This window comes from Panicum hallii, chromosome 3 (genome assembly GCF_002211085.1).
Source record: "Panicum hallii strain FIL2 chromosome 3, PHallii_v3.1, whole genome shotgun sequence".
NCBI lineage: Eukaryota > Viridiplantae > Streptophyta > Magnoliopsida > Poales > Poaceae > Panicum > Panicum hallii.
The window spans coordinates 58,881,984-59,023,705 of NC_038044.1; the positions used below are offsets into that span (position 1 = coordinate 58,881,984).

Below are 141,722 nucleotides of genomic sequence, written 5' to 3' on the forward strand. Positions count from 1 at the left end.
TTGATTTTTGAAATAATGTTTGGCCATTCGTTTTATAAAATAATATAAAATTGTTATTTATATTTGCTAAAAAAAGGTAAAATGGCAAGAGATTGAGGGAGTAGAAGGAAAGTTTGTGCTCTCATGAGGTTTTTCCCGAGAAGCTATATAGGAACTTGAATGACCACAACCATTTTGCAAGCACGAATGTGCAATAATGATACTAACTAGTAGTATAGACTAATCTAGCTTGGGGGAGGAGACTCGTATCAACGAACCGTCAGTCTGCGGATACAAGCTATACTAAAGTACTATAAACCTCTACTTAATCTCTACCACTATATTATCCTTTGCATTAAGAGAACATCTAGCATCATAATTTTTATTATTGGAATGTAGCTAACACGGTGTACGTACAGAAAACTGAAAATATCTTTCAATTCTTGGCTACCTATCTTTCAATCTTCTTCACCGCTATAAGAAACGACCATCGCCTGCACCATAAGCTATCACCACCATCAAATAGTTCACTACCCACGGTTCCCACGGTTCCACCCTCATCCCTCTAGAATCTCAAATCTCCAACCTAATCTCTACGTAAACCCTCTCTTAGCCCCCTCCAACGTAGAGACTAACTTGGAAGCCTGCTGTAGATGGTTGAAGCTCACCAAGTCAAAGGAAATATTGCTGTTAAATGGTGCTTGTACATAGTATGTTGGCAATGGTGATTGGTTCCATGTGGAGAACCTTTGCTTTGAAAGGGAGTTATTTCTAGGGAATGATTTTGCTGATGAGTCGATCAATCAAATCTAATGGAAAGAGAGTATCAGGTGAAGAAGGATGACCACAACCGAAGAGTGTTATTATAAGTCTATAAAACATTTCTTATACGGTAGTGCCACATGAATAGACGTACCTATTTTTATTACACCATATTTGTAAAAATTTATTTATAGTAAATAGTAATTAGATTATAGTAAAGATGTAAAAAGGTATATGTAAAAAGGTATATGTAGTAAATAGTCTAGTTGTAACAAGATAATAATAAAGAAGTTATATGTTGGTGGTCCATTGAACACTTGAATTTTTTTTACCCTATATAATCATCAACACAACCAATTTTAACATGAATAAGAGCTAAACTTTATTTGTTGTAGTCTTCTAAAGTATGAATTTTGGCTTTTCGAACAAAATTGAATGGAACGAAAACGATGGAGCCACCAACAAAAAGAGCAAACCGCTACGGGCCGGAAACACAACACGTCGCCCCCAAAACCGCCGACCAGAGCTCACACGCGGCGGCCCCCCTTGCCAACCCGCCCGCCGCGTCCTCCCTCCCTTCTCCCCCCTCCCCGCTCGCCGGCGGCGGCGGCGGCCGGAGGCCCGAAGGTGCATGGGCCAGGCTCTGCGCCGCGTGAGGCCCCCTCCTCCTGCGCCCTCGCCCCCGGCGAGGCCCCCTCCCCCGCCTCCGCCGCGGGCACCGCCGGCGGCTGCTGGCGGCGCGCCCTCCAATGGCGGTAAGGCAGCTTCCGCTTCTCCTAGTTTCTCCCCTCTAGGCTCTAGCTTGCTCGCCGTGTTGCGGTCGCGCGACGGCGCAGCGCTCTGCTACTGGACCTTCGATTTTGCCTAGGTTCCTGGTCCACTGGGGCCTGCATTTCCTTAGGTTAGTAAGTCTTGCCAGTATGATGTGGTTGTGGATTGAAGTCTGCTTAACGAATTAGGGACCGCGAGTGGGATGGTTTGGCAATTTTGACTGCTTATAGGACTTAAAGCTAGCTCTTGATTCTTGACCCTTTTTGTCTTTCTGTCCATGTGTTCAATCAGATGGGAGAAATCTATGCTGATGACTAGAACAAGACATCAGTATCTTGGTTCATGGTGCGTGCTTGGATGTTATATTATTATTCAGTTGGAATGTGATACGTTTAAGTAGGTACTCCTTGGTCCCAAATTACAACTCATTTTGGTTTTTTAGATACATAGTTTTTCTATGTATCTAGACATAGTGGATATCTAGGTGCATAGCAAAATATATGTATCTTAAAAACCCAAAACGAATTGTAATTTGGGACGGAGGGAGTAGTACAAACGCTTCACTGAACCTAGCATGACTCTATTAAGTTGAGTTATATTGGCTTTGCAACTGTGAATTCCTAGTAGATATTTTTCAAAATTGAACGTATGCACAGAGTTATCACATCACACTAGTATTTTAGAAGATGGAAAGGTATGATAGTTTCTTGTATAATTTTTTGACTGGGTGCAGCATAGCTTCTGAAGTTCCTATAGATTTTAGCTTAGCAATATGCTGGAGGGTTCTATGCAACTGTTTATTCACAACCTTATTGATTAAAGAATTCGATGAATTGCGCGGTTTGATATCTTTTGTTGATCTAGTCAACTTCTAGGATAGTAATAGCCATCTTCTAGGTTAGTAAACCATTGATCTGTGAGGGGGCATGGAACCTCTCCTGGCAAATGCACAAAAGCTTTCAAGAAGTAATTGGTAAATCTGTTAGCTAATGAGTTCTGTATATGAAATTCTCGTTTTGAAAATTGAGTTCTTCCTCCAAATAACACGTTCCTCTGTAAAATGACATTGCAGCTCTCTGTGAACTGTAGCTTGTTTTAAAACCTTGAATCAGCTAGGATCTACTGATTCCAACCCTCAAACAAATGTGTAAATCCTTTCTTATTTGATTTTTCAAGGTGTGAGCCCCATACACCCTAGATTATACAAGGTGCCATATCCATGCCTATTGTAAACTCCAACACAACAGTCCTCTGTTTTGTGCCCTGCAATACAAGTGTTGACATGATTTCATTCAGTTCAATGCTGAATCCTGCTAGATATGGATACTAGTGTCTATGTGTTATCAAAGAAGGGAAGATTACTAAGCAGTTCAGAGTAGACAAGAACTGACATCTATCTGATCTGCAGTTCTGCACTCCTGAATATTTTAAATTGATTTGTGCAAGCAGTGTTATCATACGAAATAGGCATTAAACACCTTTAATGTTCATGGACGTGACAACCAGTGCCAAACTAGCTGGTAGTCAAGAGCATAAACTTTGACATTTAAGATAGTGTTTGATCCGTGTTGTAGTTGCATGGCATTTGATTTCTCTGTGTTGATGCTTTGAAGAAAAAGGTCATTGTTTTTTAGGATCAAAATCTACCATACTGAAACACTTGTGTGGGTGATTGGGTATGAGTTTAACTAATCCCAGTTGGGTCGTCTTTGGATAAGGTTTATTTTAATACCTATAAACTAAGCCTTCATATACCTTTTTTTGCAGTATACATGATTTCATGTTATTAACTGCAAATAAAATCTTCAATGAAACCTTTTACTGTAATCTACTGAGGCATATGTTTACTGGTTTCATAAGTCAGATTGTTGTGGTCTAGTTTTTTTTTTCTCTCACCAGTCTGTAACTTTTTGAAGTGTTTCACAGATGTCAGAGAGCCAACAAATAATGCCCATGGTGTACTTGAGGAGCGTGATCCAAGTTACGAGGAGATGCTTAAGCACATGGTTGGGAGAATCACTACTAAGCCTGGAGGAAAACCAGAAATGGGTGACGTAAGTCTTCTAATTCCAAAATGCTCTCCCTTTGTTAATAAGATGTTAGAGGAAGGAATGCTTGCAACCATCATATATCTGAATCATGAAAACTCTATTATTCCTTCTCAGATACTGATATGGTAAGTATGTGCTCTTCTTGGCAACCCTTATACAGGAGAAAACATTGGCCAACAAATGTTCCAGTTGAACAATACTGTAGTCGTCTGAATTCAAGTAGCTTGTTGTCCACTTCCTCGAAACGTTCATTTCAGTGGAAACATTGTAACAGAGGTTGCTATGTTGCAGGCTTCCATTGTACAGCGGTACGACAGGCCTCTCCCAAAGGTCAGAACTTCGAAGGCTGACCCTGGGCAAAGCGGGAGCAGGCAGCTGCCATCAGGAGCCCTTAACGTCCAGCACATCCAGGAGATCATCCAGCTGTACCAGGGCAAGTCCAGCACCCACCACGGTCCCATGAGCGTGGACGACATCGCCTCGAAGTTCAGAGTCGAAGCCTCCGTCGTCCGGAACATCGTGCAGTTTGTCTCGTTGCCCCAGGACGAAACCGCCAAGAAGAAAGAGGAGTTCTGAGAACCCGGGTGGGTGGCCCTGCTGCTGACGCTAAGCTTTCTCCATTCTTGTTCCCAAGTTTCATAGTGCCTTTTAGGTGTTTATCTGTTGCTGCTGCTGCTCCTGCTGAGATGATATGATGGAAATCGAAATGTGCGTGTGTTCCTTACCTGAATAAAGATGACAGTCTGCGTTTTTTACCCGACGGGCTCGTCATCCTTGTCATGGATATGAACGTTGGTCTATACTTGGTCTTTTAAAAGCACTATGAGCTATTTATGTTCTGGAGCTCAGTGTCAACAGTCAAAAGCGTACAATTGTTCTGTGACTTGAATACTTACTGTTGCTTTTACACCCCATTGTGAGATGGTTGCTTTCAGCTTCTCATGCAGCTGCTCTACTGGTGGATCAACCCATATGGATATGGCAAGGCAACTGTAGAACACAAGTAGATTGGCTCTGGTGCCGTCGTGACATCCGTCCTAATCAAATTATATTACTAGATATATTTGTTTTTGCTATGCATCGTTCCAAATTATATTATTAGATATATTCCTTTTGCTATGCATCTGATATATATTTCTAGATATATAGCAAAGTCTATATATCTAAATTTGCCGAAACGATTAATACTTTGGAACGAAGGGAGTACGTTATTTTGATAAATTTAGATATATATCTTTTAATATATATTTAGATACATGCTATATATTGAAAAAAAATTATGTATCTAAATTTATTAAAATAACCTGTAATTTGGAATAGGACGAGTAAATTTTAATTGGAACCCTGCCAGAATAATTTGGTCGGCGACACGGCCGGCTTTGCCGGCATGGTTGCCCGTGACGCAAGTTTGGCAAGCTTAAAAGCTGGGTATCAATCGCCTTTGAATCTCATTTCTTGCTGATCCGCGCCCGCAGGAATCTCGACGCACGCCGCTCTGCTCGAAGTCGCCTCCCATTTCGCGGGTCGCCAGCGCGCCGCACGAGCGAGCTCCGCCCCGCTTCCCCTCCAGATCTCGGGCCTTGCAGAATCCTCCGCCCCGGCCACCCCGCAGGCTCCGCCGGATTCAGAACCTTCCAGAACCCTGCGCGCCGTCCTCCTCCCCTCCGCCGGATCTCGACACCCCTTCGCGGGCGCGGCGCCGGCGGCAAGATGGCGGTGAGTGAACCCCTCGTGGGGGGAGGATTAGCAACTTTCCGCGTGGTTCTCAGCTTCTTGAGCTGCCGCTGCAGCGGCCGTGCAAGCTTTAGCGGCGTAGAGTCACCCCACCATTCGGGAATCGTTGTCGGTGGCCGTGCACAAACAACTAGATGTTTTAAGCTCTTTATTACATCTTGGCATCTTGCGGGGGGCGTTTCCCCCCTTTTCCAGCCTGTTGTTGCTCTTCGATCAGCATCTGTCTGTACCTTCCCATGATTATGGTAGGCTCTGACGATGCGGTGCACAGAAATGCTGATTATCAGGACTGCTTCGATGTGTGATCATGACTTCTTTCTACCGTGAGGTAATCGCTCACTGCTTCAGCGGTTGTTTGTTTCATCTTGCAATAGGCTGTACAAGGACCCGTGCCCGTTGGAACAGCTAGCCGCAACGGCATTGCCTCTGAGGAGCCTAAAGTCGTCGTGGCAGAGAATGGGAAGACGGTTGATGTTCAGGACAAGGAAGTCAGCACGGAAGGCCTCTGCTCCATAAGTGCTTATGATCAGTGGATGCCGCTCTCTGTCTCGGGACAGCTTCCGAGACCCCGCTACAAGGTCCTCTTTGGCTTGTTGACTGCCTGATTTCACTTCTGTGCGTCGCATGACCGTTGCGCCTTGTTGATTCGGACTCATTTGTCTGTGATGGTTGCAGCATGGAGCTGTTGTGGTTCAGCAGAAGATGTATGTCTTTGGCGGCAATCACAATGGCCGTTACCTTGGCGACATTCAGGTAGGTTGGATGTATTGTTTCACAGCAGATTGCGCCTTTAAGTGTTGTATTGTTGGTAGTTGCGTTTATAGTTAGGAATTCTTGTGAACAACTTGAATTGAGATGTTATAGAGTCATCACCTCAATGGTTTCAATCTTACTTACAATAGCATTGTTAGGTTCACCTCAATGGTTTCAATCTTACTTACAGTGGCATTGTTAGGTTCACCTCAATGGTTTCAATCTTACAGTGGCATTATTAGGTTCACCTCAATGTTTCAATCTTACATACAATGGCATTGTTAGGTTCTGGATTTCAAAAGTCTGTCATGGTCAAAGCTGGAGGCTAAGTCACAATCAGGACCTTCAGAATCATCTGAATCAGTTTCATTTGCTGCATGTGCTGGTCATTCACTGGTAACCACCAAATGCTCTGGACACGTGAATCGAGTGAAATTGGTCAATTTTTCCCAATTGGTTAGCTTATAACTGTATAGTGTATTCGCATCTGGCTTTAATATCTTCCAGATTCCATGGGGAAATAAGATCCTATGTCTTGCAGGACATACCAGGGAACCTACAGAAAGTCTCAGTGGTTAGGCTAATATTTCTCTCTTTTTTTCCTATTCGTTTCTCAGCGTATTCGTTATACTTTCAGTATTTCTTATACGATGTATTTTTGACAGTTAAAGAGTTTGATCCACAAACATGCACTTGGTCAACCTTGCGTACTTATGGAAGCTCACCGGTATGATTGCTCTATCTGTATTTTATCATCAGAAAGCTTCTAAAGTATTTGCACATATTACCTTACCTGAAACTTGCTTCATGTATTTTCCTAATCTGTGCTGGTATTTTTCTATTTACTTTAGAGCTCACGTGGTGGTCAATCGGTGACTCTTGTTGGCGATACATTGGTTGTGTTTGGCGGTGAAGGTCACGGGAGATCTCTTCTGAATGATCTTCACATTCTCGATCTGGAGACCATGACTTGGGATGAATTTGCGACCACGTAAGTTCTATGAAGAAAATATGTTTTCAGTTGGTTAACGACATTAGTAAATTCTTTTTGAAATAATTTCATTTTTATGTTCCTGGTCCCTACCGGATAGGAATGCTCAACCTTCCTCTACATGTTGAACTGGTTTCTTATAAAACTGTGGAGACCCAAACTTGAAAGTGACACGACAATGCTACTGCATAATTAGCTTGCAGTTGGTAATTACACTTGGCCTAGGACATGCAATGAAACTTGTATTATACTTGCTCTGCTTTGAGGTGCAGGACAAATATCTGACTTTGTAAAACTATGCTGTTGTTCTCCAGAGGCACTCCCCCTTCTCCAAGGTCAGAGCATGCTGCTGCTTGCTTTGCAGAGCAGTATCTTCTGATATTTGGTGGGGGATCTCATTCTACATGTTTCAGTGACCTACACGTCCTCGACACCCAGACAGTGAGAATCGATTCTTTTCTCTAAAGCTGGTAATCATTTTGGGAGTCCAAATCATTCACTTTGTTACAGATGGAATGGTCAAGACCAGAGCATCAAGGTGTTACTCCAGAACCAAGAGCAGGGCATGCAGGTGTAACTATTGGAGAATATTGGTTTATTACTGGTGGGGGAAATAGTAGGAAAGGTAAGATTGAGATATCTTACATGTTTATTGCATTATGATTTATGACACAAATGTACCTTCTTCTGTACATCGTCCATTTTCCTTGGTTTAGACAGCAGGAATTTTCTGATGAATGTAGCTGCCTACTTGTCTATCTTTTGTGTGCCAAATCATCTTCTTTTATCTTGGAGCTGCTCTTTGAATAATATCATTTGGCTTTCTAAAAAGTAACATAAAATAGTTCCATCTCACGTGCTCCTAACCACTACAGGTGTATCGGAAACTCTTGTACTTAACATGTCTACTTATGAATGGTCAGTTGTCACTGGTCTTGAGGCCCGTACGCCTCCTACAAGTGAGGTGAGCTCATTTATATTCTGAGTACTCTATCCACTTGAGGAAAAAACTTTCTGGGGTTGCAAAGTTGAAATTGCAAATGAATCAATGTCACCGTATATGGATTTAAGGATCTCATGATGGTGAAGCTCATCTGAAGCAAATTTCATTAATCGCACTACTTGGGTTAAGGACTCTTACTGTTACTGTTAGCATGGTCTATATTAGGCAGGGTTCTTGCTATCTTTGGCAAGCCCTTTTGGGTTTAGGGAGGTGCGGCAGCACATGCATATTGCCTTGTGCGCCCACTCCTTGTTTTGGTTAGTTGGTTAAGATAGGCAAGGATCTCCCCTGATAGGATTGATCTCTTATTCCCGTGGACACCCTTGCCTATATGTACTTGAGCCTTTGCTCCCCATTAATCAATCTGTTATTTCTCCCAATTCTCATCTGCTTTCAGTTACTAATGTTAAGGGGCTTCTTTATCACAGGGCTCGAGTTTAGTAATGCACACGATTAATGGAGAAAATTTTCTGGTGTCATTTGGAGGATACAGTGGGCGTTATAGTAATCAGGCATGCTTCTCCATGAGCACTCTACTGTTTCATATTTCCTTATATTTAGCTGAGCAATTCCTTTTTTGTTTAGGTTTATGCCCTCAAGGCAAGTCTAAAATCAAGAGTCCTGTTTCAACAAATAAACGAAGCTGGGACAAATGGCATTGCCCCCATATCCCCCATATCTGAAGCAGCAAATTCTAGCAGGAAAGTCATATTTGAAATTGAGGAACTTCAAGATAAGGTATTGTTCCGATTCATAAATATGTTTTCTATTCTTTTTTTTCCTCTTAATAATTTGTGGCCCGAGCACAATTGCTGGATGGTTTTCTTGGCCTGTTCATTAATAGCATATGCATTTTTTTTCCAACTTTTCAGCCTGGCAATAAGGCAGATACCAGCAAAATCACAGCACAGGTAGTTAAGGGTGAAAGAAACCAAATAGAGGACAAACTTAACCAAGAGCAGTTGCAGAGTCTTCGCCTGAAGCAGGAACTAGCTAATGTGGAGAGAAGAAATACAGAACTTACTGAGGCAAGCTATATCACACTTACCAAATTGCACAGAAAATGTCAATTTGTCGACATTGTTTCCTTGCAGTGCTACCGCTAATGCTAAAGTGATGCTCTACTTACATGTTGATCCCTTTGTCCATGATCTCTGTAGAAATTTCTTGTGACTGCCCATTTAAAAGTCACAATATAAGGCTCAGCTAAGTACTATATAAAATCTATTTTAAATCGATGCAATTCAATGAAGTTATAGGTTGCTATTGCTGTGGATTTTGTCAAATTCTTGATACTTGAATTGAGCTCTTAAAAGTCAAATCACGAAATACATATACACATACAAGAGAAATCGCAACGGTTGATATACGGCATCCACCAATTGTGTATGACACTTCTGAGGAAACATGCTTTTCAGTTCTCAGTGATCAATTTACATCTCTGTGCTCTGCTCTCTGTTATGCAGGAACTCCACTTAGTTCGAGATCAACTTTCTGCCGAACAAGAGAGGGCTTCCAAACTTGAGGTAAAAAACATGCTGGGCAGGATCTGAGCTCATGCTATAGCGCTTGGTCATTTTAGTACTTATGCCACACTATGAATGGTTTTAGACAACATAGGGTGGCTTTGGAATTTATCTTTTCCCTGAACTCGCATTTTTGTCTAGAAATAAAGCAGGGATAGGATAGGTTAATTAGACCAACTCAGTGCAATCAGGAACAAATAAATTCGATTATTTGTCACTGAATTGTGTTCCTTGCCACCTTGCTTATATAACTGGTGTAAAAGAATATAACCATTATAAATTTGTCCTTTTTCTCAAAAAGAAAAAAAACACTTGGCTATTTTAAACAAATAATGAAGTGGCCCTCACAGTAATCAGGTGAGCTTAGTTATCAGTTAGTGCCCCTTTTAACTCTGACCTGAAAATTGTACAATTTATTTGTGTCGTCTTTCATGTACTGGTACTACTTTGGTATTGAGATAACAATAACATGAACCCCGTTTGCCCAATTGACAGAATGAGGTTTCAGAGATTCAAGAGCGGCTACAGAAGATGGATGTCCTAGAAAAGGAGTTTAAATTGCTTCGTGGTGAAATAGACTCTGGGTCTGACACAGCAGCTGCAAGTACCGACCAACTGTCCCGTGGCGGGGGATTCTGGAGGTGGAATGGATGACTCCATGAGCTGGAGCGTCGGAGAGAAGATACTTCTGGAGTTGCATTCATTTAATTTTCGTCATTTCTCAAAATTTTGATGGAAAATACCCAATATGGATCCTTGGACGATAGATCGGAAGCATATATATGGTTTTACAGGCAAAGAACAGACTGTAAGCAAATCTCAGTCCCATCAGCTGTGCAAAGAAGCGTTGAATGCCATTTCATGTGTCGCCAGTATTTCTGGGCACTGCTTGTCAACATTTTTCATTCCGTTTCTGGCCTCATCATGGCATCCACCATAATTACCGAACGGCACACGGGCTGAACCAGAAGGATATTGTGTTGTGACATTGTCATGTTAGGCCACTTAGCATTCTCTCTGGTAAAGAAAAATATGTTCGGAACATGACATGCATCTTTGACCACTGTTTTCTATTGGAACATATTTTCAATATCCAACAAAATTGGCATCAAAGTACTTTATAAGACAATACATTATATTTTTCTTGTTTCGAAATTAAATATTTTCAAAGTTATTCATAATAAAGAATTTCAAAGGTTTGAACAGTTGTGACCTGAGAGTAGACCAACTGAAAGCAGAAGTTCCTTATCCAAAAAAAAAAATTGAAAGCAAAGTTCACCTCCTTTTCTATTTTTTTATCAAGTGTTTCCAGCTTCAATCTCTTCTGATTCACATAAAGTGCACTCAAGCTCTACACTGATGGACCATGCTTGAAATACAAACTTAAATAACATCATGTACTGATTTAATAGTAAAAACCTGCTTGAACAGGACGGTTGGCCAGGTTCACATAGATCCAGAACGGGTATAGTAAGGGGACACACTTGTAGTAGTCACAGAGTTCTACAAATCCCTTAAATTCCCCCTAAGAACAAAAATGTTCTTCCCAGCTTGTCATCAGCTAAACATTTTGGGAAGAGGCCTGACTGCCATGAATGCATCAACCATCTGCACAAACAAAAAATTGTTAGCGCAATTGACATGCGGCGATTTAAGCATCCTGTTCAGCACATGTGGTCAGAGTGTTCGCCTAAGGGGCACCAGGAACATGTGGTGGATACGTGCTTGGGTGCATCCATATGCAAATACTATGTTATGCAACAGATGCGGTGCTTGTGCGAGCACAGAAACGGTAGTTAGTCAAGGTGCAATTGTGCGACACAATCAGATCCATGAATTGTACCTCATCGGTCACTTGCGCTCTAGCTCTTTGATGCCTAGCAACCAGCTCAGATAGAACTGCGATGAGTCGTTGCTTCACTTCACCAGTCAACATCCTTCCTTCCTTGTACTCCTGGTATAGAGCAACTTAGTATAGAAAAAAAAACAGGGAAGGCACCATGCAAATTATTTTTATGAATCGTAATCTAAATTACCTTCTTTATGTGCTCAAGCTCGTCATCATCTTCAAGGAAGAAGTTTAGGTACTTGATTGGAACATCCACCTGAACATCACAATGAGAATTCACCAGTTAATTATGTGTCACTTATGAAAAGTACAATAAATTAAGTGAAAACTGGAACTATTGCAGGAAGATTGTAGAAATGAAAACATCTTGCAATTGAGAATTTTTTAAACAAAAGGCCATTCAATTTATATGGATTCAAGAATTGGTATCTTCCAGTGATATATTCATATTTCTTCTGGAGTTTAACTTTTCAGTTCCAAGCAAAAGTCAGTATATGGTGCATAATTCAGGAACGCTATTTGGTATGCATTAACATTCAAAAATAAATAACAGGGAAAGGGCTTACATCAAGGTTAGCTCCAAGTTTTCTGTGGAGCTCTATCGAGTCCTGTCCACCTGAGAAGGCATATTTATTCACCTGGAAAATCATAGGAGGTATATTTTATAAGCCAGTGGAACAAAAGAACATTACCAAAAGGGCAGTATTCCACTCAGATCTACGTTTCCACCAAAATTTAAATGGACTAACTAAAACATGCAATTGCTTGGTAAATATTTTTTCCAGCTGAAAAGTAAAAGTTCAGGATCAACCTTTGTCTTTATTTCTTTAGTACTATCTGTAACATATATCGCAGAATTTGCATCACTGGCTGACATTTTTGTGTTCTCCCCCTAAAAGAAGAAAAGAAAATAGAACAACACACATAAACATCAAAAAAATTTAATTATGACAATTCATAGTAAAAATGTAAACAAAATCCCTAGCTTAGTTAAAATATCAATGCCAATACAGCGAACCTGAAGAGCAGGGAAAAATCTTGATTCAATCAGTGATGGTTTCTGATAACCAATTCTGGGAGCAACATCGCGAGTCATCCTAAAATAAGGATCCTGTGAAAAGACACAAATGAGTCAAACTTTCAGAACAAAAACATAAACAAGTACTGATATTATATTTTGATATCTTTAAATCAAAATAATTTGATGCAATTTCATAATTTCTGAAAGATTTACCCATAATTTGCATATGCTGGAGCGGCACAGTTCAAATTTAGTGCTGGAAATAACCAACAACTCAACAAGGACCAGTTCAAATGTCAAAAGATATTAATTCTTTCAATATATCAGTGGGGCTCAATTGAAATTTAGTTCTTTAAAAAGAGTCCCAAAGTTAAAGGCATTCTGAATTTTGTGCTGCTGGACGTATCGTAAGTATGCAATCAAGTCGATACAAAGCCAATTTCGTTAGTCAGAATCATCATATAAAGATATGCTTGTACCTGGTCAATGGCACATGGGATAAGGCAGCGCAGTTGGTCCTTGCCAGGAAAGAGATGAGGAAATGAAGAAGGAAAGGATGGGACTGCCTGCACTGGAGGAAAGCTACACTTTCCTATGTGATCCTCAGGTGAGAATCCAAATATTCCTACAGCCTGTTGTTCAAGCATAAAAGTATTTAGTTAAGGATGATGCGTTAAATTAAGTAATCAACCTCTGGAGTTTTCAAAATACTGTTCTTAATTGAATCGCTCATACCTTATTGTATGTCACACATCTGGCAACTTTAGCCATATTTTCATAAAAGGCGCTGCAAGAAGAGTAAAGAGGGTTATTAATTATTACTTTCCCATAGATTAAACCAATCTAAGGCCAGCAGCATGCTCTTCACTTGTCGTTTAGTGACAGAATGAACAAAAAGATCAGTCAAACCTTTAAATATTAGTTAGCATCAAGAAGAGTAATCTTACCCTCCGACATAACCAAAATCCGTGAAAATGAAAGTTCTGTCAACATCAAAACCACATGCTATAATGTCTTTAGCATTTTCATGGGCAAGCCTTTTACTTTCCTCAACAGTCAAGTTCTTCCAATAGAACTTCTCATCGTCAGTTAGCTGTATAACTAAGGGCACTTTGAAAGCCTCCTGCAGATATCTGAAAAAAGATCCTGATGGTTAATCAACAACACCCATGGTTACGTACAAAATCAGAACTGAGGCTGATGTAGATTTATCAAAGAATAGTGTAGTGCGTACATCTACACAGCAACATTATGGACTGCAGGAATAAGTGTTATTGTTGCTGCGGAATATAAGACCAAACAAATCTACTTGAGATTTTAAAAAATGTTTTAAAACCCGCAATTTCATTTCATTGAAGGAATATGTTAAAATGATTTATTCCTGGACATCTTTCATGGTACAAACTTTGCGACACATCTGCCCTCCTATCCTGTCCATCAGTTGATTTATCAGGTAACTACCACAAGGAACGCCTCAATTTCCAGAACACCTCATACCTTCTGCTATTACAGGGATAACGCACGCTCGTTTTTGCTAGGTTTGTCTGTTAGCTAATCAAGAAAAGTTTTCGTGGGTCATTAATAGACCAAAATGGTACTATCTTCTAGTGAAGAAACATCACACAGTACACCCTTGCTGACAAAGTATGCAACACATCCGTGAATCAAGAACAGAACAGAGGAGCTAATGGCCAGAGTTTGGGGCTGGGGACGATGCTTACTTGGTGAACATGAAGGGGATGAGGTGGCCGAGGTGCAGCGCCTCGGACGAGGGGCCCCTCCCCGTGTACAGGTAGAACTTCTCCCCCTTCTCATACAGATCCAGTATGTCGCTAAAATCCCTGATAACAAAAAGAAAAACAAAAGCACACAGAAATTCGTCAGCACCACCTCCTCGCCGAAAAGAAAAATTGGAAAAAAGAAGGTATTTTTGCTGGTCCCTCGGTACCGGTGGGCGAAGAAGAGGCCCCGGCGGAGGAAGACGTGTGGCGGGCGGCCGGTGAGGCGCGCGACGCGGTCGACGAGCGCGGCGTCGAGGCGCTGGCACCCGAACTGGTCCACGAGCTTGTCGTAGTCGATGCCGCCCTTCCCCGCCGACACCTCCCACGGGTTCACCACCTGCCCCTCCTCCTCCTCCTTCTTCACCCCTTGCTCCCCCTCCGCCATGGCCGCGGGCAACAGATCTCCCTCCCTTGCTCGCTCGCCGGCGGCGCGAGGGGATTGGCCGGAAACAGCTAAACCTCGGGCGGCTCGTGTGTCGCTGACACGCGGGGCCCGCGGGACAGAGTGAAGCGAAGAAGCAGCTTGCCGTGGCGGCCCCCCGGGTATCGGATTTTATGGAGACGGAGCTCCCGCCCGGCCCGAACCCGAGTCCAACCCGGTCAGAAAACCGCTCCCACGTCACCCCAAAATACGCCAGCGGTGATGCGAATACGTATTTGAGTGGGGCTTACGCTTTCTAGTGGGCGAGCAGACGAACTCACCCACCCACCAACTAACCCCGTCCGGACGCCGAGCCGCCGCCGGAGGAATCTCTCGCCATGGCGCCGCCGCCCGCCACCGCCACCGCCACCGCCGCGGCGGCCGCCGCCGTCCGCCCGCACGTGCTCCTCCGACGCGGCGGTGGCCTCCTCCCTTCGCCGCCATGCCCCGCCACGCTCCCCTTCGCCTCGCGAGGCGCGGCCGCGCGGCGCCTCCGCCTCCCGCCGCCGCGGTTCTCTCTCTCGACCGTCCCGAAGAGCCTCTCCGCTGCCTCCCACGTCCCCGTACGGTCCCTCTTCACCGGTATCGTCGAGGAGGTGGGCCGCGTGCGCCGCCTCGGCCCCCCGCTTGCGCCGTCCGGCGGCGGCGGCGGCGGCGGCGAGGCTCCCGGCCTCGACCTGGAGGTCGAGACGAAGAGCCTCCTCGCCGGGACGCAGCTCGGGGATAGCGTCGCGGTCGACGGCACCTGCCTCACCGTGGCGGCGATCGATCCGGCCGCGTCCACGCTCACCTTCGGCGTCGCGCCGGAGACGCTCCGCCGGACGTCGCTGGGCGAGCGCGCCCCGGGCGACGGCGTCAACCTCGAGCGCGCGCTCACGCCGTCGTCCCGGATGGGGGGACACTTCGTGCAGGGCCACGTGGACGGCACCGGCGAGATCGCCGCGTTCCGACCCGACGGGGACTCGCTCTGGGTCACCGTGCGCGCGCCGCCGGAGATCCTCAGGCTGCTCGTGCCCAAGGGCTTTGTCGCCGTCGACGGGACCAGCCTCACCGTCGTCAGCGTCGACGACCAGGGCGGGTGGTTTGACTTCATGCTCGTGAGGTACACGCAGGACAACATCGTGCTGCCGACCAAGAAGGTCGGCGACAAGGTGAACCTGGAGGCGGATATACTGGGGAAGTACGTCGAGAAGCTCCTTGCTGGGAGGTTGGAGGCCATGGTGAAGGCGGATTCTTGAGTAGCCATCGTGGAGCTGCTGAATTGCTCGTCATTCTATAGGTATTATGGCAAGGTTATGTTCATCAATAACTGCACTTCATTTCATTTTGTGTAATTGGTTGCAGGCTTTTTTTTTTCTTTGAGAGAAACAGTGAAGCGTCAAGTTATCGAGGGAATTATTCATCATTTAGAGAAATGTAGGATTATCCATAATGTATTGCAACATATGCAGCCAAATGAAGAAATTTCTTTTGTTGTCGGTTTAGACAAACATTAGCAGGAGGTAAACGGGAGCAACATTTAGACAATACCTGAGTAACAATGCTGCCAAATAAATGATGAACCACTTCAGAATACTCATACCTGAATAGCTTCAAAGCCTCACCATGCTGAATGTACTGTCTCATAAAAGGATCATGCAACCATGAGCCCATGACCCACAAATTCTTTTTTTTCAACAACAGCAAATTAGGATCGATTACAAGTGTCAAATCAATTGCATCTGCGCACTCCCCTGACAGCTTCCTTGAAAATATTATGAATGTGCCCAAATATATTCTGCTAACAGCAGAGGAACAATTGGAAAACAGTTTCGATGTTTGTCTCAATAAAGTTGCCTGTTTTGGTCATATGGGTAATGTTGAATGGATCAGGAAATGTTGTTTGCAGAGTGATAACTGATAACCAGTAACCACAACAGATAGTGCAGACTTTCTTCCTAGCTTGCTTCAAGAGCATTGATTGATGCATTTTCTGTCGCCAGAATGTTGCTAAATTTTCAAACTGCTTATTATTCTATGCAGAGATGGAGGAGGACTTGGATTTGATGCCTGCGCCGACTCAGCTTGGGTCCTAAGAGGGAGACGAAGGCACTTCACCAATTTTACGCATGAAGTTTTTGTTAAGACGTTTGGGAGCTGTTCATTTGGTTCCTGCAACCTGCAACTGCAGCATGAGATTCTACTGCACCTCCCCCTCTGCTGTTTGGTTCGTGAGGCCTGAGCTTTTGTGATTGGAACAATGGAATATATCAATATAAGGCTTAGCTACCATCGTACAACTCCTTTTGAAATTGCAGCTGTCTGTGTAAACCCTTTCATTGACTCCAGAAAATAAGACAGCGTTGACTGTTGCTGCAGTATTCTTTTTGTCTGTTTGGATGAACGTTAGCAAGAGGGCAAAAGAGCAAAAAAGGAGAAAATAGGACACTTCCTCGTGAGAAAAGGAAGAAGAAAAAACAAAGATAACTAGTGACTGATCAACAATCGTGCCAGTTCCAACCAACAAAGATAACAAGAGGGCGAAAGCTTGCGGAATGTACTGCCCCGGAGAAGGATGATGCATGAGGCTTATGCACTTGTGCATGGATGAAGGCCGTCCTGGATTTCACCGGACTGCCGGTGCTAGCTGAGATCGAGCCGTGCGATTCTGCTCGTGCTGGTCGAGTTCCCTTACGCAGGTTGCCAATCAGCCAGCGCATCTGGTGTAGTGGTATCATAGTACCCTCCCACGGTACTGACCGGGGTTCGATTCCCCGATGCGCATCATTCCCTCATTTCCCCATTCTTTTTTATCCTTAACCTATCAACTAGCAACAATGCCCATACATTGGTATGAAAATAATTAAAATTCTAATATAATTGACACTCTTTTTTAACACCTACTATTCCACTGTAGCTACCTGAAAATCGAGAATGAACAATTGAATTCGTAAGATGGCAAGATATTGCATGTATTGTTTAATGTTGCAGAACAACCTATTCCTTTTATTTTACTTGCTGGCGGTACATGATGCATTCTTAAAATTGGCTTTTGAACATAATTGTTGTGATTAATTTTCACACCTAGTTTTAAGAAAAAACCAGATGCATCCCATATGTGCGTTAGGATCAAGTTCACACACGTATGATTGACGATACAAGTGTATATTCGAAACAATATCGTAATGAATGAGAGTATTAGAGTACTTTATTAAATGATCGAAAGTCTTAATCTTAAGCAACAAATGAATGTCTTTAACTAGCGGCGGAACTTCAACTTCACAGACAGATGACTGGAAGACATACGCCTAGAACTCCACGAAATCTTCAAGTAATTTCGGATAATTATCTTATTCTGAACAGCATTGGTTTTAATAAAGCATACACTTATGGTTGGTACTCAGTAAGTGGGGTAAATTATATGATATGCAAGGCCAAATTCAAGAAATAAGGAATAGCTGACATGGTTTGACTGCGATAAGCACTTTTAGTTGGTCAAATTTTATTTAACAAGCATTAACTAAGTGTAAGTATATACCATAGACCCTTAAGTAAGTAAAAAGATAAGTACCAACAATATAAATAAAGAATATCAATTTAGATCATCTTCAAGTTTAATTATCATGTGAGGGACCAAGTCAGTCTTAACCGTGAGCATGACTGATATATTAGTTTAAACTCTGCAGAGGTTATACACTTTACCCACAACTCATGTTTCACTTGATGCTAAGATTTGCAAGGCCCTTAAACACTTCCGAGGTGAGTGACAGGGATTCATTACGAGACCTCTATATAGATTCCCTAACTTGCAATGGTCCGCTAAGTTTCAGGCCGTAGTGGTCATAAGCCTCCCTAATGAGGAAGACGCCTTAACCAGGATCATATCTAAGCCTTAAGAGAACCGAGCTATACCCCATCAACGCACTCCCCTCTTGCCCTTTCAGTAAGACCATTACAAGCTAAAGTTTCTAATTAATTAGCTAAGACCAGAGCCATGTAGTATTGTGGTTGCATTGTTTTCCTGGATGGTTCTCCATATTCCAATTAAAGTAATGGTCTTATAATTATCACCATAAGATATTTCAGAATATGAAATAAAGCAAGTGTAGCATTGTTTCCAAGTTAACCAACTATAGTCTAAGTAGATCACCAACTAGTATAGCTACAACATAAAGTAAAACAATTCAGGTTTAATTAAGGAAGTACAAAAGAAACTACGCATTTCCTTAGTTTGGGATCCATTATATTATAGACTCATGCATGCATATAAAGTAAATGTGTGTATATTAAAAATTATTAGGACCGAAAAATGATCAAGAACCACTTGCCTTCCTCAAAGCACTGCTGCTCAGGGACGTCTTCAAAGCCTTGCTCCCTCAGATCCTCGAACTGCGCACCGTCTATCGCACCACACAAGTTCATACAAGCAAACAAGTACAACAAATAAGAAACAGTACAAAAAACAATATGAAACAAAAAAGCAAGGTTATAAAGCTACAGTACACATTGCAAGGATCGCGTGAGTGCAAGAACCGATAAAAACGGAGTTAAAACGGAGAAGTTATGGCAAAAACATAATTCCACGAGCTTACTTGTAGAAAATTTTAAACTAAAAGAGCTCTGGACGAAGAAACAGAGGGCCAAAATATAAATAAACCTAACATCTAGGGTTTAGATTTCAAAATAGAGAGATTTGGACGGCGGGTTATATTTTAGAAAAGGACAGGGGCTAAAATAGAAGAAAAAGGATCTATCCGTAAATATTTTTGAACTAAGGCAGATCGCGGATTGATTTTCACAAACCGAGAGGATATTTTGCAAATCGATCTAGGGTTGACCGGCATAGGGTCCTGTTGATTTGGGTAAGAATGGATCTAACCCATCGGATCGAGATCCGACGGCTTCGGTTAGTTGGGACGGCTCGGCGGCGGCGCAGGCGAGGGCTGGCGACGGCGCATGGCGGAGAGCGGCAGCGGGATCACTGAACTTAGGCCGAAAACGGTCGTCCAGGGCTCGTTTCAAGCGTGGCTAGCACGGGAAGAACCAGGGGGCGACGGGGAACTTGATGGGGAGGTATAGAGGGCGGTGCAGTGGCCGGAGCGGGGCGTGCGCCAATGAGAAGCGGCTCAGGAATTCCGTCGAGGAATCCCGGGCATTTGGCGGCGAGAAAGAGAGGGAAGAGATGGCCGGAAGGTTCCTTACCACGCGGCGAAGCTCCGGCGACGCTCAGTTGGCGAAGAGAGGCGGCGGAACGGTGGCGCGGCGGTGAACCCAAGCTTGATGAAGGCGGCGGCACGAGCTAGGGTTTGCGGGGCATGAGGGTGGTGACTGCGGTCGATGGGGTCAAGGGGGATCCTGGGGGCTGCCAAAATAGGGGCGGACCGGGGTTTCGGTGTGCGTGCCAAGGTGACACGGGGAGGCGTGTCAGGGCCGGACTCGGGCTCGAGTCCAAGCCTGGCGCGAGAGGTTGAGGATGAGCCCGACGGGCGGGGCCCATCTGGCAAGGAGAGAGAAAAGGAGAGAAGAGAGGGGGCACCGGGTTGGGCCAGGAAAGGAAGGCTGGGCCGGAAGACTGGGCCATGCAAGTGAAAACCAAGGGAAAAGGGAGAAAGCTGGGCTGGGCCAAAAGAGAGAGGAAGGAGTTTTTGAAACAGAATAGATACAAGCAAATTTATTTGAATTTAAATTGGAAAATTTGATTTCAACTGAAAGACAAACAATAAAACAATATAGTACGGCATGAGATGCACGAAACTATGTTACCTTACAATGCAATTTGATTTCTTTCTAAAAATAAGGACAATAAATTATATATATACACACACACACATATATATATGTGTGTGTGTATGACCATGGTAGAAGGTCACACACATATATATATGTGTGTGTGTATGACCATGGTAGAAGGTTGCCAAGGTACGGTGGAGGTGGTGGCAAGGGGGTCCACGACCTAGGGCATCCCTTTGGTCATGCTCCTATGGATGGGAGCGCCCAATCAACTTGAGCTTGGATTTTGCACGAGATGGCAAGGCTCAACAAAAGATAGCACAACACTTGACACAAAAAACAACAATTTGGTGCAACGTTTTGAAGATCTTCCTACCGTGATATAAATGATATAAATGAAGGCGGGTCTTGATTTATTAAGAACTTAGCAAACAACGTTTCGATCGAGTATTGAAGTGCATCTAGGCCCTTAGTGGATTTTGGTGAATTGAATGATACCACGATTAAAAGAACTAAAGATAATGATCTTGTTAAGTATATGAGCAGGAATTAATTATCATATCAATAGATTCTTTGTAATAAAATATATTGAAAGTAAAGATAAAAGGCTCATGTGACAAGACTTGTGATAAGGCTATGATTAAAGTGATGATATTGACAAGCAATGAGTATATATGGATTGAGTTATGTGTTTGATGACAACTAATTATTCCTATATCCAAATGAAGCTCGTTGACAAGGTCAATGCACTAGAAGGGAATATCCTGCGAAGAAATGGACAATTTGTCAATACAAGATATATGTTGCAAAGAATTGAAAAGAATGGATTTCATTAATGATTTAATTGCGATAAAAACCTATATGAAACTCTATATGATGCAAGGATGAAGAGTTGGAATTCGGGATAGTGTTTCGAGGGACTAAGCTTGGCAAAGGACAATTGGTTTGTGCCGAGGCACCAACGCTAGGGTGAAGAAACTTTCTTTAGACTTAACTTAAAGAATGTTGGTCATGTATGATGTTTATATTAGCAAGTATCAATCTTTATAGAATCTTATTGTAAAGATGGTGATTTGAACTAGAAGTGGATTTCATTCAAAGATGATGGTTCAAGTCACTAGCTCAAGAAAGTTGTGCTCAAGTTATAAAAACCAAATTTGATGCACTCCTCAGACCGTGAATGATCAAGGCACGATATGATACACTTTTAAAAAGCTCAAGTGGTTGAAACTTAATCTATCTTTGATCTTGAATATTCGTATGCCGTACTATCAAGAGGGATGCATCATATTATATTTTGGCTTAGTCTTAGTGCTCAAGTAACCTAAGAGAGTTTAGAGAGACACAAGAAAACTCTCAAGTGCGCATTGGTTGGATCTAACAGGGGTAACCCGGAAGTTCCAGGTTTCCCAACCCGGAAGTTTCGGATTTTGCATAAGTGGCACTAATGGCTGGTTGATTTGAAAATCTCGGAAGTTCCGGGTTCTAACTGTCACGTAACGTAGCAGCTTTTCTTTAGATCCAGCTATTTATACCTTGAGCCCCCTCCTTGGTGGGCTGTTGTTCCAGACACAGTTTAGCTGCTTATTGGTCGTTCTAAGAAATCTTGGTTGCTTGTTGAGCTCTCCCCAACCTCTCTTTACGAGATTGTGTGATTCTTGTAATATCATTGAGTTGGGTTTGAGAGAGTGAAAGTTTGAGAACAATATAGAGCACAGTAAAACTTGAGCACTTTAGTTTGGCCGAAATCGTGTGTTTCTTGTCTCCTAGATGGCTAGATGTTGCCCAGCAAGCAGCCAATTGTATGGGCTGTCGTGAAAAGTTTGTAAGGGTCGGTTTCCACCTCCGCAAGGGAAGGTAATCAAGATAGTGGAAGGCCAAGGTGTGTTTGTGTAGCCCATTGACAGGAGGCTTCACGGAGCTCCTCAACAGAGTGTAGGATTCACTTGTGTAGCACAAGCAGTGAATCCGAGCTTAGGTAAAAATCCTTATATCAATTGTGTTTGATATTATCTTGTGGATTTGAGAAGCTCTCCATTGGATACTTGTGTTCTTGGAGAGATTATCGTTTTTGTAAGTGCAAGAATTATATGGAGCTGCTCCAGAAACTTCACCAAGCCTACTCTACGTTTGGGGTTTGAACTTATATTCATTTACTCGCACTAGATTTTTTATGTTCTTTTTTATATTCACTCAGCTCTATGTAAACCCGAAAGTTCTGGTTTGCAAAATCCGGAAGTTCCGAATTCATCTACTGCTCTGCTTAAATTCAGAAGTTTCAAATTTGCAAACTTAAAAGTTCCGGGTTTAGCGGGCAGAGAATTTTATCCACTGCCTTGGAGTGAAAATTTATAGGTTTGGCTATCCACCCCACTCTAGGCGACGTCATAGATAGTTCTTTTGAGTATTCGTATGTCGCGTTGGTGTCAATGTAGTCGAAGTAGAGGTACGCTGTACCCCTGTGGTTGAAATAGTTATACCCGTCACCATGGTCGTGCAACATCATATCATCAAGAGATCACCGTGACCAGAAAAGCCATGTGCACAAAACATGCCTGTTGCACGAATTGTCATGTTGTCATTGCATCTAATTAATGAAGAACATGGTTTCATCAATCATATTACCTATTAATTTCCGGATCCCCATAATCTTTGTGTTGCTTTTCTTTTTTATCGAAGTCAACCTCTTGTTTCCCTCGCGAGAGTTAATAAAAGGCCAAGGTAATATAGAAATTTCTGCCTATATATCTTTTTTTTATTCTGGTCCCATATTGTTCCTTGTAGTTTTTGTTCCACTCAAGGATTAACGTGGGGCATGTGGCATAGATTCCAATCATCATGTACGATGTAAGCATAAATACATAAAATTACATGACCTCTTGGCTACTCTTGATCTCAATAATTTTTTGTTGTTTCTTTATTTTCTCTCTAATAATCAACCTCGCTTCCCTCGAGAGAGAAGATTAAAGAAGTCTTGATCTACTGTAATAATATTAGTCAAAGAAGATGCCATAATTATTGCTCAGTGTAGTACGATCACATACGCCTCGTACATACCTTTTATTGGGTCAGATACACCCTGCATGATAAGATACATATGTAGGAGTAGCTATAACCGCGTGTAGAATAAATTTTTCATATATATATATATATGTGTATATGTGTATATATATATATATATATATATGGCTATGGAGATGGAGATGGGCCAGGAGCCACTAGCTCCGCTCCTGCATGCTCTCTATCTATATAAATACATACTGATGTTACTAAAGGTCTGTTGTGTACCATGGATCCATGCATCGCGCTACATTATTCCACTGTCGCGATCCTCTCTCTCTGCCTAATGGAAAAAGCTAAGCAAGGTCGTTAGGCGTTTGAGAGAACAAGCTAAAAAGGGCAAGTTTTAGAGGCGAGAAGTCCGCATGCACCAGCAAGATTGAAACTCCTTGCCCTTGGTGGAAATAAAGCCGAATTGGCTCTCTCTCGGCCGCAAGAATCTTCTTTGAAATCAAAAAATATTGTAACTTCCCATGATTATGCTGCTAACTACTCCCGCTATCTCAAAAAATAAATCATTCTAGGAATGTGTTCTGCGACCTAGATAACAATATGTGCGCTTGGACCATGGATTTTCTCGACCCCGACGTGTCTTCGGTACCACCTACACTTGCGTTGATCGCAGTGCTTACGGCAACGGCAGTAGTGGCTACTGCGTACGTACTAGCTCTAGTGTCTCATGTCCTTACTTGGCCGTCCACATGGAGTGGCTAGGGAATCAGTCACCAGTTGTTGTTGTTGTTACCACTCTCTTGTGTTTTTCTTCTGTTTGTATATGTGTTTACCCCATTTGTATCATGTTTGTTGTCAAAGTGTTATGATGGAATAATTTATCATCAGGACCTACCTGAGTGTATCTAATCCCATTCTGTACACTCACCATAGTATCATGATCCAAATAAGTGCCAAAATGCATATACCTGTATATTTTGCAATACTTCACAGAAAAAAGAACCAAACAAGTATGGCAGTGGAAACGGGAGGTTGCGGTATTTTTTTTTTTTTACCATCCGTCGTTCCCCTACGAGTTTCATTCCTACGGCAAACAAGAAAAGAAGTTGCTATATAGTCTATTAGTCTTTGCGGGGCCTAATAAGAGACGGTAGAGATATGCTCAAACTCCTCCGCGACATAGTTAAAAAACAAGTTCAGGCTAGTGATCAGATGGCCTCCGATTCAGTCTCAAACTGAATTCTCAGAGCCAAATCGATGTATGCACAGTGAGAAGGTCACGAGCACAGACATTTTGAGAAGTGTTGTGATCTTTATCAGATAACTATATATATATAAAATCGCCGAATTTTTTCGGATATATATATACCCTACCTGAAGCATAGGTAATTGCCTTACTGCAATTTTTACTAGTCTTGAATATAGTTTGGGAAGAGGAAACACTGGGTGGTGGAGAATGGAGAAAAATGGTGCAGAGCTAAACTACATTTAACACACAAAAAATGCTTTTAGCTCTTTGTTAGAGCTAAACAAGTTTCTAAAGCGATTTTTTCTCCATTGTATATCTTGGATGCTCTCCGATCAAGCTTCTCTAGGTCAACCACTTTTGATTTCCTTGAAAGAGTAAAGAAATGAGCAAAGTCCTGAACTACAATTTTCTTGGAGACAAGTCCTGATCTACAAATTAATCAAGACGCCGTGCCCTAACTACTGCTCTTTTTCTATCTTTTGCCGTCGAGAATCGAGATGCCAAGAGGCGTATAAGCAGCAGCAGCAAGATGGCTATGCAAACCAGAGGGACGATCGAAGAGAGAAGACGATCAGCCACCATCAAGGGAGATTGAGTGAGAGCGAGCTCGGAGAGGTAATTAAGGGATCGGGAGGCCTGCAGGTGGCCAGGATCGGAGGAGAGAGGGAGATGAGCAAGGTGGCGGCGGCGGTGCTGGTCCTGGTGGCCATGGCAGCAGCTCCGGCGGCCATGGCCTGCAGGTGGCGCCCAAGCTGGGGGCAAGGAGGCTCCCGTTCGGGGATTGCAAAAGTCACAGCAACGCAAGTTATTATTCCGCGCATCGCTCGACGGTGCGGAGTCCTCTTACGCTTGCGTTCCCAGCGCTGCCTGTGGCGCGTCGCCAATAACAGGTAATAGCTCTCGCTCGCTTTATACTTTCTCCCCCCTTAATTTGCGTGTGTTTTTCGCCAATAACCGAAGCCGGGCCCAACTCCCACTCATGCTAGGGCCGGGCCGTATCTGTCTGCTAGCTGTCCGCAATGACACGGGGCTCCTATCTAGCTTGTCGAAGTCAGATAGGAGCTGAAACCCAATCCGGCCTCTTCCTCCTGCACCGGCCGGCGGCTACCTCGCCGCTGTGCCGCCCGTCCACCACCGCATTCGACCCCGTGCTTCCCACCCAGTCTTTTTCTTGCTCCCACCACCGTTATTTTGTGCCAATTAATACAATAGGGTACAGATAGGGAAAAGATTTCTTCAGTTTGGTGTACTCGAAAATATAGTTACTGCACATCTTTTTTACTCGGAATGATTCAGGTCGCACGAACGATATGGAGGTGATCTGTCGCAGAAAGTGGAACAATTTCCCTTTTTATGTTGAAACAATTGTTCCTTATTCATAACAAAATTGTTCTACATTAAAAAAAAAACATGTTCCACCAAAAAAATCATCCGAACATATTTAAGTCTGCTTGTTTTAAAGATTTTATCATAACATATGGTACAATCAGATTTTAATTTGCATATTCGAATTAAAAATATCATATTTTTATGTATGCAGATTTCTTCTCGTCTTGGAGAGCGTGTCGGAATTCTTTCCATATTTGTGGCTTTCATTTCAACCGGGTGGTGGTCCTAAAGTGTTATATGAGCCCAATAACCCAAGCCGGGCCCAACTCCCTCGTGTACTAGCGCTGGGCCGTATCTGTCTGCTAGCTGTCCCCTACGATACGGCTTTCGCCCATGCCCAGCCACGTTCCAACCTCTTCTTCGGAACGACAAACCCACAGGAGAGAGGAAGCCTAAAGAAAGGCCCCTGTTCTCGTTGAGCGGCCACCGACTCTGTGTGTGTGTGTGTGTGTGTGTGTGTGTGTGTGTGTGTGATGGCGAGCAGCCGATGTGGGCTGCAGGCCTGCATCGCTCGCGACCGTCGGTGGTGGTGGGCAGGGATGACAGACGGCAGGTAGCCCAGCCCTTGTGCGGATGTTCCCTCGCTTCTTCCTTCTCCTCCGTTCCTCGACGAGCAATCTCTCTCGCGTGCACACGGCCTGTTGGCAAACGGTTGACCACGACGACGGCCCAACAGCTAGCCTATACGATTTCTAAGGAGGCAAGGAGAGGTGCAGCGAGGTAGGTATATGTAGTCCATATGCATCGGCTGCTGCTCACGAGGGAACAGTATATATACAGCCAGGAATCTCTATCTCTGTCCCTATTTTTATCTTTTTATTATTAAAGCAAGCAATAATTTCTTGATCAGTCAATCGGAGTCCTAATTGAAATATAGGTAACCGTATGTCGAGATAAGTGTCAGAAACCATTTAAAATTAACACTCAGCGAGTAAAATAGAAAAAGACTGAAGTCCTCGACCAACACGTACTATATTATTATATGGTACTATCGGTACATACAGACAGGGGTACCTCTTGCTAGGGTGTCCGGCCCTGACATGTGGGCCAGGCGCGTCGTGGTGGGCCCACGATCCGCCTTCATCACCTTCAGACCCTTAGCATGAAGCTGCCGTCTCACAGGGCGTGATGGTGTCCGGCTTCGGCGTGTGCGCTAAGCGCATCGTGGTGGACGCGTGCCACCACATGCTCGGCCGCCTATCCTCCATCGTCGGCAAGGAGCTGCTCAACGACCAGAAGGTCGTAATAGTCCACTGCGAGGAGATCTGCCTCTCCGCGGGCCTAACCCATCAGTGAGTCTTCTGACAGGGTGTCCATCCAGACGGGCGTAAGGTTATCCGTAACCTCTCCCTCGTTCTCTGGGCGACGTGGCGTACGGCCCAGGCCTGACAGCTGGGACCGTGGTCTCCGGACCTCCCCCGTGCTCTTATAGGTCCGGCGCCTCCACGTGCTCACAAGGGCATGGTGCTCTGGAGTGGCCTCCACGGACCCGGACTCCCCAGGGAGGTTCGATGCCACCACGTGTGGAGACCAGACCTTCACGGGCCTGACCACTCCAACTGGCCTCGGGGGCCCGGACCCACCTTCCCCCGGGAAGGGGTCCGGCACCGCCAAGTGCCGCCACAAAGGCAACTGCAGGGCCGGCCCTGCCACGTGCTCGTGGTAGAAGGTCCTTCGCGGGGCACCAGCCCAACTACCGCATTAAATGCGGGAACGTGGGCTGTGCGTGCCCAAGTCAAAGCATGGTCTGCCCAACTGACACCACGGTAAGCCCGCCTATTTCCAAGGCGGCGCGTCACTGTGCTCTGCGCGCGGGCAGACGGCGTGTAGTTACATCACGGCGCCGCGCGCGTGGGTGATGATGGCCTGCTACAGGTGAGCCGAGGCATGCGCTGCAACAGTGTGCGCGGAGGCGACGGCGCGGCGGGTCAGCGCTGCTTCTTCGCTTGTCAGAGGGTACTGACCCAACAGCGACAGCACGACTTCCCCTGTGCGTAGTCACTGTCAGCAGGCACTGTGCCGGTAAGGCGGCACAAGAACATATCCTGGCTGTAGATACATACATCAACTTCCCGATCAAGAGGACTATAGAGAGGAGCTGGAGAGGAAAATCTCCATATCTCTCATATAACAGGCTCCTGTTGGCCGGGCCCACCTGTCGGGGCCCCGCACAGTGTAAGCACTCCCCTTGGTCTATAAAAGGGAGTGTACTCGTTAGAACAAAAAAGTTCATTGTCAGGCTTACACAAGGTCTAGACTCACAAGCTGTCCACAAAGCATACTCAAGCAATACAGCTCTAAAGTGGACATAGGGTATTACGCTCCGGCGGCCCGAACCACTCTAATCCTCGCGTCTTTCCCGTGTTCATCCGCCCATCGATCAAGCGCTACTAAGTCTCCCCCAAACTCTTCCTAAACTAGGATTAGGCGGGTGCACTCCGCCACCCGGCTGGAGATTTCCTTCAACAGATACATAATATATAATTATATGCTAATTAATATATCCATATGACTTCCTGTATCAACGTACTAGTAAGATCTAATATATTTATTTGGCTTGTTATTGCGCTCCTTCTATATGCATGGTAACCAGCAAGGTATGTAAATAAATAAATAAATAAATAAATACCATGAGAGAAACAACGGAAAAGGTAGATAAGGAAGCGCCTCCGGGTTTTGATGTGTTCCTGGCTTCAACTGGGACGACGACTACGGTGGCAGGCATGCACACACGACACTACATTTATTTCTCAAACTGGTTGACCATGCATGACTCCTAGCTAACAACCCTAGGTAATCCAATCCCTTGGCCAATCCAAGGCAGGGTTTCGGGCAAAGAGAGGTGTAGTGCAGCGAGGTAGCTTACCTAACGATAATTCTAATGCTACTAATGATGACCTTTCCCTCTCTACGAGTACTACCCTACTACACAAGGTTCCAAGATCTCTGACGGCCGGGAGCACAAGGGTCAGGGTACAGACACTGCACCGACCTTAATTTATACCAGCTGCTCGCTCCGTCCAAAAAGAATACAACTCTACTTTCCGAGGAGTCAAATAATTTAAATTTAACCAAATTTATACAAAAATTTACTAATATTTATATTACAAAATAAGTATTATTAGATCAATCATGTTATATATTTTTATATTAAATTTATTTGAAGAATCAAATGTTAGTATTTTTTATAGATTTGATCAAATTTAAAATTATTTAACTTCTTACAAAAGCAAGAGTTGCATTTTTTCTAGCACGGAAGCAGTATATGTAAAAGCTGTATAAACGTAATTGCACAGGTAACTAACGTGCGGAGGCCGGAGGGCAAGCACGTGTCCACGGAGGTACGAGAGCGCCAGTCACAAACCTCACCGGCGAGTGGGCCCGCGGAGCGACGAACGCAAGACGACACGGGAGGGAACAGGCAGGAGTTTCCCTGGGCCGCTCTGCTCTCCAGCCTCCTCGCGGCATCCATGCGATCCGATGCGAGGCGAAAACGAGGCGCTAGCCCAACAACCGTGGCGTCGTCGGCACTGCGATTCCCCGGGTGGTGACGCAACGGTCGGCAACCCGTCGGAAACAGGGGACGGGCGCAACGCAACAACCGCGGTCGCGCACACGCTTGCAAGTAGTAGTGTTCACCTGCTACTATAGCTATCGCACGTACGAGACGCGGCTAGGGCTAAAGCTTTTGCACTAGAGTAGTAGCGATCCAGCCTTGCTGCCCTCCATCGCCGTTTTGCCTCCTTTGATGGACGTAGCTAACATGCATGGGAGCGAGGGTGATAAGATTAAGAGTAGTCAAAGTGGTTGGTTAACCGTGGCGGCGGCGACAGCGATAGCGATGGCGACGGTGGTGGTGACGAGAGAACATTCGTCTTGATGATGGGTTGTGTTAGGGAAAGCATCTGTTAGCTGTGGAAGGAGGAATTCTAACGCGTCAAGTTACGTCCTCTCCTCGCTAAAGAATCTTTGATGTCTCAGGAAGAAGATATAAGAGTGGTTTTCGAGTTATTAGCTCATGTCCTTAGAATTAGATTCCTAACATCGAACTAGCTAGAGACGGGAGGTTTAGTTGTTGGGGTCAGCTGATCGACCTTGATGGATTTGTAAAAAATCAACATGAACCACTATTATATTTGTCGTTGTTCTTTACAGGCAAAGATCCCAGCGCGTGAAAGGAAATACCTCGCCCCTCTTTTTCGGCTGGTCTCACCGTACCCCTGCTAAAAGATGACGTGAAATTTACTAAGCCTTTTTTTAAGTAAGTCGCGGAGAAGCGGACCTCGTGTGCTAATTAACAGGACCAGCAGGGGCGTAGCTAGGATTTTTGGTTAGGGTGGTTCAGAGTATATAATATTGTATTAATAAAGTGTTTTACAACTTTAAATATCTTAAGATCAATAATTAAGTCTGAATTTTGCATGCGTGTTGGACTGTTTGATGAATAATTACTATAGTTATACCTTAAGCTACTAATTTTAGGGTGGTTCATAGCTCACCTATCCACCTAGCTAGCTACGCCACTGTTGACCCGGATGATGGCCACCAACCTAGTAAGTAGATAATCCCTTGGTCAATCCAAGGCAGAGCTTCCGGAAGTAAAAGAGATTTAGTGCAGGCAGGTAGCTCAACACATGCTAATAATTCAAATGCAGATGATGAAACTTGACACACTCTCTCTCTCTCTCATGCTAAAAATGGTGTAAATCGCGAGGTTCCAAGATCTCGTGACTCTGTGCCTACGGAGCACTAAAGTTTTAAATAGCCATTTATAGCTTCTAAGAAGAACAGCTACTATCGTATTTAACCTGCTAAAGTTGACTATAGCCTACTAAATACCGCTATTGCCCGCTAAATAGGATAAGAGAAACCCTACCGCTAAACGCGTCAGCGGACGATTTAAAACCATGATCACAATCCGATAGAGATTCGTCAGCATACGTGCACCGACCAGTATGCAAGCCAGAAAGCTGCTCGTACGGAGCGCGAGCGCACTTGAAGGTACGGGATCAGGAGCGGCAAAATACAGCCTCGCCGAAGAGTGGGCCCACGGCGCGTGGTCCATTTGTTTTCTGAAGAGAGAGAGAGAAAAAAAGATAGAGGAAAGCCTGCGCACGATTTATACTTGTTTTTTTATACGCAGAGGCGACGAACACAGGAACAGAGTTTTCCCTGGTGCCGTGCTCTGTCCAGTCTCCACGCGAAAACAAGGAGCAGGGCAGATCCGGTTTCCCACAACCACCTTGCACATTCTGCCTAAATAACCATGTGACGAGGCTTGCGAGCCTACGGCTAAAACAACCTTTTGCGTTAGAGTAGTGATCCAGCCTTCCCCTCCCATTTGGCTTCTTTGTTGGATGCAGCTAGCATGACTGATAAGAGCCTGCCCAAGTGGCTCACTTCTTCTCCTTGTGAAGAGATATTTTCTGGATTCTCGTGTTGTCTCATGCACATCGTGTTGAGATTGCAGACGCCTAAAACGAATTGTGCTGGGCTCGCAGAATTTTAAATGGTATAATGTACAGCTCGCAATCCAAGCCGTAGAATAAGATCGAGAGAGGATCGGGCTTTACAAAAGAAATAAACAAAAACGGAAGAAGAAAAAGTAGACAACGGGCTACAAAGATTCAGTGGTTTGTTTACACTAATGCTCCAATTATTTAAGCCTGCAAAGTAGACCCTAAAGATGGCACACGTAGCTTCACTGGTTTCCGAGGAACGCCCCTGGGATTTGATGTTCTGCTGCTGCTCCATTCATGTGCTACCATGGTTGACCATGGCGGCCACCAACCTAGCTAGATAAATGCATAATCCCTTGGTCAAACCAAGGCAGAGCTAGCTTCCCGGCAGGAGGTTCAGTGCAGCCATGTAGCTTAGCATGTGCTAGTAATTCTAGTGCTAGTGGTGGAACTCGCAGCACACACGCTCTCATGCCAGGCTCCAGGATCCTGTGACCCTGCGGAGGGCGGAGCACAATCTGTCGATCTGACAGAGGTCAGGGTACGCGCACCAACCTTGCACAGTAGCACCATGTCCCCGCGTGGTCCATTTATTTTCTGAAGAGAGAAAAAAAAGGAAAGCCTGCACACAGTTTACTTGGGCAGAGTTTCCCCTGGTGCCGTGCTCTGCCCAGTCTCCACGCGCCCAGTGACGCGTTTCCCCGCGCCGTGCCACCCGCAACAACCGTTGCGCCACTTGCGCATCTGCCTGAAACTTTTGCGCTAGAGCAGTTATCCAGCCTTCCCCTCTCATTTGGCTCCTTTGCTCGATGCAGCTAGCACGACTGATGAGAGTTGTCCAAGTGGTTGTTAACCGCGGCGATAGCGACAAGATGCTACCTTACGTTAGGGAGGCGTTGCAAGCCGAGCTACGCTCGGTTGGTGCGCACCCGCTCGGGCTCGAACCCGGACGCCTGCAACGACCCCTCTGCGGCGGGTTCGGTAGGATCTTCTGTTGGGTTTATCTAGTGGAAAAAAAATGTTAGCAAGGCGTCTGTTGGACGTGAAAAAAAAATTCTAATGCGTCAACTTACATCTTCTCTTTACGGGGAAACTTTCAACGTCCGGAGAAAATGCTACGATTTTTTCGTACGAAACATAATGCCGAAACTAGAGATGCCAAAAGAATTTCATAGAATGTACGGCTCACAAACCGAGCAGTAGAAAAAAGGTCCTAGAGGTTAGAACAGGGTCGTAGAGGATCGGGTTCATACAGAAAAACGGAAATGAAAACGAAAAGAGAGGGATCTGGTGTTCCTGCGCACGACGCGCCACGAAGATTCAGTGGTTTGTTCATTTATAAAAATAATGCTTATTTAAGCCTGCAAGCACCGGAGGGAAGAATGCAGTTAAAGTCGTCTAAAGTACAGCTCAAAAGGCACCAAATCTCATGATCATCACCAACAACCGAAACGGCGAACCACCCCGGAATGCTAAAAACCGGCAGAGCGCTTCACTGGTTTCCACGGCGTCGCCCCGCCCGCCCATCCCCGGCTGCCGCCGGATTCCGTCGCCAACCTTGGGGCGGGGCGCCCCCTGTATCGGAGCCCTTCTTGCTGCCCCGCTGTCCATCCTCCTCCCTTTGACTCGTGTGCCCAGCGTCCCCCGAAAAACAACTAGTAAGAAATTCGTCTGACGACCGAGACCAGCCGATCCATGTCGCCGTCTCCTTCGCTGGTAGACTGCTAGCTAGTCTGCTACAGCAGCGAGAGCGCTAGCTCCTCTACCGAATCTGTCCTGCTAGTGCTAGCCCTGCCTATATATCCTGCAGCGCCTTCTTGGCCCCCTGGATATCTCAGCACCGGCACAAGCAGCAGCAGCATCCTTCTCCCATTTGTTGTGTTCTTGGAGCTCGTTCGGATTCGGGGCCACACGTTCTGTCTTGGCAGCTGCAGCGCGCTGAGAGGCGCTCGAATTCAGGTTGCTCAGAGGTGAGTGGCTGGCAGCGACATGAATCCATCGCCGTTTTGCTTTCGGTTTCGATTTGCTGCGTGTGGATTCTCCGCGTTTGATTGGGAGAGGGAGAGGACCAAGGGTTTTGCGTCCTGGTTATCTTGACATCTTTTCTGACCAACTGTTCGGTTCCGTTCGTGGTGGAAAGTGCGGCCAGCGACTGCCTGGAGAATGTGATGTCACTTGACATTCTTTCTTGACAGTAACATCGTCCTAGATTGTAGTATCTCTGTCTCTGCATGCGCTAGGTGGCTTTGTTGTTGCTATCGCACTTTATTAGCATCTGAAACGAAGAGGAAGAAGAACTTGACGCAGACGACGTTTTCGTTCTGCTGAATCTTGCGATCCGAATTGCTACTACAGTATCAGTCTTTCTCTGTTCCTTTTGCAAAGTGCTGTATGGTAGCGAGCTTCGTGATCCTGAGTCCTCTTGGCCGGTGCTGACGTTCCTCGCCGCCGCGGCGCCCTTGCAGGATCGGAGCTTCATTTGAGTGGGCATGTCGGGCCAGGCCGGGAGCGGCGGCGGCGGCGCCGGGCCGCCGCCGGCGTCGGCGTTCAAGAGCCCGTCCACGGACGGCAAGCGCCGGAGCACGCGGTTCAAGGACGAGGACGAGTACGTCGAGGTCACGCTCGACGTCCGGGGCGACGGCGACGGCGCCGTCGCCGTCCGCAGCGTCAAGAGCGTCGCCCCGGACGCGCAGGAGGCGGCGCTCCTGGACCGCCCGGCTCCGGCGGCGGCGCCCGGCCCCGGCGGGCTCTCGTCCAAGCTCCGGGCCCTCCGGCGCATCGCGTCCGGGAGCAAGCGCGCCGCGGTGCCGCTCGCGGCGCTGCTCCGCGGGGACCGGGACCGGCCCGCCCGGCTGGACCGGAGCGTCACCGGCGCCGCCAGCGCGCTCAGGGGGCTCCAGTTCCTCAACCAGGCCGCCGTCACCGAGGGGTGGCCCGAGGTCGAGAAGCGCTTCCACCGCCTCTCCGTCGACGGCTTCCTCCTCCGCTCGCGCTTCGGCCAGTGCATCGGTGAGCTGCACGCCTTGCCATTCTCTCAGCTCTGAACAACTTGGGAGGAAAAAAAAATAGAGAGAGATGAACATGTCTGGATTTCTCTCAGCTCATGCTACAGCTGTATGCTGAAATGTTCTTGTCTACCTAATGCTGCAGGGATGGTTGGATCCGAGGAGTTCGCCGTGCAGATCTTCGACTCCCTTGCGCGGCGAAGAGGGATCACGGCGCAGGTGCTCACCAAGGATCAACTCCGGGAGTTCTGGGAGCAGCTCTCTGATCCAGGATTCGATGCCAAGCTTCGGACCTTCTTTGACATGTACGTGCTCAGTTTTAAAACTCAAAGTCACAAATTTTGTACTAGTATAAAGTAGGTGCATTCCAAAATGTACCAAATTTGGCATTGAATCTTGCAAATATTATATTCTAAGGAGTATGCCCAAAGGTCCAAAGTATGTTGATGTCTGAACTTGCTCTGTTCTGAACTTGGTGCAGGGTTGACAAGAACGCTGATGGTCAGATCACTGAAGAGGAGCTCAAAGAGGTAATGAACTAATCAATGAAAACGGATTAATGGAAACAAACATCTCGTTAATCGATTACTTTAATGATTCAGTCAAGAATCTGAACTCTGAACATTCTGAATTTCGTGCTCCATCAGGTCCTCACTCTGACTGCCTCCGCAAACAAGCTGTCCAAGATCCTGGAGCGCGTCGACGAGTACACCGCACTGATCATGGAGGAGCTGGATCCCGACAATCTCGGTTACATTGAGGTTCATGCATACTCTTCCCCTCTCAGTTCTACATCATCCGTTCGACATTGTTCAGTGCACTGACATTGTTCGTCTGAAACAAACGAACAAACAAACAAACAGATTGCGAACCTGGAGTCCCTGCTGCTGCAGCCGCCATCGCAGGCGCAATCCCGGCTGGTGACGCACAGCTCCAACATCAGCCAGCTGATCAGCCAGAAGCTCGCGCCGGCGCCGGACCGCAACCCGCTCCGGTGCGCCGCCAGGAGCCTGCTCTACTTCCTGGAGGACAACTGGAAGCGCGTCTGGGTGATGGCGCTGTGGCTGGCCATCAACGTCGGCCTCTTCGCCTGGAAGTTCGCCGCGTACCGGCGCCACCCGACGTTCGACGTCATGGGCTACTGCGTGTGCGTCGCCAAGGGCGGCGCCGAGACCACCAAGTTCAACATGGCCCTGATCCTCCTCCCCGTGTGCCGGAACACCATCACCTGGCTCCGGTCCCGGACCCGGCTCGGCGCCGCCGTCCCCTTCAACGACAACATCAACTTCCACAAGGTGGTCGCCGGCGGCGTGGCCGTCGGCGTCGCGCTGCACGCGGTGACGCACCTGACGTGCGATTTCCCGCGGCTACTGCACGCCAGCGCTGCCGCGTACGAGCCGATGAAGGCCTACTTCGGCCAGCGGAGGATCCCCAACTACTGGTGGTTCGTCAAGGGCGTGGAGGGCGTCACCGGGGTGATCATGCTGGTGCTCATGGCCGTCGCCTACACGCTGGCGCACCCGTGGTTCCGCCGGGGGAAGCTCAGCGAGGGCAACCCGCTGCGGCGGCTCAGCGGCTTCAACATGTTCTGGTACTCCCACCACCTCTTCGTCATCGTCTACATCGCATTCATCGTCCACGGCGTCTGCCTCTACATCAACCGGACCTGGTACAAGCAGACGGTAATAATTTGGAAATTAAACTCTTCGAGCATTCATCTCTCACCAAGTTCATCATCATCATCACTAGATTGGAGAACTGTTTTTGTTCTGACAAGATCCCTCGCTCTTGCAATGTGAAAAATTTCAGACTTGGATGTACCTTGCCATCCCCCTCCTGCTGTACGCCGGCGAGCGGCTCCTCCGGGCACTGAGGTCCCACGGCCTCACCACGGTGAGAATCGAGAAGGTCGCCGTGTACCCGGGAAACGTCATCGCCATCCACATGAGCAAGCCGCACGGGTTCAGCTACAAGAGCGGGCAGTACATCTACGTGAACTGCGGCGAGGTCTCGCCGTTCGAGTGGTAAGCCAGCCGGCCAGCCGTCGTTGGGGATCGAACGCCATGGATGGATGGATGGTTAATTCATTCTCCGTTTAATCTTGTCGCCGCAGGCACCCGTTCACCATCACCTCGGCGCCCGGCGACGACTACCTGAGCATGCACATCCGATGCCGCGGCGACTGGACGACCAGCTTCCGCGCGCTCTTCTCGCAGGTGTGCCGGCCCCCGGCCGCCGGGCAGAGCGGCCTCCTCCGCGCGGACCTGACGTCGCCCGCGGCGGTGGCGACCGCCGGCGGCAAGCTCCCGAAGCTGCTGATCGACGGGCCCTACGGCGCCCCCGCGCAGGACTACCGCAAGTACGACGTGCTCCTCCTCATCGGGCTCGGCATCGGCGCCACCCCGCTGATCAGCATCGTCAAGGACGTGCTCAACAGCATCTCCGCCGGCGACGAGCGGTTCCTGACGCGGCGGGTGTACTTCTACTGGTGCACGCGGGAGGAGGGGTCCTTCGAGTGGTTCCGCGGCGTGATGAACGAGGTGGCGGAGCGCGACGCCCGGGGCGACGTGGTGGAGCTCCACAACCACTGCACCAGCGTGTACGAGGAGGGCGACGCGCGGTCGGCGCTGCTGGTGATGCTGCAGGCGCTGCACCACGCCAAGAGCGGCGTCGACGTCGTGTCCGGGACGCGGGTGCGCACCCACTTCGCGCGGCCCAACTGGCGGGACGTATTCAAGCGGGTGGCCTGCGGCCACCAGGGCCAGCGCGTGGGGGTCTTCTACTGCGGCGACCAGAAGGTCACGCCGGAGCTCCGCCGCCTGTCGCAGGACTTCTCGCACAAGACCACAACCAAGTTCGTCTTCCACAAGGAGAACTTCTAGAAACAGATTATCAGCAACACACCACAAAAATCGTGTATAAGTTGGATTGGTAGTGTGTTTTTTTAGTTTCTTTCCCTTAATTTATTATTGGTATAGGACAGTACTACTCACATACAAAATATATATGGTGCCTTTTGTTTTCATTTTTTGGAGATGGATAGGACATATATATGGCACTGCACTTCTGTGACATTTTGCTTGTTTATTTATGCTGTTCAATTTGCACAACTTTTTTTTTGACGACGTCATCTTGTGCAAAATATAAGCCCATGGCAACCTAAATGCATGTCTCGCTCATTCTTCCATGTGTACCCCTACTTAAATGCGCGCTAGACCCATCCTAACCGGAGTAAATCACAATACAATACAATACAAAACAGTATGCTTACAGCTTACTGTATCAATGGTTGACGAGCAATACAGTCATTTTGCGATGTTTTGTGCTGTTCCCTTTTTAAAAAGAATTAAAACCTTCTTTAGAAAAATCCTAGTCTGAAAGCCATATGACAGTTTTTCAAAAAAAAAAAGAAGGCCATATGACCGTTGAGCAGGGGTGAGTTTGGTTTGGAGCCCAAACAAGTGTCACCAAAAATTGACCTGCCCGTAGAAATTAGCTTCGTGACCAAAGTTTGTCCTTCCGACGGAAAATTTGGCTGCCCATGCGGCTATGCACAATGGGCAAACTCACCCCTACTCAACGATTGTCTGAAAACGGTTGTCTGGAGGATCGGACGGCCCAGATCATCGGATCCGCTCCCCCGGTTTCCCATCTGCTTTCTCTCTCCGCTCCCTTCCCTTTCCCCCTGGTTTCGGGTTCCCCCTTCTCCCATTGCAATTTCAAATCTCCCCTCCCCTCTCCCCTCTCTCGCGCACACCACCGGCCCCCGCTCCTCGCCGCCCCGCGGAACCCTAACCGTACCCTAGCCGCCGCTGCCGCTCCCTCCGGATGTCGGGCTCCGAAGCGTCAGCGGCGGAGCAGCCCGCTTCGCCCGCCGCGGCGCCCGCGGCGTCGGCCGAGAGCGCCCCGTCCCCTGCGGTTAGTACGGCGCCCCCCTCCCCTCCCCTCCCATCCGATTCCCGCGGTGCTCAATATGATTTTCCTTTCGCCGGTGTTGGTTATGTGCTAGGATTCGCAGAGGAAGGAGGAGCTGCTGCCCGTGGGGGAGAAGATCTCGGTGAGGATCCATCAATGCTGGCCCTAGGGTTTACTCTACTGTTTCCCCCGCCTTTTTTTTTGCCTCGATTTGCTTAGACGTGGCGACGGGCGGACGGAAATGATGCTGTGCGTGTGCGGGTTGGGGGAGCACGTTGCTATGTCCCGCGGGTATGTTACTTGGTGTCACAGTGATCGCACTAGGCACCGGGAGCTCCTGAATGCTGCCGGAACACACTGCCGATTAGGCTCCAGAATCTCTGTTCCAGACAAAAAAAAAAGAATCTCTGTTCGGGAAATTCTCCAAATGCTTGGGATGTTATTGTGGTATGGCCTTGTCTGCCAAATTGAACTTGTGACACCTCAGTGCCCTTCTTTTTTCTTTGAGACTATCCTCTAACCAACCACTTCACTGTGCATGGTCACTTCGTTGGTTATGGGATTGAACTGATATGACAATCATGGAATCAAAGGTACAGTTGAAGAAGATCAGAGGTTGAGTTTCAGTATATATAAACAAATTCTAGTTGTAGGACTGATCTCAGCGGGAAGATGTGCCGTTTCTATCTATGAGCATTAGACAAGCAACGAATCATTCAAACTTAGGCCACTTGCACTAACTCATACCAACGCGAGTTCCATCTGTTCACATATTATTCTATGACAGAGATGGCATTGATGCACAGTGCTCGCATTCTGAATAGAGGTGTTAAGTAACATTTTCATCTCCCTACTAAATCAGAATATCACACCCTAGCCTGTGTAGTAGTTATGAAGTTATATTCAACATGTATACCGTCATGTGTATTCTGACAACAATTTCGTTTTTGATCTTCTCCTCTCTTTTTTGTGTTATTGTATGGAATAGTTCTCTGCTCTGAGTTTGCTATTTTCAGCAGTTTCTTTTGGAAGTAACATTTATATCTCCATAGTAAACATTAAATGAAACTAACTTCTCTGTGTTTTCTTGAGCAGGAATTGAATGAATCACAATCAGAGCTTTTAGGGAGACTCCGAGGACTTAAGGAGGTGTGTTGTAATTTTGTTAACTTGGTACATTCACCCTATTTTATGATTTTTTTTGTTTATTACCTTGTGGACCATGTCCTTTCGGGAATCTTAAATCTCAATCCGCATGAGTTTAGGTGCTTTGGGTAATAAGTTCTCATTGAATCCACATGAGTATATGAATAACTCTTGATGCATTTGTAAGTTTGCCCATTCCATTTGGAAATTTTTTTATTAGGAGACTGGTGAACCAGATTTTGTCATTGGAGTGTTTGTTTTTGGTGCCTAAATTTTGGAATTTTGCATAAATATGCTGTTTCCCTTTTGGACAACTGCTTTCAAATGTAGAAGCAATGCAACTTCTTTCCTGTTTTCTTTCTTTGAATGGTGACATGCTTGATATGTTTTCTTTACACTGTTATTAGTATTTTACTTCGAATTTTGTGGAGTTTTCATAACAGAACCATTAATATAAATTCTTATTTTCTGATGTTTCAGGATCTGCAAAATTGGAGGAGCAATTTAGACACCCAAGTGACGAAGTACAAAGTTGTGAGTATCTTTGCACTTCACATTAATGCCATTTGCTGCATTTTGATTATCTATACTTGCCTTTTATACTATTAGTTGTCTTTTAAAGATTAAAGTGAAAGCTTACCTTTTTTTTTAGTTTCTGGCTTGGTTATGTAAATATTTAGTTTGCAAAATATCAAGTAAAAACTTCACTAGAGATCGTTTAGGATTGTAAATGCCTGTTGTATGCTTTTGATAATTCCTTTTAGTTCAGTGTTTGTATAGCATAAAGCTAAAAGTATCGCCTACCTTTAGCAACATGCTAATCTTAAGCTAGCAGCAGAGTTCTTGCAGTCGCAGGTTGCATGGCAGTTTATTTATTAGCACATCATTTATCATTTTATCTGTCTTGCAGGAACTCTCTGATATCAAAAGTGCACTCAATAATGAAATAGAACAGCTTCGTTCAGTAAGGATCTTGCTTGCATTCCAAAGTTTTGTGCTGTTCGTCTCTGGATTTAGTTCCTTTTGAAAATCTTTCATCTCATGTTACTTTCTAGGATTTCCAAGAGCTGAGGACAACCCTTAAGAAACAGCAGGAAGATGTGTCACTTAGCTTAATGAATTTGGGGGTAATTACCTTTCTGCATTCATGTTTTGTAATTTCTGTTTTATGGGAACTTTCTCTTCATAATGTGCTTAAATATGTTCATCTCAGCTCCAAGATGCTACTGAAAATGATGTGAGCAAAGGAAGTGGAGAGGAGAATACAAATGAGGACTTGTCAGCTAACTTAGGGAGCTTGAAAGTAAGTAGCTCTCCATGGTTTTACTTGAAGAATGGATAGCTTAGCCGCTTAGGTATTTGCTGACATATGATAGGGGACTTTTGTTATTAATAAGTGATTCTTTAACCCTTTTTACCCTCCTTTCCAGTTGAATGATGCTTCTGAAAATCATGATGAAAGCAGAGATGCTAAGGATGATAAGACTGTAAGTAATTACTTGTTACATGGATGACTAGATTGAAGTAGCAACATGCACTCTTCTTTTGTCTGTTATAGCCTTCAGAAAGCTGGGTAGTGAGTATTTTCTCAGTTCCATGAAAATTGAGTGTGCGCCATCATTGCTGAAATTCATAGTTGTATTTAATTCTTCACCAAATTGTAGCATCATCCATGTATGTGAGATTTCTACATTGAAGATAAACATGGTTTAGAGGGTATATCATGAAATGTTCTGGTGGACCAAACATTCACTGCCATCTAGGGGATTTGTTTGGTTTGAGGGCAAGGTTGGATGGGATAGGGCCAACCATGTTTTAATGGATATTCCATCCAAGTTGCTTGTTTGGCCAGGTGGATGAGATGAGGCAATTTTTTGTTTGGTTGGATGGGATCCGAAGAATTAATTATGTACTAAATTATAGTTAATCATAGACTCATTATTGTGCACCATTACTTATCTCGGCTAATCTCATCACAGTAATTGCTAATTCACCAAAGTACACTGTCCGCACACCAATCGCACACTTACTAACAACAACCTCATAGTAGTAAATACTAATTAACAATACATGCTAATTATTTCTAACCATTTTACTAGTGATTAAGATCAGCCAAGTTAGATGAGCTCATCCAGCAACACTATCTTCATGGCAGCCCCATCCACCCTGTCACCCAACCAAACACTACGGAAGCAGGGATGGCCATCTCCTATCCATGAAAGTCCATCTAACCAAACTCTACCTTAGATTATCTTCAATACAAGGATCCACCATTTTCTTTTCTGCAAAGAACCCTTGGATCCATTTTGTTGTCACAGACTGTTAGTCAAAAGAGTAGACCAGGAAAAGGGAAGCGATGAATACTGCATCTTTTCATCTTCATCCTTGATGATACTTTATCTAGGGGTGGGGATCTTGTCTGGATGAACTTAGAAACAAACGATGAATATCTTGTTCTTTTGTTCTTTCTGCAATCAATGAACATTTTTTTTTCTCGAATATGCTAGGAGAATCAATGAACATGTTATGATATAGCTCTACATGCTTTCACGATGGCTTAATTTCCTGCAGCCTGCCGTGAACTACTGTTTCCTAATGTTCTGCTTGACCTTTTTCCCTTTGTGATGGCTGCAGGAAACCCCTGCTGAAGATGGTGCTGCTGACAAGGGCATCAAGGAGGGGACCCCAAGTGATGAATAGATCATGGAATGTAAAGTGAAACGCAAGTGGAGCTGCTTCTCTCATGGCGTAGGAACTTTAAGAACAGTGATACTGTAGGTTCTTGTATAAGAAAACGAGCCCATGCTTCGTGATGGCTCGCTTGATCGTGTAGCCTAGTTGTTATGGAATGCTGTTATGACTTGCTGAGGCTCAAGTGTCCAATCGCCTCTGGAATTGCCATGACAGTTGTTTAACTAATCGCAAGTAATCAGCTGGTATCACCGTATAATTAGCATTTGCGGCCCTGAATGTCTTTCGTTTGCATTTGAGCTGGTTCTCGATGGCAACTTTGCAATGTTGATAATTGACAAGCCATACCCTACATGGAACGTTGATATGGATTTTGGATGGAGAACGTCGTCAATTTTTAAGTGTATTCCTGTCCAGTGGAATTCTGGCGCTTCGAATTCGGTTACACACAGTATCATACTCTTGATGTGCTTTGACCAGTTGATCTGGCCTGACGCTTGTATGGTGATATAGCAAGACGTTAGCATTGGAAGGCTGTTTTTATTTTGATTTGATTTTTGCAACAGAAAGAAAACTAGCGGTGTGTTTTGTTTCTTGACTAGCCTCGGGTGGCATTTGGCAAGGCATTTGCTCTTTCAAAAGCTAGACAATCCTTGTCCCGATTTTATGCTAAGTTTGTGTTCTCATGCCTCGCTGGGCAAAGGTGGGCAAGAGAACCAAACACAGTCTTGGTGAAATCCCGGAAAAAATATCTTGAAAATATCCCCCCCCCCCTAGCATTTTGGTTCTAATATATTATTCCCTTAATTTATTACTCACTTCGTTCCAAATTATAGATCATTTTGACAAATTTAGATTAGTAGTGAAAGGACCGTGACACCCTAAGAAGGGGTGAATTAGGTGCTCTAAAAACTAAGGTTGCAAGCACATATAGAACCTATTCCAAAATCTATCTAGATGTGCACTAGATTTTTCTATGTGTTGCTTTCTCTACCATACAAAAGTTTTGCACCCTAGGTTCCAATCCTACAAACTACACAAGACCATTTTAGGAAAGGTAAAAGTGGAATGTAAGTGCAAAGTAAGTGCGGAAATAAAGGGTAGAGAATGCAAAATCCCGACGTGGCAACATGGTGACTTTTACCAAGATATCGGAAAGCAATGCTTTCCACTAGTCCTCATTATTGGAGCCCCTCTCAAGGGAATGTTTGCGCAAGGGCATAAACTTCCCGGTCGAGTAACTCCATGGATAGCCAATGGGCCTTCCCACGCGCAGGTGGGTCTCCGCCTAGCCTCTTCCGGATGCTCCCGGCATCTTCACTAGGTAGAGCTTTGGCAAAACGCCAAGGGGCTCTCCTCTCTCTCTCTCACAGCTACTGGCGGCCACTCCACGAACGCGGTTGGAAGGTCTAGCAAGATTTACAAGCCCCGGATTTATAACTCTTGGTGCGCGCAAGCACCGATACAATGGAGGTGTGCAAACCTCGTCTAACTCTAGGCTAATCCCTAAAGCAATGCGCTAAGAAGTCTAAACTAGCACTAATCAAGACCTAAGGCTTATGCTAATTGCCCTAATCTTCTCTTAAGCACTGAGAAATATGTAGAACACAAGCTAATAACCTTCACTGAGCTCAAGCACATCTCAAATGGTCGGGACATGAGGTATAAATAGCCCAAAATAAAAGAACTAGCCGTTGCAACTCACAGCTGCAATTATGCGTATGACCGATTGATTCGGTCATGCAGAGGTGGTACCACCGAATGAGTCAGTGAGGTACAATCCGAGTAGCCGTTGGGCTGCTGACTTGCGGACCCCCTTCACACCACCGACTGATTCGGTGATGACTTGCATGGATATGACCGAATGAGTCGGTCTACCCAAAGCCGTCTTCTCCTTTCCAGACTCACCGATTGATTCGGTGCAATCTTCATAGGTATGACTGAATGAGTCGGTCATCCCAGAGATGATCTTCAGCTTCCCAAAACCACCAATTGATTCGGTGGTCTCCTTGATGGACTTGACCGAATCAATCGGTCAATTCAGAACCTTTTGCTTCAACTGCTTTTGATCACCGATTGATTCGGTGCTTGATGTGCCCATCACCGATTTAATCGGGCAAATGCGTCGGTGATGTTCTGCGCTTGTTTTGCTTCATTTCTTCGCATGTCTTTGTCACGGCTTCTTTTCTATGATGTCTTGGGTTGCTTTAAAGGTCTTTTAGGGTCTTGTACATGTCTTCTTAACCTTAGTTGATTGTTATTTGATTCCCCAAATCCATCACTCAGCATCCATGAGACTAAAGCTAGTATACTCACAAGCATTATTAGTCCATAGGTTAGTATTGACATACAATCACCAAAATCACTAATGGTCTTGCTAGGTCCATTTTTCTTGCAATGTAGATTTTGCTATACATGTCTATGTATCTATATTTGCTAAAATAATCTACAATTTGGAATGGAGAGAGTATAAAAGAAGTTAGGAACCATACAAACTGATTGGATTTTGCAGCGGTTGAGTATGCTTTTCATTTGGCTTTTCCAATGGTAAGCACATTATGCTAAAAAAGGAAGATATTGAAAAACGGGTCGACATGCAATACAATTGCACGGGCGGAGAAGTTGGGTTGCTAGCTGGATAATAGGCTCCATAACAGTTACCGGAAGCCATACAATTTCACGTGCGGAGAAGTTAGGTTGCTACGAGCCTAAAGTTTGGTAGAAGATGGTGGGATCATGGCTGGGCTACGTAACAAGACCACCCGTGGCTGCGTCGCTAGCGAAGTCCGGCCATCATGTCAGCATGGTAGTGGTACCAGGCGGTAAACCCGCCCCGGTCGGTCTTTTTTTTTTCTCTCGCGATTTTCACCAAGCCGGCGTTGGGACACGAGTTAGCCCGCGAGCCACATACATCCTCCTCCTGCCCGCCCTCCCGATGGGTGACGGCCTCGCTCCATTCTCCGGACCCTGAGGCTGAGCCCCTTCCAGATAAGGCTATAAATCCCGCGAGCTAATCCTCTCCCGCTCTCTCCCTCCCCTCCCTCCTCCGCTTCCCCTCTCCTCGGCGACGAGGAGGCGCAGCCCCGCCACCACCGGACCGGCCGGCGGCGTGGTGCGTATGACCAGGTGACGTCAGGTTCCCTCGCCCGCTCCCCCTTCGCCGCGCGCGCAATGTGTTCGCGGGTATGCCTGTCCCTGTGCCGTGCGTGTCACGGCCGTGTCCCCCCGCGCTCTCCTGCTCCGTTCCCGCGGGCGCCTGGTTCTATCGGCAGTACCTTCTTCGTGCGAGGGCGGCCAGAGACTGAGCAGGGAGGCGCCGGCTCTTCCTTGCATGCGCACTTCCGTGGCGGCGGCATTGGTGGCCTCTCCGCAGCCCCGCTAATTTACCCTGTGCTCTCCGTGCATATTTAGTCTCTGGTCCTCTCAACTGCTGCCGTGCGTGGTCTGGTTCCATGCCGGGCGCCTGCTGCAGCCCTTGAGTGCTAGCGCGCTGCCCCATTTCCGCTGACAGTTGCCACTTTGTCCGAGTGCAGAATTAAGGCGTAACAAGGTCAATATCGAAGTTCAGTGATGACCGAGGCGGCTCAATTTGAGCTTTCGGGTGCAAATTTATGATATGGCCAATCCCACTCTGCAGCAGTATAGACATCTGCTTTCCGATTCGTTCGGCATTCAGATTGGAGCAAAAACATCTGCTTCTGCTCGACTTTGTGGAGATTCGATTGGAGTTTGCAAGGCATCGTGTAGATGATCCTACATTCATACTTGAAACTTCAAAAATGTTTGGTCTAGCATTGCAATCTTTCCACAGTTGGTCTTTTGGCTATCGGTTGTCTTATTCCATTCGATGTAACGTAACTCCAGTTTTTACTTGCCCAGATAAGCATAATTTAGTTCTATACAATCATGAAAATAGACCAATAGAGCCTTCTATTTCAGGAACAATTCAACATGGTTTCCCTGAAAATGGTACTCTTTTGCAATAGAATTGTGATGCCTTATGCTTAAAGTTTGCATCATATACTCCTGCAACTTTTAGTTCTGATTTTGCATTTCCTTTTGGCAAATGCTGTAGTTGGCATAACCTAGCTGTCTGTGTGTTCTACAGTATATCTTTTTTTTGTTCATCTGTTTCGCTGGCATTAAGACCTCATTGATTTTTGTCTAAAGAGCTATCTCTGCTGCACAGGTTCTGAAGGAATCAAGAGTTTGATATAGTTGCTGGGTACTTAATTCCCTTGATTCAAAAATGACGCCAGTGATTCATTGTTCTGTCGGCAATATTAGCCTGTTTCACATTGGAAGTATCAGGACCAGCCGAGAAATCCAGATAAGAAGATTCCAGGGCTCAGCTAGGTATTCGAGGGTAGCATCACCATCACCTCAAAGACTGTTGCAACCACAAACAGCATTTCACTTGATCAGTATTTACAAAAGAAGAAGCTGGTCCTCAGCCCAGAGGCAAAGAACCTTGTCTGCTGCGACTATTGGAACTGATGTCACAGTGGAGGATCAGAATCCATCCCCCTCAGGAGAAACTTCCGATGAAAACTCTGAGGCGGGACCTGATGCTGTTGAAGCAAGTGAGCAGGCTGAGGCTAGCATGGACCAAGCTTCTTCTGCCCGTAAATTAGGACGCAACATACGGAAGAGCGAGATGCCTCCACTGACTGATGAGGATCTAGTTCCTGGTGCATCTTTTACTGGGAAGGTGAGGTCTATTAAACCATTTGGAGTTTTTGTTGACATTGGAGCATTCACGGAAGGCCTTGTCCATATCTCCCGAGTAAGTGATGGGTTTGTAAAAGATATATCTTCGCTCTTCACTGTTGGACAAGAAGTGTCGGTCAGATTGCTTGAAGCAAATAAGGAATCAGGGCGCATCTCTCTTACTATGCGGGAAGGTGATGACTACGTCAAGCCAAAAAAGGAAGCACCTAATGCTGCAACTGGTGGGCGGAGTGCCACTGCGACTCCCAGAAGCTCACCTAGGCAGACAAAGGAAAGACAGGACGCCAAGGCAACAAGCGAGTCAAAATATGCACCAGGGCAATCTCTGAATGGCACTGTGAAAAGTACAACAAGAGCTGGGACATTTGTGACACTACCTGATGGGAGCGAAGGGTTCCTTCCCAGAGAAGAGGAAGCAGTTGCATTGTTTACCCTTATTGGGCAATCTGCAATGGAAGTTGGTAAACAAATAAGGGTTAAAGTATTGAATGTAGCACAAGGTCAGGCCACTTTGACAATGAAAGACGTGGAAGATGATGAAGATGATTTGCAAACGCTGAACATGGAGCTTAAGCGGGACTGGTCCAGAGGAACTAATGCGTTTGAATTGGCTTTCCGTAGGAACAAGGAGATCTCTGCATTCTTGGATCAGAGGGAAAAGACAAAAGTGCCGGAAGTACAAGCAGCTACTGGATTAGCAGTAGTTGAAGCTGATAGTTCAGCTTCTACTACAGAAACTGAAGGAAAAGAGGAGGTTAGCTCTTCCATAGAAGCTGCCACCACTAGTATCGAGGAAGCTGCTCCGGTGGATGAGGAAAGTGGTGGAGAATTGAGCTCTGTGGCAGAAGTAGCAACTGATATTCCTGCCCCTGTATCTGAGGCCTCTTCTCAGGAGGGAATTGAGGATTCAACTTCTGTGGCAGACGCTGCTGATGACCAAACTGTAGAATCTGGAAGCGCATCTACAATTGGTGTTGAGCTGTCCTCCAATGGGGTCCCAGATAGTACTGGTGTGTCTTCAGTTTCAGAAACTGAGGATAAACCCGCCGAGCCTGAAGAATCTTCAGCAGTAGAAGAGGTTCCTGTAACTGCAAGTATCGGGTCAGTCGAGCCAGCTACACCAGCTGAGGCGAGTGAGAAAACTGGTGCCGAGGTTGCTGCTGCTGGAGTTGAACAAGCAAGCACAACTACAGGTCTGTAGTAATCTTATGAGCGAATCAGTGATGTTATCCCCTCTAAAGGCTTTGACATGCAATAATCTGATAAGCCATGCCTTATCTGCAAAAGCCTCTTGAAGGAGCAACCCTGCCTAATTAGATTAGGGGATGCTAGAGTAGATTGCAACAAACCTGTTCAAGCTACTGTTTTTTTCCCTATTACTGTTGCAGATATCTCATGTTAATTTATTTGTCCCATTGTTGTTTCATACATCAGTAAACTTCAAGGTTCATCACCTATCAATCCTTGAGTTCTACCCCTGATAGCCAAAAGGGTTGACCTGGTTGTTATGCTTTTGCTGTACAGTATCATAAACAGTTCAATTTCACCTCACCTTATGCTGTATTCTTTAGATCAAGCATTTCTCCACATTTGTGAATATTTTTTTTAGTTGTGTTTTCTGTGACATGTCTACTGCATGCTTTGCTCAAACTATTATATATGATAAAAATATGTCACTTGTCTACTGATGCTTTAAACATAAACAAGGCTGACCTCCTGATGGTATATAAATAAAGTCCTGTAACTTGGCTAATTACTGTGTTTCTTGAAATAAGTAATTGCTTTGTCCAAATTTTTATTTCCGCCAATGTGTATTCTACAATGTGATTGTCGGACATAATTCTCAAAATTTTTAGTGCAAATTAAGAATGATACTGAAGTCCTGTATTTGAATTGTTATTTCCTTTAATCACTTCATTCTCCTTTGTGAACATGCTCTACCCTAAATTTTCCTTGGCAAAAGTTCACTGCACATTGCAATTCGTTGGCAAACTATTGCTAGGACGCACAAGAAAGGTTTTGACAGTCTTTTCTGCACTTTAGCAGCCACTATTTCTCCTTCCCTTGTGAAGCAATTGCGTGAAGCAACTGGAGCAGGCATGATGGACTGCAAAAAGGCTCTTGCAGAAACAGGGGGTGACATTGAGAAAGCGCAAGAATTCCTACGAAAGAAAGGGTTGGCAGCTGCTGACAAGAGGGCCGGCAGAGCGACTGCTGAGGGAAGAATTGGTTCTTACATACATGACAGCAGGATTGGGGTCCTTATTGAAGTGAATTGTGAGACCGACTTTGTATCCCGAGGTGACATCTTCAAAGATTTAGTTGATGATCTTGCCATGCAAGTTGCTGCTTGCCCTCAAGTGCAGTATGTCTCTATTGATGACGTCCCTGAGGAGGTTGTGAAGAAGGAGACAGACCTGGAGATGCAGAGGGAGGACCTCTTGTCAAAGCCAGAGCAGATCCGGGCTAAGATTGTTGAAGGTCGTGTAAAGAAGAGGCTTGGAGAATTTGCATTGTTCGAACAGCCATTCATAAAGAATGACAAGGTCACAATAAGTGAATGGGTGAAGCAAACCATAGCTACAACTGGAGAGAACATGAAGGTCACGAGATTTGCCCGGTACAACCTCGGTGAAGGGTTGGAGAAGAAAAGCCAGGATTTTGCTGCTGAAGTTGCAGCCCAGACAGTAGCGAAGCCACCGCCATCTGCTCCTTCAAAGGAGGACAAGCCTGCTGAAACGACAGAATCTGCTGAAAAGTAATCTCCCTCCTCATGCCTAAGTGTGCTTTTGTTTGTGAGTGTGTGCACATGTGCACCAGTGTGTGTTTTGGGCATTTCTGACTGAATTATGCTGTTATGCCTTTTAGAGGTGACACGGCTCACATTTGACATACATGTTTCCAGGAAGCCAGCTGTTGCAGTTTCAGCTGCATTGGTAAAGCAACTTCGCGATGAAACTGGTGCTGGTATGATGGACTGCAAGAAAGCGCTGGCTGAGACTGGTGGTGACCTTCAGATGGCTCAGGAGTTCCTGAGGAAGAAGGGTCTCTCATCTGCAGACAAGAAATCATCTCGCCTAGCTGCTGAAGGCCTTATTGGCTCCTACATCCATGACAACCGCATTGGATGCATGATTGAGGTCAACTCCGAGACTGATTTTGTGGCTCGCAACGAGAAGTTCAAGGAGCTTGTGAATGACCTCGCAATGCAAGTGGTGGCCTGCCCACAGGTTGACTATGTCTCGGTGGAGGACATCCCAGAGAGCATCATCAGCAAGGAAAAGGATATTGAGATGCAGAGGGAGGACCTGCAGTCCAAACCTGAGAATATCAGGGAGAAGATTGTCGAAGGGCGGATAGCAAAGAGGCTCGGGGTGATGGCCCTCCTGGAGCAACCCTATATCAAGGATGACAGCAAAACGGTGAAGGATCTTGTGAAAGAGATGATTGCCTCCCTTGGGGAGAACATCAAGGTGCGGAGGTTTATCCGGTACACCCTTGGCGAGGATTGATTGATAAGACGGTGACCTCAGTTACCGTAGTTGGGCACATTTTGATTCGAGAAGGTGCATAGCTGTTGTTAGTTTGTACTCAGTTCCATCTGTAATTTTGTATCACCTGTTACTACTCTTCCTTGTTCAAAAGAAAACTTCTTAGCACTCCTCTGTAGATTACAAGAGAGGTCAATAAAGCATTACAACATTACGGCAAATTAAATCTTGTATTTTTTTCAGTGGTTTGTTTCAAAGTTCTTGCCCAATCCGTTAGCATCAATAAAAAATGTAAGATTGATGCTAACGGATATTACAAGAAAATGAGGGACTTCTATTTTGAAAATGGAAGACATCAGAAAATGAAGCTAGAAGATGTCTTGGCAAAGTATTCTGGGTAGGGAAAGAACGAACTTATGCTGCGTCTTCTGTTGCTAAAGGCTAGACACAGCCTGATGGACGCTCAGGGCTAATGTTACAGTATGATTTACAAAGGCTCAACAGTATTCCTACGATTTACATGCTACAAACAAGATGTATCTTTCTGAGCAGAGATCTTATCTGTCTCTACATGCACATCTGAGTTACAGGAGCTACTTCATCCAGCGCGACTCAATGAATCAGCACAATCTTGTCACAGTTACAAGGTCGAGCCCATCAATCCAACAGCAGCTCGGGGAGAAGATTGCCCACCAAGCGACACTGAAGCTAGCGACGACGCCCAGACCCTAGCATTCTTAGCTCCAGCCACGAGCCTCAACTTGCTCCACACCTTCCTCACATCCACAGCATGGGGCACACATTCCAGCAGCTGGTTCAATTTGGCAAGGATTCCAAGGTTGATTTGCTGAAAGTACTGGGTCCAGAAGCCTTTGATGAGAGCGAAGAACTTTGGGAAGAAGAACAAGAATATCCTTAGGCAAATAAATAGGATACTGAATGCTAGGTAGGGTTCTCGCTTCACTGCTTCACTAATAGAGCTGTTCCAAAGGTTAGCGTAATGTGTGCTCTGTGCTGCACTCCACTTCCGAGGACCAATATATGCGACTGGTTCCTGGCCTGCATGAAACCAACTCTTCCTTGAGTAAAGTAACATAAATTGGCTTCTTCTTTTCCACCAATAATACCCAAAATTTTCGAACTGTTATAAGTTATAACTAATAGTAGTGCAGCATGTAACGCTTATAATGTGATATAATGGTAGCTGCAACAATACATTAGGCATAATTCATATCATTTCATTAAAGAAGGAACAGCGATTACACACTCGTGCCGCGCAGAAAAACGAATACACAACATACACACAAACACACATACACGCGCAGACACATACAAACGCGCGTGAGCGCACAGACACACACAAACGCACGCGCGCGCGCGCACACACATACACACATGCAGACACACACACCCCACAAAAGCGTTACTGAATAATTGCATGATGTAACTAGTGTAACTAGTGTTTGGTATAACAGCATATATTGACTTTGGCTTATTGCATAATAAATATTGCAAGATTCGAACGACAGATTTTAATACATAATTAAAAATATAGAAAAATACCTGTTACAGCAGTGTAAAAGTTGGCCATAGAGTCAAGATCTTTAGAACCAAGAGGCCAGAATGTGTATGATCCATGAGCTATTATTATGGAAGGCAGTGTACGGACAGCATATCTCGAAAAAATGCTGCAAACGATAAAAGGAAAGAGGTTATAGCTATGGGCGTTGGCTATCTTACTGCCAATAAAAGGTAATAACTACACTAGAGCATATTTGGGTCTTACGCAGGCATGACGTTGGACTCTCCGACAGCCAAGTGCTTAATCCGCGGAAACATTGAGCTCAGATCATCAAAGAGTGGTCTCATTCGTTGTGAGAAAGGGCACCACGATGCATAGAAAAGAACAGCTGTGTACTCTTTGTTGCCATCTAACACCCCGACAAGTTCCTCCCCGTTGACCTGCCAAAATGTTTGAAGTGAGTTTCATATTAGACACCTCAGATCCAAAGTGACCCAGCAAACATTACACTACACATTACACAATAGAACTCTAAGCCAACCAAGCAAAAGTCATCATATGGTTTTGCATTCTCCTTTGCAAATAATCTAATCCCTATGAGATATTGGCTATACAAAATTATTATGGGCTTCGACAAAAAGAAAAGAAGTTATTATGGGCTATCCACTGTATCATACTCCGCTGTCACATTTATGCATCCGTCAGTTTTATCTTGTAGCCGATCAAGTTCCATTGAAGCACCATGTGCATCTCTACCAGCCCCTAATCTTATACCCAGCGGCACTACTTCATGACTCTACATTAGTTCCAAGCTTTCCCATTAGTGCTACAGCCATTCACTATCAATTATCAAATGAACTTTTGAGTCATTCCAACTAGGACCATGTGCATCATACCCTTAAACAACGGAGGAAGACACAAATAATACAGGAAAAATAGTTCACTTGTTGCAAAGTTGCCACCTCATCATCAACCAATAAAAAACGCAAAGCAAATCACAAGCGAGAAATTCTTGACAGGTAATAATTTTGAACCAGGAGTTCAGGGGTGTACAGGCTCAAAGACAGATTTTTCAGATCCTAATAGAATGATAAAACGAAAGACCAAGAACATAGGCTACGTATCACACTGTTCTTGATACTCTGCGTTGACTAGTTTAGCTATCTTACTTCAAAAATAAACAAAGAACAGGTAAATTCCGTCAACACGACGGGAAGGGAATCACGAAAGCGATTCTACAACAAAAGTAATGAACATCAATCCACTAAGCACAGTTTGGTTGCGATGCCTCCAACTGTCTCTGCGAAACTTCGAAAACGCAACATTATTTACCCATGTCTCCCCAGGAGAATCCACCCTAATCAGTGAAGAAACCAAGAGGAACTAATTCTTCGAGGTGGAAACAGCATCGAGAAGTATGAACAGCGCCTAAATTTCTCAACATCAGCATCGGAGCGCGAGCAAGAGAGAGATCCGCCAAGAACCCGTACGCCGTACCGCCGGATTCACCCTCCCGAAAGCACAGATTTTGTGGCCAGCCGAACAGCCAAACGGCCAGAGGACAGAGCTGGGAGACAAACACGCACCTCCTCGGCCGGGCACCCCTCCGCCGAGACGGGGCAGCTTGCCCGGAGCGCGGCGGCGAACGGCGGCAGCCCGCCCTCCAGGCCCGGACACCGCCCCAAATCCGGCTCCACCGGCGCCTTATCCCGTGCAGATGCAGCAGCCGGCGCCGGCGAGGGGAGCAGCGCCAGCAGCAGGAGGAGGGGGAGGAGGCGGCCGGCCATGGCGACGGAGGCGAGAGGGGGGAGGTGGGAGGAGTGAGATTTCTTGGTTTTCTCGAGGGTCAGCTTTGGGAATCTTTCGAGATTTGGTGTGCTCTTGGAATTGGGGTCGGATGGGACGGCCGTACTCTTAACGGTGTATTTGAGTACTCCTATATGGAGGTATTTCAGGGTTTATTAGTGGCTTGTTTATAGTTTGTTGATATTTATCCTTAGCTATAAGATTGTCATAGCTTACTTCTCCAACATATGGATTGTTTTGGGCTAGATGAAACCTTAAGAAAAAGAGTGTTGCAATTGCCGTTTTGTGGTTAGGGTATATTAGGATTTCGAGATGAATACAGAAATAAGTTGGAGGAAGAATCGTACCAAAGTTGTGATGACACTACTCACAGAGGATGTGGATGATGAGAACAAGAGGGATGGTGGTGATGGTTGTGGTGAAGAATTTGGTGGTAAAAACTGCGAAGGAGGGTAAGTTGAGGGAGTTGTGTGACGAACACAAAGGTAAGAACTAATTATTAGCGTGCAGCGAGGACACAACCTATGCAAGGGAAAACTTCCAAGATGATGCTATGATATTTAGATCCTCATCCAACGGCCAAAATGTAAATTCATTTCTTTGAATAATGTATTGGATAAGTTTGTTGCACAACTATAAAAGGCAAGCCAAATATCCACTGGATTCTGTTTGGATGTCGATATTGAAGGGCTTGGCAATGCATTGGGTTCAATACTAAATTAGACTAACTTTGAAAATAGAGAGTAACACCAAAGCTATTGTTTGAATATAGATAAAATGGCTAGAAGGAATTCAACTAGAAGCCAATATCAATTCGTGTTTGGATGAGCATCCCGTAAAATTGGAACCGGACCATCTTCATCGTCTCCTGTCCACCGCTCTCATGCGCAAGAAGCCTCTAAGCCACTGCCGCCAGCCCCTCCTCATGCGGAGGTCGAACCCACGAGCGGGTGGGCCTCGCAATGGCGGAGCTCAGGGCCACTGCGGAGGAGGGTCACGGCAGCGCAGGGGGCCGCGTGCGGCAGCTGAGGGTCGCGCAGTGGCGGAGGGGCGGCGCAAGGGTCCATGCACGGCGGCGAAGGAGGGTCGTGGCGGCGCCGGGGGCCGCGCACGGTGGAGGGTCGCGGCAGCGAAGGACCACAAGAGGGAGGGGAGCAGGGTTGCGGAGGAGAAAGAGAAAGAGAGAAGATGCGGAGATGGACGGGAGAATAATTCCCCCAATACGGAGGGGGTTGGCTCGATATTGGAAGTGAAGGGGTGAGGGTGGGGTGAATATCGTTTGGTATTGAGGTTCATTTCCAATCCTGAATTCTAGGACATCCAAACAGCCGATTTTCGGAGCTACCAATGCCAATTTCAAATTCTAAGGCGCGGTGCTAGAGTTTCACTGGCACTTGCCTAAACCTTCTTGTACCTCCATTTCATGGTTGTTTTTCGAAAGATTCCCCCACACGGTGGCTCATTGGTGTAAAGGAGTAAGGAGCTCTTTCGTATGATCCTAGCCATCAAATAATTTCATTCATGTTTGTTGTTGATCCCAATGTTGAAGTAGTTTTAAATCCAATGAAGTTAAGGTTGCTGCTACTCCTTGTGTTGATTTGGTTGATATTCTTCTTATCCAAGAATTTCCTGGTATCCCGTTAAAAAAAGAATTTTCTTTTTTTAAACAAACCAGATAGGAGAGCTGCCGATTATATTGAAAAAGTAAGCTCAGACTCAGCACAACAACAACACCGGCCGGTTTGATTGGGACATCAATATAGCCGCACAACTCCACACGAACTCAATACAATAGCAACCATTTGGATTGAGACATCAACACAACTGCAAAGTCAACATGACTCCATACCAAACCACCACAACCCAGGATAAAGCCAACAAGTAGCCCTCATCACAAGCGTTGTCGTCCCCGATGATGTCCTACGCCAACTAGCCGCTGCCATGCAAGACTGGTCGCCGCAGTCCGCTGCAACCCAAGTAGCCACCCCGACTCCTCCACCATGCCACCGCCGTCTTCAAGTCACGCACACACGATCGTCGATCTCCCAAACCCCAACCAAGCATTGGTAGAAGTTAGAAGAGGAGCCCACCACACTACACCAAAAGAGCCACTGCCATGCCGTGTCCCTCGATGAAGTACCGCTGTAGCACCATGCACACCAACCAACCGAAGCACCATGCCCGATCCTGGATCTCCGAGATGACTCATATGTGTGGGGGCCTTGCCACATCCACCATCACACACCACTCCTCGGACTCACTACCTTGAAGCATACGGGGGCCTCGCCACTCCCGCCCTTGGACTCACCAAGGATCCGGGCTTGCTTCGCCGTCGGTGGTGTCATAGTACCACCGAGCTGCTCCAATAACCTCACCTTCGTCGCGCCGCCATCGGAATCACAGTTGCATCACATGTGCGGATATAAAGCCTCCAGAGACACGGCTCATCACCTCAGCCCAGGTTAGATTGGGACATCGACCATAGCCACCACACACTCTACCCAGACGTAATGGGTCGTCGACCAGAGCCTCAGCACCCTCTACCCAGTCGGATTGGGTCCTCAACGCGAGCCTAACCAGTGCCACGACACAGCCACCACCACCACTGAGCCACCACCACCGCGACCCTTGGCAGCCAGCCCCCATCGGTGATGCCAACATTGCCGCAAGCCAAGCCGGGTCTCGAGAAGCGACGCCTCCAAGGAGGACACGACGCCAAAACGGCGCTGCCATCGCTCGTCCATACTGGACAGAGGGGAGAACGACACCTGAGGGCACCGCCGCCATCAGCTCTGGCAAGAGCGTCGGCATAGGCTTTCGCCCGGATCATCCCACCAATCCTGCTGCACGCGCACGGCCCACCCCGCGTTAAGACGCGGCAACGTGCCACCGGGCGCCACTTGCTACAGCTCCTCGCTCTACGTCACCTCTGTGAAGCCAGCGCCGGAAGGATGGTCCAGCACTAGTATCACCGTCAACTTTCCAACAAGGTACGTCTAACTCAACTTGTATTAAACGTGCTAGAGGATTTGATCCGCTTCTGGAATGTATCATCTAGGGAGCCCGAGGTTTTGGCAGTGGGACATATCTCTAATCTCGTCGGGTCGGTGTTTGGATTATACATGATCATGATTGTTCAACCCGACGAACCCGACCCGACCTAACCTGCCCCGCTCGACCGACCCGACCCTACTAATATGGGTTGGACAAGCGTTGAAATTTTTAACCTGCAACAAAAATTGGCCGAGCATGGACCGAATTTTTTTCTCGAAATCTAAGAAAACCTAACCCAACCTAAAAATTGGGTATAAAAAGTCGGGTTTAACCCGACATGACCCGACCACATGTTTGGGCATGTGGTTGGGCTCGAGCCAAAAATATGCTACCCAGTGGCCAAGAACTCTGATGTTTTTTCTTTTACCAATACTAAAGGCTATATATAGATACGAGTTCAATTGAGAAATGAATTGAGAAATGAAACCAGAATCATACTGAAAATATGATGAGGCTGCCTTGCTCCGGAAATAGTTCCTCTGCGGTACCGCAGAGGAGACTCGTTCCCTCACTGATTGTGGGCCCACGCGTCAGCGAGGGAGACTCGCTGCAGTACCGCACAGGAGATTCATTCCCTTGCTCCGGCCTCCGGAGTGAAAGAAAGAGTGATGACTGATGAGCACGACGACCTGGGACGAAACCACGTCAGTTCAACGTGTTCCCTGACGTTTTGCGCCGTCCAAACTTTTCCTTTACACTTTCTTTGCAGTGGCCACCTGCTGTTAGCACTTAGCACAGTGGCCGCCGGGTTTGCTTGCCATGCTGGGCTGTCTGGGTAAAGTTGAACCAAGGTCCCTGAGCTACGTTTGAATAATGTAATGGTCCTCTATATTTTATTTCTTGCTCGACCTCCCAGTGTTTTGGGTATTCGTTGCCATGGATATGCATGATTGCATCTTTAGACGAGTGGACGGCGTTTCATGTGAAGACACAGTGAATTTTGAGTTGCAACATTATCATTCCAGTTTTCCTATTTTCTCTCTAATTTTAAACGTCACATGCATGAAAAATTGGTCTGGCCTAATTCGATATACGTCATCAAAATTTTCACAACAAAACTTTTGAGGGTGGAAAGTCCATCCACATGGTTTGATAAGTCGTGGTGCCTTGTAAAAACATTTTCTTTTCTTTGACGAACTAAGAATTTTCCCTGCAAGTAAGCATAAGGACAAATGGAAGTCAGAATAAATGAAAAATACATTCCAGCAGTTTGTACTTCAACCATGAAAACCTCAAGCCTCCAGCTGCTTTATTTTCCATGTCTATCCTGTACAGTTTTCATTCACAAGCAGAAGCTGAATCCTGAAGGTTTCAAGTCCTGGCCTCGTGCACTAAGTCGTTGTCACAGGTTTTGAAACTGTGAGAAACAGCAAGAGTGACATGCTATCATTGACTTCCAGCGGTGTTTATAAGCTGGCTTGCCCAAGTTGTTGCAAGAAATGTCATGTTTTCACCAACAAAAAATATATATTGGGTTTAACTTGCGCGATTATCAAGTACTCCTTTTTTTTCAAATATATGACTTTGAACTGAAAATTAGTTTTGTCTAAACATCATCATATATTCTAAAACAGGTATTTGTAAATTACTTGAGTTGGAGTAACCTGGAAACTTCTTTCTCCTGTAACCAGCTCGAAAAAGCGGATATTCTATCCCAAATTACAAGAAGACCTCTGGAAAAATATCCAATTACATTGAGACCCACAAAGGACATTCTTCGATCTCCTTAGTAAAGAGTCTTCCACCGAAGTCACCGATACAAAGTCTTCTTCCAAAAGTCACCAATATTTTGTGGCAGCTCAATTCAAATGTTTGATTATCACTCCCATCTTAGACACTTCCCTGTTGCCACATCATCCTGATTATCTGATGGACTTGTGGCAGATACACATTTCTAAGTTTTTGGACCCACTATGCTTATCTATGATGGATCTTCAAGGTTGTTTATGAAAGGAAAGTACCATGTTTTGGTTTAACCAACAACACCGGTTCGTCATCTGATTACGGTATAAATGCCAGGTGTAGGTAATGTACACTGTTCCAGTCACAACTTATGACGTAGCATTAGGTAAATATCACATCAGCATTATGTAAATATCATTACATGTTGCTGACAATTGCATCAGAACACGACACTTTTTTTTTGTTAGCATATACTACTGGGTCCAGGCGTCCAGCCCAAAATATAATTTGTTCCAGAATACATGGTGTCATGCTCTGAAAACTTGGGCACCTAAAACACATAAAAATGTTAGCTTTGCCTCGTAAAGCTTCTTTGTCATCACAATTTTTCAGTTTAACCTTTTGGTGACCTATAACTAAAAGAAAAATGGAACAACCTAACACACTAACTCAAGTAATAAAAGATTTTCCCTCGCAAAAAAAGTGATAAAAGATTTTTTTTAAAATTTTCTTCAGAAGTTCAGAACCCAATAGTTCCTAACAAATAACCAAGACTCAACAATTTTGATGGTAGGAAAAAGAACCTACAAAAATTGGGCTGGGCCCTGTTGTGGGCTGTAGAAACATTTAGAATCCAATCCATCCATTGTCCAAGTGAATTAGTGGGTGGCATTCCGCTGGAAGGCCCCTGATGCTGTTTTTTAGCCCACTTATTGTCGCGTGGTAGAGGAGAATAGACCGCAGCGCGCGCGTGTGTGTATATATATATACAGAGGATGAGTTTTATCTATACTCGCGTGTAGCTACTCTCATTCTCAGTATACCATCGTGCGTATATTCATATGCTCATTTATCACTTTGAGTATGTTTATATACTTATTCTAAAATACTTCAAATATATACGAAAAATTTCAAAAGCATCCCTATTTTTTAAATATATATTATTATACTTTAGTACTGGTATATAAAATTAAGTATGTCCACATACTCTATGTATGGTCATATGCCCAACGTATATACCATCATGGATGGTCTAGTATGACCATATATATCTCGTACATACATTTTATTGGGTCAGATACGTCCTATATCATGAGATACACATGTAGGAGTAGCTACAAGCGCGTGTAGAATTGATTTTTCATATATATATATCCAGAGAAATTCACTTATATGTTTACAAAGATTATATAACAGAATAAGATTAAAAAAGATTGTATAACATAATTTCTGAATTGCAGTTCAGGAAATCCGCTTTTGCCCCAAAAATGAGGGAAGCCGTTTTTGCGGATGTAACTTTATTTCCTATAGCGAGCTAGGTCTACTGATCTCCCCTATATTTTGGTGGTGATCTCGTCTAGTATACTACTAAACAAACTCAGCACGGCCAAAGCAGCGCTGTTTATATTCACTAAGGAGGCATTTAGCTACCATTGCAGTATTAATTGACTGCATCCATTTATAAAGGGAGATGATGAGATGTGGCTATGTTATTACGGCCTCTACATATATACATATATACATCCCTTATTCCCGTGTAAAGCTGCGGTGGCAACGATGGTGGCACGCCAAAGTAGACATGGCCGGCAGCAGCAAGGCAGCAAGCACCATCAGGACGCCGGCCATCGCCACGTTGCTGCTGCTGGTGGTGGCGGCGGTGGCAATCACGGGCAGATCCAGCGGTGGGTTGAGGGAGTAGATGCTCGAAGCTCTCCTACCATCTGAAATCCTATAGAGTTCTTTCTAAGCCCCCTACAAATTTAAGGAGGAAGAAGAAGGGAAAAAGAAGCGTGAGGAAGAGGAAGAAGAGAAGAAGTCTCCTTAAAGCTCAATCCTACCTCCGCCACGGGTGGCAATGACATTGCTCTCGACGGTGGCGGCCTTTTCTTGTCCCTGAAGAAGGTTCGCAGCCACATCTACCGCCGCCTTACAAGGGCCCATTTGCCGGCGCCGGCACATTTGGCTGGTGGTCATCGGCAGTAACTGAGGTCGTCCCGTCCTACTGCCGCTGGGCCCTTGCCGGCACCGGAGCGTCCCCGCCGCCGGCGCGTGCCGTGGTCGTGGATGAGCAGGGGGTCCTGGTGTGGAGGAAACCCCCGCCCTCCGCGCCCAGCGGCACGACCAACATCGTAGCCCCGTTGCCGGCGCCGGCGCCATCAGCGGGTGGATGCTAGTGATGTTTGCGTGCTGTTCTAGCTTATGGCTTATTTGTACCGATTGCTCATTTCAAAAAGGATTAGTACTTGGGTAGCATGATAGGCTACAAACTAAACCCTACCAAAGATTACCTCGGTGAGGAAAATTAAAGAATCACCCTACCGATCGAAATAAAACTATTGTTGGAGCATAACTTAGATTCTTGGGTCTTTCGGTGCTCGCTATCATTTTTGGTTCTTTCTCTGTACCCTTTCGATCGCTTGTTTCATTATGTTTGTCTATAGCATCGGCAGAAATATGCAGAATAAATACATTTCGACACTACAGTGTAGCTATTGCTATATTTGCACTCCCGCCCCTAATTAAATGCTTTCGCTATGAAAGAAGATAAATGGTAAAATTGGTTGTCAAGTTATTTGATTGGGATATATATGAACGGTAATTTCGTATTGACTTTTAGTGTTGCCATGTGTGCTAATGACAAACATAGTGGAATGGAGGGGGCCGTTGAGTGGGAGGCGTATTTTTCAAGCGTTGATTTTCCATCACATGCTGACAAATTCAACACCAACATATGTATGGCAATTGAGGAAGCTGATTAGAATTATGCAACTTGAAATTTTAGATGGTTAAACTCATCATTGGGTAAAAAGAGTTGATGGAAGCTAAGCACTATTGGTCAGGTCTCAAATAGAGTTGTCATTCTAAAATACATGAAGTCCTTCTTTCGAAACTTTTGACACAACACATAGTTAAGTTAGCTTTAATTTGTGTCGGGAAACTTCTTCTTCTAAAAGAATTATTTCGATGTATTGTGGTGGTGCTATGTATCCAGGTCGGAAGATATGTATTTGTGATTATATTGCTATTAATTATTTTACTTTTGAAATGGTAATAAATTAAAATTTAGATATAGCCATTTCATGCAGATAAAATAGACATCAGACATCAGCACCTGTTGGAGGCCAAGACCGGCCTGTGAAAGTCTATTAGCACCGGCACTTGGTAACTCAAATCGGCGGTGATAATACTTTACCGTCGGTTCTTTCTTAGTTCTGAGATTGTTTTCCTGCTTTATTTGACATTCAGTTCTAATAACTTGCGTCCTTGCTCGCATGCTGTCTAATAACATTACATACAGGAGTTCATCTTAAAAAAAGTCATATACTAATACAGATTAAATGGCCACATGCAGAACATTTCCAGCTGTCTTCTTTTTCCCCATAATTATTGAGTCGTCCCAATATTTTATCCTAACTCCTTTCAAATGAAAGAAGAATTTTAGATCTTCCGATATGTTAGATGTATTAGGAGGGATCTGAAAAAGCATCTTCCCAATAACCTATGAAAATAGTATTAGGATAATAATATGTTAGTGGAAGATTTTGGTTGGAGGACTACTGGAGATGATTTTAGAGGTGGCCCGAGGTTTGCGGTCTGGGAATTACCAAGTCCACCAACTTTTAGTTCCCTGGGAATAGCGCGGAGCTCATCGCATGTATGGCAAGAACCACAGCGCAATCTCTCGGCTTCCATCTAAAACTGATCGAACACGACGCATGTATTTCCTTTTACGTTTTGATTCTAGTATCCGTTAGAACTTATATAAGCCGATCGATCCCTGGCACATCAATGGAGCGCGTGCGTCTGCATCTCGACGGTTTCCCAGTAGGTTAGCCATGGCGAGAGGCGGCAGATCGCCGGCCATCTCCGCGTTCCTGCTGGTGGTGACGCTCCTCTCGACCACGGCTGCAGCGGGGCGCCCTGCCTCCGGCCGGCAGCATCCTGCTATTCCGCCGCCGCCGGCGCGTGTGGACGACGAGCAGGTCTTGACGCGGGTGAAGCCACCGCCGTCCGGGCCTAGCGGCCGGACCAACCGCCGAGCGCGCCACTGCTGGCGCCGTCGCCGGCGGTGGTGCCAGCTGCTGCGACCGTTGCACAGTGATGCTGCTCGATCGAATAGGATTTCTCAATTTTGTACGTATATCGGAGGTGGGGACCTTGTGATGCATGTATGTGCGCTACACATGCATCCCGATGTCTCTTTGTTTTCTTGATCTGAAATAATACATCATCATGACGTCTATTTCGACGTGTTTTTACGGTTTTGTTGCTGGGCAGATGTGACGTCATAATGAAGCATCAACTATGTGCCCCAACTTATTTGCTGTTCAAACGTCCGTACGTTGCCGTTGTGTCGAAACTTGTGCGTTGCTACTGTATTGCTTCCCCCCGAATGCTTGGACCCCTACGCCCGATCCAGAAGAAGCCCATGCATCTTCGTTTGGGCTTTAACTATGGCCCATTGAGGTGTAGGAGGAGAACGGGCCAGGTACAGCAAATTATATGCAGCCCACCATCTCCAGTCTCCATAGCCCAAACTTGTGTTCCACCTTTTCTACTATGGATGTTAGGCACATCTTCATGACAAAGACTATTTAGTCCATGTTAGTATTGCTTGGGATGCTTTTTACAAGATTATCTAGGACAAATAAATCCTATGCCACCTTGTTTCTTCCCAACTCCGACTAATTTGCGTCTCTGGAAATTAATATCTGTGGCCCTTGTAGAGCTGCAGTTTTCGCGTTCCATCCAAGGCTTCTAAGCTTTGACCAGGTTGCCTGTGGATCTTTGTATCGGTTTTAAGCATTTGTTTGCGTGATTTTGATGTCAAAGATAGAGTTGCCAAGAAAAATGCAGGAAAATGATTCGTCTGAAGAGGACTACATGGAGTTTTTTGAGACAGGTTTATATATTAAAGGTTTTATTTTGAAATATATAATTGATAGATTTAAGGTTGGTAATCAAAAGTATGAACAGGCCCCATGTGAGGACAGGAGAGAAGAGAAGACAACTATTCCCTTGTGACCCACCTGAAGGAATAAGTTAGGTAAAAGATGCCTTGCTTTACCGGCTACTCGAACGAATTCGAATTTAAGTTTTGAATCTGATGAACGAAAACACATAAACACGGTGAGGATTGCCTGAAAAATTGCGCATGATGACAACAGTTGGTAAGAAAGATTGATAGTAAATTTGCAAAGTAATTTTTAATCCACTGCTGGTATCTATCCATCGAGTGATTGGGGTTAGACAACAAGGAAAAGTTAGTCTCTTGTGGGGGCAAAAAAGAAAAGATCAAATGTTTTTTAGATAAGAAATAAAATATTGAGTGTACAATGAGAGCGTGCCATGCAAGGGACTCAAAGTTGCAATGAAAGTCATTCCACCTTCACGTGCTCAAGAGGTTCGTCAAACATAGCAGCTTCATCAAATCCTGCAAGAATCTACTACTCCAAACACAAAGCCAGCGGGGGCTTCTGCCCTCCACCATCGGAGTGTCAGACTCCGGCTGACAGCCTGGCGTGTGCTCCACGAACCCGCATGTTCTCGTTCTCGCCGCGGATGAAGAGCAGGAGCCCTAATCGCCGGCCAATCACCGTCAATCATGCCCGCCACCTGGACTGGATGATTAGCAACCCCGTCCCGACCTGATCCCCGCGGTTAGGTTTAGGGCTCACCGGCCGCCACCGCCATCACCCTCGGCCCGGATCCACGGCACATGTCGCTGTCCCTTTTGACCACCATGCCCCCCGTGGCCCCCGCTCGTCAGCCTGGCTGCTGAGCTGTGCCCAGTTGTGCCGCGCGCCGCGCACCGCCCGCCTCCGCTCGCCGCCGAGCCGCGTTCCGTTGCGCTCGCCACCTCCACACGCTTATCCTCCCCCCCCCTCTCCCCTACCCTTTATCTCCCTCTCTCTCTAGTCTCACTCCTCTGCCAGCAGACTCTCTCTCCCCCCACTCCTCACGGGCACACCGAAACCGAGCAAGGCTCGCATCACCACAAGACACCAAGACTAGACAGCTCAGGCTTCCCCAACGCGCTTTCCCCTTTCCTCCTCTCGCCGCCGCCGCTGCCTGCATTTCGCCGAGCACCTCCGCCCGGCGGCCATGGCGAAGCTCGCGCTGGCGCTGCTGCTGCTCCTGGCCGTGGCGGCCACGGCGTCGGCCGCGGCGTCCATCGACCTGGACCTGGGCTTCCTGTCCTCGGGCGGCGCCGGCGCAGGGGCCCGGAGGGAGTGCCGCGGCACGGTGGCCGAGTGCCTGGCCGAGGACGAGGAGGCCGAGCTGGGGTCGGCCTCCGCCGAGTCGCACCGCCGCGCGCTCGCCGGCCGCGGCTACATCAGCTACGGCGCGCTGCGCCGGGACAACGTGCCCTGCTCCCGCCGCGGGGCCAGCTACTACAACTGCCGCCCCGGCGCGCAGGCCAACCCCTACCACCGCGGCTGCTCCCGCATCACCCGCTGCCGCGGCTGAGCTGCGGCTGCCGCTGCCGCTGCTGCCGGGCCGGCCGGCCGCTCCCTCCTCATGCGCCATCCGCCGCCGGATCCGCCGACGGGAGCGGGGAAAGCCCGGATCTTTCGCCGCTCTTCCTCCCCCGCCGTCTCCTCCGAGTCCTAAAAAAATAAGTTCTTTTTTTCTACTGCTACTGTTTACAAGTACTAGAGCTATGGATTTGTTGGTTGCTGCTGTATGGATTTGTGTTCTTTGTGCTGTTGTAAAGTAAGACATCGATCGATTGATTCGTGCCCCTATGGCTACTTAAATATGAACATATACTCTTATTCTTTTGATTGATTGCTCGGCTGGTCTCTACCTGCTATCCAGTATTCCAGTTCTTGGATTGCTAAAATAAATCTCAGAGTTTGCTTCGCCGGTGATTGGTGGTAGCATCCAAATGGGGATGAAAAGATGTGGTTTTGGTTGGGGTTCCTTTCATTCGGATCTAGAGCAGCAAACTGGAAACCTGCTGCCATGCTTCATCCAGTTCAACAGCTGAAGAACAGCATGCAGTTCTACCGTTCTGCAGCAGATCTGGGTGTGTGTCCCTGCTCCTGGTTTCATCCATCCGTCACCTGCATTGCTTGCAGGAACGGGTGGTGGTTGTGTGGTTCCATGATGCCTGAGCTCACCACCTTGAAACATGGAAGAACATGCGTTGTTGTTCTCCATCGATTTCTGGTTTTTTAATCTGTGCGCTGCAAACATGCACGGCACCACCATGTGCTGAAGCTCTTTGTTTAATACTGGTTCTTGGAGCAGAGGTTAGTGATCGCCACGTTGCCCTGCTTGTTTGTTACTACCTGACTGATTGGTTGATACCGCCGGTCTCCTCTCCTGATTGAAGAAGCTGTTGCATTTGTTTGACCACGTAAACAATGTTCAGATTCAGATTGTATATGTTTTCAGGCAGCCCATGACTTGCAGATATTCTTAGTACTAAGAAATCCACATTGTAGAGGTCACCAGCATTGCCATGGTTGTGAGTTGCGATTCAAACTTGAGAGCTTTGTGAAATCTGTTGGGAGCAAAGCATCACCAGGTACCAGAAGATGGAATGAAGCCATTCTATTTTAATTTGTTTGACAAGCATTTTCCAAATGGAGGATCCATCTGGGCGTTGGGTGGGGGGGATAAGTGCCGTGTTCTACGCGGTGGTGTGGTGGCGCGGCATCTTCATCATTTCGCGCGCCATGTGGATTTGCTGTTTGTTATATCGAGGGAATAAATGACCTGTTTGCTTGTCCGTGGAGAGCAGGAGTATTTAATTACTTTTTCCTTCAGAAAAAGAGCAGGAGTATTTAATTACTCTGATCTGATGAACGCTGGCTGCTAGTAGTAGCGAGGAGCGGACGATGCTTCTAGAGGTTAGTGGACCTGGGCCGGGCCTGGTCGACGTACGTACGGGGCGATGTAAGGCCGTGGCCCCTAGTTATCTGGGCCGTCCCCCGTAATTAGATGGATCGCGGGTCATAATTAACTGGCCCGTTAACAACCTGATCGTACAGAAAGAGGGGTGGTCGGCGGCGAAGATGGGCTGGATAGTGCATGTGCACACCATATACCCCCCCCTGGCCTCCTGTCTGGGAAGGGATGAAGGCCCAGTACCACGCCGCCGGCCTGCTGCGACCCACGCACACGGTTGGGCCATTAACTTGTCCAGTTGTCCCAGCGCAAAAATTCAAATTAGCCAGCCAGGTTTCTTGTCCTCGCTATGAATTTTGTCCAAACATGAAACATGTAGGTAGGCTCTAGCTACAAAGTATCCAAGGACGGAGGCGCACCTATGGAAAGAGTAGGCATGGAGCAATGACTTGGAGAATCTTAAATTCGATAACGTCAAATTTGCACTTAAATCCAGTAAACCGGCCGGCGCTATGATCCAGGAAAGACACACTGGAGTTAGGTTCTTGGCTAACTTGGATGAACAAACACACACCAGATCGAGTTTTGAAGTTCTCGAGGGAGATATATAGGAAATTCTCCTAAAAAACACACAGTAGGGAAGTCTGACAAAACACACAGGGAATTATATGTTTCCCTGTGTTTTTGATAAAATTACACACAGGAAAATTTGCATAGCACACGGGAGAATGGAGCTACCCTGTGGGTAGACATAAGACGTGGCAGGGAAATTGTGGCTAGATTTTTTTAATGAACTGTTATATTTTTTGTTGGTGATATATGTTTCCCTATCAGTAGATAAACATGACAGAGAAAAGGAAAATTTTCTGGCGGTTGTAACCTGACAAAGGAATATTTTTTCTTCTGTCGGTAATTCAAACCTGAAGGAGGACATTTCCTCTGTGGGTGGTTTACTGGCTGGGAAATGCAGTTACCGTCAGGCAATTTTTAAGAACTTGCAAAGATAACTCTTACTGCTAGTACTACATGCTAGTACTACAGTACTATTTAGGGGGTGTTTGGATCCAAGTACTAATATCTAAAAATGCTAAACTTAGCACTAACTCTTCCAACAGGAGTGCTAATATGGTGGGCTAAACTTTAGCCAATACTTAAAAAATTTAGCATTAGTGCTGATAGGTGCTAAAGTTTGTCACCTAACTTTAGTTCATCCAAACAGACCCTTAGTTCACCAATATTTTCAATGAAAAGAATATTAGCTGATTTCTGTATCATGGAGCACCAACATTTGAGTATAGAAAAACACCCGTCTCTCCCATTCTCTGCATCAGAATCCCAAAAACTTCTTACAAGTGCATTGTTGTGTGACCACAGTTCCCTCCTCTTTTTGCCCAATTCCTCCTCTCCAGTCAAGTTACAAGTGCACACGTGTGGATACATACACGCACGTTACCTATACTCATATACACATATACACGCACGCATGCACCCACGCATGCAGGTACCCGTTCACGCACCAGAGCTTCCACGTCAGCAGAGCATGCTGTGATCAGCTGATCGATCATTGCCGCCTCGTCGTCATGGTCATCTCTCAGCTTCAGTTAGTCGACCACTTAGTATCCTTGGAACTGAGGCGGCGGCGGCGAAGCGTACTTCTGCGACATGATCGGTGGCAGGATGACATCCGGTGATGGCGGAGGTGGTGATGGAGCCGGTGGCGGCGGTGGTGGGACTACTGGTGGAGGTGGTGAGCTCACCGAGGCTGGCTGCGGTGAAGATTTTACCGGCGGGGGTGGAGAGGTGATCGGTGCCGGTGGAGGTGGAGATTTTACCGGGGGAGGTGGTGAGCTCACGGGAGTTGGTGGAGGTGGGGAATGAACTGGTGGTGGTGGTGGGGAGCTTACCGGAGCCGGTGGGGTTGGTGATTTGATTGGTGGAGGTGGAGATCTCACTAGTGCCGGCGGTGGTGGTGATTGTACCGGCGGTGGTGGTGGAGAGCTTACCGGAGCTGGTGGTGGAGGGTATTTTATAGGTGGGGGCGGTGAGCTCATGGGAGCAGGTGGGGAAGGTGATTTTACGGGTGGGGGTGGTGAGCGCACTGGAGCCGGTGGGGGAGGTAATTTTACAGGTGGTGGTGGCGAGCTCACCTGAGCTGGAGGAGGAGGTGGTGATTTCACTGGTGGTGGAGGCGAGCTCACAGGTGCTGGAGGTGGAGGAGATCTGATTGGTGGTGGTGGAGGCGACTTTACGGGTGGTGGTGGCGAACTCACCGGAGGCGGCGGTGGAGGAGATTTCACTGGTGGGGGTGGCGAGCTAATTGGCGCCGGAGGAGGAGGTGACTTTACTGGTGGTTGTGGCGAGCTCACCGGAGCCGGTGGTGGAGGCGATTCCATTGGTGGGGATGCCGAGCTCACCGGAGCCGGCGGAGGAGGAGATTTCACCGGCGGTGGCGGTGGCGGTGGCAGAGACTTCATTGGCGGCGGCCGCGTTTCTGGCTTCGGCACAGGCGTTGTCTTGGGCGGCGATGGCGTCTGCCTCTTCGGCGACGGTGTGTAAGTTGGCCTCGGCGGGTTGGGGCCCGCCGAGCAGACGTTGGTGCGGCAGTCGACGGGGTGTGCAAGCACGGGCGCGCACACCGGCGACGGCTTCTGCTCCGGGCGTCCGCTGCCGAGGCAGTTGCCGCTGTCGTCGAGCGCCACGGGCTTGTCCTCCGACGGCACGCACGCCGCCGGCTCGACGCTGAAGAAGTTGTGGGCGAAGCTGAAGTTGGCGAGCGCCGGGAGCTTGCAGACACGCTCCAGCACAGCGCCGGCGAGCTGGTTCCTCGACACGTCGAGCTGCTCCAGCATGGTCATGTTGACGAGCCCCTCGGGAAGCGTGCCGACGAGCGCGTTCCCACTGACGTCCACCACCGTGGTGTTGCCGAGGTCGGCGAGCTCCGGCGGGATGCAGCCGTCGAGGCGGTTGTTGAGCAAGACGAGCTCGTCGAGCGTGTCGGCCATGCGGCCGACGCTGCGAGGGATGCACCCGATGAAGGCGTTGTTGGCGAGTACCACCACCGTGGCCGTGGAGTTGCCGAAGTTCTCCGGGATGGAGCCGACGAAGCGGTTGCTGTTGACGAAGATGGCGTCGAGGTCTTTCTCGAAGAGCTGCGGCGGGAGGGCACCGTCGAAGTCATTGAACCGGAGGTCGAGGTACTTGAGCACGGGGATCTGCAGCACGACGTCGGGGAACGCGCCGACGAAGCGGTTGTTGCTGACGTCGAGCTCGTGGAGGAGAGCGAGGCGGTTGAAGCTCTTGGGGATGATGCCGCAGAAGCGGTTGGAGTTGATGTGGAAGAAGGCGAGGTCGCTCATGAGGCCGAGCTCGGCGGGGAGGTACCCCGCGATGTCGCCGCCGTTGAGGTCGACGCCCGCGACGACGGCGATTTTGGGGTCGTCGAGGGCCTGGGCGCACGTGACGCCGAAGTAGGAGCACACATCGGCTCCGACCCAGCCGCCGGTGAAGTTCTTTGGGTCGGAGTAGATGGTGTGGCGCCAGGCCTGGAGCGCGGTGTACGCGCGGCGGAGGCGCTCGTTGGCAAAGGTGACGTCGACGTGGATGTCGAACTCGTAGTCGTCGGGGAGCTCGCCGTTGCGCTCGTGCAGGGACAGAATCTGCCGCCGCGCGATGTCGGACGCCTCCGCGTCAGAGAGCGCGGCCGCCGCCCCGAGCAGGACGGCGGCGGCGAGGGCGACGAGCGCGACGCGGATGCTGCTCCGGCAGCGGCGGCAGGCGGCCTCCATGGTTGGTGGCGGGGGAAGGGGCAGTGCGGGAGGCCACCCCTTGCGGTGGAACCTATATGGAAGGTGGGAAGATATAGGCCGGCGGCGACGAGGGGACGGACACGGCCGAGGGGCGGCGCGCGCCTCCCGGAGCTGGCCGTTGCGGTCTGGTGGTTGATGTTTTTTGGCGGGAGAGGAGGGACACGTGGGCAGCTGCTTTGACCGGTGCTGGCCTCTGGCACCAACCCTGCCTCGGTGATGTCCCTCGCTCCGGTGAGGTGTCACTTGCCAGCGTGTCATGTGACATGCTAAATTTAGCATGCACAGTTCAGAGGTGATTTATCAGAGGATTTGGAGTTAACAAATTGTGTGATGATTTTTTCTGGATTGTGCGTGCTCATATATTGTTCTTTGATATTGTAGTTTGTTTGAATTTAAACCTCGTTCAAATTTGATTGAATTCATGCGTATTGAGTGTTGACGGCTGGTTTTCGATCAGCTGATGACTGGAGTCAATGTGTCATGACATGCTGAATTTCGTTACCCAGTTTTGGACAGAGACACACAGTAATTTAAGTTAAAGAACTTTGTGTGTGTGTTTTTTTGTTACTAGTTCATGATACTCATGAACAAAAATTGCATGCATTGCCAACGTTCCAAATTGCCGATAGAACTCTACTCTATGTATTTGATTGCAAAGGGCGTCATTGACATTACACAGCTCTGAATTCATATTTCATTTTGCTTCCCTTCAAGACTGAATATTCACAACTGACAGATCTTTTTGAGAACACCCATCCCTTTGAAGACAAGAAGTTATTATTGTAGAACCCTGTTATTAGGCAGCAGTCAGGCAGTTCACTGCGTAGCAGAGAAACATGTAAGCAAACTGAATGCATAATTGGCGCTACAACCGAGTGACGGTGTTTCTGCTTTAATTCCATTTAATTGGCCAACCAGGTAACATATATCTGTTGTTTTAAGGACAATTGCTTATATATATGTATATGTGTAGTTGGAAACAGCAGTATAGGTCACGGTCATGTTCCAAATAATCATTCACTCATGCATAATGCTTCTCTGAACATGATGTTGAAGTCCTCAAGGCTCAAAACTCATCGTCATCTTAACATGGTGTACTTTAGGCATGGTAGGTATCAAGAATAGCAGCAGCACAGATGATCCTCCCTCGGAACTTTCCTGATGGACAAAGACATGAACTCTTGGTAGTGAATTCGCTAAAACTGAAGGATCCGGATGAAAATGATGCTGTTCAAATGAAATTGGCCTCCAGTAATTGGGCTCTTTACAACAAGCTAGGTATATCAGGAGTTTAGGAAATCCCTCTCTGTACAAACAGAGCTGTCTGATCTATCTGAATGTGCTGTTCCACCTCTTCTAAAACCGAATAGGGACCCGTCATATTTGGGAGGGTACAATTTTCTTGTGTAATGCAGGGAAACAGAGGGACTAGAGATTTAGTATTTTTGGTTTAGCTGACAAATCCTTTAGCAAACATACATCCCTTTGGAAATTTCAATAAGTGAGTGTGTTTCTCAAACTTGTGTGAGGAAGCCATTGAGTAAAATAACAGAGAACTTTTGTGAGAGAAGACAAGGGTTCTAATTACTCCTTGCTTCTCTGTATTGGACTATATAAGTTTCTCTGATTGAGCTAACTTTCTTCAACAGATAATGTAAAAGCGAGTGGGGCATAAGCAGTAATGGAAAAATCAATAAATTATTCTATATTTACTAAGAAACAAAACAATTCAGTTATACTTAGCTGTCCACTAACTCCGTACTTGGGTTATTCTTCGGAACCCTGTTTCGCGGACTTTGGTTCCAGCGGCATGTCAGCATTTGAAGCAAGTGGTCAAGAAGTATTTTACCAAGGCAAATGGGTGGCTTTTTAGTCAACGGATTGATTATCGTTAGCTTTTTGCCTATGTCCACCTTGAAACTTTTGCTACTCTTGTGAGTTGGGTGTATCGTTGTTATCCAATGGGGAGGGAGTAGTATCAAGATGGTTGTATTGCCGTGATATAATTGTCTAGATATCAATAAAAACTTCATTAGACTTGAACAACAAATTTACATCAGTAGGTTGTTTCAGCTTTAGCTCAATTTAATGGTTCTTTCCTCGAACTCATCACCTTTAACAAGGCGTACAATAGGCATGGTAGGTATCAAGAATCATAGGAGCGGAGATTATCCTCCCTCCAGCCTTCCCTTACCCATAACGATTTCACTTACAAAGTGTTTGGCGTAGTTCTAACACAAGGAATTATGAGGAAATCGATGATGAGGGTGCAGGGATGTGCTTCTATGAACCGAGACTCCACTGGAAAACCTGCCACTAGTTCCAGTTGGGAAAATCCTTTAGTACCAACCGGTCCCATTTTTCGGTACTGGTCTCACCTAGTATATGCACTACCTTTTCTCTAGGTAGCTCCTATTTTTCCACCGCTCGGTTTGTCTTGAAACAAATTTGTCAATCAAATTAACATGCTACATGTTTTTTAATTATGCTTGTACATATGTTGTAGAACCAAGCAATGCAGGAGTCAGTACGAAAAGTATCCACAAACAAATTAAAAACAAATATGAATAAGTAATACCAGACGTGCCGACAATGTACTGTGATAGTTGCAGCAATTCACTCTGAGTTCAGAGAGCCATGTGGTAAACTGGATGCTTATTGATTGTATAGATCTCAAATTTAACTAGTTCTAGAACTAATTGTCCCACAGTCCAGTTAAAGCTTAAAGTAGACAAACGAGCAAGTGCTTTTGAAATATAAAGTTCAAGCTGATGACTTATCTATAGATATGGCATACATTTACTCTTGAAATTAAAAGAGCTCGCTTCTCAACATTGTTTCACTTGTAATGCTGCCCCTCACATGATTAACATCCTCAAATTCATAACCTTTTACAGGGCACACTTACGCATGGCAGGCATGGGGAATACAAGCAGATGAAATTCTTTCACCGCATGGCTTCCATTTTCTTTAATAGAAACGGGGGCAAACCTTTGAGGCGTTCATTGGAGTCTTGAGGGAACTGGTGTTGAATCCCAGCCAGCTGGCTCCGCCCCAGCTCAGGCGTTGTTTGGATGGAGGATAATCCTCTCCGATCTATACACATTCAGAGGGATCCCTTGAAGAGTTTGGCAGTTGAGCAAGCTACGCAGATTCTCATTCACATGCATTCGGTTACTGACAAGGACTTAGGTAAAGTTGAATGAAGCTGCCAAATTTCTGTTTTCTAATGAAACTTCAAGAGTCAGAAACCCAAATAAAACTCAATAGGTGGCTATTGCCATTTGGAGTTCTCAATTTACCTAATAAGTGTTTTTGCAAACATATTTCAAACATATGTTAAGTCCCTAATAGCCTGGGACTCGAACCAATGTGAGCACGTTCTATCAAAGAATGCTAAGATAGTTTCCAAACATATTTTCAGTTGTTGTGGAACCAAGTTAGGGTGAAGTATGAACTTGAAAAATCAACAAATTAATTGTATACGTGTTCAGAAAAAAAATTCAATCTACCACAGAGAAACATGTGGGAAACTTGAACACATAATGATCCTGCGCTATGTAGGGATATCAATGTACTTGTGCAACATATATTTGTCGCTTTGGCCGAGTAAATGAAATTCATGTAGAAAATAACCAGGTGAAGTAAGTTTGCTTTTGAGGGCGATGGTTCATGTATACATATCCTTTGGTATGATCAGTAAATGGCTACATACTATATATCCATTAAATGAGCTAAGTTTGCTGTTCATGGGCCATGCCTTATATATCGTGGATACAACATTGAACATTATCAAACTCATGACCTTTAACAAGCCATACAATAGGCATGGTAGGTATCAAGAATCGTGGTAGCAGTTATTATTCCCACACTGGCACTTCGTTGCCGCTTACAGGCTATTTAGCCGACCTCTACATATATAGTTGATTTCTAAGTGAATGGATGATCAGGCTGAACCGATGCTTTCGTATGAAATTATGCTCCAGTGATCGGAGTTTACAGGCAGGGATAGTCAGCCACATCAGAAAGATCTGGCTATATGAATGTGTTTGCAGCCAATAAACATACAGCTACTGTAGCATGTATATAATTTTATATGCTTCTCCAACTCTTCCGGCGATTCAGGTTCCATTTTAGTGATAGTTTATCAGAAAAATTGAAGTTAATAAATCTTGTCAATTTTGCAGGAGCATGCTGATTTGATGCCTTATGCAGTGTTAACAAAGAGCAAGGTTTAACAGCAACTTATCTAATAACCCCTCTTTTTGCAAAAATACACTTTTCGAATATCTTGTTACGTAATTGAGTTGCTCGAATTCTTAGAAATGGTACTTAACAAAAACTAGAAATCTTGTGAAACAGGAAAATGAGTAGGCCAGAGTATGACTTGTTAGGCCTAATCCTGTATTTCTGACACAAGTTTGACAAAACGAAATTAACTTGCAGAATGTTTTCGACTGAAAGTTTCATTTCATATATTCTAGAACCAAAAGCAATGCAGGAGTCAGTCCTAAAAAATACATTAGTAAATCGAAAACAGAAACATCAATAAGTAATATTCTGACACGGCATACATTGGTAAATTGAAAACAGAAACATGAATAAGTAATACTCTGACACTGCTTACAGATAGGTGCAGCAATTTACTCTGTTTCAGGGAGCCATGTGGTGAACTGAATGCTTACCGGTCCTACAGACAAAATTCAATTAGTTCTGAAACTACTCGTCTCACAGGACAATTAAAGCTTCAATGGCAGAAACGAGCAAGTGATTTAAGCTTAAAGTATTGAAACTGGGGACTTATATATAGATATGGCATATATGCTTGGAACGAGCTTGTTTCTCAACTTTTTTGTTTCGCTTGAAACGCTGTCCCTCATATGATGATTAACATCCTCAAATCCAAAGCCTTCAACAAGGCACACTTTAGGCATGGCAGGCATAAGGAATACCAGCAGCAAACCTCTCTAGCTTTCATTGGTGTCCTGCTAGGTTACGAACGCCAGCTGGCTGGCTCTACCGGTGGCACTTAACCCTCACAGCTCCTCTTCCGCTGAATGAAGGTGCAAAAATTTCTGTAATCAGAATCATTCTCCAGCGAAACCTCACAAGCATTAGATTCATAGGCTGTGCGATTCAGTGTATCAGGGAGAGACATGTGGGAATGTAAGAAACAGGTGGTTTCCATGTTTAAAGTCAGGATGACAGGGACCTATATATAGATAAGGCAGATATGTCTGAAAAGAGCTCGCTTTTCGACAGTCATTCACTGTCACTCACGCGGCGATTAACATCTTCAAATTGATCACCTTCAACTAGGCATACTTTGGGTATGGAAGGCATGAGGAGTACTAGCAACAGAAGAGTAATCTTACTGGCAGGCACATAACAGATTGTTATAATTCTTAGTGGAATACAAGTATTTCTCTCAAAAAAATTACATTGAGCGTTGAACTACAGGTAGTCGACAAAACTACTATCGGCCATCCAAGACAAGTGCATATTGGCTTTCTAATAGCCAACAAGATCTCCATATCGGCAATTAGCATGCACAAGGACTTGCCGGCTGCTTTGAGCCGACAGCCCCTATCGGCTCTCCAATGATCGATTAGCTCAAGCTTGCATGCATACATTTCCTTCTGTGCAATTGCCTACTAGCCTATCAAAATCGTACAGATGAGGCAGGTTCACTGTATTGCAGAGGAAAACTGACCATAAGTTACAAATCTTACAACAATAGTAAATGAATTTGTTGTATTTTGTATGCAAACATTCATTACTAAATATATATTGTTTGTAATGAAATAAAGAAGGTGGAAGCATCTGTGACTGTGAGGCCCTTCTTGAAGTAGTGCTACCACTGTGTCTCTCTGAAAAAAGAAAATAGAGTACTATGCTTCTCTATCCTTGCAGTAAATGTACAGATCAATGCAACGCAGTCAGATTTTTGCACGAAGTGAAAGTTACAGTCCATCTGAAAAGAGCAGTATGATAATTGGTCATCACTACCGGTTCATTGGATGAACAAACATGATCATACCACTGTCACCATAAGTTTGAACTAAAACTGGCAGTATTACTGCAAGTTCATATTGTTAGAGTAGTGTAGAGGTCTATTCTGGCCCATGTAGGCCTTTTGGCCTATAGGCCCAACCTGTGTATATGTAACCCTAATCTGAGCAATCCATTGTGGGAGTCATTCTTCTCTAACATGGAATCAGAGCCAAGATCCACTTTTTCCGCTGCTCTCCGCCCGTCGCGGCAGTGATTCCCCCCGTCGGCGTCATCCCTCCCTCCCCTACCCTGCTTCGCGCCGCCGGTCGGGGCGGAGCTCCTCTGCTTCGCGCCGCAGGTCGGGGCGGCGCTCCCCTGCTTCGCGCCGCCAGTCGGGGCGGCGCTCCCCTGCTTCGCGCCGCCCGTCCTCTTCGCGCCGCCAGTCGGGGCGGCGCTTCCCTGCCTCGCGGCTGCCCGTCGTTCTCTGCTCCGGGTCGTCGAGTGCACTCTCCTTCTTCTGTGTTGCTGCCATGGGGTCCTCTGCGGCTGCTCCTCCTTTCAGCGGCCTTTCGTTTGGGTCTCCCGGTCTGGATGTGAAGCTAGATGGCTCCAACTACAGAGAATGGGCCTTCTCCCTCAAGATGCTGCTGAAATGGGGTGGTTCTGCTCATCATCTCACCGATGCTCCTCCTGCAGCTACTGCTACCAATGAGAAGGAGATACAAGCTTGGAATCTTACTGATGACCGTGTGATGGCCATCATCTGCATGAGTACTGATCTCAGTATTCGCTCTTGTCTTGAGGATCACAAGACTGCCAACTAGATGACGGTACCTTGTCGGATCATCCAGAGGAGAACCATCTGATGACTTCAAATGAAGATGAAGTTCCATAGGAGTAGCAGCAGTCCGAGTATCAGTGAGGCCAGAACGAGTAAGAAGATCTTGAATGTACTTGGCCTGAGAAAGATAATAACCAGCAGCAGTTGATTCAACCTCAAGGCCCAGAAAATAGCTGAGAGGGCCCAAGTCAGACATCATGAACTGGTCACAAAGGCGTGCTTTGACAAAAGCAATGTAGTCCGGATCATCTCCAGTGATCAGCATATCATCAACATAAAGCAGAATTAAGGTACGTCTACGAGAAGAGGTGTGAACAAAGAGTGTGAACAAAGAGAGCAGGATCATGGTCACTGGGAGTGAAACCTGCAGCAATAACCACTGAACTGAAACGTGCAAACCATGCACGAGGGGCTTGCTTGAGACCATAAAGAGCACGCCGCAGATGACAAACATAGCCAGAAGGAAGTTGAACCCCTGGTGGTGGATGCATATAGACATCTTCTTGCAAATCACCGTGAAGAAAAGCATTCTTAACATCCATTTGAGAGATTTTCCATGAACGACTAGCAGCCACAGCAATGAGAGTACGGACTGTTGTCATGTGGGCAACAGGAGCAAATGTCTCCTCATAGTCGCGACCATGGGATTGCTGAAAACCTCGAGCAACCAGATGGGCTTTGTACCTTTCAATTGAGCCATCAGCTTTGGTCTTAAGTTTGTACACCCATTTACAGGTGATGGGAACGACATGAGAAGGTAATGGAACAATCTCCCAAGTACCAGTGCGGTGCAAAGCTTGTAATTCAGCAGACATAGCATCACGCCAAGCAGGAAGTTGAAGAGCTTCCTGATAAGAAGATGGCTCACAGACTACACCAGCAGTGGGAAAACCAAACCGATCAGGGATTTGAATAGCAGAACGATCCCTGAGATTATAATGTGAGCCAGAAGAAAATCATCAGCTAAGAGAGGAGTGGTGGTAGAAGAAGGTGCACGGGGACGACGACGATAATAAAAAGGAAAAGGAGTAACAGAGGGAAGTGGAGGTGGTGATGTTAATTCAGGTGGACTTGATGGTGTGGAAACAGGAGGTGGAGTTGGTTCATGTGGATTGACAAAGTCATAAGGTGGTAGAAAAAGAAAGGACGGAGGTGCATTACATGATGACGGAGGAGTGGATGAATGAAAGTAGGGTTTGTTTTCAAGAAAGGTGACATCACGAGAGAAGCGAATACGGCGAGCGGAGGGGTCATAACAGCGGTAGCCCTTATGTTCAAGACTATAACCAAGAAAAGCACACTCAACAGACTGAGCTGTCAATTTTGTGGACTGAGTAGAAGGAAGAAGAACATAACAGGTGCAACCAAAAACACGAAGATGAGCATATTTGGGAGGTGACCCATGCAAGATTTCTCCAGGACTTTTCCCTTGAAGACGAATGGAGGGCTGAAGGTTGATGAGATAAACAGCAGTAGAAACAGCTTCAGCCCAAAAGTGAGTTGGCACAAAAGAAGAAAGGAGAAGAGTCCGTGCAGTTTCAAGAATATGGCGATGTTTACGCTCAGCCACTCCATTTTGAGCATGAGCACCAGGACAAGAGAGCTGAGGCAAAGTTCCTTCAGAAGAAAGAAATTCACGAAAAACAGTGGATAGATACTCCCCCCCTGAATCAGATCGAAAAATGCGAATAGAAGAGGTAAACTGAGTATGAACCATTTGAGCGAAGGATTTATAAATAGACAACAGCTCAGAACGATGCTTCATGAAATAAATCCAAGTATAGCGAGAATAATCATCAATGAAAATGACATAATACTTGTGACCACCTTTGGAAACAAAAGGAGCAGGACCCCATACATCAGAATGTACAAGAGCAAAAGGCTGAGTAGTCTTAGAATCACTAGATGGATATGGGAGTTGAATCTGTTTCCCAAGTTTACAGCCAGTACATTCAAAAGAAGAATCCACAGATACATGACCAAGGACCCCCTGCTTAACTAAGGTAGACAGACGTGAACTACACAAGTGACCTAAACGGTGATGCCATTGAGGAAAGGTGGCTGCAGCAGAAGCGAAGAATGATGGTGGAGAAGATGCTGGTGGCGATGCAGAAGGTGGCAGCTGAAGATGATCAAGGATGTAGAGACCGGATGAGCTCTTATGGCGATGGCCAGTACCAAGAAGAGCTCGGGTGCGCCGATCCTGAACACAACAAGAAGTGTCATCAAAAACAACGACACAGTTCAGATCAGCAAGTTGGCCAACTGAGATTAGATTCATGGAAAGTTTTGGCGCAAGAGAAACATCAGAGACAGAAAACTGAGAGCTATTCAGATTGCCTTGATGGGTAACATGGCAAAGGTTACCATCAGCAGTCTGAACAGGACGAGAATGTGAAAGAGGCCGACAAGAATCCAAGACAGAGGAATTTGAAGTCATGTGAAAAGAGGCACCCGAATCCAACACCCAAAGATTAGTACCGGACTGTGATGTCGATGACAAGGTACCGTCATCTAGTTGGCAGTCTTGTCTATCTCACTGCTACCAGACCGGATATTGCCTATGCAGTCCACATTCTCACTCAGTTTGTGAGTTGTCCTACCACAGTTCACTATGCTCATTTGCTTAGGGTATTGCGGTACTTGAGAGGTACAGCTTCTCATCGTCTTTTTTATGCCACATCCAGTCCACCAACACTGCATGCTTATTCAGATGCTACTTGGGCAAGTGATCCGGTTGATCGACGATCTGTCACTGGTTATTGTATTTGTCTTGGTGGCTCGCCAGTGGCATGGAAGTCCAAGCGGCAAACTGCAGTTTCTCGGTCTAGTGCTGAGGCTGAACTACGAGCCCTTGCCACAACAACTGCAGAAATTATTTGGCTTCGTTGGCTGTTGGCTGATTTTGGTGTTGATTCTGCTCATCCTACTATTCTCCGCTGTGACAACACTAGTGCTATTCAAATTGCCGACAATCCAGTCAAGCATGAACTCACTAAACATATTGGTGTTGATGCCTCCTTCATAAGATCACATTGTCAGTTGTCTACTGTTGACCTTCAGTACACACCTTCTGAACTTCAGCTTGCTGATTTCTTTACCAAGGCTCAGACTAGGGATCAACATCAATTTCATGTATTCAAACTAAATGTATCTGACTCTGTAATTTCACAGCCACCTTTAGTTTGAAGGGGGGTGTTAGAGTAGTGTAGAGGTCTATTCTGGCCCATGTAGGCCTTTTGGCCTATAGGCCCAACCTGTGTATATGTAACCCTAATCTGAGCAATCCATTGTGGGAGTCATTCTTCTCTAACACATATTGAAAACAATACGAAAATGAGTATGCAGCTCATCTTAAAAAAACAGTAACTTTTCATACTGACTGAAATGGAGGCAAACTTTATATGAAAACTTTTCTCACACCGGATCAGATAAAGAAGACTTCATATAAAAACTTTTAGTCCACCATGATATCTAAAATTTGATGGTTGACAACCTTACTAAAGTAAAAAAAATAATGTGCAATCACAATTAGTGATATGTGAGATGGTGGCCAAGCTTCACAATGATTCCCACAAGCTTTGGTGTGTTCAGTATACTTCATACTATATACCACTAGCATAACCATGGGGAAGCAAGCACAATCAGTACCAATCTTTCTACATCACATTAGCCATGACAACTCCGACAGGTGTGTGGTCATTCTATTGCCTTAAGTTGCAACAAGTGCGCTCACAGCAGCAGCAACGTTATGCAATGGGCATTTGTTGTGGTAGCAGTGATCAGTTCATCACCTGCATTGTACTGTGTAAGGCACAGCGTACCATGGGGAACAAGAACTACAAACATGGTAGCAGGCTGTCCATGATTATTCCATACTGTGTTCCATCCCGCCCTCTTGACCAAACTGAGACTAATCTCATCTTTGATTTAGTGCGAACACCTCGAGGTTGAGTAAGGACAGTTCATTTTAAGGGCTAAGAACAGAGCTTCTGATATATAATGTTTATATTTTTGCTCCATTTTATTGTCTTCGAATACACATATCATATAAAAATGGAAAGATATAGTAACTGGATTTAAGAATAATAGGATTTAAGTGTGCAATAAATTTTACTTCGCAACTTGTTTTCTATAAAAAATAAGGTGATTCAAATATTATTTGGTAAGTTGGGCCAGACCCGTTACATTTGAATAAATTGACAAATAAACATGTCATCTATAAGAAAACAACTAGTTGGGTCTATACAATTGGCAATAAATCTGTCGAGCCAATGTGTGCATTTAAATCTGAATTTATCTGGGTTGGAGAAACATTTTTTTTCACTAAACCTCTAACTCTTCAAATAAAAGATGTCACACGTTTTGTCATCTATTCATCATGGATATAGTATTTGGCATGGGAGACATCAAGAACAGTTTTTGAAGAACTTCAGGTTCAAGCTCCCCATGATTTCACGCTGAGATATCATGCCAGATGGATCTGGGTTTGCCAGCCTTATTAGACTCTACTTTTAAGTCTTCAACTTCAAATCTTTTCATGTATATTATTAAAAACGTGGATAACTTTTCAAATAGTCTCAACTCCTTGGTTGCATGCGTGGTGATGGGTATACTTGTACAATCTAATTAACACTGCATGCTGAGGCTTTCAATTCATTTTTCACTGGCAACAAACTTACAGTAGGACATTATTGCTCACATCATACGTTTTGGTGCAGAACTGCAGATAGACAACTGTGTATATTGTCTCTGCGATCCTTTTGTTGTAGCTGAAAGCTGTATACTTTCTCCTTTCATTCTGATTTCTTAAATTCCTGGAAGTATACCACATATGGGTTCCAGCCTATATATTCTGTTGTATGTTCTATCTGCAGCAGTTTCCAATCGCCCGAACGACTCTTGTGTTTCCCTTTCTTTTGGCCAGCTTTAGAAGAGAAAAAAAAGGAAAGGCAGAGAACATATGCTAAAGTCTCATCTTTCCGATCCTTCCCATGTAATTTACAACACAGTGAAAATTAATACCGTTGAAGACACCCTTGAAAAGGTTTAGAAGATATTGTTTGTCTGCCAGATCCAGCAGTTGGTTCATGCAGAGCAACAGGCTCGAGTTTTCCATATTAGCATTCTACTGGACTGAGGTGAAGTTTCATATTAGCATTCTACTGGACATTATTGTATATATCTTTGGATCATTTTCGCGTCGATCAATTTCTTCAGTTTCATGAATGGTAACAGGGGATGTGGAGGATCACAATGTTTCAGAGTCAAGAATATATATACTAGACTATCTCGGTGCACATTTAGTGCCATCAGGTATTCAGGTATAGGTTCTTCAGAAAGCTGCTGCCCATGTAGCGCGCTCGCTCTGCCAAAAAAAAAAGGAGAACAAAACTGAGAAAGAAATCTCGAAAGGTGGTAGTGGCTGGCCACCTAATGCCAAATTCTATACCATTACTATATTCCTTTGTTTATTATTAATGCAGGAGTGCAAATGAAACAAGTCACATATATTCAGCAGGTACAGAGAAAAGGAAAAGATGAGTGATGCGAGAATGGAGAGAGAGATTTTTTTTCCCATGGGACAGTGTTCATCTAACTAATTCTGGCAATATTCGCTAGCTTCATTTGTATGGCTTGGAAAGCGTCGGGAGCATGAGTGATACTAGTAGAATGGTTCCTACCTAGCTAAGGAAGGATCCATGTTTCCATAAGCGAAAACACCACCAACGGTGCCTGTCAACTTCTACTCCGGTCCGTCAACGAGCCGTTGAGGTTGAAGGAAATCTGGGGAACTGGCCAATGTTAAATTTCAGGTGAACAATTGACCAGTGGAGAGGAATCAGATGGAGGACAGGGAAGCCATGGAAGACAGGTTTGGAATTCTATTCTGCCTAAAATTTCTATACTGATCATGAGACATTCGTTGTATTCATCCTCTCACATGGTATAGAGCCGGATTAACTCCAGGTTAGCACGTCCAGTTTTTCTTTTCCTCCCATGATTGGTATCTAGAAATAGAACTATCAACAAGATTCATTTCGTATAGTTCAAAATTAACTCATTCTTATCGTCTCGTCACCGTCTCAAATAAGCGTGCGTGCTTGTCGATCTCTAGCGATGTCATCTACTCCTGCGCTCCCTATCTATCAATTTCGTCTCCTCTAGATGATAATTAAAGTAGTTTGCAAGTTGCCAATCGCCATTAATCGCAGCTCTTAACTTGCATAGGAGAGAACGATCGAGATGCTCAATGTTATATGCTCCCGTAATGAAGTTTGCCATCGTGGAACCTCGAGAACAAATCACTCCGTCAATTAAGGAATAATGTTAAGGGAATTTTGTTGTAGGGCAGACTAGGCATATAAATTGCCACATGGCTCCTTGAATGTGTGGTGGTTCGTTAGATAAAATTGTCCGGAAGAATGTAAATTACCCCTCTATTTCTAGAGACATAGATGGAAGGAAGTGAGACTAGAAAGAGTCCACTTCTCATGCTCTCCGAGACAGCTCTTGATGAGTTCCTCAAACTCATTACCTTGAAACTTTCTATAGGCATGGCAGGCTTCAGGAATATCACAAGGAGGAAACACATCAGAATTATCCTCCGCTCAGTCGATCAGCGGCCTAGCTCATGCAAGCTATCCACCTTGCTTCATTGTTTTTAGTTGAAAATGGAACATTGGATGGATGACAAATCAGACATGGCATGACCCACAAGTAATAGCCCACCCAACTAAAGAACAAGCACACACCATGTTTGCATGTTCTACGTGTACAAACTTTTGTTTTGTTCATTCATCTGTTCCCAAGGTATAAACTTTTAAGTTTTAATCCATGTGTATAAGCATTTGTTCCACCCGTACAAACTCTTATTCCACATGTCTATATTTAACACTGTAATACAATTGTACTAATAATGTTTCTTCTTCAATTAATAGTATTCGCTGAATACACTACGCGGCAAAAAATTTTTTAGGACCGGTAAGATTTGATTTGTAGGCCTGGTTCTTACAAACATAAACGAGGCCAAAATCAGGCATTCTCGATCCAGCCATGCAACCGTCCCTGTGTAAACGAGGCCAACAGGCATTTCAGGTTATGCAGCCGCCCGTAGGTCCTCGTCAAAAAAGAATCACTATGACCACTACATACTGTGGCTAGCTTCTCTTTTATGCAGTCTTTACCACGACTCCTACAACTACAATCAGCAGATCATCTGCAGGCTTTTGTGTGCATGGGATCAGCCCCAGAACAAGTATCCTGTCTGTGCCTACTAAAACACTTCCCGATGCCTTTCATGCCTTAATGGTACGTTCATGCGGGCGTGCATCTTGTATTCTTGTAATAGAAAGCAGGAGGTATGGATAAGAGTGAGCTTATTTCTTGTCCTAAGAACAATGCAACTGTTAGGTAGTATATATAGCCACAATCTCCCATATCTCACCAATGAATTTCTGTCGCTGCTTCTTTCCTCATATGCTTCACTTTATTGGATTCGTATACATATCACGGCTGAAATTTAAGGTCCCTTTGGTTCAGCTTTGAGGAAGTGATTCCAACCAAGAAAGCTGAAATCTCAACCAAAAGGGTTAAGTGAAGAAATCGATTCTTCAAAATCTGATGATTTCACTAGTTCAAGTGGGAAAGCTGGTACCCCCCAGATTTCACTGCGTCGAGGGAGAAATTACCCACCATGCCATCCATTACACACATAACGATTCGTTCTTTTCCCCACCTCCCTCCCATCCACCAGCCAGCCGCCGGCCCGCGCCGCCCCGGGCCACCCCGCCCCCGACCGCCCCGCCCCCGGCCGCCCCGCCTCCAGCCGCCGGCCGCGCCGCCCCGGGCCACCCCCCCACCGACCGCCCCGCCCCCGGCCGCCCCGCCTCCAGCCGCCGGCCGCGCCGCCCCGGGCCACCCCGCCCCCGGCCGCCCCGCCTCCGGTCGCCCCGCCTCCAGCCGCCGGCCGCGCCGCCCCGGGCCACCCCGCCCCGGCCGCCCCGCCCCCGGCTGCGGCGCCCCCACCCCGCCCCGACCTCCTGCGCGGCCGCCCCCGCCGCCCCGACCCCCGCCCCGCCACCCCCAACCCTCGGCCCCGGCCCTGAGCTGCTATGCCCTCGGCGACCCGAGGAGCTCCGCCGAGATCCGCCGTCCCTCTACCCAGCGACGCCGCCGGCCGCCCCTGGTCCACCGTAGCTTGCTTGGAGCGACGCCGCCGGCCGCTCCGAGGCAACAAGGAAGCAAGCAACTATAATGCACTAGTTCATACACAAATCAACAAATTTCATACAAGATAAATGATATGTTGGAGCCTTTTTTGTAGAATATTAATACTGAACTCAGAGATAACAGGGGTATTACAGAAATTTCTACTAAGAATCCACAGTTGACAGCTGTTTCAGTCAAACAGCTTTCAGCTTTCCCACAGCTGGCAGCTCACAGTTGATTTCCCACAGCTGGCAGCTGAAATCAGATTCTCAGGAATCCACGGCTCAACCAAACGGACCTTTAATCTTTCAGAAAAAAACCATCATGACTCAACTTCAGTCCATCAACAAAAAGTGTGGAAAATATAGATGAGGGTAATTTGTACTATCCCATTAATGTGTCTGTGTCAGTAAATACCTAGCTAATGCGTATATGGAGGACTAAAATCAGATGTGAGTGCACTAAAAAAATAATTTTGCGTTCCCTTTAGTAGTCCTGTTGTCCTTGTTTTTTTCTCGTTAGCTTTGGAGAGTTGAAGGAGAGTTATTTCACTGTTTCAGATGGTATGATACCCATCTGCAGAACTGTAAAATGTTTTTTCCGGTCTTTTGCCGTGCTTTAAGATGGGGCGAACAGCCCTTTAACTCTAAAAAAATAATTTTGCAGATGATTTTAACTCAGATGAAGTATTAGAACTGTCTCAACTAAAACTCAGTGTAGTATTATCTAGTTTCAATTGCCAGTCTGAAATTGTGGCGACCGTGCCTGCCGGTGCCCACCGTCACCATCTTTATCAAACTATCACTGTTCAACCAAGTTCCCAGTTGGAGTTGAATGCTTGGAACCAATATTCAGTTGCAACTGGTAATTTGGATTCCAGGGGAAGCCGTTATATCTCTCTCTTTCAGAGAGGCATACTATACGCGTGGCAGCCATTACAGGGATGTCACTAGCCAACGATACTCTTCGTCTAGTTTTTTTGGTTCTCTCAAAAAGAAGATTACCACTTAGTTGCTGTTTTGGCCAACCCTGATTTTGGAACATTTTGGGATAGCTTGCCAACTGTACATGTTTCGAACTAGGTGCCAAAAAATATGTACATCTTAGTGCTGATGAGCAAAAAATGAACTTGCCAGCAGGTCCGGGAGCAGAATTTCAGCAGAACGAGTAAGGGTAAATTTCTGCTTCTGTCGACATTCCTTGCTCTCAAACATTAGCAATCTACGAAGTCTCCCTGCTTGATGGACTGTGACAACGAAGATGGCAGATACGGCTCCTAATATTTCTCCCGATGCCTACCATGACCAATAATAATCAATTCGTGTGTTCATCTTTCTTTGCTGTATCATCCATCTCTGGAAGCAGATTCCTTATATAGGCTGAGAAGCAAGAACAAAGCTTCTGTTAGGTAAAAAGGCATCGTTGTCTATCTTTGGCCTTCAAATTTAATTGCATTGCTTCTTTACTTTACTAATGTAAAAAGAAGGTGATCCCAATTAAAACTCTGTATATAGTACTATTAGCTAGGTTTAAGTTATCATAGAGCCAGACTTGCTACATTGAATAAATCGACCAATATACCTGTCATCTAAAAGAAAACGATAATTGGACCTGTACAGTTGACAATAAACGTATCGAGCCAAAGTGTGCATTTAAATCTAAACTTAGGTCTGACTTTAGTTTGGTTCTCCTTGAGAAGGACATTTTTCTTTACTGAACTTCAAACTCTTCAAATAAAAGATGTCATGCTCTGAGGATGATGTTTTGTGTTTATATACTCTGTTTCATTTGACGTCATAAGAAAAGACCACTGTATAAAAACACTACTTTTCCTCTACAGAACTAGAGGTATGGCATATATAAACAAATAAGTAATTGAGCAAGAGTGATTACTATAGAAATTGTACCTTACCAGCTAGTGGCTACTACACATCTGTTGTTAGAACTCACACACACAAACACAACCGACCAGAGAGCACACTGAACACAGCGAGCAGAGAAAGCTGGAAATGGGTGAAGTAAAAGTGCAGTAGTAGCACCCCTGGTGTTCCCTTCTATTTATAGAGTTTTACAAAAGCAAACTTGACTACCAAGAAAGGCTAGATATTCTACAAAGAGAAAACCAAATTGACTACCTAAAGAGGCTAGCTTAATTATAAAGAGAAAGCCAATTTGACTACCTAAAGTAGCAAACTTGGCTGCTAAGGAACATGAGCTTACATATGTTGAATTGTCAACAATTCTCCCCCTAAGCCTCATATACCCTTCTCCGACTTGATGTGGATCAAACCAATGCGGGAGCACATATCTTGAAACTTGACTCGCCCAAGTGGTTTGGTGAGAATGTCGGCGAGCTGATCCACGGTGTTGATGTAGTTGGCCTTCACACTCCCCTCTTCCAAGCAGCTTCCGATGAAGTGGAACTTAATCCGGATGTGCTTGCTTCTCCCATGGAATACAGGGTTCTTGGCCAATGCCAGGGCAGACTTGCTATCTACCCGCAGCTCGACCGCCTCAGCCTTCTTGCCGAGCAGCTCGCCCATCAGACGAGCCAGCCACAGCACCTGAGTTACGGCGGAGGTGGCAGCGATGTACTCTGCTTCGCAGCTAGAGAGTGCCACCACCTGTTGCTTGAGTGATTGCCAGCTCACGAGGCTGCTGCCGAGGAAGAACAGCATGCCACTCATGCTCTTGCTGGCGTCGATGTCACCGGCGAGGTCGCTGTCGCAGTAGCCGACGAAGTGCGCTGCTCCGGAATGCCTCCCGAAGTGCAGGCCGTAGTCGATCGTGCCCGCGATGTAGCGAAGAATCCTCTTGATGGCCGACTGGTGCTCTGCTGTGGGCCGTTCCATGAACCGGCTCATGTACCCGACGGCGAACGCCACATCCGGCCGGGTGTGCACCAGGTAGCGCAAGCTGCCGACGATGCGACGGTACTGAGTCGCGTCGACCTCCTCTGCCTCGCTATAGCGGCTCAGCTGGAGCCGCTCCTCCATCGGAGTGTGGGCGGGGTTGCAGCCCTCCATGCCACCCAACTCGACGATGCGCTTGGCGTAGTGTGCTTGACGGAGCGTGATGCCGGTGTTGTCCTACCGGACCTCGATGCCGAGGTAGAAATAGAGGAGCCCAAGGTCGCTCATCTGGAACTTGTCCATCATCTGCATCTTGAAGGCTCTCACCTTTGCCTTGTCGGTGCCGGTGATGACCAGGTCGTCCACGTAGACGCCGATCAACAGGACAGAACGCCCCATGCCACGCCGGTACACCGCCACCTCGTGTACACTCTGCTGAAAACCCATCTCCTTGAGCGTGGCGTCCAGCTTGATGTTCCAGGCGCGCGGTGCTTGCCGGAGGCCGTACAACGCCTTCCGAAGGTGCAGCACCTTGCCCTCCTTGCCGGCAATGATGAAACCGGGAGGTTGCCGCACGTACACCTCCTCCTTCAAGTCGCCGTTGAGGAATGCCGACTTGACGTCCATGTGGTCGACGCGCCACCCCTTCTGTGCAGCGAGCGCGAGGAGCATGCGGATGGACTCAATGCGTGCCACCGGCGCGAAGGCGTCGTCATAGTCGATCCCCTCCTGCTGGACGAAGCCACGAGCAACGAGCCTAGCCTTGTACTTGACCACCTCCCCCGCCTCGTTCTTCTTCAGCTTGAAGATCCACTTCAGGGTGATCGAACGATGTCCGGCTGGCAGGTCCACGAGCTCCCACGTACTGTTGTGCTTGATGGAGTCCATCTCCTGCTGCATCGCAGCACGCCATGCTGCGTCTCCTTCCGCTTCAGCGAAAGAGCACGGCTCCCCCATGTGCGTGAGGTGGAGCTCAGCGTCCATGTTCCGCTGGACATACCCTTGCACCGCTTGATCACCAAGGATGTTGTCGACGGTGCGGTAGCGGAGCGGGGTGTCGTCGTGCGCTGCATCAACACGATCAGCATCGTCTGCCAGCGGAGTGACAAACGCCGGTGTGCTCTGGCCGCCGGGAGCCGGTGATGCTACCGGCGTGGCTGGTGCCGGACTGCCAAACCCACCTGCCAGCGGCAGGCCTGGTGATGGTGCAGGAGCAGGCGTGCCTGATGCTGAGCTGCCCGCTGCTCCCCCGGCTCCTCCGAGCTGCACGAACTCGACTCTGAAGTCACCCTGCGACCCACCCTTGCCACCAGTGGCCTCCTTGGACCAGTCCCAGCCATGCCCTTCGTCGAACACGACGTCCCGTGCCGTGCGCACGCGCCGAGTCGCTGGGTCAAGGATGCGGTACCCCTTCACGCAGTCCGCGTAGCCGATGAAGACTCCCGGAGTGCTTCGATCGTCGAGCTTGCCGACGTGGCTCAGCTCCTTGACATAAGCCAGGCAGCCAAAGGTGCGGAGGTGGGCAACCGCCGGCGTGCGGCCATGCCATGCCTCATACGGCGTCTTCCCTTCGAGGCTCTTGGTCGGCGACCGGTTGAGTAGGAACACCGCCGTCATCACCGCCTCACCCCAAAAATCCGCAGGCATGCCCCGCTGCTTGAGCAAGGCCCGGGCGGTGGCCACCACCGTCTGGTTTCGGCGTTCGACCACGCCATTCTGCTGTGGCGTGTACGGCGCGGAGAAATGTCGCTTGATGCCCTCATCAGCACAGTAGGCGGCAAACTCAGCCGATGTGAATTCGCCACCATTGTCGGTGCGCAACACCCGCAGCTTGTGGCCGGACTCCATCTCGGCTACAGCTTGGATGTGCTTGATGGCATCCGCTGCGGCTGCCTTCGTTGGAAGCAGCATAGCCCACATGAAGCGGGACGCGTCGTCGACGAGCAGCAGGAAGAAGCGTCGCCCTCCGGGTGTCGCCGGCGTGACGGGACCACATAGGTCACCATGGACGAGCTCTAGCTGCTCCCGCGCGCGGTACGCTGCTTGCTGTGGGAAAGGCCGCCGCTTGAGCTTGGTCACGACGTAGGTGTCGCACAACTGCTCGACGTGGTCGATCCCGAGCATCCCACGCGCCATCCCCTCGCACCCAAGCTTCCTCAGCGCGTCGAAGTGCAGGTGCCCGAACCGCTCGTGCCATAACCAGGCCTCACCATCATGACAAGCGGCAAGGCAGACTAGCTGGACCACCTGCAGGTGGAGGATGTAGAGGTGGTTGTACCCCCACTTGACCTTGGCGAGAAGACGACCTCCACGGTCCCAGATTTGGAGCACCCCCTGGGCGATCTGGACCTTTGCGCCATGCTCGTCGAGCTGACCGAGACTCACGATGGAGTTGCGTAGCGCCGGGATGTAGTAGACACCGTGGAGCAGCTTGTGCTCCCCGCTCTTAGTGGTGAAAATGACGGAGCCGATGCCGCGGATCTCCACGGCCGAGGCGTCCCCAAACTTGTCGGACCCCCAGACTCCATGGTCGAGGTCGGCGAAGTGGCCGGCGCACCCGGTCATGTGGTGTGTGGCACCGCTGTCCAGGTACCACCCTTCGAGCTTGTCGTCGCCGGAGCCATCGCCGAGGAAGGCGTGCGCTCGCGGCTCGTCGAGGTGGAGCAGCGGTGGACTTGGTGGAGCCGAAAGCTCCCCCCTTTCTCCCACCACGGGCTACAGGACTGGGCTGGCTTGGGCCATCCACAGGGCGGGGTTCGTCGTCCTCGTCGGCTTGGGCCATGTTGGCCGCAGCACCCTTCTTGGGCTGCCTGCAGTCCCGGGCCCAATGGCCGCGGCGGCCGCAGTTGAGGCAAGTGTCGCTGCGTGCAGCCTTACGCTCACCGCAAGCACCCTCCTTTCCTCCCGCGCCGCCAGCAGGCTTGTCGCCGCTGGGCTTGTCGCCGCTCCCGCCTTTCTTGCGCAGTTGCTGGCGAGCGTCCTTGGACGAGGAGGACCCATCCTGCTTCTTCTTCCTCTCCTTCTGGCGCGCCAGCCACTGCTCCTCCATGAACAGTAGCTTGCCGCCGATGGAAACAGGGTCTCCGGCCACCCCTTTGTCGCGGTCGTCCACTGCCTTGAGCCTCCCAGTCACCTCCTCGATGGACAAGGTCGAGAGGACCAGAAGCATCTCGATGGACAGGGCGAGCTGGGCGTACTTGCTGGGGACGACACGGAGGTACTTCTCCACCGCCTTGAGTTCGTCGATGTCGGTGTCGCCATGCCGTGCCAGCTGCTGCATCAGACTGGACAGGCGCAGGGCGAAGTCGTTGACGTCCTCGCCGGGGCGGAACGATAGGTGATCCCACTCCCTCCGCAGCTTCTGCACGGTGGCCTTGCGAGCGCGGTCGATGCCGACACGCGACGCGGCGAGGGAGTCCCAAGCGTGCTTGGCGCTTGGCTTGTCCGCCAGGGTGGAGATCATCTCCGGCGGGACAGAAGCGAGGATGGCGTCCAACGCTAGCCGGTCCTCATGGTACTCGGCGTCCTCGTACGCGACAGCGTCCCAGAGCTGCCGTGCCTGCAGCTTCACCCTCATCAGCAGGTACCAGTCATTGTAGTTCGTCTTGGTGAGCATCGGCCATGGCGTGCTCCCACCGGACTCCTTGATGACGCGCTGGACGATCGGCGAGTCGCGGCGGTGGTGACGCCTGTTGCGCGGTGCAGGCGACGGAGAAGGACGACGCCGGTGATGCAGGATCCGCCGGTCGTTGTGGCCATCTTCGTCGTCATTCTCCTCAGCGCGCAGAGCGGCGGCAGCGGCCGCTGCAGCCTCAGCCATGGCAGCTGCCGCTCTGGCCGTCTCGGCCGCCTCCTCCGCTGCCGCCTCGGCCGCGGCGATGCGAGCGTCGCGCGCCCCGCGCGCGCTCTGCAGCCTCACGTGCCTCGCGCTCCGCGGCCTCGGCTGCCGTTGCGGCAGCCCTCCGGTGAGAAGAAGAGGTGGACATGATCCCAATACGAACTCAGGCTCTGATACCAAATGTTAGAACTCACACACACAAACACAACCGACCAGAGAGCACACTGAACACAGCGAGCAGAGAAAACTTGTAATGGGTGAAGTAAAAGTGCAGTAGTAGCGCCCCTGGTGTTCCCTTCTATTTATAGAGTTTTAAAAAGCAAACTTGACTACCAAGAAAGGCTAGATATTCTATAAGGAGAAAACCAAATTGACTACCTAAAGAGGCTTGCTTAATTACAAAGAGAAAGCCAATTTGACTACCTAAAGTAGCAAACTTGGCTGCTAAGGAACATGAGCTTACATGTGTTAAATTGTCAACATCTGTAGTGAATCGGAGTGTCGTCCTTGTTTGTCCACTGTATATGTGTTTCAGACCAATAAAATGGGGTATGTAAATGAGGAAAGCACCATATATTAAGAAGTCCGAGATGGAGATCAACAATACAAGCCTCGATATTAACTGAAAGGAGCTCTGTTCTCGTCCATTCCTCATGCTTGCTAACTTACTAGATTAAACACCATGAACTCATCTCCGTGGATATACTATTTGGCATGGGAGACATCAAGAACATTTTGGCCTCAAGATTCCCTTTTGAAGCTCCTCTCGATTGATTCACGCTGAGATATCATGCTAGAGGGATCTGGGTTTGCCAGCCTTAGACTCCGCATTTTAGTCTTCATCTAGATGGATCTTTTCATGTGGTTACATTATTTTTTCCTTTGAATTACTTTCTAATAAACAAAACTTTTGATGCCGCGAGCACTGTGTTTTCATAAGAGGTGCTGCGCTTTTTGCCATTGAAAAACTTGCTCTCCGTTATTTTCCATTACCTTTTGTTTTCCTGTCCCTCGTATACCACGTTGTCACTACTGTTAATTAAGTCACTTTGATATATATGAGAAATATCAATTTTGCCTTTAATTGAAATATTACCCAGCCCTATCCTTTCGTGCATTAGCTACTGGACGGCCACCTCACCTCCCAAATCGCTTATTATCACCTCCCTTGAGATGACTGCTACTTATTTTCTGCCCGCGCTCTTTCTACTCCGACACCTAGATCGATCCGCTGCCTCCACAATCCCATGGCGTCGGTACGTAGCAGCAGCAGCAGCAGCACGTATATGATTAGCAGGATGTATATCAAAGCATGAGAATGATCGTCTCTGGCTGCCATTACGTAATGAATCGTTTGTCCGCTATCTGCTTTACTACCGGAGATTAAAGTTTTCATAGAGGATAGAAACTTACAAAAAATAATGTGAAACCTACCTTGTACAGAAAAGGCATGCCATCTGTTTATTGATGATTGGCTCTTGCGCAGTAAGACACACTATCATGAAAACTATAGATACCGTAATAAAATTATTTCGCGGTCAACTGCTACACTATAACTCTCACGAATCATATGAGGCATCCAAAGCAAAACCGCAAAGTATGAATAAGAGGAGATAGCTTTTGTAGTCCTTAGAAATAAGCATCTGTGTTGATGTAAAATTCAGTCAACACACGGAAAGTGTTCGAGCGCACAGATAGTAACAAATCACCTCGGGATGCTCTTGATGCAAACTGTTCTGAACGGTTCTGGGAGAACTTTGTCAGTTGTGTCGTAAAAAACCTAAAACACCGATCCTGGAGGATCCTGTCGGGGCTGGTGAACGTAGAGTTGATCTGGGATTGGCAGGCCACTCGAAATGCCCTCGAACACCGTTGTGACGCAAAAAGAACAGTAACTATGGTTCTGAAATAGAGAAGTACTTGTGTTTGTTCAATTGGGTTGCCGCCAATTGGCCATGACCCTTCATATATATAGGGTGGGGAGGTCATGCCCTACTATGAATCGAATCCGTTACGAATCCTACGTTAAAATACATCTCCTTCTTAGGTTACATAGACCAAAACCGGTCTAGCTGGTTTGCAAACCAGTCAGACCTGTTTCCTCATGTGCAGTCTTTCCTGGGACCACAACTGAACTAATAGCAATCTGATTTGACAATTAATGGGGTACCCAGGTCTTCCCTCTGGTCTTTTTCATTCATTTATTTGGTGTAGAACGTGCAATTTACACAATAAAATGGGGGTGCAGAAATAAAGAAGCGAACAGCTAGAGGAGTTGGACATAGAAGCGCGAGCAGTATGAATCTCTGAAACGGAAGGGTAGGCACCGTTCTATTCTCTAATGCATATGTTTCCTCATATGCACATAGCCAGTGAGCATGGTAGGCATTCAGGCTAGTCTTGACCACCTCCATTTGTTATCATTCAAGTCCGAAGGTCTATGCCTGCAACCTGCATTACATATTTGGACGAGATGCTATGCAGCTGGAAGGAGAATTGGGCCGAAAAGGAGGACCAACCCATGGCCGTTGCTAGCATTTCTGCTACTGGTGGCCAAGAGGAAGGACCGCCACCCTTGTGCAAGCGTCCATTGGCGTGCAGCGCGTGTGCCGCAGCCATGTACACTTGTGTTGCATCGATCGTTGAGGCGGTGCTGCGCAGACGGCTTGCTGGCCCAGTGTCATCATGTGCCATCGTGCGCTGTTGAAGCTCGGTGTTACTTGCCGCCGGTTTCATGACTGCCAGTAAGAGGTCTCGGCAAGAAGCCAAGGAATGGCTGAAAGCTCCCATTCACGGTTTCCTTGCTGATGAATTTAGCTCCACCGCAAGAAGAATCATAGGGAACTACAGATCCGAAGCATGAGCAACTCCTCTCATGTCCTTCCCTGAATGCTCACCTCGTCAACCACCACGGTCATCGGTTCCTTGCGTTGAGACTATGTAAATGAATACAACAACGTGCATATCATCTGTTCTGCCATAACCGGCCCGTCCTCCACCGTGCTAAGCTTTGTTTGATGTCTCGGTCTCGGACACTTGGGGTAACAACTTCAGGCAGTAGGCAGAGTGGCAAAGCAGCTGCTCTGTCCAACAATTATATATGAACCAGTCTCATGGAGAAGAAAATCCTTCCTCTGGGAACATATGACAAGAATTGTAAAAGATACAACTGAAATTCATAAGCGGTGTTGGAAAAATTAAACTGAAATTGTATTTGGAAAACATCATTACAGAAGTGAATGTAGATGGGAACACATAAGTTAGTTCTTGCTGTGTAGTAAGTATATGGAGACGATTTGATCTTATTAATGGGGTGAAATCCATGTTCTAAAAAGATAAAAAGAATTCTTTTCATAGAAACATATTATTCAGATATTAGATAAAAAACATTTGAATGGATTGTTACAATGATGAAGGTAACATCTAGTCGCTCGATAACATCTGGTCGTAGTCACATTTAGTAGCGTATCCAAGAAACTACATGTCTACAACAATATGAACTTAAAAAGGATAAATTGGTATCCAGAAATAAACAAGCAAACGGATCATTAGGGTAACATGATGAATGATGAATGAATGGTGACTGTGATGAAGGCAACATGATGACTTCTTATCGCTTGATAGTACTTGGAAGTTAGATGGACAACATTGGGAGAAACTTGTGAGAAACTGAATTTATATTGATCTGATCTGACAATTAATGGGGTACCAGGTCTGCCCTCTGGTCTTTTCCATACATTTATTTGGTGTATAATGTGCACTTAACAAAGCCAATAAAATGGGGGGTACAGAAACAAAGAAGCAAACAACTAGAGGAGTTGGACATAGAAGTGCAAAGCACTATGGATCTCTGAAAAGGAAACCGCCGTTCTAGTGGCTAATGCATATGCTTCGTCATACGCACATGGCAAGTGAGCATGGTAGGCATTCAGGATAGTCTTAACCATCTCCATGTGGCTGTTGCTGACATATCTGAGCCTGATGGCTAAGAGGAAGGATCGCCGCCCTTGTGCATGTGTTGGTTGGAGCGCAACGTGTGTGCCACAGGCACGTCACCTGTCTTTGTATTGTTCTTTGTGGTCGCACCACTCAGACGGTTTGCTGGTCCAGTGCTCTACTGTGCCATTCTGAGCTGCAGAGTGCAGAAGTTTGGTGTTGGCCATTTCATGACTGCCTGTAAGTGGTCTCGTCACAGAACGGCTAAAATATCTCCCATTCCTTGATTCCTTGCTGACGATTTTGGTGCCACTGCAATGCTGATCGTAAGGCACCACAGATCCGCGGCATCATCTGCTCTACCATATCCGATAGGTCCTCCACCATACGAGGCACTTCGTGATGTCTTGGTTTGGGCCATTTGGGGCAGCAGTTTCACTGCTTCAGGTAGTAGGTGTTGTGGCAAAGAAGCTGCTCTGTCAAACAATTATGGACCAGTCTTGTGGAGAAGAAAATTGTTGCTCTGGGAACACACGGTAGGAATTGTAAAAGATACAGCTGAAATTCATAAGCCGTTTTGAAAACTTTAAACTGAAATTGTATTTGGAAATCATCATTCCAGAAGAAAATGTAGACGAGAACACATTGGTTTGTTTTTATGTATGCTAAATGGACATGATTGATCTCAGTGGGTGAAATCCATGTTCTAATAAGATAAAATTGTTCTTTTAACAGAAGCATATTATTCAGATACATTAGATAAAAAAACAGATGAATGAATGCCTACAATGATGAAGGTAACATCTTGGTGCTCGATAGCACTTAAAGTTAGATGGTGAGCATTCAGAGAAACTCGTGGGAAACTGGATTTATAGCACTCCGACATTTAGTAGGGTATCCAAGAAGACTACAACAATATGCACTTATAAAGGCAATAAAATAGGATCTATATATAGAGCTGAACAAACAAACTAGACCGTCAAGATTTCTAATCCATGCTTCCTTGTATATGTGTGCATTGCTGATTGTCAAACTCAAACGCACACATCCAAAGTAGGCATGATAGGCATTCATGATAGTATTAACCATTTCCGCTTGTTATTATTCAACTTGGAAGGTTGATGCCTGCAACAAGCTGTTGTGAGTGGTAGCCCGTGGGAGGACTACCATGTCAACTTTCTCCGCGGTGGGTACCTCGCGGATTGCCTGCTAGGCGCTAGGTCTCGGAACCTCATATTCCAGCAGCTAGTTGGTGGCATCAAGATTGCGCTCCTAATGCTCAGCATGAACGTCACATTCATGTCCCCCGTTTCCTGATCCTATGCTGATTTCAGCACCACCATGAGGCTGCGTGCCAATTATAGCTAGGGAATGCATTACTGGAAATAAATAAATTTTATTGGAGGTACAGTCACAGGTAAACAGATATAGTTGGGTAGCCTTCTAGTACAGTGGAAATAAAAATGTACAAACTAGAATGATTTATTAGCATTTGGGAGTATGGGTAAAAGGTAACACTAAAAGGTAACATGATATTTAGGACTATGGGTAGAGTTTGGTTTTGAAGAGATTAGACATATCTATGAGCATTTATAACTTTATAGACATGTGGAGCTTTCTTGTTTCTTCATCAGCTGCAGTTTTTTACTTTCATAAGACTATATTGTTAGTGAAAAATCTCAATACTGTAATAAAATATCTTTTCCATGATGCATCTTTCTTGATGCTATATGCCATGGGGAAGGGATCTTGATGGTTATTTTCTCATATTTTCGTAGTTAATCTTCATAACATACTTTGTATGTTTTAAGCTTTCTCATTGAACAATGTTACTAATAGAATTAATGAGCTCTTAAACATACCATAGACGAGATGCATTGTTTATTTCTTGTTTCAATACTTACTGAAAGATACCCACAACAAGACATGGGGGATACACGTACACCTAGTCTTAAATATCATGTCAAGCCTGCTTTGGGTTTCAGGCACTAATTCATGTCTTTTTTAACATAATATTTATCTTGTTAATTTACCCATAACAACATGACACCAACATTTAAAGCGGACACATTATTCCATATAACAAGTTGCAGACTTATGTGCAAGTCCGAAATTTACTAGGTTACATTAGAATATTACAATGGGGCTCCTCACAGTATGCTTGTCAGAGACCCACTTGAAGCTTCCCTCAGCATGCTTAGATGCAATGGCATCCCAAGTTAAACTTACAGTAAATGTTTTCTTCTCATTTGCCTTGGTAAATTCTAGCTTACTTGGTGATACTGACGTCGTTACTTCCTTTGGCATCTCAATTTCCACGGTGTAGGATGAATTTGCATCTCCTACGTTGGTGACGGTCCTATTCACCACAAGTTTGCCAGCGCTCGCTTTTACTGCGATTGAAGGATAGTTCAGCTCTGCTTCAGTGATTTTTCTTCCTTCTCCACAGGCACCCTTGTGATGTGTGATTATCTCAACTTGAGAATCTCTGTAACCAAGCCCACAGAGATATGCAATGTACTGCTTCTCATCAATGTCATAGGTTAGACCAGGATTGATAGCTCTAGAAGGGTTAACATGTCCTGCACCAATACTGAAATGCCCAGCCGGAATGAGTTTCTCATCGAGGATCGGCTTCTTTTTTTCATCTAACACATAAGCAGTCGTCATGATTGCTGACTTGATCGCTGCAGGTGACCAATCTGGATGCTCACTCTTGATAATAGCTGCAATTCCACTAAGGTGAGGTGTAGACATTGATGTTCCAGATATGCTATTAAACGCCATATTCTTCCCATCTTCATATCTTGGTCCAACTTTGAATGGCCAAGCTGCAATGACATTCACTCCTGGGCCAATTATGTCAGGCTTGAGAATACCTGGGGTTTGAGTACTTGGACCACGAGAAGAGAAGTAAGCTACTACAGGAGCTGGAGTAGTTCCCAACAACGTGCCATTGAAGACAATCGAGGCCGTTGGCTTGTCCGAGTTCTTGATATACTGTCTAATTGCGGCAGCATCTATAGAGTTGACATATGATGCTGGTAGGATATGTGCTGCAGCAAAAGTATTCTGCCCACTCACCTCTTTTCCAAGTGCTATCATCCCAGCACCACCAGCTTTCTGCACATTTCTTCCAATCTGGAGTTGGGAGCTAGAGGAACCATCAAGGTCGCAAGCAACAACCTTTCCTTCAGCATTTCCTGAACCTAATTGATGCACTAGTGGCAAAGAATCAAGGTTAGATGGTTGGTAGGCTGACTCACCAACAAATGAACGCCCATCACCTAGCTTTACAATAGCTTCCATCTGCCTGTCTATTGTACTTGCACCAACTGTCAGGACCCAGGGTGCCTCATTTTCTACAGTGCTGGATAACGGACCTGAATTCCCAGCAGAACAGCTGACAAATATTCCTTTCTTCATGGCAGAAAATGCACCAATAGCAATAACATCTTTATCAAATGGTTGTGATTTACCACCAAGTGATATGGACAAGATGTCAACACCATCAGCAATTGCTGCATCCATTCCTGCAATTATGTCTGAGGCATAGCATCCCCATTCGTTGCATACCTGATACATAGCAAGGTGTGCATGTGGAGCCATGCCAGTTGCAGTACCATTTCCGTTGCCAAGCACCCTTGCACCTTCAACAGATCTTCCGGCAGCTGTGCTTGCTGTGTGTATTCCATGGCCAATGCTATCCTCTGGAGGATAATGGCCTCCTAATAATGCTCTACCGCCTATCAATTTATTGTTGCACTTCTTGGCATCTCCAAAGTTGCATGATCCACGCCACTTTGTTGGTGGAGGCTTCATTCCTTCATCGTTAAACGAGGCGTGTGAAACATCTATTCCTGTGTCCAGTAGCCCTATGATGCTTCCGTCACGCATGCCTATGCTACTCCAAGCCCCTCCGTTGGACCGCATGCAGCCCTAAGAATTCTGGAGTGTGGGTCGTCAACAGTGGTATAAGATAATCTTCATATACCTTAAGGACACCATCTCTCTTCCTAGCATACTCTGCCTCATCTTTCGTGAGGTTCACAGCAATGCAAAACCAAGAATGGCTTCTCTGTAGGTATGGATGAATGGTGTGCGAAGCCTGGATGTACCCAGTAGTGGAGGGACGAATGATCTATACCAGATCTCAAGGTTGATGGAGCTCATATCAGTTGAAAAATTTGGTGGAGGGCGCACACGGACTATGTATGTGGATCGGGTTGATCTTTCATGACTTTCATGGGTGACAGTTGGTGTAGTACAAGCCAGAAGGCTTGCAAGAACAAGAAATGCCAATTGGAGTCTCAGATCCATAGGTGAAAGTGGAGACTAGAGGCGAGAATTGTTTGTAAAGAGTCTGGTTGCTAACCTATTTATAAAAGATTTGGAGAAGCAAGATGTGTTCCAATTAATGAATTTGATTTTTTTCATTATCTTCAAGACTTTTCTGAATATCTATATGAAGATGGAACATATTCGTTGGATGTCTTCTGTAATATAATGCCTTGATACTACAAAACCATATAGATCCATGGTCATTTATAACCATATAGACAAATGGAGCCTTTTCCCATTTGTAATGCTTGTTTGGATATTTTGAATATTTTTAATTGCAGTTTTATTTTCACAAACTAATGGATCCACTGTTTGTAAATTGTAACTAATAAATCATAGCAATGTCCAAATAAACATATAATATAGATGGTTATCTTCTCTTTGGATACCCTTGAAGTGATTGGAATTTTTAAATGGTATGGTTTGGTATCCTTCTGCTACGTTAAAAATAAAAATGTATAGTGATCACTAGAAAAATTATTTATTTTCTTAGTATTGAAGGTATACAATAATTATGACTATAAGTAGAGTTTGGTTTTGAATGGATTTTACATCTGTTATTAGCATTTATAACTATATAGACATGCCTTTAAATTTGTGACAATATTTATGACTACAGATAGTTTATGCAATACAGAATTATATGGATCCACGGTCATTTATAACTATATAAACATGTGGAGATTTTCCTTCTTCAATTCTGAGGGCTTGATTGGATATATGGTATAAATCTTAATAATCGAACATTCTCGTGAAAAAGAAATCTTAAAAAATGGAGATATTATATGGATGATTTCTGCTATTTGGATACCCTGGAAGAAATCGAAACATTTAATATTAGAGAAAAGTACAGCTGGATGGCCGTGTACTACACTTGAAATATAATTGTACAATGATGACTAGAAAGATTCACTATATTTTCTTTGTGCTTAAATGTAATATAATATCCAAGAGCATAGGTAGAGGCTGGTTTTGAATAGATCGATTCAACATCTCTATTTGCATGTATAAGTATCTAGAGATATGGATTGCTCCTTGAAATATCCAAGAAACTCTACTAGCATGCTCTCGTAGGCATGAGAGGCATTGGGACTCTCTTTCGTGCAGGGAGCTGAGGAATGATAAGGCAACGGCCAGGTCGATAATAATAGATGTGTCAAGTGCATACTCTGCTATCTACACTAGGCAATGGTTTTCAATCCCCTTCAATTTAGTTAGTGCTTCAATTAGCTGCTGCAGAAAGGGCACCTGACTTGTGTATACTGGCCAATGGTTTTTCTGTGAACTCAACGAAAATTGCTTGTCCGGCTAAACTTGTAACATGACCAATGTGGTAGATGTGCAAAATGAACAAAGCAAAACTCATAAATTGAAAGTATGGCCATATACCAGGGGTGGAGTTTCAGTGATGCATGGGTATGTATTCCCAGGACATATGAAGTATCGAAACATGTATACATACCATGTGTTGTGGTAAATTATCTATTTTTCTGAGCTACAACTCAGCCCAGCTCACCTCATAATCCCCATAACTACACCCTCCTTTTCACAAGCTAAGGGACCAAGGGCTCCCGCCCACTTCAGAGCCGCTTGTCCTGCCACCCACACATCATTTGGTTGGCCTTCACCTCAGCACCCATGCCATCCACGTCGTTGACATGTACGGCTACACTGTCAGATGGAGGCGGACCTAGGGCCCAGCGACTCTGGGCACCTGTCCGGGCTCCGGTGCCGTCGCTTCTTGAGGCTGGCAGTTCAATATCCTGAGTTTTGCCTAGGCTCCATTGAATTGCTGGGTCCGCCATTGGATACACAAAAAAACAAAGGTCGATCTTCATTTGTATATTTCAGATCTGAAACCATCTCTCTTTTTCTCGGGTTAGATATTTCCCTTCTTTCTTTCTCTTTCTCTTGAGAAGCATGAAGCCCTACTGTTTCTCTCTCTTGATTATTTATTTGCACTTCTTCACAAATGCTGATGAAATGGCATGATAATTTTGGTTCCTACATTTTTTTTCGCATCATGAGTTCGTGATACTGGAGCTGAAGTTGGCCTCCATATATCGATGCTTAGCCTTTGGAACAAAATAGCGAGTGCATTCGGGTCCGACAGTCGTGCTGGGAGTATATAGTATATATGTGATGCAAAAATCCTTATTTGTTGTCTTGTTATTAGAGGGTTCCGTCAACAGTACTGGCCATTATGTTATAGGACTACAAGAATTAAAATGTGAAGGAATCCTCATTAAGGAAATATGTTTCCCAACTACCAACAAAATAAGAAAAATCGTAGCTGTTTCAATGAAAATTACTCAGGGACCTTCCTGTGCTTGATCACTGCAGCATTAAGCAATATCCCCTTAGCAATAAAGGTAAGGGTCACATTATGAGGAATCAGCTCCTCCCTATATTATGGACTGCTATTTTGAAAGGTGGTTTGAGTTTTCAGCTGTGGTGTCACTTATAAAATTGTGTGTGTGTGTGTGTGTGAGTGAATTGGGGGGGGGGGGGGGGGGGGAAGAGGTGCCTGGTGTATTATATGTCTGTGTCACTACTTGAAAGCAGGCAACATCGGCCAACACACACACACATATGCTAGTTTATAAACCATTATTGATATGCTCCAACATATTTCATGTATCTCATGAACTCTGTCTTCATGCAAGAACTTGATAAATTTGTTGTGGTCTTCATTGATGACATTCTGATCTATTCCAAGAATCCGGAAGATCATGCGAAATATTTCCATGGTGTTCTTGCATTAGTAAGACCAGATTGAGTCTTCCTAAGCTCCACCTTCTACTGAGCAGAACAGGTTACTTGGCAATCACACCCACTCTCTTTGCGTTGTCATACCAAAATTTGCTAACAGATAGGACCAAATTTTAGTTTAGCACACACCGACCGAAAGAAGGTTCCACCTTCGTTATCCTCCTCGCGCGCACAGAACACGTCTTGAGTTGTTACTATCTGAATCGCACGATCAAGAACGCACCCTCCTGGAAGACATACGTCCTGTGAGTTGTGAAATTTGGTCCAGAACGATTGTGCTTGTGTCCAGATATTGATGGTGCAGAAATTTTGTGTGTGTAGTTGATCAGTGTAATGTGCGTGAAAGACTTCAATTTTTTTTGTATGAGCTTAAGGGAAGAACTTGCTAATTTGGACGCGCCCAGCAAGGCATATCACATAGAAAAGACATTGGATCCCTATTTTGAGTTTACTCTGTTAAAATTATCTATGTGTTTTGATGATGCGAGACGAGACCACTATTACATAAATGATTTATTATCAACACACCCCTCCAAATTTTTACTATAGGATTAAACTATGGACCGCCAAGACCCGTCCATTTGTAAAAATTTGTCTTGCGCAAATTCCAAAAGGAAAGCTTAGCATAATACCATCACCAAAACGTATGTGGTGCAAAGGTAATAACGAAGGGTTGCGCGAGGCCTAAGGTTGTGGGTTTAGACTGTATGGAAATTAAAACGCACACGCCCAAAAAAATTATGTGGCCTACAACTCGTGATGTGTGTCGGCGGTGTGTTTGCCAAACACAAGAAGAAATAATGCACTATGTACTGCCAATAGAATTGCTTTTTTAGTAGTGCGTTCTATGACAAAACAATATTGTGGAAACCCCTTCCATTCCCATGACGTCACTTAAAAAGAGAATAACTACACTATTCAATTTCATTGTTGGAGTCGTGACATGAACAAAGACGTCCCTATAAAATGGAGAACCGTGGCCAAAGGATCGGAGGTTCAACTTTTTGAGATCGATGCGGCAATGAATTGCATACAAAATTGTGGCAGAGAGAGGTTTGGTGCTACAGCTAGGCTGCGCAGAATGATGTTGATTACTGTCATAGGCCTGGGAGGTGTTGAGAATCCAAGGATAATGCCTCAGAGGTCCCAGGCGGTGTTGATTTCCTCTAAGAGCCTCATTACGAGAACTACCATTTGTGATAGCTGGAAAGGCGGCCCAGCACCAGCGCAGACGAACTTCCATATATAATTCTTTTGTTTGTTTGAGCTGAAAGGATCTAGATAATTGTGGACAGGACTCCATCTCTTTGTTTCAGTTTAATTCACAACTCGTCAGCTAAAAGTCCTTGTGATGGAGGTTGCTGTGGCACTATCTCGAAGAAACTAAAGAGTGTCCAATTTTGTTTTTATTTTGACATGTTTTGTCCTACAGAAGGACATGAAAAGTATCATGAATTCCAAGCCGAGAATCCCATTTACTCCTATATATAATAAACTTGCGTTGCATCCTGGCTGTCAATTTTTGGCCATAGATAAGTAATAATATTAAGTTATGGTTTTCCGGCACGTGTATTGATCACACTGCTACACAAAATGGTTTCCATATGTTCTCTGTGTAAAATCTTGTATGTAAGTGCCTCGTTGATAGTAATATCTTGTATGCTATGACCTTAATTACTATATATGCGTATCTAATTAATTATCGTACATTCAATTCTATAGGATGCAAATAAATGATGCCATTATTTTAGGTAAAAGGTGTAGATATCTTGATCCTACAGCTATTTGCGAGACCAAGTACGCCGGGTCAAGTAAGTGGGCGGACAATGATGACATGCTAGCTAGGTGTAAAACGTCCGAGGAGAAGAACGAGAAACGAATATCATATCACAAAGATGCCATGAAGAGGGTTGCGGTCTACATAGGGTTATGATGGCAAATTGGCAAGACGTGGCCAATATCATATATGCACCATACCATATCGGGTAAGTTTAATTCCAATCTTTTATTATAATATATACTTGGTCCAATCCATAGCTAAAAATCGTATATAATATTTTTGCAGGGGGTCACTAGATTGCTTCTATGATATAGCCAAAGCTTGGAAGAGTCCTCGTATTGGACTCTTTGGATTGAGCAAAGACTAGATATAATGAGTTCTTATTCGTCCTCAAAATGTTAGCAAATTTGTTATCTTCCATACGTATATCATGCTAATTTTTCCGTAAAAGTAAATATTTATAATCTAACTTCTCATTTCTCTCTTTTTTAAACAGGGCTTACGGGCACTACATTAAAAAAGAGGTGTTCATCCCGCCGATAAAGGTTGAGCAATAACTCTACGCACAAACTTCCCGTGCCATAAACAACCTGCAAATTTCGTGTACTACGGGTATTACACGTGCGAGCATATGAGGGTGCAGGGGAGATACACAACAGATCCTGAATGTGAAAGGGACTACTCTTTATTAGGGATAGATGTATATGTGTACATTATTTTTGCGTCTATCTAATATTTGCTTAATCTTTCCGTGGATTCATTTATTGCAGATTCATCCAACAAGAAACATGGGGGCACTCCATGAGAAACAACTCTTAGAAGTAGTAGCCGATTTATGTCGTTTCATTATGCATGAAGTGATCCACCCAGAAGGTATATTTTTATAAAAGGACCATGAATTAGCAATGGACTCTAAATACATTAGTCTGCATGACTGAGCGAACCAGAAGCACCGTTCCACCTCAAGTAGTGTTGGAAAATTGAAGAAAAATATGTATTCAAGCAGCACTTTTAATGATGTACTATAATGATGCACTATAATTATATATATATTTTATTACTTTACCTTTTAAATTTGTATGTGCAATTATTTATATTCATGAAACACATTCCATGTCGATCACTGTAACATTCTATCGCGCACTAGCTTGATAGATCAAAATTGGCGGGAAACAAAATTTTAAAAGGTAGTGGAAACAGATTTGGAAAATTTAAATTCAAATCAGTGAAATTTCAGACGGTGCCCTAACCTGACCCTAGAAATCAATTTTCAGGGCGGGTCATGCCCTAAACCGCTCCTGAAAACACCATTTCCATGGGAGGGTCATGGGGTGACCCACCTCTGAAAATTGATTTCCAGAAGCGGGTTAGGGCATGACTCTCCCCTAGAAATCGGTTTTCAAGGGCAGGTATCCTCTATTTTCAGCTGCGAGAAATAGAGACGGATATATGGTTACCATACGAGTCACTTATACAAGTGTGAGAGGGTTGGTAGACATACGATGCAGCTTAATTTCCATATGGCTGGGAGTGGGAGGTTTCAAGAATCAAAGGAGCGCTAATGTGGCAGCCAAAACCTCCATGTTCAAAATTCGACCCTGTTGGCTTTCCTCCAGCAGCCTCGTTGATAGAGCTGCCAATGACAATCTGCCTCAAATCATGAAACTAGTGAGGCTGGCTAGCACCGATGCAGACGAATAGGACGATGCAGTACCAGCACGTCCACCTGATCTTTGTGTCTCAACAGCATGATCCAGCACTTGCTTCTGGTAGCATACCCTTAAGGACATGCTCGATTATGATTTGGCAGCGGTGTCCATGTCCTTTACTCCAATGAAGAACTGTGCTTAATTGTGACCTGCAATTGGTCCAGTAATTAGGTGAAGATAATTGTGCTTTTGTGCACGAGTAACAAAAAAATGATAAAAAGAAATATTTGTCTTATGTTTGTGCCCACCAAGGGACGCACAAGTCACATAGAACCACGCAACTCGATTGTGTGTCATGCATACATCTCAAGATGAAGAGTTTATGCCTAATCGAGTTCTATGCATCAAGGTGCTTTTGCTTCCACACACATGCTCAATTGTGCGGTCCCTGCGGCAGACAAGTCCTGTAATCCTGTGAATAGTGTTGTGCTTGTGTCCTGGAATTGGTGCCGAATTTGATGTGAATAATTATTCATCTGTACCAAGGGCAACAAAATTTGACATGAAAACTTCCTCTTTTTTTCCTTGATTTCAACCAGATCTCTCGATTTTTTTATTGGGCAGAGTACTCGCTCCAGTTGAAAGAGTTTGCTTGCATTAGCAGCAAACTCAGAAACAAAATTGAGCCCAACTTGAGTGTCGTTCGATTTGGAAGTATTCAACATTTTCGCTTCCACACATCTTGACCGCCTGAAATTTGCACATGTACCTGTGCCGTACCTGAAATCAAGGCTTCCGCAGACAGCTGGGTCCAATCATGACCAGCAATAATAGATCTATTCTTTTATGGAGGAAAGTCATTCATTTGATTTCTTCTTAAAAGGAAGTATATTAGTTTTTACATTGAAATTATTTTACGGACAACCCTGACCAAATTTAATTAAAATACTACAGGAGGTTAACCAAGAACTGGCCTGGTGGTTTGCTTCAAAAAGATGATGGCGAGTGAGACGGATTACACAACTCAAGGAGTTAACGGTTCAAGATTCTGTTGCGGTCATTAGCCTTGGTGAAACTACAGCCGAAGCTCAATATGCCAACTTGCCTCGAATGAGACAAACTAGCTACAGAGCAGCACAGTGACCAGTGTGTGTTCCAAGCCTCGCCGGGGTTGGACACAGCTCGCCGGACGTCGGTGACGACGACGCGGCTCTGGAACACATGCACGCACGAGAACACGAACTGGATTGCTGTGGCTTAAACTTGCCCGCTTTTCTGATATTCTATTTAAAGGAAATAACATGCAAAGACCATGCGCACACGGCGCACCATGTTCCTCCGCGAGCGTCGAGTGGTACCATCCCGCCACTCCAGAACATGTTCCTCCGCGAGCGCTGGTGCCATCCCGCCACTCCAGAACATGCTGTGTAGCTCGGATTCTACAACCGGTTCTCACGTGGACTGAAGCACGTACGAGTCGAACACATACTAGACGCGCCCAAGCCAGGCTCTCGTTCAACCGAAAGAAAAAACGACACGCTACTCCTAGCGGTACAATAACAAGAGCAGAACACGCCTGAGTTATCCAACATAGAAAGGAAGGCTGAACGATTCCTCACGCCTCCCATTTCTATCCTATATATTGATAGAAGAAGAAGAAGAAAATATTTCTACACAACCTTTTTGTTGTTTCTGTGCTTCCTGTAAGCAGCAGACCGCACCTCATTGGCTTTTCTTATCCATCTCTGATCTTCACCGCACCTGTTGTGTCTATGGAGCCAGCCCTTTTATAGCTAAGATTGCCAATTAAAAATCAATGGCCAAGCTCAAAAGCCTGCTATTATTACGGCTGTAGAGAATAAAAACTGGACAGCAAAAGGAAATCGCTATGATGTTAGTTCCGAAATTCTTCTTTCTCTAGATAAGTTGATTGGCTGTATCCTGATTATTAAGATCGAGTTTAAGTGAAACCAGCTGAGAAAGATGGAAAAACTGAAATGGCCAGATAATGTTCAACTGTACGCAAGAGGGCTGGCCTGGAATTATGTCCCTCCTTGAATGCGCACGACGTGGGTGCCTCAAAAAGTAATGATATAGGACGCCCTAGCAAGGACACAAACACTAAATATTTGGTTTGTCCATGTAACTAGAAGAATTCTTCTTGCATATTTAGTGAGTCACTTGATGGAAAAAGATGGCCCTAAATTGGTATCTCAGTCTGAACATGTATGTTGACGCTCAATATATAGCTATAAAGTTGGTTGCCAAGCCACCAGTATAACAAGTATATAGGACATGTTGCTCGTGTAAAAGTCAGCTAGTACAAGAGCATCTGTCTATCGCGCACATTTTACGAAGGGAAAACTGAACATTGGTCCATATATATTGGCCTCTAGCTTTTCAGCTTCATACATTTGCCATGCTTGACAACACTGAAGCAGAGTCACCCATGTCTGTGTTATAAGCTCTGCTTCTGCATGTGTATTACTATATAAAAATGCTGAGTGGGCAAGATTGCAGGTTGCTGTTTGGAATGGGAGGCCTCGGAATGATCAGTGATAGTACTAGCTGAATGCATTCAGATTACTAATTGCAGGCACGGACCGGCCTCCTTGGGAAGACCTATACATCACGTGTCACTGGTCGACGCAAGCCTTGATTCCGCGGATTGACGATGGAGCAAACTGAAAATTATTGACAATGGTCAGTTTGGCAGAGCTTCACCTGCTTCTGATTCTTTATAGGAGCTGATTTTTAGATAGAAATAATTTAATGACTGAAAGTGATTCTCTACAGTGAACTTTATGGAAAAATATATCATGTGCGAGAAGTAAATAAAAAAGCTATTTTTTCAGCTCCCAGCTCCTTATTAATTTATTTCAGAGAATCACTATATATAGTTAGCATATAATCAATAATCAATTCTCTCTGAAAGCTCCTCTAGGAGCTCTGCCAGCATGACCAGCGTGATTTCTGGGAGCACACATTTTAAGGGTCTATCTCACTGTAAGGATCTCTGTAATAGTGTTCTTATGTAGATATAGCCAATTGACAAAAGAAGCTCTTCTCAATCATATGGGCCACAAAGTTTTTACAATTCAGAAAACAGTGCCGTCAAAATCACGCAAGACATTGTCTTTCAGCTGAGAAACTACAGTGTAAACTCAATTTCCAGGGATTTAATGGGATCCTCTGCGTAGTAGTAGCCTTGAAAGGAAGAAACAGAAGTCACGTAAAACTTAAAACAGGGCATAGTTTCACTAGTGCAAGGCTTACTCGTGTCCCACTATTTGGTTATTTATATTTATCTTTCTCAAAGAAAATAAATGTTTTCAATAATCCATTTGCCGAAAATAATAATCATGCATGTACTAAAATTGTGTTAACAGAAAGTTTCCATTAATTCTATGTGTTCCTCAGATTTGAATAACAGTGATGAAATAGATGGATTTCGGCCTATCTGTTTATTTTATCTATCTCAGACGAACTACGGCCAGATAACATCTTCAAAGATTTACTTTCCTATAGCTGCAACTTCTTTTGGATTGGGAATAGGCCATGTCCAAATAAGCATGACCCCTCCTTTGCAACAGATGCCGCATGACCCACCCGCGTGCTTCTTCCTTGGCCCATCGCTGCATTCGCATCCAAATTTCTATTAGGCAATTTGGAACCATAATAAGTTACCCATTTTGCAGAAATAAATTTCAGATATTAACATCGACATCTATTAGGCAATCCTATATGCATATGCTAGCCCATATGGATTAGTTTCTAGTAATGACACTAGCCACATGAGTACTTATTTTGGCTAGTTATTCTTTTTTTGGTTGTAGATGACTATGGTTGTCAACAAGCGAAGTGCATATGCTAACTTCATCGATCTCGAGATCTACTGCCCAATCTGTATGAGTCTATCTAGGGGTATATTGTACTTGCATGTATTCATTGATTGCGTTTTGTAAAAAAATGAAAATTCAAATATACCAAAAAATGGTAGTTGGGAATATATAGTGTCTACAAACATTTTTAATCACCAAATAAATAGGAGGTTGAGTTGGTTACTCTTGTGTCTAAACAAGCTAGTGCATTGATATTACTAGATATGTGTTGATCCATGTGCGACTGCAGGTTTCCATCGTTGCCATGTGCAAATGCTCATGACTTTGTAGCACATGTTAATGCTATATATAGTCCTTGGCTTCAGGAGCAAATAGAGAAGGTTTCCATCGTTTCCATAGGCAGATCATATTCTGGTGACCTACTTAAAGCCTCTCTATCTATTTTGCAACTTCATGGCGTCAAGTTAAGGGGATGGTAGGTTTTTGGAGTTTCTTTGCTAAAGCCGAGAGTTAATTCATATGCAATCAGGGGTCAGACTTACCTTCATGAACAATAAGGTTCACGTCTGTTTTGAACTCTAGCAGCCATGTTGTGATCATGCTCACAACAGATGAAGCCACGCATTATCTTGAGAAGTTAAAAGAAGATTCTTCTTCGGTACAGAATTCAGGATGAATTATATCTGTTATCTCTATGAAAAACATGTAAGATCCTGCATGATCCTGACAGTAATATCCATAGCGTTGAAGCTTCTGTAAATTCACTGTATATGAAATATGGAAATTTAAGACCTTTGTGGTTCGTTAATTTAATTTTTCACACAAAAAAGAAATGACAACCAACATGATCAGGCAGGACCTTGCTTCGCTATTTCTGAAATACATTATTTCTTTGAATACAACATAGCCATGTGAAAGTTGAAAGCCATTTAACTAGAATTTTCTTGGAACATACTTTCCAAACAAAAACAAGTAACGCATCAGATGTAACTATAGTTAAGAATGACCAATATTTGGTGCTGTAAGGGACTACATCTTATGAGTAAATAATAATCCGGTCACTTCCACTGCATTGAAGTTGGTGAGGCAATCAATGTAAATGTTGTAAATGCTACAATATTAAACTTTTTTCATGAAATAAAATTAGTGCAACTCCTATAAATGGACCAGCATTGTGAAATGTGGTGAGATTATCGAGTTGTAAAATTGGAGCAGAGAGAGAGAGAGAGAGTGGTATAGAGAATGTGAAGAATATTGCTGCTTTTATAGGCCTGGGAGGTATCGAGAATCAAAAGAGAACATATAAGTAAAACATTCCAGACATTGACGTAACTGTTTCCTGCCACCCGCACGCTACAAATGTGGAGGCTGACAACAGTCCATTGGGCGACTGAGTAGCTTCCTTGCTACCGTTGAGTACAGTTTTACTTTTAGAAGAACTAAGTTATAGTACCAGATAAATCATATCAATTTTATTGTGATAATAATTTGTTTCCATTCTCGTAATAAATTATGCTTAAGTAGAAATTAAATTTAGTTGTTAGAATAATAAGGTTGTACTCGCTCCGTCCCACGATAACTGCAACCCGATTTTTTCAGACATATACACTAGATGAGCTAGCAAATGATCCTAGTACCCTTGTTAAGGGATGATTTCTTCAATTAAGGCGGGCTGAGTTATCAGGATCTAAGGTGGTTGGTTGCCCATAGAATAAAAACTGGATCTCTCTCTCTGTATCAATTTCAGTTAGGGCGAGCTGTTAGTTGGAATATTTCGTCTAATTTAGAGAGTTGGTGCCATCGCTGTGAAGATGAAGCGAGACACCAATGCTATGTTAGCGGGAATATTCGACGGTTTTGTTCTAATGATGTCAGCAAAATATTTTATCACGTTACTACAGTATCAATACAGATGGAGCCACGTTATGAGGAACCAGCCAGCCCTATATATAATGTACTATAGGAGGTTCTATTTTGTAAGCATGTATGGTTAGCACATGATCTAGTCACTTATATGAGTAAGGGGACAGATGGTTGCTACAGAGACCACGCAGCTTTTCATAGGAGTGGGACTCAGTGGGTGTGGGAGGTTTCAAGAATCAAAGTAGCACCAATATAGCAAGTTAAACCACTCTGCTTGAAGCTTCTTTCAATGCATAAACCCAACTCCAGTGTCCTCCCCGACGGAGTTGCGTATCTTCTCCGTTGACGGCATGTATATCGGCAAAACGGTCATGGCTCCATAGTCTTCCATGGTTTGGAACTCGCATTTTCCCTCTCCAACATGCTTGACGCTTTTCTCTCCAATTATTTTTTTACAAGAAAGGATCATTTAAATTGCAACTCTAAACATTTAAATTTAGTGTGTGTTGAATGCACCACACTCTACTACACGTGTAGGTTCCATAAGACCTCTGGAAACTCTACCGCTTTACAGGATTCAAACTCAAAACCTTTCATCTTGCTATCATATTAAGCTGCATGCACCATACGGTTCAACCCAAATGCTTAAGTGTTGAATGCACCAACTCTCTACCACATTTGTAAGTTCTATAGATCTCGTATATGGACACTCTACCACTCGACAAGATTCGAACTTGATACTCTTCATCTTGATATTGTAGCATTGCATGGACCGGACAGTTAAACCTAAAAGCTTAAGTTGGTAGGGAATTACTTTAACCCTCATAATATGAGTACAGCAAGTTTCCTGATGGAATTACTAGGCTATAAATTTCAGTTCAGTCCGAGCAGCATACTGAAGCTCAAGAGTTTAAACACAAACAGCCAAAGAGTCAAATGCTTCTCTAACCATACCATGCGCACCTACGGTTTATTTGGTGGCAGCGAATTCTTCTATAATATAGAAATGAGAGGCATCAGGATGAAAACAAACCATCATTTTCCTGAGACGGAGTTCTCGACGCCTCCATGCAGGCAAAGACCCCCGCTGTCTCTCCATTCTGTCCCTGACGTGCCTACCAGATCACCCTCGATCTGATATTCACTCCCCCAAAACCACTGGCAATGGCGGACCCAGCAATCCAATGGAGCATGGGCCAAGTTTAGGATAGTTCTTTTAATGCTTGTACGGCTCCTCATCTATTCGTCACGAACAAGCAATAGCACACAAATACATACAAGCAAATAGAAACCAATTAAAACAGTACACCAATCATTAAAAAACAGAGACAAAAAGACTTAGAAACTAGTTCTACACGTTGCAACTATCAAAATAGTACAAGAACGCTTAAAACAGATTTAAAACACTAAAGATAAGCTAAAAACAGCTCTGCAGGGGGTTATACGTGAGAAAAACTAACTAAAAGGGCTAAACAGAAAGAAACCGAAGGCTATAATATAATTTTATAAAAAAATATGAGGGCTAACATGCTAAAACCTCAACTAGGAACGGGCGGGTTCAAAAGTTGAAGAGCTCAGGGGTCTAAACAAAAGAATCAGGGCCAATAGAATTAGTTTTGAATAGGCATGGACAACGGGTTGATTTCAGCAAAACACAGCGGTGTTTCTACAAAATTGCCATGGTGGACCGGCAATTGACTTATTTGACTGGAGATAGATCCAATCTGGGCCGTCAGCCCTGGATTGGGCGGCCGCGAAGCAGCGGCGGGACGCCGGAGCGCGCCCAAAATCGCGCAGCCAGGAGGGAAAGGAAGAGGGCGGCGAGGGGAAGCTATCTAGGGGGGTCCTAGGCGGCGGGCGAACGTCGATGGTGGCTGGCGATGACCATGCACCATGGAGGAACTCCGGCGAGCACGGGGAGGCGGTTCGGAGCACCAAAACTTAGGGAAAGTGGGACGGGAGGCACCTACCGTACACCCGCAAGCTTGTAGTGGGGAAGGTGCAGTCGGAGAGGAGCCGCAGCGGCAGATCGATGGCGGCGGCTGCAGAGCTTGCACGTACGGCGCGAGGCGAGCGAAAGGCGGTGTGTGCAAGTAGGGCAGGGACGCAGGGCCGGGTCTTGCATAGAGGAAAAAGGGGTGCGCGTGCGGGGTGCGCGCTAGGTGGGCCCAGCGCTGTCTCGGGTCCAAGCCGGACTCGGTCGGAGGAGACGAATGAGGGCGGGACCCGCCCGTCGGTGAGAGAGAGAAGGGAAAGGAAGGGAGAGAGATGCTGCTGGGCCGGCTTTGGGCTGAAAGGAGGAAAGGGAAGCGCTCGGCCCGAGCGGAAAAAAAAGAAAAGAAGGGAAATGGGCCGGCGAGGAGGGAAACTGGCCAGCGGCCCAAGTAGAGAAAGAAGAGAGAAAAAAAGGAAAAGGATAAAAACAAATAAGAAAAGGGGTATTTATGTGCTAGAAAATAAAAATAAAACCATAGAAATTAGAATAAATCCTAGAAAATTTCAGGAGAAATTTTAAAATGCTTCTGGAACACAAACACAAGCAAACAAACTTAAAATATGCACCAGTATGGATGCAAAAAATCAAATTAGAGCCTATGATGAGTTTTAAATATTGCAAACCTAAGCCTTTTGAAGTCCGAAAATTATAGAACTAAGCTAGATACTTTTAAAGGCGAAATTTAGGGTGTTACATCGTCTAGCTAAACTTGTAACATGAACAATGTGATGGATTTGCAAAATGAACAAAGCAAAACTCACAAACTGAAAGTATGGCCGTATACCAGGGGTGGAACTTCAGTGATGCATGGGTATATATTCCCGGGAATACCTAGCTTTTGTGGCAAAAAAATCAAGTATATGTAAACTACTTTTGTCGTCTTTATTTCTCCAAAAACCTTTCCTATTATGAAATCATGGTAGTGCAACTTCCTGTTTTTTTTTACCAATTCTTCTAGTCTACACATACTTTACAAACAACAACAACAAAAATCAATGACCTTTCCATCATGGTGATGGAGACACTAATGCTTCACTAACTGGATTATTTGACCCTTTTTATTCTAGCGATGTCAGAAAAATATTGTAGCCAGTAAGGTAACTACGCTATTTATAATTTTGATTTATCGATGGGAGTCACATTATGAGGAACCAGCCGCACCCTATATAATGTACTAAAGGAGGTTCAACTTTTATTTGGTTAGCACGTGAGTCACTTATACAATTGTGGTCGAGAGAGTGAGGGATAGAGTGGGGGGGAGAGAGGGATGGTACATAGACAAAGCAGCTTTTGATAGGGCTGGGAGTGGGAGGTTTCAAGAATCAAAGTAGTACCAATGTGGACAGCCAACCCCCTGACTTCAAAGTTTGGGCTGTTGTCTCTCCTGCAGCTAGCTCACTGACAGAGCCGCCAATGATTATGTGTCCGTAGTCATGAAAGATGGCAAGGCTGCCGAGCACTGGTGGAGACCAACAGGAGGATGCAGCACCGAGCACGTTCACATGTGGTCAATTCCCAATGTGCACAGAACAACTCCGTAGCTGCTTCTGTCTCCACTGCATGATCAAACGCATTAATATTCCTGCAGGCAGCATACCGGCCCTTCAAGAGATGCTAGATGGTGATTTGGCAGCGGTGCTAATGTCCTGTACTCCAGTGAACATCTGTACATGCTTGTGCCCTAAACTTGCATTGGTGCAGAAGTTTGGTGACGATAATTGTGCTTATGTGGAAGTGCCTACAAAGATTTGTCGTGCAGAACATTTTCAACTTCACAACGCAAATGCAAAGCCACCTTCATAACTGATCGCCGTGTACAAGATATAGTGTAATAAAAATTATGGGCATGTCAACTGATGATGTCCTCGTGGCCAACATTTATTTGATTGATAGTCATTTTTTTAAAAGAATTTGATTGATAATCATGGCTACATAAGAACTCCTTGAAGTGAACTGGTGATGTTACCTTCAAGCGATGCAGGGGAATAATCACCTATGTGAGCCGCCAGAGCTATCTTGGTTGCACAACGTATATATTTAATCTCACTTTTTTTTACTTGATTATGATTTTTAGTCCTGCTGATTTCAACGTTTACAATAGGTTACTAAACAGTTTAAAGAGACAATTAACTTTATAAACTGAACTAATATGAGGGTGTAGGAAGAGTAGATTGCATGGATTGATTTGCATAGAGCCTCTCCGGCGGTATCTATGAGAGTTATGGGGATCAAGACATTGCATGGAATCGTAATCCCAACCAACTCTATCTAATCCCGTGCCGTGATATACTCTAACATCCCTCTGCAGTTACAGCGGGAGCACCGCAGACGGTGAGACTAGAGAAGAAGTCGAAGGCAAAAGCCGAGGGACTGACATCCCCCGCAGTTATAACGTTGGCGCGATGTGGATGCCGTAAAGCATTTCTATTACCAGAAAAACACTAGTTTCTCGCGGCAGCATTTCTCGCACCAGCAAATTTATCTCAATCAACATCATGAAGAGCAATAGTATGCATGGGTTTTAGCACAAATTTACTGTTAAGCTTATTTCTACCTCTACTGCCCATCATTATATACGTTCCTCAAATTTGATTAACTATGAAGAAATCCATGAATGTTAGGCTATCGGTTTACCTATGATCTCAAAAGAACTACACGGCATGTGACTGTGCTTCAAAGTTCTATTTCCTGCAGCATAGTACAACTAATTCTCACAACTAAATAAAAGGCCTTTGCAAACGTATCATCACCGTACCACCAGTTCAATCTAACCGGATGTTGATAGGTTATCACCGCCGGTTCATAAATAGGTGGACATCGGCAGTGGAAACAACTATCACCACCGGTATGTACTATATATGGATCGACGGTAAAAATATATTACGAACCGGAGGTGATAGGTAGATTGTTACCGTCGTGTCTATTCATGGCCTAGCGGTGAAAACCCACAATTCACACCAAAAGTTTTATAGTTTTTTCATATGAAATTAGATTGAAACAAATTTTATATCAATGTTATAGAGCTCAACGAGATCTGAAATCTTGTAGTTGACAACTTTTTTATTTGAATTTTGTATATACCCAAATATTTTATATAAATTATCAAATCTATCTAACAATCTTAGATGGAAAAAAGATCATCATCATATTTTAGTGCTCGATGAGATTCAAAACTTTGTAGTTATAAATGACTTTAACATGGGGATAAAGAGAGACATGTTAAAGTAATTAAATTATTCAACCCTTTCCATTGCAATAATGAAGTCAGTAGAATATTACAATAAGTACACGATTAAATTTAGAATGTTCAGATAGATCAAGATTATGAGGAATCTGACTCTTCCTAGCTATATTATTTTCTGCCGTTGTGAAAAGAGGTTCAATATTTGAACAACGATTAATATGAGTTACTTATAAAATTGTGGTAGAGGGAGATGGGGGACACACACACACACACAGAGAGAGAGAGAGAGAGAGAGAGAGAGAGAGAGAGAGAGAGAGAGTTCATAGATAAGGCAGAATATTTGTTGCTTTCATAGGGGGTGGGAGGTATCGAGAATCAAAGGAGCATGGATGTGGCAAGCAAAACCTCATGATGTTGTGCTGTGTTGTCTATGCTCTAGCTACTACACTGAAGAGCCGCGAATCTGTTCTGTCCCTTGTGCCCTCAGAACTCATTGCCAGTTGCCTGTTGCTGGTGTCGAGAAACCGAATGAGCATCTCCATTAAGCTTCTTCATCAGCCCCACTGGTGCGCTTCTTGGCCCATCGCCGCATCTGCATCCAAATTTCAGTTGGGAAATATGGAACTACCGGTTACTCATTTTGCAGGCATAATTTTAGATATTAACATCACATCTGTTGTTGGGGCCAGCTCGCCAATGCTGGCTAATACAATCCGACATGGATGACTTATCTGTTATGCTATTTCTTAGTTGACCCATAAGCATTAGTGTTTTTACGGATGGAGCCACGTTATGAGGAACCAGCTCAGCCCTATATAATGTACTAGAGGAGCAATTTTGTATGTATATATGGTTACCACATCATCTAGAGGCACTAATAAAATTGTGGAAGAGAGAGTGAGAGACAAAGGGGGAGAGAATGGCTACAGAGACCACGCGGTTTTTCATAGGGCTGGGAGTGGGAGGTTTCGAGAATCAAAGTAGCACCAATGTGGCAAGCAAAACCTCTCTGCTTGAAGTTTGGGCTGTTGGTTTTCCTCCAGCTAGCAGCTCTACTTCTGAGAGATACATACCTGAAGAGTTGACTATTTACGTTCATCTATCCTGTCTTGAAAAAGAAATGTTTCTTCTATCTTTTAGTTCACCAGAACATTGCTTGTTGAGAAAACATGGTACTTGATTTCATTTTCTATCCTCACATTTTCCATGGCATGTGTTAAATTAATATCATTATCAGATGTCTCCATATAGACAATTAATATCCTCTTTATGATGCTGCTGTAAAACAATTAAACTTTCTACAAATTATGTTCCAGTGATATCAGTTAAGTATGTGGTACTGACTAAGGCCTTCAAGAGCCTATTTATCTTTCTTTTTTTAGATAAAGGAGAGCTAGCACATACATATACACGCATACATTATTCAATTCTGATAAGAGTTACATTATGAGAATAATCAGCTCCTCCCTATATTATGGACTGCTATTTCGAAAGGTGGTTTGATTTTTGATCTGTGGTGTCACTTATTAAATTGAGGTGTTGGGGGGGGGGGGGGGGGGGAGGGAGGACGGATGAGAGAGAGATATGGATGGTGCATTATGTGTCTGTGTACGTCTCTACTTGAAAGCAGGTAACGTCGTTTACCACCAATGCAGACAAGGTATCAATGCTGCAAACTAAACCTTGCAGTTGATGCTGGCCTCTATATATCTATGTTCCACCTTCGAAATGAGAGAGAGGGTGGCCTCTATATATCTGTGCTCCACCTTCGAAACGATAGAGAGGGGGGGGGGGTGCATAAACCACGCAGAATATTTGTTGCTTTCATAGGGGTGGGAGGTCTCAAGAATCAAAGGAGCATCGATGTCACAAGCAAAACCTCGGGAAATGCGGGTAGCGCTGCGTTGTATAGGATCTAGCTACTTCATTAGCAGAGTCGCCAATCTGTTCTGCTGCTCGTGCCCTCACAACTCATTGTCAGTTGCCGGTGTCGTCAACCCGATTGAGCATCTCCATTAAGGCATATTGGACTGTACGGTGCCAACAGGAAGCATTTCGGTGCAGAAGTTTCGTGTAGTTTTTCATCGGTGAAACATGCATGCGCAGCACACGGAAACACTTTGAAAAGGGGAAAAAATATTCGCTTGTTTCTCTCATTATTAATTGACGGCTCGTTGTCCTTGACATACAGTAATCTCCAGCATGCATCTGTGCTAAGTATGTAGGGGCGTAGGGCATACTGGAAAGCCAACCAAGCTGTTCCATTTCAAAAAGCAAACAACAAGAAGAGAATGAAATAGCTGTCAGCTGCAAAACTGAACTATAGCAATTATTGGACATGTAGAGATATCTACAATTTTGAGTTCTGAATCAAACATAGCAAACAGCAACGTACAGTGATCCATTCGATAGTATTGGCCGCAACAGAGAAACACACTGTAATAGAGAAGCAGTTCTGAATTAGGTGCGGCGGGTGAAATAAGATGAACAGATAAAAAAAGATGTGAACAGTTTTAACGAATCAATTCTAAACAGGTGGGGGATTCACTCCCCCTCCGTTAATCCTACAAAAAAAAGAATCAACACTGAACAGTTAATGCAAAAGATTAATTTTGAATAAAAGCACTTTGTAACTTTGCAAATGAAATCGCTAAAGGCAGCAGTTTCACAAAATACTTGTTTAGATATGAATAGCACCAGGTCTTACTCATGGTCATGGTCTCATACTACTACAGTTCAAGCAAGCAGACAGCACTCTGCAGGTACTAGTCTTGCTACGTAAGAATACTAATCAGAAGAAACACTGCATCAGGAATAGAATCAGGATCCCTAGATAAAATTCACTACCATTTTTATATGGTTTTAGATGTGGTACATGTATATGAGTTACCTTTGAAGGAGCTAGGCAGACATAGACAGAGAAAGTGACGGACATAGACATAGGCAGGAATGCTATATTAATTGGATTATTCGATTCTTTTTGTTCCAATGATGTCATCAAATCTATTGTAATGCGTAAATACACTATCCAATATTTTTTATTTACAGATGGAATCACATTATGAGGAACCAGCCCTGCCCTATATAATGCACTGAATGAGGTTCAACTTTTGCATATATGGTTAGCATATGAGTCACTTCCACAAGTGTGAGAGAGGGCGGGCACATAGACGACGCAGCTTAATTTCCATGAGGCTGGGAGTGGGAGGTTTCGAGAATCAAAGAAGTGCTAATATGGTAGGCAAAACCTCCATGTTCAAAATTCTACCTGCTAGTTTCCTCCATCAACCTCGTTGACAGAGCTATCAATGACTATGTGCCTCAAATCATGAAGACCGGTGAGGATATAGCTAACCGATGCCGACTGGACGATGCAGTACCAGCATGTCCACCAGATCTTTATATCTCAACAGCATGATCCAGCACTTGCTTCTTGTAGCATACCCTTCAGGACAATTGTGCTTAATTGTGATCTGCAGTTAGGGTGCAGAAATTGGGTGAAGATAATTGTGCTTATGTGCACAAGTAATAACAAAAGTTGACAAAAAGAAATATTTCGCTTATGTTTGTGCCCACCAAGGATGCACAGACATGCTCAATTGTGCAGTCCCAGCGGTAGACAAGTCCTGTAATCCTGTGAATAATTGTGCACGTGTCTTGAAATTGGTGCCGAAGTTTGATGTAAATAATTCTTCTTCTGTGCAAAAGGCAACAAAATTCAACATGAAAACTTTCTTTTTTTTTCCTTGATTTCAGCCTGATCTCTCGATTTTTTTATTGGGCAGAGTGCTCTGTCAAGTTGAATGAACTGTCTGCATTAGCAGCAAACTCAAAAAAAATTGAGCCCAACTTGAGTATCGTTCGACTTGGAAGTATTCCACATTTTTGCTTCCACACATCTTGGCAGCCTGAAATTTGCAGATGTAGCTGTGCCACACCTGAAACCAAGGCTTCCGCAGACAGCTGGGTCCACTCATGACCAGAAATAAACCTATTCTTTTATGGTGGAAAGTCATTCATTTGATTTCTTCTTAAACGAAGTATATTACTTTTCTACATTGAAAATATTTTACGGAAAACCCTGACCAAATTTAACTAAAATGCTACAGGAGGTTAACCAAGAACTGGCCTGGTGGTTTGCTTTGAAAAAGGTGACGGCGGGTGAGATAGATTACACAACCGAAGGAGCGAACGGTTCAAGATTCTGCGGCGGTCGCTAGCCTTGGTGAAACGACAGCTAAATATGCCAACTAGCCTCGAATGAGATAAACTAGCTACAGAGCAGCACGGTGGCTAGTGAACAAGGCCTAACAACTAGAAAACCACCAACAATAATAGAGCCTCACGAGCTGGTCATGGGTCACGCGATTTATGTGCTATGGTCAGGATGAACGATTCCTCAGCACCTCCCATTTCTATCCTATTGATAGAAAAAAAAAGTTCTGCAAAAACTGCTCGTTGTTTATATGCTTCCTGTAATCAGCAGACAGCACCTCATTGGCTATTCTTATCCATATCTTGATCTTCACCACACCTGTTCTGTCTAATTAAGGTGCCAGCCCTTTTATAGCTAATATTGCCAATTAGAAAAAAAAAATAGACCAAGCTCAAAAGCCTGGTACTACGGCTGTGTAGACTGTAGAGATTACAAACGTGGACAACAAAAAGAAATTGCTATCTATACGACAATATAACGTTGGCTACGGATATTCTTTTTGTTTTGAAGGAAACATGAGGGGCATACGAGTATTCTCGTCTCTCTAGATAATTTGAATGGCCGTATCCTGATTATCAAGAGTTTAAGAGAAGCCAGCTGAGCAAGATGGAAAAACTGAAATGGCCAGATATTGTTCAACTGTCGCAAGAGGGCAGGCCTCAAAAAGTAATGACGTATAAGGCCGCATGGTAGCAAGGACATAAGACACTAAATATTTGCTTTGTCCATGTAGCTAGAAGAATTCCTCTTGCATATTTAGTGAGTCACCTGATGGACCTAGAGCGGGGCGGGGCGGGGGCGGAGAGGGGGGTATTGCTTACGCAATAGAGAGGGAACACAATGACAGATTACAGAACACTCAAGATTATATATTGTTGCGCTCATAGGACTTGGATGTGTCAAGAACAAAAGGATCACGATATCACGTCAATGGAAATACTAGCGCTTCATTTCCCTCTGGATATGTACAATTTGAGAAACATAGAAAATAAACAAAAGGAGAACCACAATACCACATCAATAGGTATATACAATTTGAGTTCTGAATTAAACATAGTGTCACACCCGATTTTAAGAAGAAATCAGATGCATCTTATACGTGCGTCAGGATCAATTTCACACACATATGATAGACGATATAAGTGTATATCCGAAATAATATCATATCATAAGGAAAGAGAGTATTAAAGTACTTTATTACATGATCGAACGTCTTAATCTTAAGCAACCAATAAATATCTTAAACTAGCAGCGGAACTTTAACTTCACGTGCAGATGACTGAAAGACATACGACTAGAACTTCTCAAAATCTTTAGGGAACTCCGGACAATTATCTTGTTCTGAGCAGCCTTGGTACTAATGGTTGGTACTAATCTGTTTTAATACGACTAAATCTTTTCTCCTCTATTTCTCTTTCTCCTTTTCTTTTACCTCATTTCTTTTTCCTCCCGAGCTATTAATCTGTTTTTTCTCTTTTTCTCCCCCGCCAGCAGTACGCAGCCCAGCTTCGCGCGTCAGGCGTGCGACCCGCGCGCCACAGACAAGTGGGCCCCGCTTGTCGGGTCCACGTTCGCCTCCTCCGCGCGAGCGAACCCGAGTCGGGTTCGACTCGGCGCTGCCGACCCGGGCACGAACGCCCAGGCCAGCCAGGCCCTTCTTGAACCAGCGCACACGTCCGTAGTGCCCTACCCCGCACCCCTCCGCCGCCAGCACCGTCCCGCTTCTCTCTGCCGCCCCTCCGCTGTGCCGCGCGACGCTCGCTCCTATGCGCCGTCGCCGCCCCTGTTCATCGCCTCCTTCGTGGAGTCACTGATACGCCGCCCCGATCGACGTTGGTTGAAGGCGACATGCCCTCCAGCTTCTCCATAACATCTCACAGCCCTCTTCCCCTCTCTCGCTCACCTGCCCCCCCCCCTGACGGGCGGGTCCCGCTCGTCGTCCCCTCCTGCGGCTGAGCCGAGCAGGACCCGAACTCGGTCGACCGGCGCCTCTAGCCCGCACGCCGAGGCGGACCAGAGCCGCTCGCGCCCCCTCTAGACCCCGTCGACCCGGTCCCCCAAACCCTCCTCCCTACCCACCGCCTTTTTGCTCAGCCGCCTCGTGCCTCTCGCGCAGTGCCGCCAAGCGCCCAGGCCTCCTTGCCGCGCGACTCGAGGCCCCAGTGCCCTGCCCTACCGCATGCGTCTAGGCCCCTGCACCCCTACGCGCACCTCCCCTGCTCTCCCTCGCTTGCGCAGCGCCGCCTCTCGTCGCGAACGAACAGCAACCCCGCGGCCTGCTGCTCATCCATGACAAGCAGCGCCGCCACTGGCCTTCGCCGCTCCAATTCGCCACTTTCGTCGGCCGTCGGACCAATCCAGCACCACCACGACGATCCCCTCGACGAGACGACTCCGTTTTGCCGCTCCCTGTCGCCCCTCCATCGCCAGAGCCGCTTCCGTGGAGCAGCCCTGAACCGGCCGCCTCCGGCCAGATTCCGGCCCGTCCCTGTTCTTCTCCGCCGCGGATGAGTACTCCCGTGAGTTTCCCTTGTCCTGCTCTTCCTTTTCCCCACTCCAATCGAGTCCCTAGTCCACCAGAACTCCGGCAAGGATGGCCACCTGGAGCCTGTACGCCATGGCCAGATGCTCTTTGAGCTCTTGCAGAAAACCCTCTCAAGAACGTTGCAATCTTTTGTTCATTTCTTGTGTCTTGGCTAATGCACATAAAACTCCCTAGAACTATTAGGAGCGTTTCAGTGCAGCCCGAGCCCATCCTTTTGCAGATCCAGCCGTCTTTTACCTTATTCAGGAGCACTGTTTTATGTGTCTCGAGAATCTCTTCTGCTAGCCCCTGAAATCTGCAGTTTATTGCAAATAGATCCCTACAGCTTTGTTTCTTCGACGGTTTTCACGTTTGAGCTCCGTTTTAGTTCATCAACACTGTGTTACCTTTATTTTATCGTGAGGTATAGTTCAATAGTGGTGACGTACTGTAGTTTCTATTTTATAAGTCAATTTAGAATTAATTTAATTAATAAGTATTTAAACTAGTGTTTCTAATTAAAAGTAATTAGAATTCTAACTCGATTTGATAACTAATATTTAATTGATTAATACCAACATAAATATGCCTTTTCATATAATTTGTTTAGTTCAAACACAGATCATAAAGTTTTACGCTAGATATTTTCACTAGTTTTATTTACTAGTTAAGTAATTAATTGATATAATTTATAAGTAAACTTGATAAATAAAATTTGACTAAGTTTATCTCATCTTTAAATATATAAAATAAATTAAGTTAATTCTAATATATCTTTTATATGTATTTTTATAATAAAATAAATTAAGCATATAGTTCTCTGTTTCTTTAATAATACAAATTATCCGACAGTTGTATCTTTTCAACCGTAGCTTTGTTTACGGTGTTTCTTGCGCTCTCATGATCATAGCTTCGAGCTATATTCTTTAGTGTGCTTGTTAATGCTTTTCTTTTATTTGGTGTTGTGTTCTTAGTTGTGCTTGTTTGCTTGTTTGTTGTATGTTTGTGCCTGATGTTGCCATGAGTAGAAGAAATGCAGTTCAAGAAATCTGAAGATTAAGAGTTTCAAGAGTAAGAATTGAAGACTTTAAACAGCTATTCTCTAGAATAAAGGCAAGTATATTCCTTGATCATATTTTGTTCTAATAATCTTTATTTATTTGTACGCTTGCATGCATTAATTTGACGGTTCCTATTTGTCCATATTGCTTATCCATGTCCTTGAAAGTTGGGTTATGTATTTAATTGTTGGGTAGTTTGCTTAGTCGCTAAACTATGGTTATGGGTGGTTTATAAACACAATACTTGATACATGACTTACATCTTTTGGAACCACTATGATGAATCGGTGATAATAATTAATTTAAACCATGGAGCGACCATCCGGGAAAACTGTGCAAACCACAAGGACTATATGGTTCTGGTTTTGACTAATTAATTAGATTTCTCTAGCTTGCTAGTAGCTTACCGAAAGGTACACTCGCTTTGGGGGGAAGAGGGGGGACTAGGTTCAAGAGGGGTACTCGGCCTGCCAAAGGGGTTGGTACGCCTACGGGGTACACTCGCTTTGGGGGGAAGGTGTACTTGCCTAGCGGTTTAAATCTTAGCGGGCTACTACTTGTTATGGAGTGACCTCGTAGTGTACCATGCAGTCATACCTTGGAAGTATGATGATAGTGCCTGGTCAGCACTGCGTGACGGGTAACATGATTTGTGGGTAAAGTGTGCAGCCTCTGCAGAGTGTAAAATTAATATATTAGTCATGCTCACAGTTTCCTAGACCTATTTCATAACTTATTTAAATTGAATCTTTGAATTAATTTAGTTATTTATTGTTCCAAACTTAATTGTTACTCAATTATCTCTTTATTTCGTAAATGTGGGATATATTCGGTCGTGGCTTAGTAAACATGTTGTTAATGTTCAACTGTTTATTTAAACTGCTTACCGTTTTATTTAGCCAGCCTTTATCTTTATTAAGCCTTGCATGTCATTTATTTCCTTACTAAATACCAACCATAAGTATACTCACACTTGCTAAAATCTCTGCTTAAAAAAGAAAGTTGTTGTGAAGTTTTCTAAAGATGTTGCTAAGTTTTAGACATACGCAATCCCCTAGTCGATTGCCTATGAAGTGTGGAGCCTTCATTTTCAGAAGAAGCTGTAATATCTTATAGTCTTTTTGTGGTTTTAAGTTATTTTTTATGATATATTGCTTATTATTTTATTATAACATCACTATATGTATATGTATAGAACTTGATCCTGTCATACATTCGGTTTTATTTTAAAAATAGGGTGTGACAATCTCTCAATTTTTTTTATTCGAGAGAGTGCTCGCTCCTGTTGAATGAACTGTCTGCATAGCAGCAAACTCAGAAATAAAATTGAGCCCAACTTGAGTGTCCTTTGAGTTGGAAGTATTCCACATTTTCGCCTCTACGCATCTATGCATCCTGCAATTAAACAGAACCACAAGAGTTACATCTTCTATACTTTATTTTACAAATCAATACCTTGGATACTTGCTGACTTTATTTTACCAAACGTTATTTGTATGCTTGGATTATGCACATTCAAATAGGGTTGCAAGCGGCAAGGGCATTGCCACCATTCCACTGGGATGACCTGTTCTGCATAGATAGACCAAATTTTTGTGGCGGAAAGTCATTCATTTGATTTCTTCTTGAAGAATATTATTTTTCCACATTGAAAATATTTTACGAAAAAATTTGACCAAATTCAATTAAAATGCTGTTGGAGGTTAACCAATAACTGGCGTGGTGGTTTGCTTTGAAAAAGGTGACGGCAGGTGAGACGGATTACACAACTGAATCCGGTGATTAGCCTTGGTGAAACTAAGGCCCAAGCTCAATATGCTAACTTGCTTGAATGAGATAAACTAGCTACAGAGCAGCATGTTGACTAGTGAACAAGGCCTAACAAATAGAAAACCAACAATAATAATAGAGCCACACGAGCTGGTCATGGGTCACACGGGTCGTGGGCTGCGGTCAGACTGAGACATTCCTCATACCTCCCATTTCTATCCTATTGACAGAAAAAAAAAATATTTCTGCAAAATCTGTTTGTTGTTTCTGTGCTTTCTGTAAGGAGCAGACCGCACCTCATTGGCTGCTCTTATCCATCTATCTTGACCACACCTGTTCTGTCTAAGGCGCCAGCCCTTTTATAGACAAGTTCGCCAACTAAAATCAATCGGCCAACCTCAAAAGCCTGCTATTACGGCTGTAGAGAGTAAAAGCGTGGACAACAAAAAGAAATTGCTATGACCATATAATGTTTTTTTAACGAAAACTACGGCAACCCCTAAACTTTATTGCATTGAGAAACAAGTAATTACAAAGATTACAAGGAACATGAGAAGCAGCAAGGTAGATAGCGAGGGGAGTACGAAGGAAGCAAGAGGAAAACATGCAATCCTAGGTTACATAGGGAAGAAATTGCTCCAAACTACTAATCTTGCCTTATCAGAAGAGGAAGAGCATCTATTAGACCACAGAGTTAGGTCGTCTCTATATCTCCGAGAAATCATTAGGTTTGTTTCATCTTCATGCATAAAAACTTACGCAATCCTGCATTTCCAAATGTTCTAGAGTATGCAGACTGTGCTATTGATTCCGGACTACTTTCCAGTAAAGGTTTCTCAGTCCAGAATTGCTCGACCCCCATGGAATGCTGCAGTGAATTTTTTTTTTTTTGAAATGAAATGCTGTAGTGAATTCAAGTCCAAACCGATGTAGGACCAGAAGCTGACGCTGCGGGGACAAGTGATGAACAGATAAAAGCAGTGTTCTTCAGATGTGCAGAAAGGACATTGCCCTGTCGGCTGCATACTACAGTGGAGCAGCCTTGACTTCGTGCTTAGCCTTTGTTTGTGTAGTAGCTAGAGGAAGAACTTGCAATTCCGTGGGGAGTAACATCGCCAAATAGCCGGAGTGAAGGGATCATGCGGGCAGGACTCGAAGGAGAGGAGGTAGTGATGTGATCCCTTAACGTGGGGGGGTTTTCCGTTACACCAGAGGACGCGTTTATCCTTACTGTGTGCATTCAGAACACCAACGCCATCAGAGATTGAAGTTCTGATAATTCACACGCTGTAGCATTGGTTAAAAGACGGAAAATCTGAAATGGCTAGATAGTGTTCAACTGTGCGCAAGAGGGCTAACCTGTTAGGCTGTCTTCAATGGAAGACTCTAAACTGTTCTCTACCCTATATATATAGAGAAGATTCCGTTCTCTATATGCTCGAGCAGCGTTCTCTAAATGGTCCTCTAAAATAGAGAACGCTACAGGTTTCCTCTATATACAAAGATTCTCTCTTCTCTTCTCTATTTTCTCTTTATGTTTTAAACACTGGATCAAATAAAAATAAAATATGTCCATAGCATTTGAGGTATGATAAATATGTACGTACAAAAATTTGGAACAAAATACGTTTCTAATATAGGATTTAATGTATAGAGAACGAGATTTAGAGAACGTTGTTAAAGAGAAATAAGATATAGAGGAGAGAATCTCGTAGAGAAGTTTGTAAATGACAGATATAGAGAATGATACAGACAACGACGGTTGGAGATAGTCCATGTAACTAAAAGAATTCCTCTTGCGTATTTAGTGAAAGCTCTGTCCATGTAGAATCTAGTGAAAGCCTAAAGTGGAAATCAATTGAAGCGCACCAAGCAAATTAGATGAGAACATCAAGAGTTCGACTGAATCGGGAATCCCACAAAAATAGAGCGTCGGCCATGGAACAACCATAGATAGGCTAGTTATCATAGATGCGGGGCAGTGCGGTAGTCCAAAGCAGAATCCAAACGAGCAAGAGGGCAGCACGCGCAACAGGTGTTCGATGGAATCCCGCAAAGGGGAACGCGCCAACTAACAACCAATGCAGCTCGAGCGGAACGCTCCAGGTAACCACACGAGTCCATCCCCCGCATCTCCTCACCTGATCCGACGCCCCCGCAGCGGCCGTCGGCGTCGGCGGCGCTCGCCCCAGGGCGACGAACCTCCTGGCGGCCTCACCAGCTCGCACACCCACGCTGCCGCAGCCACGTCGCCCTCCCCCGCCTCGGCGACCTCGACGACGAGGTGCAACAGCAGGGACACCTTCCCCGCGAGGCGGAGGCAGTCCGCTCGCAGAGGCTCAGCGGCGGCGGCCAGGCTGCGCGAGCTGTGGGCGGTAGCCGAGGTGAGGACGAGCTCACCTGCGCCTCCATGGATCCATCCTCCCTGATCCATCCAGCTCGGAGGAGTCACCGGCGGCTGGTGGCCTCCCCAGAAGGCGCGCCATCCCCCTGTAGCTAGGGTTTGGGGGAGAGATGCACGGCGGAGCGGGGAAAACCGATCAGAGAGGAGGATCCATCTCGGCGGCGCGCGCAGAGGAGGTCGGAGGAGCCCGCAATGTTGGGAGAAGGCCGAAAGGGGCGGCGCGCGGGGAGAAGGCCGGGACTCGGAGGGAGGCCGCGGTGTTCGGCGCTTTGAGGGGCGGCGCGGGGAGAGAACGAGTGGATTGGAGGCGGCGGACCTCAAACATATTCATTCGGTGTCCGGCCGAGGTGAAGCAGTCCGACGGGGGTCCAATTAGAGACGTGGGCCGGGACTGCTTCACCTCGCAAAATTCGACTTCGCTTTATAAAAATGTAGCCAAACACTCTCAGCTACAACAGCTCAGCTTCACCAAAAAACGTGAAGTTGGCTCCAACTTCACGAAATCCATGAAGCAGCTAAAAGGGTACTTCACGAGTAGCTGTTTTGAACTCCCTCGTAAAGTTGGGGGAAAATTACCCACCAATATCACTGATTACACACCTGAAACGTTTTTCTTCTATCCGTTCTATCCCACCCGCGACCACCCCATCTTCCTCCCCGTGTCTGCTCCCATCCCTCTGTTTCCTCCCATCCACGGCGCGGCGGGCGCGTGGTGCGCGGGCGGCCACGGCTTGGGCGGCGCGGCGGGCGCGGGCGGCCATGGCTGGCGGGGGCGCGGGCGGCGCGGACGGCCATGGCGCGGGCGGCGCGGGCGGCGCGGCTGGCAGGGGCGGCGCGGCGCGGCGGGCGCGGGCGGCGCGGCTGGCAGGGGCGCGAGCGGCCGCGGCGCGGGGGGCGCAGGCGGCCACGGCGCGGGCGGCGCGGGAGGAATGTACACTGTAAATGAAATCCTCTCATACATCGTTCAAAGGCACAAAGACTTTTCCAATCCGAATCTCTTTTTTCTGAAGCTGAAGTTGGTCTGCTAGCCAAACACTTTTAAAAACTCTGTAACTTCAAAGCTGAGCTGCTCTGCTGTGAAGTTCATGAAGCTGAGCTGCGATTTGTGAAGCAGAGCAGTCCCAAACAGGCCCTAAATCATGTGTCTTGTATGAATTATCATCGTAAATATATTTTTGTTCAAGATGCGTCCCTCTGATAATTTCTCAAATAAGATGTGTTTTCTTTACACGCGTCTCTATTTTTCAATATCAGAAACGCATGGAGACCATCCCATTAGAGATATATGTAGTAGATGCCCGTCTCTAATCATAAATTAATATTAATTTCACATCTCTGATGAAGATATTTTTTTTACTTTCTTACATAGTAATATCTGAAGATATTTTATTTACTTTCTTACATAGTAATATCCTAATATTCTGATATTGTATTGCGCTACATGCACCAGACTGCAGCCTAAAAGCTTAAGTTGGTCGGGAACTACTTTAACCCTCGTATATAATAGTCCAGCAAGTCTTCTGATGCAATAACTAGGCTATAAATTTTCAGTTCAATCCGAGCAAGCGGCATACTGAAACTCAAGAATTTAAACAGAAACTGTCAAAAAAGAGTTTAAACAGAAACTATGAAAAGAGTCAAATGCTTCTCTTAGTAACCATGCGTATGGTTTGGTGGCAGTGAATTCTTCTATAACATAGAAATGAGAGGCATCAGGATAGAGAACAAACCATCATTTTTCTAAGACGGAATTCCCGACGGCATGGTTTGTTTTCTTTCCCAAAACCACCGGTAGAGTGAAACTAGGAAAGCCGTAGCTGCTCCCAATGTAGCAGGACAAAGAAAAGGCTGTGGATTGCAAGGCCGAGTCACCGGGAATGGGAAAGAAGCTTGGTCACTGTCTGGAGAGATGTCTTGGGTTTCTGGAATGCTGAGTCGTGCTAATGGGCCCTGGAAAGGAGAAGGCCACGGATCACAAAATAATTTTCGAAGAGGGCAAACTGTTTGCTGGAATTGCAGGAACAATTGTTGCTGTTTTGGCCTTTTGGGTGCGCTCGAGTGTAGAAGATGAAGGCGAGGCTACTACTGAATCGCTGGATTGTTAGCTGGGTTTACTGAATAATTATGCCATGAAGACAATAATAACCACTGAAGGCCACTAATTCTTCCAAATTTTGCACATTTACGGCTAGAAAGTACTGATATGAATAGGCTTGTGGCAATGCAGCTGAACGCATGCAAGCTACGAGAAAGTAGTCCCAGTGGTGTCAGGAATTTTCCATTCTCTTCTGTTTCTCGTGGAAACAGACGTGCAGCATCATTCTACCAATTAACATTCCCTGCACCATGGCGCAGCTAGCTTCAGTATTTTCAAATCAAGAGAGGGGCCCATGCATACCACGCATATTCCTACTTTTTTCCATTTGTTCATAAGTGTTCTTCTCGTCCCGAAAGTTCCAGTGGCTAATTGAAAATTCAAAAGTAAAATGGCCACCCTGTATTTAGAGGGTCCCCTTTATAACGAATCTTTATAACAAGTGAACAAAACATTTTCCTCACTGGATACTTACGTGTAAGGATGCAAGTGGGTACCCAATAGTATTTTTTTATCAGCTAATTAATTACGATGGCATGTCACTCTAGTTCATTTCTCTTCCTAAATTATTTACGCAGAATACCATTCTAGTTCATTTTATCAACATTTTAGGTCAACCCAATAACCTAAAATATATATAACTTGCATCTCTGCACACGTGGCCACGTGGGCTGCTGTAAACATGATGAGTAGCAAGAAAGGAAATTTGCTGTAATAAAAGCTTTGGACATGTGATTTGCATACGCAGTTATTTGATTGAGAGACTTGGCTATATATGAAAGGTCTAGCTAGAGAGAGCAGTTGTCGTCGAATACAGGGAATGGATTAAAAAGAGGGAACGGCAAACTAGGAAGTATATATGTGTGGGTGTGCTGCTTTTCAGGACCGAAGCACAGCAACAAGATAAGCAACAACCTAAACCACATCAGTTTTCTTTCGAGTAGAAATTGGAGGCACCAGGAATCATACGTATCCAAGAGTGTGAAGTCGCACATGTGTCCTGCAGCATTCACGCTAGGAATCATTGCTAGACACCGGTGAGTCGGCGCTGCAGTTTGCTATAACCAACATCAGCAAATGATTGATTTAAGGATCCCTTCATCAAGCATTAAGGTATGAGTTCTAAAAGAATGGGTCATAAGATTTACTTTTATCTGGTATATGGTGCCTTTTAGCAAACGATTTCACACTTCATAAAAAGTATTGCATTCCATTCCTTTTCAGATATGTTAGGTGCTGATCTTGCACAGACCACACTAAAGTAGGCCTGTTCACATGTTATATGAAAACCAGCTATATATCTCAGCTAAATCAAGATAAACCGGACCAGCAAATACGGTTTGCAAGGGTTAGCAGGTCGGGTTGAAATGCGGTAAAACCAATGGAACAAATCGAGTTTCAATTTTTTCTTTCTCCCTGCACTCGACAATGGGCTTAACTGGCGGCGGCAGGAAAACTGTTAGCAACGGACTTGCGCCTGGACTCTGTATGCGACGTCGTGCGCGCGAACGGCCCGCACTCCGCGCGCTCACCACGCGACGTCGTGTGCGAACGGTCCATCCTCCTCGCTTTCCGCACGACTCGGCGCGCCGCGACTCCGTCGCTCCTGTAATCCAGGCCGATTAATTAGCCAGCTCTCCTGAGCTGTACGTGTATATATTGTACATCAGAAATCAATAGATGTTGTTGTTGATCCAATTCATCTTTAAAAAACGCCAACGACTACCGTGTCCAAGGAGTTCCCAACTTCGACCTGAAGGCAGTAGAGGAAAGCGTGCTACACTTATTCCTGTTCTGAACGATTGAGCCTGTTATCTTATATTCTTGAATAGTTGAATACTCACCGAAACAAGAGTGACCTACCATGCGTATCAGCCTTAAACCACCCGGTACTCTTTCACCTATCAACTGATCTCGACGTCCACGATGACGTCGGCACACATCAACATCTCAGCCACTCGCTGTCGCCATGGACGTGGGGTCGCTCACTTCATACTCAGCTCTTTGCAAAAGCCCACGTGTCACGCCACCCACGCGCGTCGCTGGGTTGTCCTTCACTTTAGCCCCACGGTCAAGCTGTTACATTTCTATATATGAGACCCCCGCGGCCCCGTGGATGCTCAGCGTGTCCACGTCAGCAAAAATTTACTGCCCATTCGATGTATATCGGACGGTAAAGATCACACCGAGGTAATAACTGCCCACCAACTTTTCTCCACGTTGAAGTGGTGGCGTGGAGTCGTAAAGTGAACAGCCCGCCTCGAGCTTCACTCCACTGAACTTTCAAATCACCAGACCCTGCAGCGAGCTCCTCTTCCTAGCAGCTCCTGGCCTTGTTTGGCAATGCTAGAATTCTAGCACCCACACATCCCAAAAAAAAATCGCATGCATGAATCACTAAATAAAGTCTATTTGCAAAGTTTTTTTAGGGATGGGTGTAACTTTTCGCGACGAATTTAATGACGGTAATTAATTGATAATTAGCTATAGTGATGCTACAGTAACCATTCTCTAATCGCGAAAGGCTCATTAGATTCTTCAGGGTCACTAGCGCGGGGTTCTGAAGTTGGTTTTGTAAACTGATTTTGTTTGACATCATAATTAGTGGTCAAAGTTTGTTACTATTCACTAGCTCTACAATTCTTCCCAAACCAAACAAGGCCCCTGTGAACTCGCGTCAATTTTACTGCCCATTCGATGTTTATCGGACGGTAAAAATAGGCCCCGTTTAGTTCCCAAAATTTTCCCTACGGTACCCGTCACATCGAATCTTTCGACACATGCATGAAGCATTAAATGTAGTTGCAAAAATAACTAATTACAGAGACTAACTGATCAGTACGAGACAAATTTTTTAAACCTAATTAATTCATGATTGGACATTATAGGCCCCGTTTAATTCCAAAGTTTTCCCTACAGTACCCATCACATCGAATCTTTCGACGCATGAAGCATTAAATGTAGTTGCAAAAATAACTAATTACACAGACTAACTGATCAGTACGAGATAAATTTTTTAAACCTAATTAGTTTATGCTTGAACATTATTTGTCGAGCAAAAATGAAATGTGCTACAAGAACTTTTCACCCAACTTTTTACGAACTGAACACGGCCATACCCAAAATTTTTCCTACAGTACCCGTCACATCGAATCTTTCGACAATGCATGAAGCATTGAATGTAGTTGAAAAAAAAACTAATTACACAGTCTAACTGATTAGTAGGAGATGAAATTTTAAAGCCTGATTAGTTTATGATTGGACATTATTTGTCAAGTAACAACGAAACTACAGAAACTTTTCACCCAGCTTTTTACGAACTAGACGCGGGCATAGTTCTCCACGGTTGAAACTGTAGCGCCGTTTACCACGTCTTTAGTGTTCACACCGAGGTAATAACTGCGCACCAATTTTTCTCCGTATTCACACCATGCTTGAAGTGGTGGCGTGGAGTCCTAAAGTGAACAGCCCGCCTCGAGCTTCACTCCACTGACCTTTCAAATCACCAGACCCTGCAACGAGCTCCTCTTCCTAGCAGCTCCCGTCAACCCACGTCTCTCTACTCTCCCGTTGGCATCCTTCTTTGCGGTTCTCTCCTGCATTTTGATTCACTCGGACAGAGCTCTCATTCGCTCGGCTGAAGGTTCTTGCTAAGGGATTTCCCATCGATTTGTCCTGCATTTCGATACACTGGGCTGAGGCTTCTTCCTCGGGATTTCTCGTTCGCTCGGTTCAAGGTTCTTACTGAGGGATTTATCATCGATTTGGTAAGCAACTATTCCCCTTCCGTTTGTTCTTTCAAGTCTGCGCGCCTAGTCCTTATGGAAACATTCAAGCTTTTGATTTATATTTTTGCTGCTCGTTGAGTACAAAGGTTTGCGATTCAGTCGCGCGTCTTGATCTTCTGTCCGTGATATTTCCAAACGCCACGGTTTCCAGATCTGATCCTCCCATTTGTTTTTTGGATAACTGAATGCTGAAACGAACATTGAACTCGGTTTAACAGGTTGGTTACTTTTCTGAACTGAAGATCTTTATGATTGATTTATATTTATTGAGTAATGTTTACAGTGCTGCTCATTCTAGCGTTGGCTTCAAATATCCTGACATAGAGATGTCTGATTTGCACATATTTCCCGATTCCATGTGTTTTAGTTAGCGGCAGGGAAAAAAATGGTTTGCTGAGTTTTTAATTTAGTTGTATAGGCATGGTCATTGTGGAAATCAATGCTATATTTATACAAAAAAACCTGTTTTTTTCGGCCATTTAGTGCGAAAAACAGTAACCTAATCTTGTCTAGCGACTGGATACATAAGGGTAACCTAATTAGGCTGGCATAACCTAAATACATAGGGATGCTTACCAGTTAGTTAGCTTATTATAAAGTGACAATAATCTAAACCTATGAACCGATTACACTAAGAAGACTACCCTAATTATGTGCATGCGTACCTCGTGATCGTTAAGATTAGATTACATATGTATTAGTGTTCTTCATATTGCTTAATATCCGTACCTGTACAGTTATTATGTGTATCTCAGTTATTTCTACTACATCTATAAAATTCTGTTACTAGATGCTTGGAGGTTACTAATTAGCTTCCTCCCTGAAAACCTGGTAGGTTACATCTATCAAACTATTCACATCTCGTTTGTGCCTTGGTTCTACTTTAATTATTCAGGTACATCACTTTAATATGCCCGTTTCCATTTTTTTTCAGTAACTACCTTAGATCGCTGTCTATGTGTAAACAGTAGGACTCCGCCCGGTGGGAGCTCCGTAGATTTTCTTGCTACCTTGTATAGACATTACTGCCTTCCATATGCCTCATTGATAGCCGAGATTGGATTTGATGGGGATATATTATGCGGAGTTGAATTGGAATTGCCTCAACTAGAGCTTGTTATACCTCGACATCACTAATTTTTTTGGACTACTGTTACCACATTTTTTGCTGTGGCTTACGAGCAGTCTGCTTTGCAGGCAAAAGCTTTTCTGCATCGCCTTTATATATCCAGTAAATGATAGGAATGAATAGGACCATTCTAAGTACATAGTTAATTCGCCTTTGTAGAGAAAAAAACAAAACTGAGATGGAGGGGGGGCGCAAACGACGAAACTCCAACCTCTATGATAGAAACCAAAGTAATGCAAAAAGGTTTTTTTTAACTACAGAAAGTAAAACCTACTAAATTATATTCATTTTTAATTAACATTTGCAATTTGTTATCCAGCCACTCCAGCTATACACACACCTATTGTTTCTGATCCCGTGGAAGCTCGCCACAAGCTAGGAAATATTTGAACCAAAAGAAAATGAAACAAGCAGGTATTAATTCAATTTATTGTTGGTACACAAATAAATAAATAATGCATGATTGCTCGGAAAATGTGTGCTGACTTCTCTTCAGTACAAAATGGTCTTGCTGGTGCCCCTCTAAATTGTGGGCATTTTCCAAAGGAATTGATAGATGCGTTGAAAGGTATGGAATTGTCTAGGTCAATTCCATGTTTGCTATTTTTTCAGTGCAGAAATCTAATATTAACTTATGGGGAAAAAATACAGAATCATACACTGGGAGATCTTATTATGGCTCACCTGATTACGAGTGCCCCCATTGTCATGCTGTTTTTTGGTTTCAAGAGAGAGTAAAGTGTGCTTCTTCCCAGCGTGGAAACAGAATCATCTACAATAATTGCTGTAAAGGAGGGAGAGTTGTCATACCTCCTTTTCCACCGAGGCCTGAACCTCTTTCTTCATTGGCTCGGTTTGATGGTGGCTCACGCTCAAAAAAATTTATGAAAAATATAAGACAATACAACTGCTTATTTGCTTTTACATCAATGGGTGCAAATATAGATCGCTCTGTTAATGATGGTCGTGGCCCTCCTATATTCAAAATCAGTGGGCAGGTACATCACCGAATTGGATCTTTACTACCTGTTGATGGAAATGCTCCCAAATTTTTGCAGCTCTATATATATGATACCTCTAATGAAGTACAGAATCGGATTAATGCCCTCTGTCCTGATGAAATGCCAACTGATCCTATTGATCCAACAATTGTTTCCAGTTTAATACAAATGCTTGATACTCATAATCCATTAGCACAAAAATTCAGAATGGCTAGAGATCGATTGGAACAACACAGTGATGAAAATTTTGTTATTAGAATCGTTGGTCCTCAAGAGGGAGATCCTGCTCAGTATAATTTACCATCAACTGAACAGCTTGCAATGCTTATTGTGGGTGATTTCTCAGCTGATTCCTTCCAACGAGACATAATTATAGAAACTAAATCTGGTTATCTCAGGCGTATTTCTTCACTGCACCCAGCCTATATGGCCTTGCAATATCCTTTGTTATTCCCTTTTGGCGAGCGAGGTTTCCAAGTCGGTGTTCTTTATAGTGGTCCTGAACAGAACAATAAAAAGAAGAGGAAAACAATAACTATGCAAGATTATTTTCGATATAATTTCCATTATCGTCGGGGCCATCCCAACCCATTTCTCTGTTATGGTCTTCTATCTAGCCAAATCAAAGTTGATGCTCGAGCTGCTATAGATGAAAATAGATTATGGTATGTATTAAAAAAACCAATCCAAACTAAGAATTGAAAATCTGCAAGGTATTGCTGATGCTGTTGGCCGTGGTTGTATAGATGGGAGTGAAATGGGCAAGCTAACTGTGCTTCCAGCTTCACATACCGGTGGCCGTAGATACATGGTTCAAAATTACCACGATGGCATAGCAATATGCAGAGTATTCGGACCACCTGACTTCTTTGTCACATTCACATGTAACTCCAATTGGCCAGAAATGTTTCTTGGAATTCTTGAACCAGGGCAAAAACCAAGTGATAGGCAGATATAATTGTTCGGGTATATAACATGAAACTAGAGGAAATGTTAGAAGACATTAGAAATGGGAATATTTTTGGGACTGTTGTTGCAGGTATATAAAACACACAGGAATTTCAGCCTGTTACATTTTGCTATAAGCTAGAATATTTACATAGATTTATGTGCTGTGTTTGCAGTCCTCCACACTGTTGAGTTCCAAAAACGTGGATTACCTCATGCACATATTATTTTCTGGGTTTCTGAGGATACTTCTACTCCAACGGCAGCTTTTATTGATAATTTTATTAGTGCTGAAATTCCTGACCCGAATGAAGATCCTCTGCTATATACTCTTGTTGCTGAACATATGATTCATGGTCCTTGTGGGCCTGATAACCCAAAATCTCCTTGCATGAAGAATGGAAAGTGCTCAAAAGGGTTTCCTAAATCTTTTCAGTCGGAAACGACTATTGATAAAAATGGTTTTGCTGTTTATAAAAGGCCTGACAACGGCCGTTTGTTCAAAAAGGTCAATGTCGTTTGGATAATAGGTGGGTTGTCCCTTACAATCCATACCTATTAAAGAAATTTCAAGCTCATATAAATGTTGAGTGGTGCAACAAAGGAATTTTTATTAAATATCTTTTCAAATATGTTACTAAGGGCCCAGATTGTAGTAAAGCATATATCGAACGCACAAAAAAGGGAGAAGAAGTTGCAATTGATGAGACGACCCAAACTAGGAATGAGGTGCAAGAATATCTTGATTGTCGTTATATATGTGAACAAGATGCATGCTGGCGAGTATTTGGTTATGACATACATAGGCATTTCCCATCTATCGAACGGCTCCCCGTTCATTTGCCTGGTGAAAATAACATAGTGTACAATGAAGAGACGAACATGGTTGAAGTTGTTTCAAATGAATTCCTAAGAAGAACAATGTTGACTCAATGGTTTGAAGCGAATACACAATATCCAGAAGCTAGAACACTAACATATTTAGAATTCCCTTCAAAATGGCGATGGATGGAAGATAGACGTGCTTGGGAACCTAGATGTCTCGGTGGTAAAATTGGCCGCATATACTATGTCCACCCGAGTGTTGGTGAGAGGTATTATCTTAGAATGTTGCTTATGACTGTCAAGGGAGCTACGTGCTTTGAGGATGTAAGAACATATGAAGGTATAATATATGAAACATTTAAACAAGCTTGCAATGCACGTGGTTTATTGGGAAATGATCAAGAATGGTACAATGCTTTTGATGAGGCTGCTAGCTGGGCTACTTCATCTCAGTTGCGACAACTATTTGTTACTATGCTTTTATTTTGTGAGGTTACAGATGAATACGCTTTCTTTGAAAAAGTGTGGCGTCTTCTTTCAGACGACATACAATATCAATTCCGTGAAACAATTGGAAACCCAGCATTTTATTTGTCTGAAAAAGACTTAAAAGAGTTTTTGATTGACGATTTATCTGAACTCTTCTTGAAAAATGGGAGCAGAATAGAAGACTTTAATCTACCTAAGAAGATTGGATCATCTCATCGTAACTCTGGTAATCGCCTTGTTGATGAAGAGCTTTCCTACAATACATCTGAGCTACTATTAGAATCTGAAACTTTAATGGCAAGTCTAAATAACGAGCAGCTTGAAGCTTTTTACAGCATTACAGAGACCGTTTTAAATAATAAACCTGGTTTCTTCTTTGTATCTGGTTACGGCGGAACTGGGAAAACATATCTATGGAATGCAGTGATTTCTTATATTCGTGCGCACCAGCACATAGTTCTTACAGTTGCTTCTTCCGGTGTTGCTTCTTTGCTCTTGCCTGGTGGTAGAACTGCTCATTCAAGATTCAAAATACCATGTGATTTAGAAGAGGGAGCTGTCTGCGATATTAAACGAGGTAGTATGCTTGCTGAATTAATAAAGAAAACATCTTTGGTTATCTGGGATGAAGCTTTAATGACCCATCGCATTGCTTTTGAAACTCTAGACAGAACTTTCCGTGACATTCTTTCAGTTCAAACTGAAGAAGCAGTTAATATTCCTTTTGGGGGTAAGGTGGTTGTCCTAGGAGGTGATCCACGGCAAATATTACCAGTGATTGAAAATGGTTCTCGGCAACAAATAGTTAATGCAGCTATAATTAATTCATCTCTCTGGTCCAATGTCCAAATCCTAACTCTAACAACAAATATGAGATTAAAATCACCTGGACCAAACAAGGAAGCAGCTAAAGAATTAGAAACGTTTAGTAAATGGATCCTTGATATTGGAGAGGGGAAGGTTCCTGCTTTTTCAAAGCAAGGAGAATCAGAAGCCACGTTGTAAGCATCTAGGCCCTTAAGGTATGTTTCGGTGATTAATGACAACCATTATTGTGACTAATGAGTTTGTGCAGCTTTATAGATCATTATCGCTCATTTGGTTATATGTCAAAAGAGGCCCCAAATTTTCATTATTCAAAAAGGCGATCTCGGTATTTAACTCAATAATATGTCAAGACTAAGGATCTTTCTAGTCCTAAGTGTCATAAGGTTGAGAAGGACACTTAGGTTAGTATAGGTTTTATAGTTTTGTAGTGATTGCACTATTAAGAGGGGTTTAGGCTTAGTAACTTGAGCATGGACATGGTCATTTGAAAATGGATGCACACAATGGTCACTCAGGTTTCTAGAAGCTCAAATAAGTGGTTCTCAACTTATATCTCAAGAATATTTGGATTTCATTCAAGACGCAAGTCAGAAAAGGCAAAATCAGAAAAATCCTTAACACCGGTTTAACCGACGCCTAAAGTTTTCTATACGTCGGTTAAACGAGGTCAGCAGGTCTGGACAAGTCCATACACCGGTCAAACCGACGTTATTTGAAATTGGACGTCGGTGCAGTTGTCCAGAGACTCGGTTTTCAGTTAATCAGTGGACAACTACACTCACCGGTTACACCGACGCTATTTGAAATTTGACGTCGGTGCAGTTGTCCAGTGACTTGGTTTTTCAGTTGTTCAATGGATGATTCATTCACCAGTTAAACCGATGCAACGACGGTTAATGTTCCCAAACAGTAACGGCTAGTTTTTCAGAAGGGGAGTTTACATTCACCGGTTAAACCGACGATGACTATTGGAGGGACGTCGGATTAACCGGCGCTACGCAGTTTTCTGGCAGCTTTTTCTCCAACGGCTCTATTCGTGTGAGCTGCCCATATATACCCCTCCAATGGGTCATTCTACTACTCTTGACACAAGGCAACACCTAAACACATATACTATAGTCAAGAGCCACTTTTGAGCTTCAACATTTCATACACT

The 141,722-nt window shown here is 45.0% G+C and overlaps 10 protein-coding genes, 1 non-coding gene and 1 pseudogene across 16 annotated transcripts; 8 read left to right on the forward strand and 4 right to left on the reverse strand.

Annotated features, from left to right (window-relative positions):
* The first annotated feature begins 1,231 nt into the window (after positions 1–1,231).
* On the forward strand, positions 1,232–4,427 carry LOC112884078 (WAS/WASL-interacting protein family member 3). 2 transcript variants are annotated; one of them, XM_025949396.1, is made up of 3 exons: positions 1,232–1,496; positions 3,439–3,566; positions 3,855–4,427. In XM_025949396.1, exons 1-3 carry the CDS (start codon positions 1,373–1,375, stop codon positions 4,137–4,139), a joined length of 537 nt encoding a protein of 178 aa, XP_025805181.1. In that variant the 5' UTR covers positions 1,232–1,372; the 3' UTR covers positions 4,140–4,427. The 2 variants fall into 2 exon arrangements, with proteins under 2 accessions (XP_025805181.1, XP_025805182.1); XM_025949397.1 differs by having other exon boundaries at positions 1,348–1,496; positions 3,429–3,566.
* Positions 4,428–4,971: 544 nt separating this feature from the next.
* LOC112884825 (acyl-CoA-binding domain-containing protein 6-like) lies at positions 4,972–10,427 on the forward strand. Of its 2 annotated transcripts, none has more exons than XM_025950419.1 (15): positions 4,972–5,279; positions 5,672–5,875; positions 5,973–6,050; positions 6,336–6,446; positions 6,527–6,624; positions 6,716–6,777; positions 6,902–7,041; positions 7,356–7,482; positions 7,552–7,666; positions 7,917–8,005; positions 8,473–8,556; positions 8,630–8,782; positions 8,917–9,072; positions 9,511–9,570; positions 10,066–10,427. In XM_025950419.1, exons 2-15 carry the CDS (start codon positions 5,820–5,822, stop codon positions 10,222–10,224), a joined length of 1,488 nt encoding a protein of 495 aa, XP_025806204.1. In that variant the 5' UTR covers positions 4,972–5,279; positions 5,672–5,819; the 3' UTR covers positions 10,225–10,427. The 2 variants fall into 2 exon arrangements, with proteins under 2 accessions (XP_025806204.1, XP_025806203.1); XM_025950418.1 differs by having other exon boundaries at positions 6,558–6,624.
* Positions 10,428–10,832: 405 nt separating this feature from the next.
* On the reverse strand, positions 10,833–14,759 carry LOC112885554 (tryptophan--tRNA ligase, cytoplasmic-like; the record flags this gene model as incomplete). The annotated part of the gene is made up of 11 exons (XM_025951148.1): positions 10,833–11,178; positions 11,414–11,524; positions 11,607–11,675; positions 11,986–12,057; positions 12,231–12,311; positions 12,438–12,530; positions 12,920–13,072; positions 13,176–13,227; positions 13,388–13,573; positions 14,162–14,281; positions 14,389–14,759. Coding segments are annotated over 11 exons (1,359 nt in total), but the record flags the coding sequence as incomplete, so codon positions are not given.
* A 132-nt stretch (positions 14,760–14,891) lies between these two features.
* On the forward strand, positions 14,892–17,002 carry LOC112884826 (riboflavin synthase). 2 transcript variants are annotated; one of them, XR_003227186.1, is made up of 2 exons: positions 14,892–15,934; positions 16,665–17,002. XR_003227186.1 is itself a non-coding variant. In XM_025950420.1 (2 exons), the coding sequence occupies exon 1, from the start codon at positions 14,981–14,983 to the stop codon at positions 15,878–15,880; it is 900 nt and encodes a 299-aa protein (XP_025806205.1). In that variant the 5' UTR covers positions 14,895–14,980; the 3' UTR covers positions 15,881–15,921; positions 16,665–17,002. The 2 variants fall into 2 exon arrangements, 1 of the variants encoding a protein (XP_025806205.1); XM_025950420.1 differs by having other exon boundaries at positions 14,895–15,921.
* A 333-nt stretch (positions 17,003–17,335) lies between these two features.
* TRNAG-CCC lies at positions 17,336–17,405 on the forward strand. The gene has a single exon. It is a non-coding gene; the product is annotated as a tRNA-Gly (tRNA).
* A 15,719-nt stretch (positions 17,406–33,124) lies between these two features.
* Positions 33,125–37,537, forward strand: LOC112886366 (respiratory burst oxidase homolog protein B-like). Its single transcript, XM_025952258.1, has 8 exons — positions 33,125–33,430; positions 33,926–34,469; positions 34,611–34,770; positions 34,947–34,995; positions 35,113–35,226; positions 35,329–36,147; positions 36,275–36,489; positions 36,579–37,537. The coding sequence occupies exons 2-8, from the start codon at positions 33,950–33,952 to the stop codon at positions 37,345–37,347; spliced, it is 2,646 nt and encodes an 881-aa protein (XP_025808043.1). The 5' UTR covers positions 33,125–33,430; positions 33,926–33,949; the 3' UTR covers positions 37,348–37,537.
* Positions 37,538–38,166: 629 nt separating this feature from the next.
* On the forward strand, positions 38,167–42,484 carry LOC112883857. Of its 2 annotated transcripts, none has more exons than XM_025949111.1 (9): positions 38,167–38,383; positions 38,475–38,522; positions 39,476–39,529; positions 40,007–40,060; positions 40,437–40,490; positions 40,582–40,653; positions 40,740–40,829; positions 40,957–41,013; positions 42,161–42,484. In XM_025949111.1, exons 1-9 carry the CDS (start codon positions 38,294–38,296, stop codon positions 42,224–42,226), a joined length of 585 nt encoding a protein of 194 aa, XP_025804896.1. In that variant the 5' UTR covers positions 38,167–38,293; the 3' UTR covers positions 42,227–42,484. The 2 variants fall into 2 exon arrangements, with proteins under 2 accessions (XP_025804896.1, XP_025804897.1); XM_025949112.1 differs by having other exon boundaries at positions 38,484–38,522.
* A 2,681-nt stretch (positions 42,485–45,165) lies between these two features.
* LOC112886992 lies at positions 45,166–50,665 on the forward strand. 2 transcript variants are annotated; one of them, XM_025953056.1, is made up of 4 exons: positions 45,166–45,343; positions 46,407–48,141; positions 48,992–49,706; positions 49,854–50,665. In XM_025953056.1, exons 2-4 carry the CDS (start codon positions 46,467–46,469, stop codon positions 50,458–50,460), a joined length of 2,997 nt encoding a protein of 998 aa, XP_025808841.1. In that variant the 5' UTR covers positions 45,166–45,343; positions 46,407–46,466; the 3' UTR covers positions 50,461–50,665. The 2 variants fall into 2 exon arrangements, with proteins under 2 accessions (XP_025808841.1, XP_025808842.1); XM_025953057.1 differs by having other exon boundaries at positions 45,168–45,343; positions 48,995–49,706.
* A 132-nt stretch (positions 50,666–50,797) lies between these two features.
* Positions 50,798–53,861, reverse strand: LOC112886993 (5'-adenylylsulfate reductase-like 6). Its single transcript, XM_025953058.1, has 4 exons — positions 53,548–53,861; positions 52,226–52,401; positions 52,003–52,127; positions 50,798–51,498 (listed from the first exon to the last, which is right to left on the reverse strand). Exons 1-4 carry the CDS (start codon positions 53,746–53,748, stop codon positions 51,080–51,082), a joined length of 921 nt encoding a protein of 306 aa, XP_025808843.1. The 5' UTR covers positions 53,749–53,861; the 3' UTR covers positions 50,798–51,079.
* Positions 53,862–64,620: 10,759 nt separating this feature from the next.
* Positions 64,621–65,515, forward strand: LOC112886081 (rapid alkalinization factor-like). Its single transcript, XM_025951859.1, has one exon. It carries the CDS (start codon positions 64,829–64,831, stop codon positions 65,192–65,194), a length of 366 nt encoding a protein of 121 aa, XP_025807644.1. The 5' UTR covers positions 64,621–64,828; the 3' UTR covers positions 65,195–65,515.
* A 2,452-nt stretch (positions 65,516–67,967) lies between these two features.
* Positions 67,968–70,393, reverse strand: LOC112886667 (pollen-specific leucine-rich repeat extensin-like protein 3). The gene has a single exon (XM_025952631.1). It carries the CDS (start codon positions 70,366–70,368, stop codon positions 68,197–68,199), a length of 2,172 nt encoding a protein of 723 aa, XP_025808416.1. The 5' UTR covers positions 70,369–70,393; the 3' UTR covers positions 67,968–68,196.
* A 27,795-nt stretch (positions 70,394–98,188) lies between these two features.
* On the reverse strand, positions 98,189–100,381 carry LOC112885556 (annotated as a pseudogene).
* Positions 100,382–141,722: the final 41,341 nt, after the last annotated feature.

Excerpts from the sequence above, each read along its gene's own strand:
- LOC112884826 (XM_025950420.1), top strand. The coding sequence starts at position 14,981 with ATGGCGCCGCCGCCCGCCACCGCCACCGCCACCGCCGCGGCGGCCGCC.
- LOC112886667 (XM_025952631.1), bottom strand. The coding sequence starts at position 70,368 with ATGGAGGCCGCCTGCCGCCGCTGCCGGAGCAGCATCCGCGTCGCGCTC.
- LOC112886993 (XM_025953058.1), bottom strand. The coding sequence starts at position 53,748 with ATGGCCGGCCGCCTCCTCCCCCTCCTCCTGCTGCTGGCGCTGCTCCCC. Across the intron at positions 52,402-53,547 it reads AGGGGTGCCCGGCCGAGGAG|GTCAACGGGGAGGAACTTGT; the intron begins GTGCGTGTTTGT and ends ACATTTTGGCAG. Across the intron at positions 51,499-52,002 it reads CTTTTACACTGCTGTAACAG|GCCAGGAACCAGTCGCATAT; the intron begins GTATTTTTCTAT and ends GGTTTCATGCAG.
- LOC112884078 (XM_025949396.1), top strand. The coding sequence starts at position 1,373 with ATGGGCCAGGCTCTGCGCCGCGTGAGGCCCCCTCCTCCTGCGCCCTCG. Across the intron at positions 1,497-3,438 it reads CGGCGCGCCCTCCAATGGCG|ATGTCAGAGAGCCAACAAAT; the intron begins GTAAGGCAGCTT and ends AGTGTTTCACAG. Across the intron at positions 3,567-3,854 it reads GAAAACCAGAAATGGGTGAC|GCTTCCATTGTACAGCGGTA; the intron begins GTAAGTCTTCTA and ends GCTATGTTGCAG.
- LOC112883857 (XM_025949111.1), top strand. The coding sequence starts at position 38,294 with ATGTCGGGCTCCGAAGCGTCAGCGGCGGAGCAGCCCGCTTCGCCCGCC. Across the intron at positions 38,384-38,474 it reads AGAGCGCCCCGTCCCCTGCG|GATTCGCAGAGGAAGGAGGA; the intron begins GTTAGTACGGCG and ends GTTATGTGCTAG. Across the intron at positions 40,491-40,581 it reads AAATAGAACAGCTTCGTTCA|GATTTCCAAGAGCTGAGGAC; the intron begins GTAAGGATCTTG and ends GTTACTTTCTAG.
- LOC112886366 (XM_025952258.1), top strand. The coding sequence starts at position 33,950 with ATGTCGGGCCAGGCCGGGAGCGGCGGCGGCGGCGCCGGGCCGCCGCCG. Across the intron at positions 34,996-35,112 it reads CTGAAGAGGAGCTCAAAGAG|GTCCTCACTCTGACTGCCTC; the intron begins GTAATGAACTAA and ends GTGCTCCATCAG. Across the intron at positions 35,227-35,328 it reads ACAATCTCGGTTACATTGAG|ATTGCGAACCTGGAGTCCCT; the intron begins GTTCATGCATAC and ends ACAAACAAACAG.
- LOC112886081 (XM_025951859.1), top strand. The coding sequence starts at position 64,829 with ATGGCGAAGCTCGCGCTGGCGCTGCTGCTGCTCCTGGCCGTGGCGGCC.
- LOC112884825 (XM_025950418.1), top strand. Across the intron at positions 7,667-7,916 it reads TGGGGGAAATAGTAGGAAAG|GTGTATCGGAAACTCTTGTA; the intron begins GTAAGATTGAGA and ends TAACCACTACAG. Across the intron at positions 8,006-8,472 it reads GTACGCCTCCTACAAGTGAG|GGCTCGAGTTTAGTAATGCA; the intron begins GTGAGCTCATTT and ends TCTTTATCACAG.
- LOC112886992 (XM_025953056.1), top strand. The coding sequence starts at position 46,467 with ATGACGCCAGTGATTCATTGTTCTGTCGGCAATATTAGCCTGTTTCAC. Across the intron at positions 48,142-48,991 it reads ACAAGCAAGCACAACTACAG|CAGCCACTATTTCTCCTTCC; the intron begins GTCTGTAGTAAT and ends TCTGCACTTTAG. Across the intron at positions 49,707-49,853 it reads ACGACAGAATCTGCTGAAAA|GAAGCCAGCTGTTGCAGTTT; the intron begins GTAATCTCCCTC and ends ACATGTTTCCAG.